The 144,179-nt window shown below is 38.9% G+C and overlaps 1 protein-coding gene across 12 annotated transcripts; it reads right to left on the bottom strand.

Annotated features, from left to right (window-relative positions):
- Positions 1-62,187: 62,187 nt before the first annotated feature.
- PAX2 (paired box 2) lies at positions 62,188-140,449 on the bottom strand. Of its 12 annotated transcripts, XM_089677234.1 has the most exons (14): positions 139,830-140,449; positions 137,117-137,285; positions 135,874-136,071; positions 117,007-117,092; positions 114,021-114,140; positions 112,710-112,835; positions 99,582-99,632; positions 86,226-86,401; positions 83,984-84,110; positions 77,126-77,335; positions 72,619-72,720; positions 70,257-70,355; positions 65,628-65,714; positions 62,188-64,849 (listed from the first exon to the last, which is right to left on the bottom strand). In XM_089677234.1, exons 1-14 carry the CDS (start codon positions 139,870-139,872, stop codon positions 64,773-64,775), a joined length of 1,671 nt encoding a protein of 556 aa, XP_089533360.1. In that variant the 5' UTR covers positions 139,873-140,449; the 3' UTR covers positions 62,188-64,772. The 12 variants fall into 12 exon arrangements, with proteins under 12 accessions (XP_089533360.1, XP_089533361.1, XP_089533350.1 ...); XM_089677235.1 differs by lacking the exons at positions 99,582-99,632; positions 112,710-112,835 and having other exon boundaries at positions 62,188-64,830; positions 139,830-140,445; XM_089677224.1 differs by lacking the exons at positions 77,126-77,335; positions 99,582-99,632 and having other exon boundaries at positions 62,188-64,830; positions 137,117-137,282; positions 139,830-140,437.
- Positions 140,450-144,179: the final 3,730 nt, after the last annotated feature.

The following is a 144,179-nucleotide window of genomic DNA, read 5'->3' as shown; positions in this document are numbered from 1 at the left end:
TTGTTTAATTTGATAGGAACAAAGAGCAAGGAGAAGGTTGAAAGTGCAATAAGCCATAGCAACCAACCAGGAATCATTTCTTAAATGTGCTATAAAGATTGTATTAACTCACATGAAAAAGCCAATACAGTCCCAGTAGCTGGAAAACTAAGCCCCCCTGGGCAGATGAAAATATATAAAACAGGACTTGAGCTTTTCTTAATGATCCCAATGTCCAATGCAGTTCATAAAGGTATTTTATGCTCTCACCAGAAAAACAGACCCTTAATATTACCTATAGGTCAGATAAAGTTTGTTGTGAAACATCATCCAAATGTGTTGTGCATTTTTTTTCTCCAAATTCACTCTCTCCTCAGGACATGCGTTGTATATATGGACCAAATAAAACAAAAACAAAAAAATTAAGTATAGTACGTACCAAAAGGAGTTTCTAAATTGAAAAATTTTATTTATGTGCTTACATTATTTTAATAATGTCATGTGCTTGATAAAGACACCCAGTGTTCTGACTGCAGCATTCTGAAACCTAATTTTGATTTGGTTTATTACACTTTGCACAGGATACACATCATGCATACTAAGATTATTCTTGTTTAAATTTCTCCAAAGTTGCTTGGATTTGCTCAGCTTTATTAGCATACATCTACATGGTTTGCAACAAACAGACGAAGCATCTAACCCTCAATTAAGTAAATGTTCTTACTAATTATATAGTGTTATCCTCCAAAGCACTATACGCATTGGGGAGATTTACTAAAACTGGTGCGCACAGAATCTGGTGCAGCTCTGCATAGAAACCAATCAGCTTCCAGGTTTTAATGTCAAAGCTTAAATGAACAAGCTGAAGTTAGAAGCTGATTGGTTACTGTGCACAGCTGCACCAGATTCTGTATGCACCAGTATTTGAAAATCTTCCCCATTTATACACATAACATTCATGAGTAATACAGATAGTACAATACCTACAATGCCTCAATGACTAGCATATCCATTTGTACAGCACATTTTGAAAGACAGAGAGAGAGAAACCTGCCAGTACAACTTTACAATGAGAAAAATTGACACCAGATAAGGCTCACTTAGGTACATGGATGTACATATGGCACAATATGTAACAGTGGATTACAATGAATTTTTTATGACTTTTCTTGGTACAGCACTTTATACTAACATTATCATTCAGCTTTGTGAAGTGAATCTGAGATCAAGGCTTATCCATTCAAATATAATGGAATCCTCATAACTCCAATGTATTTACAGCATATACAGGTGGATTTTAGTAAGTTAATAAATACTGGCATTTTTTTTATTCTAAAGGAACTGAATCAATATATAATCAATGGCTTGTGTTTTAGGATCAGGGGCTTTATTTCACCAAGACACATAGGACACTTGCCCCGTCTTTTGCTTGGTTCTCTGGGTGAGTGTCATCCAACCAGCAATCAGGATGTCCTGAGTTTTTTATCTCTGGTTGTTGGTGCTCATATAGTTTCAGTGCCAACATCACTTAGCAGCACCAGAGCCTGTAGTATGAGATCACTGTGTTTTCTTTCCTGTCTTCTGCTTCAGGTAAATAGCCACTAACACCAGTATGCTATATACTATGGTATATAGTTGTTTTTTTTACCACAGGTGTAAGAGGGCATTCTTCATTCCACTAGGGGGTATTCTTCTTGCTATTGACCACCAATGTAAAGGATAGTATACTCACCACCAATGTTAGGGGGGCACTATACCATCAATATATGGGCCATGTCTCCACTGACCAATAATGTGATAGCGACATTAACATTGACCACCAATGTAGAGAGGGCAATTATACTGATTGTAACAGGAGCATATTCCCTGGCCATCAAAGTAAAGGGCCTTTTTTTAAGGGATCCTGTTCTCTGTTCGTCGGTGTTTTTGGACTTTAATTAGAGGCCTATCTACCATCAATGTAAAAGTGGTGAAAATAGTAGGGGGTGCATACACTAACACTCAGCATTAGTAATTAGGAGGTATAATTAGGTGGCAATATAGGCGATGGTGGTAAATAGGCTAGTTTTAGGAATGAAAAATACTAGCTGTTGCAGTGTTTGCTCTGAAAGTTTTGCTTGCTCTGAAAATGTGGCCCCATAATTTGTAGCTTGTCCCTGCTACCTCTTACTCCAAAGCAGGCATTGCTCCGCTTGTAAAGCTTGACAGGAGATGTGTCTAACATGAGCCATCCCTTTAATCTGTGATCCTAAAATCAGCAGAATCTTTATTCAGTGAACAGGGAAGCAGATTACTTGATTCTCCACAAAAACTGATAGATGTGATGATGGTGATTTATTAAGGCATCAGTAAAACCTTTTGTTTTTAACTTTAAATCCCACTCATACCAAAGTTGAGGAACAATGGTTCCAGGGGCATAAATATATATATATTTTTGGAGTGTTCAGCCTTGGGCACCCAGAGGAGAAATGTGGGTGTGGCGAAATTGTACCAACAGTGGGCAGGGCCTAAATGTTAGATACAGTGGGCTCCATTCACAAAAGCATATTACATGCGCTGTTTAGGTGTTCAGACATATTTTGCCTAAATATCACATGCGATCCTGAAACTGTCAATGCACTATACCGTTTTGCGGTATTTACCGCAAAACACTCATAGCATTCGGTAAATCCTTCCTGAAAAGGTGGTAAACTCATTTTACAGATGGAAATAATTAAGTAAATGCAGTAATTAAGTTTGGTCATCACACCTGCATGGGAACGACATGGAAATGTTTAAAAAATTGAGCCAATTCACAATTTAATGAGCATTTGGCTAACCTCATTTACAGCTGTACATTGCATTGCTCTCCCCTACATCCCAAATGGAGCTTTTTGTGGCACATTTGTGGGGATTTGGCCATTCTAAGAAGAAAGGTGGTTGTCTTGCGTCTACATTCCTTTAAGCAGTGCACCTTGTTGGATGATTCCCTGAAGCAGAAGTACTCTTTAAATTTCGTCTATCTAAGGACCTGATTATGCTTCTATTTGGGGAATTGAGACCTTTACTGCAGTCTACCACACTGTGTAGTCATGCCATACCACTCATGACCAAGTTGCTGGCTGTTGTGCACTTTCTGGGCAAGGCCACCTATCAGATGGTAGTGGACGTATTCCAGACATCTTTCTCATGTTTGCTTGCTACGTCCCTGCAGGGTTTCAGGCAAATTGCCTCCAAATATATCTACCTGCCTAACACAAGTCAGGAGTGGGATCAGATTAAGAGCAATTGCTATGTGGTAGCTGGTATTCCTATGTCATGGGTGTCGTAGACTGTACCCATGTATGTTTTTTTGCCCCTATGTTAAAGAACACATCTACCATAATAGAAAGGGCTACCACTTACTAAACATACAGGTTGTCTGCTATGCCAACATGTTCATCACAAATGTGGTCACCGGCTTCCCAGGATCAGTCCATGATACCCACATATTAAGGTAATCACAGCATAACCACCATTGTATCAGTAAAAGAATAACCAGAGGCTGGCTTTTTGGTAAGACACTTTTTACTATCAAATAAGTCTCAATGCATGCCACATACATCATACATGGAAGTATATGTTCATATGTTACACTTCTGTGTTCACGCCTCACACCTTGCACACAATATATACACAGCAGATTGTTAACCTTACCTGATAAAGAAATGTCTAAACTAGATCCTCATCCTGGTGTAACCATTTCCATCTAAGTCACTTTACATATGGCCTAAGGCCTTCACATTACAATCATGTTCAGCAATCAAAATCAAAATGTAGGGAGCAAATGTTTTTGTTATGACCCACTCTTCATGGTTTACTATTTTTGTTTCAAAAATGACATTTTCAAACTGTATTGTAGGTCATTCTGGCTATCCTTGTCTGCCCTGGATGCTAACACCACTCTTGAGGTGCTCAACATCTGCAGAATCTTGCTCTAATGCAGCGATTACTAAGACAAGACATATCATTGAGTCGACCTTTGGGGTTCTTAAAAGCAGGTTTCGCTGTATGTCGCTATCTGGTGGTTTTCTTCGCTATAGCCCTGAAAAAGTTGGTGACATGTTTTTGGCCTACTGTGTCCTCAATAACTTAGCTCATTGGGCAGGATTGCTCCTGGATATTAGGGCTAAAGACACTGATGAGAACCCTATTCCACCAATCCCTGAATCATATCACGAAGATCGTGGCCATCAAACACCGACAGCACTTCATACAAAGCTGTTTTTCAAGGTATTCATCAACCCTTACTCTGTAAATCTTACCATGTAGTTTACTCTGTTTTTGGTGAAAAGGCTGTGGTTGTTACAAAGGAACACAGGAAAGTGGCCCCATATCAGGCTGTCTGTAACCCTCTCACTTCAACACAAGCTGATCGTTTCATTAGCTTATGTTGAAGCTCTGAGCCCTTACTTGAACATATGTCACATATACTGGCAATACATTCATTTTACACAAAGATCCTTGGACATATGTTAGGTGGAAATTTTCACCACACAAAAGCATGCTTGTATGTTTGCTTACAGAAGCTTTCATAAAAACAAAGAAATAAAAACATGAAACCAATATGTTGGCCAGCAATATTATTATTAGGCCAAACTTCTAGTGTTAGACCAGAACTGTGCAAATCCACTGAATTTACATGTCTTGAGGTCAGGGGCATATTTGCCACAAGGCAAACTAGGCATTTGCCTAGGGCGGCATTTTTCAGGGGGGCGGCACCGGCACTGGCACCGCCCCCCTTGTCAGCAGTGATCAGATAGCAGAGCAGTTATCTAGGCGTGCATGTCTCTGCCACCTGCATGGGAATGGATCCGATCCGTGATAGCCTGCTGGAGGACGGGAGGAGAAGGTGTCCAGTGTCCTACTCCCCAGACCGAATCACTTGCAGATGCTGTGCAGCGAAGTGTGGGCTGCTTAGCCCAGTTAGACTCGCTCTGCCTGTTTGATGTTAGCATTAGACAACCCCTCCCCTCCTCTCTTTTATCCGGCCACACCCCCAGGAATTGGGATCATTGAGCAGCCAGATCTGCAGGGCACACACAAGTCGGAAGAGAGGAGGAGCCTCCGCTGATCTGAGTGCTGCCTTACCTCGACTCTGTCCATTGTCTGTATAGGGCTTCGGGGAGAATGGAGCAGAAGGACGGGTGCTGTCTGTGGAGGAGAGAGAGGGCCCTGCCAGGGGGAGGGGAGGGAGATGATGCTGGCTGGAAGTGCTGCTGCTGGGGATCTGCAGGATGGAATTGGAAGGCACAGAAATGAGTAGCTGAGCATATGCAGTCAACTCACTTTCCCTCTCACAGAATGTTGAGTTGTGAGAGAGAGTAGACTGTGTTTGCTGGGTAGGGAACAAAGCCAAGTGCTATTTATTTATTGGGGGGGGGGGAGGGCACGCATCCAAAAATTGGTACTTCCTGACATTTGCCTAGGGCAGCAAAAAACCTAAATACACCACTGCTCGAGGTATATGACAAAGGAACTTAGGTACCCCATCCCATTTTGATACACACCAATTAACATCTAATCATCTTAATGATAAGGAGATGTTTAGCCTCAAAGAACTAGGCTCAACATTGTCTAGAATGGCAATGGTGAGGATGTACTAAAACTGCAGCACATACAATCTGGTGCAGCTAGGCCTTGTAACCAATCAGATACTAGCTGGTATTGTCCAAGCTTCATAGCACAAGCTGAAAGTAGAAGCTGATTGGTTAGTATGACCAGCTGAACTGATTCTATGTGCTCCAATTTTAGTAAATAGCACCCAATGGCTATTCTATATATTAGAAAAGCACACGTGTCAAGATATAGCAGTTACTTTGCAGTTACTGCTTTTTTCATTGTGATACAATAATGGAACCCCTGCCAGTGTGTTTTCACCATCTCTGTCCCATTGCTGAGATTCACCCTCTATTGTCTGGATAACAAACCAAAATGTAGGTTTTTCTAGTCTTTTCACTTTCACTGATAAGGACAAACAGTAGAAATAGAGAGAGTGTATCTCCCTAGCAGGGCATATACAGCAAGAACAAAATGAAAGATGTTCTAACCCCTCTCTGCTGTATCCAAAAAAAAATAATGTCACCTTCAGTTACACTTTCTTGCAGTGCAATACAAAAGTCACTTATAGAAACACATAATAGGCAAAAAACTGGTGGCTAGAGCAGGGTTGGTGCAAGACTGTTTTGCGCCCTAGGCAAGACCAGCTACTTGCATGCCCCCCCCAAACAAAATAACTGACTGGGGAGCTGTGAGGAAGTGATGTCCTACAGGAAGCAAGAAAAAAATGTGGTACGTGAAGCGCACTGCTGCAAAAAGTGGGTGTGGTATGAATTACTCTAAATATTGGGCGTGGCTCAAAATGGGGTGTGGATAAATAGTGTCTGAGATGAATTACATAGTGCAGAATGTAGTGTGCATGATGGAGATGACAGGATGGAGATGACTGTGTATACAGGATGGAGATGACTGTGAGAGCAGGCTGGAGATGACATGAAAATGACTGTATGCAGGATGGATATGACATGGAGATGACTGTGTGCAGGATGGAGATGACATGGAGATGACTGTGCGCAGGATGGAGGTGACATGGTAGATGACTGTGTCCGGTCAGCAAATTAATTACCTGAGTCCTCTGGCTCTGGCAGGGTTGGCTCTGCTGAGCTCCACTGATTGCTACAGATGACCGCTGGTTGGCTCTGGCCTTCACAGTTTGCTCCGGGTGACTGCTTAGGCTGGCTCTGGACTCCACCACACTTGCTCTGGATCTCTCTCCTCCAGCTGGACTCTCTCCAATTGGTTGTGTGTCTTAGTGACAATCCGTCCCTACTCCTCCTTGCTCTGGTCGGGTCCGCAGCAGCCACTCTTCACACTTAAGGCTGTGTGGTCCTTGTGATGGGTCCGCTGTTCAGACAGCAAAGCTACACCCTCCTCTACCTCTCCAAGTGCTCCCACAACTGATCTGCTTAAGGCAGACTAATGTCCCTTGGGTAGCCATGACCCCTCACCCTGCACTTACCAATCAGCAAACAGGCAGGCAGCACCTGACTTCCTGGAGGCTGAGGTAGGGAACTCTCTGACTGTGTGTGTTTCTGTTTTGATTCACCCAAGTGCCGCAACCATTTTCATTTTAACCGACATGTCAGATTTTTCTGTGAGTCACGGTCATGGCTGTGCACCCTAGGCAGTTGCCTAGTATGCCTAGTGGTAGCATCGGCCCTGGGCTAGAAATTAACTTTATGAAATATCAACAGCAGAGGGAGAGGTAAAATCAGGCAGTGGATTAACTCCAGAAGACTTGCTAAGCCACTGTCTGAATAAGTCAAGTTTCTTTTGGTGATACTCTACTGTACTTTTCCCCGGGTGGGGGGAGGGGGGGTTGGGTGCTACTCCCACTGCATTTACAGCTCTTGTAATTAGTTTCCATTGCTTTCTTTTCCAAGCTTGGTCACTCTTAACACATTCCCGCCCAGCCTAAAGCAGATTGACGGCTGGACAGTCCTCTTGTCCTTCTGACTGGGCGTCATATGAAGTCCTGAGCATTGTGCCGCTTGTGTGCACCCCCGTGGGCACGCAGCGTGCCCATTACTAACAGGCTGTGTCCCTTAGACATAGCACTTTCCTGCTGAAGGTAAAGAGCCAATTAAATTGGCTTTTTACCACGTGATCGACTATGACTTATCACAGTCGATCATAAATATAAACACACAGTGGTCACTCACTGTTCCTGTCTTCTCCTTCTCACACACCAATCCTGTGTGATGAGGAGAACCCAGGAACAGTGAGTTTAACAGTTAACATTTTCACTACTGTGCACCATACTGTCTGAAATAAAGAGTCCCTGTCAGTGGATCTGTCAGATCAGCTGATCACTGAATCTGTCAGTGGATCCATAAGTGGATCTGTCAGTGGAGCCAATAGTGGACCCATCAGTGGACCTGTCAGTACAATATTTAAAAAGGGGTCAAAATCTTTACCAAGTAATTATAGACCTGTTAGTTTAACTTCTATAGTTGGGAAGATACTGGGGAGTTTAATAAACGACCACATAGATGAGTTCTTAGTGGAAAAAAATATTTTAAAACAACAGACAGCATGGATTCATGAAAAAACAGAAGTTGTCAAACAAATCTGATTTCTTTTTATGAGGAGGTGAGCAAAAACTTTGACAGAGGGGTAGCGGTGGACATGGTATACTTGGATTTTGCAAAACGTTTTACACAGTTCCCCACACACGGCTAATGTGTAAGGTAAAGTCTACAAGCTTAGAAAAATCCATATTTAAATGGATAAAAAACTGCCTAAAAGATCGTATTCAGAGAGTAGTGGCTAATGATTCATACTCTGAATGGTCTAGGGTTGTCAGTGGTGTACCCCAAGGTTCAGTGTTGGGATCCTTACTTTTTAATATATTTATAAACAAATGGTATTTAAAAATACCATTTCAGCCTTTGCAGATGACACCAAGCTGTGCAGTGGAATAACGTTCTTATAGGATGTCTCCAACTTACAAGCCGACCTCAAAGCACTGTTTAATTAGGCAACTATGTGGCAAATGAGGTTTAATGTTGATAATTGTAAGATTATGCACTTGGGGGCTAAGAATATGCATGCATCATACATACTAGGGGGGGTACAACTGGTGGAATCAATGGTGGAGAAGGATCTGGGAGTTCTGGTAGATCACAAGCTTAATAATGGCATGTAATGCCAAGCTGTGGTTTCTAAAGTGAGCAAAATCCTCTCTTGTATTAAATTCCAGAGAGAGAGAGATATCCTATTTCCCCTGTACAAATCATTAGTAACACCTCATCTGGAATATGCAGTTCAATTTTGGGCACCAATTCACAAAAAGAACATTGGAGAACTGAAGAAAGTACAGAGAAGAGCAAACAAACTGATAAGAGGCATGGAGGAGCTCAGCTTTGAGGAAAGATTAGAGGAACTGAATTTATTCTCTCTTGAGAAGAGGAAATTAAGGGGGGATATGATCAACATGTATAAATACATCAGTGGTTCATATAGTGAACTCGGTGTAGAGCTATTCACCCTGAGGTTGTCACAAAGGACAAGGGGGCACTCTTTACGTCTGGAGGAAAAGAAATTTAATCTCCAAACACGGAAAGGTTTCTTCACAGTGAGAGCTGTGAAAATGTGGAATAGACTCCCTCAAGAGTTGGTTCTGGCCAGCTCAGTGGATTGCTTCAAAAAAGACCTGGATTCTTTCCTAGATACACATAATATAACTGGATACTAACATTTATAGGTAAAGTTGATCCGGGGAATATCCGATTGCCTCTCGGGGGATCAGGAAGGAATTTCTTTCCCTGCAGGAGCAAATTGGATCATGCTTTTCTGCTTTTTTTTGGCTTCCTCTGGATAAACTGTGGGTATAGGATTATAACTTTTTGTTTTTGGTTGAACTGGATGGACTTTTGTCTTTTTTCAGCCAGACTAACTATGTAACTAAGTACAGCCCATAAGTGGACCTGTCAATACAGCCCATCAGTAGACTTGTCAGTGTACCTGTCAGTGCATCCATCAGTGTCAGGACAGCCAATCAGTGGATCTGTCAGTGCCGCCATCAGTGGATCTGTCAGTAGCACCTTTAGTGAATCTGTCAGTGCAGCCATTATTGGATCTGTCAGTGCAGCCCATCAGTACATCTGTCAGTGCATCCCCATTAGTAGATCTGTCAGTGCAGCCCATCAGTGGACCTGTCAATGCAGCTCATCAGTAGACTTGCCAGTGTACCTGTCAGTGCAGCCCATCAGTGCATCCATCAGTGTACCTGTCAGTGCGTTTATCAGTGCAGCCCATCGGTGTACCTGTCACCACAGCCAATCAGTGCAGCCTAATCAGTGTACCCATCACAGTCGACACAACTGCCGCCCATCAACAGTATACCCATCACAGCCAGCTATCAGCAGTTTACCTCTCACGCAGCCACAATCACCAGAGCCGCATTGTCCAAAAAATATTGTAATAGTGAGGAGGTGCTCAAAATCCTCAGCATGACGGATGAGAGCAGCGGGGAGATCCAATTCTGATTCAGAATAAGAGCCAGTAGAAAGCAGTGGGTCAATGACTGAATCGGAGGAGGAAGCAGTCCCTCCTAAATAGATATGGCGCTCTGAAGAACAGGCAGCCACAAGCAGAGCCATAGCCCCCAATGATCAATCAGCAGAAACCAATGAGGCTAGACCCCAGGATGAAAGGCCCAGTACTAGCACTGGAATATCCCTCCACACCCCAATAGATAGGGCCCAAACATATCTTCCTGACACCCTAGCAAACCCACTATGGCTGCCTTCCAGCTTAGGATCAGCTTCAATCCCCCTTTTCACTGCACAGCCAGGTGTGCAGCCCAATACTGAAAATTTTTCTGAAATGTATTTGTTTTATTTGTTTTTCCCTACCTATTTACTTCAATACATTGAGGACCAGACAAACCTTTTTGGTCAGCAATATACTGATAACAATCCCAATGCATCCTATGCCAGTTCATACAAATGGAGATGTCTCACAGTGGAGAAGTTAAAATAGTTTTGGGGTCTTACGTTTAACATGGTGCTTACAAAAATAAAATGAATTGCATGCCTACTGGTCCACCAACCCTATCCATCATATGCCCATCTATTCTGCTGTAATGTCCAGATCACGCTATGATCTGATCATGCAATTCCTGCATTTCAATGATAACTCCCAGTGCCCTCCCCAAGATTATCCAAGCTATGACAAACTGTACAAAATCCACCCCTAATAAATTATTTTGCTAAGAAGTTTTATGTCCCTGAGCAACACATTTGTATGAATGAATCCCTTGTCCACTTCACTGGCTGGCTGGGATTCAAGCAATACATTCCCAGTAAAAGCTGAACAAGCTTCGTGAAAGAGCTACAGGATATGTGCATGTAAATAAAAATGCAGCGCTATAAATAAGAAAGTGACATGTGCATAGAGGTGCAGAATGAATGCGCTAAAATAAGTAGAAACAAAAGATATCGCCAGCTAAGTGATGAGTGAAAATGTGAATGGATGAGTCAAAACAAATATAAATGCATTAGTGAAATGAATAACTAGTGATCAATTGTAATATCCAAAGCAAGGAACAGATGACACTCTAAGGTATCCCTATAAATCTGTAGTCCAGTAAAATCGTGAATGGATGGGACAATAAAGTGAAATAAATACTGGTGAACTAAATATAGTGATCACTATAAAGGATGCTCCAATGCAATGGATAGCAATCCAAAATATTCAAATAAATAGAGTCCAATAAAGATGGTAAATCAGACTTCCATGCTCGTGACTTCTTGTGGTATAAAATGAGGTGTGCTTGCACTCACCAGAAGCGCAAATTAAATGCGCATGTAATAATATCCGGGGAGAACACTGGTGGTCATCAGGGATCTGGTCAGGGGCAGAGGACTCCACTGGTACACACACACAGGAAAGGCACTCCAGACCTCACAACCGGACCCTTTCAGCATACAGGGCCAGCTCCTTCCATGCATCTCCACCAAAGAAAACCAACTGCCAAACTGGTGCTACTCCACCTTAAATGGCTCAGACACAAGCCACAGACAAAGGTATTTTGATAGTGTAGTATTTTTAATTAACATTGGCACAGTTTCCAGGTATGGTATATAAAAATAGTAAGCTTACAGAGCAGTGGTAAAACAGCATCAAAGATGGCCGCCAGACCAACATGCGGCTTCGGCGGCAAGGCTCCTCGTTGACACGTTTTGTGTGAAAGCACGTTGTCAAAGCATCCAGGGGTTCATCCTTTATGCCAGCAGCTTATATGGTTTATTTTGAGTGCTCACTTATTACACCTTTTTAGGATATGTGCACGTCTTCCGCGTGTACGAAGGCAAAGACTCCCAGCTCCAGCCTCCCTGTGCCCAACCTACGTCAACACAAGTAGTAAAATTGTCTGGGACGTAGCATTCCCACTGTTCCAAAAAGGTTATCATATCTACTTTGATAACTATTATACCTGTCTGTCCCTTTTCCGGCATCTGTACCGTGAGAAAACCTAAGCCTGCGGTACCACCCGAAAAAACAGGATGGGCTTCCCACAAAGTTTAGTAACCAGAAGGCTACAAAGGGGGGAATCTGCAAGTCTGAGAAACGAAAAAGGTGTTGGACATCAAGTGGAGGGATAAGAGAGATGTTTACATCCTGTCCACCATTCACCATTCACCATCCCTAATGATACCTCAGTGGAAATTCACGGAAGACGCGGTCCCATCCAAAAACCTGAATGTATCCACGATTATAATCAGTTCATGGGGTGGGGTGGATTTAAATGATCAGATGCTACAGCCGTATCTGTCAACAAGAAAGTCCCTCTTCTGGTATAAAAAAGTTGCAATTTATTTTTTCCATTTGGCCATTTATAATGTGTTTGTCATCTATCAAAAGTCAATGGAAACTCACCACCTTCTTCAAATATATAGAATAAATTATCACTGCCCTGATCTAACATTCGCTCTGATTGTGTGAGCAGACTTCTCGAGCAACATTTTCCAGAAAACATTCCACCCACAGAATCAGGAAGAAGACGCCAAAAAAAATGTTGCATATCCAGCAGAAGAGGAGTTAGGAGAGACACCAGTGTTCATTGTCCCCCAATGCCCCTCTTAACCAGGCCTATGGATTGGAGATCGCTTCCGACGTTATCACACGTCACTAAAATATTAGTTCCCTTTATTTTTGACAGCCTGCCATTTCCTAGTTTCTAAAATCTGTGCTGATCATTTGCCTGCTGCCTTGATTGACCATGCCTCTGCCTTCCACGTTAACTGATCCTGGCCTGTTTACCAACGATGCCTCTGCCTGCTGTCTGGATTGTTTCTAAACCCACTTCTCTGCCTTCCATCTGAACTGACCCTAGCCTGTTCACTGACAATGCTTTTGCCCTGCCGTCTGGATTGTTTCTAAACCACATTTCTGCCTTCTGCTTTTACTGACCTCAGTCTGTTAATCGACCATGTTTTTTGCCTACCGCTTGAACTGATCTGTTGCACTGATACTGTAGTAGTGGGATGCAAGATAACACAGGGGTCTCACATATGTGAGGGGCTTCAGAGTACAGAAAAAAAGTTTTTGGTTTTCATTGGGTTTTGTAATTCCCAGACCAGGGTCTGTTAGTCTGGAGGCCTCGAAGAGCTTGGATGGGACGAAGCCTCTACCCCTGTGACCAGGTCTTACCTAACTGAGGCCCTAAGCCTGATGTTCCTTCCTGCTGCCTGGATCGATACTGTGCTAAGCATATTTCTGCCTGATGCCTGTAATGACCCAGGACTTTTTATGGACCATGTTCTTGTCTGCTACCTGAACCTGTACTTTGGCTGTGCTGACCATATCTCTGCCTGCTGCCTGCAATGACCCAGGATGTTTTTTTGGACTATGTTCCTGCCTGCTGCTTGGACAATTCATTTGACTATTGCTGACCACATCTCTGCTTGCTTCCTGGACCACTGCTCTGCTCTGCAGACAACTGCTATACTATAACCACAGGTAATCTTCTGTTTACCCTTTGTTTAGCTAGGCTGTGAAAAAGTCTCATGCATGTGGTATCGCCATACTCAGGAGGAGTAGCAGAATGTATTTTTGGGTGTAATTCTTGCTATGTCCATGCTGTGTTTTAGAAATATCTTATAAATTGACAACTTTGTGTAAAAAAAAAAATGTTTTCATTTTCTTTCCACATTTTTCAAAAACTTGTGAAAAAAATGACACGTTCAGAAGACTCATTATGCCTCACAGTATATACCTCGGGGTGTTTGCTTTCCAAAATCGGGTTATTTTGTGGGTTTTTCTACTATCCTGGTGCTCCAGGGCTTTCAAAACTGTGATAGGTAGTCAGGAAATTAGATGTGTAATTTATGCCCCTAGAATGCCTGAAGGTGCTACTTGGATCTTGGGCCTCTGTTTGTGGTTCAGGCTGTGTAAAAGTCTCACACATGTGGTATTGCCATACTCAGGACAAGTAGCAGAATGTATTTTGGGGTGTAATTCTTGGTATGTACATGCTATGTGTTAGAAATATCTTAGAAATTGACAACTTTGTGTAAATAAAAAATGTTTTGATTTTCATTCCACATTTTTCAAAAACTTGTGGAAAAAAATGACACGTTCTAAAGACTCATTATGCCTCATATAATATACCTTGGGGTGTTTGCTTTCCAAAATGGGGTCATTTTGTGGGTAATTCCATTGTCCTGGTGCTCCAGGGCCTTCAAAAATGTGATACGTAGTCAGGAAATTAGAAATGTAATTTATGCCTCTAAAACTCTTGATGGTGCTACTTGGATTTTGGGCCTCTGTATGTGGCCAGGCTGTGAACAATTCTCACATATGTGGTATCACCATACTCAGGAGGAGTATCAGAATGTGTTTTGGGGTGTAATTGCAAGTATGTATATGCTGTGCTTGAGGAATAACTTGTTAACATGACAATTTTCTGTAAAAAAAAAATAATTTCTTCATTTTCCCAAAAATTGTGGGAAAAAATGACAACTTCAAAAAACTCACCATGCCTCTTACTAAATAGCTTGGACTGTCTACTTTCCAAAAAGAGGTCATTTGGGGGGTATTTGTATTTTCCTGCCATGTTAGGGCTTCAAGAAATGGGATAGGCTGCCAGTGCATCAGGTGTGATTGGTACCATAGCTTGTAGACTCTATAACTTTCAGACAGACCTAAATAGTATACCCTGATTTGGGTTACTTTTACCAAAGAAATGTAGCAGTATAAATTTTTGCATAACTTTATAAAGAAAATGTACGTATTTTAATAAATACTAAAAAAAGTGGGGTTTTTAAAACAGTTTCGCTCTTTTTGCGCTTATTTCACAAAAAATAAAAAACCCAGTGGTGATTAAGTACCACCAAAATAAAGCTCTATCTCTGAAAAAAAATGTTTCATTGATGTACAGTGTTGCATGACTGAGTAATTGTTCAAAGTGCAAAAGCACTGAAAGCTGAAAATTGGTCTGGGCAGGAAGGTGGTAAAAGTGCCCCATACTGAAGTGGTTAAGCATGTGGGCACCTTGCAACTTGTCGTACACACTAACCAGATTCTAGACCAACACCACATTCTGTGCATATGTGAACTTGAGATTTTGTTGACTATCTGAACATTTCTTCTTGTTTGTGGTAGGTGGTTATATACTTGACACTGCTGTCATTGGTACTTTCATGATGTCTTCTTTTCTTGGATCTTCAGAGAGAGGTCTTCAGGCAAGAGTCACTGTTGGCAGTTGAGGTTTCCTCCACACAGGGCATGCAAATTTGCTCTGCACTGTCATCATCCTCTTCTGTGCTGCTATCTATGTAGTTGACGTGATTCAGAGTTAAATGGCGGTTTCTTTGCTCTTGTGTAGTGGGCCTTTGGAACTTTGTCAGTTGACAAGATGGTGGAAACTTGTGAATGACAGATCTGCTGAGAGATTTACAGGGCGTTAAGAACATGGTTTACTTGTTTGACTTTTCATTCTCAGAGATTTACATGAACCTTGGTTTTGTTTCTTCCAGATTCCAGATGAGCGAGACTTGGTGGGTAACCTGAGGAATCCAGGATTGCTTGCTTCTGGGACAATGTTGTCTTTGGGGCACAATAAAAAACACAAACATACTTTTAATTTGCAGAATAATTCATTTTACATTTGACATATTAAAATACCACCTATTTGTAGCAATTGTGCATACAGAGATGGACGCGGTCACCCATCTTGCTAAGGATCCTCCATTTTGTATCATTTCTACTCCCAAACCAGCCTGCCTCCAATTTCCCCCGTCCCTCAGGAATGTGGTCTGGATGATGCCAGACATCACAGGCTCAGCGGGCGAGCTTAATGGTTATAAATCCCACTAGCTGGTGCCCGGGTGTCTGTTAGCTTCTCAATCTGAGATATCGTAAAGCCATAAACCAAGTTCTTCACTGAGCTTCAAAGACATTCCAGATAAGCCGACATAAACAGACATCACATTAAAAATCCACTTTCCCCTATGATTTCATATCTTGGAATATGAAAGACTTACAAGGAGACCAGGCATATATTCAGATTGGTCATTTTAATACAAGTCGCCTAATATATTACACCCCCTAGCTGAAATCTACAGGAGAGCAGAAAATGATATCTCCTTAACCGTCTCGAGCAGGTATGTCATATTTCATATCTAGACGTTCAGCAGATGCTTCTGCATATTAATCTACTAGTGGCTAGGCTGCTACATGCACCGAGGGTAAGTTATGGGTCATGATATAAGCTGAAAGGGATTTTGGTTCTAGCTGGGGTCTCTGCCTACAACACCCTCCCCAAATGAGGCGATTGGTTCTCTACTTCAAGTAGACACCCTGCTGAGTTCCTAGAAAAGCTGTTATGTTTGGAGTTAAGTTAAGTTGAGTAGGTCATGTTGAAGTTGAAGAATCCTCCCATTTAACATCGGAACTAACTTTGGGAGATAAGGCACCCTTTTGGCTCAGGAAACTTGATCTGCTTAACCCAGGACTTTTGGCAAGTACGCTGTCTCTCTAAATTTCTTTCTGTTATCTCTTTGCTGTGTTATTGCTCTCTGTATATTTATATATATATATATATATATATATATATATATATATTGGCTACATCTTTTTCTGTAAATATTTTTATTGCACTCTTTTGACCTTTTAGTAATAAATCTTACTTTCTGAAAGTTTTGAACTGTTTCTAAAGCTCTTTAATGCAAACTAAGAATCCCTGCCTCTGAAGAGCGCTACTGTGTGTTTTGAAACATCTGCATACATCTGTCTGCTGTGACATTGTTTATACAAACGATTATTCAAACATCAGTGTTATTGCTGATATTGCCGTGTTTCCTCTTTCTCTGTACAAAAGGGAGGTGGTGGCAGTGTGAAGGGTTAATTGCATAATTAACCTGACCCAGTAACAATCGCTCCCAGGCTGCAGGTACACAGATTGTGGTCCATTAGCTAGAAAATCTTTGTGCAGGGTGCAGCTGGGCATGGCATTGTTACGCACATGACAGCGCGGTTTTAGATTGGCTAGTCCTTCGGTCACGAGTTTGGTGAGAAGGACTGGGGTCTGATGCCATGATCGTCACACTATTGTTTACCATAAACTTTGCTGGTTTTAACAGCCCCATCCTTTCTGTGTTTCTTGAAACATCCTTTAACTACAATAGAATCACAAAGTTATACACAGCTAGATTCACAAATGTGAAGTATGTTTGGTTGGACAGGAGTAAATACCATACAGGAGTATGGCACTTTGGGAATGAGCCATTCTGAGGTGTTTTTCCCCTTGATCTGTTCTACAATGAATCTTTTGGGTGTCTACAAAGGAAAGAAAATGAATACGCTTATTTCTGCTTGGAATTCCTTCAAACAAATATAGGTGCATATTTGCAGCAAATTAGTCACACAGTATATGTGACAAGTGTATATGGCACAGTATTTATAGAGGAAAAATAAACCTCTGCCGCAGCCATGGGCCTGTGGTTAATGCTAAATCTGTCTCTGTGTCAAGCTTGTTCAAACCTATGGTGTAATAGAGATTCAGATAAGAATGAGTTAAACAATTCTTGTCTATAGGCATAATTGTTTATAACCAACATACTGTATCTAACAAGTGTTTTATGTGTTAATGTGGATCTAAATCCTAACATTTAGTTTGCTAAAGCACTGTTTATCATAAACAATTGTCATGGCTTTTCTTTTTCAAAAAAAGCTATTTTCACTGATTATCTGTGAACCATGTCTGCTGTGTTTGGAATACTGCCTGTAGTTTTATTGAGCGTGACATTGCTTGGTCACAATTGGAGGACACTTGTCACCTGATACTGGGAAGTGCCAGAACAAAGACCTTCATGGCAGGATCATCAGGTATTCTTTTAATGAATGCTGCAGACTGAAAAAGATTGAAAACTTCTGAAATGACGTCAACACAGTAAAGCTTACATAAGATTTTGGTTATTTGGGTTTAAATCGAAATAAAGTATAGAAACAGAAGAGTTTTTAAATTTTTTAAATTAATATTGAGTATATACAGTATGGCTATCTATCTGTGTCTCTATCTATCTATCTATCTATCTATCTATCTATCTATCTATCTATTTTCATAACTCTCAGTACTAATGATTCCATTTGTCCAGAGCAAGCTTTTTGTTTAATCCATGAGAACTTATAAAAATGATAAATCTCTAGCACACCTTTCAGACTTGTGAAGTATATTTCCAGTTTTAGCAATTTCTTAGAGAGTTTTCCATAGGGTCACATTTGTTGTCCTATATTGTTTTCTTCTCATGTGCCACAAGATCTGTTTGTGACAAGAAGTAAAGTTGATGAGTCCGGGCTGAGACAGTAAAAAGGCCCCTTACAGCTCCCTGTAATTAATAAATAAACCTCTGTGGGAGTTTTAGCACGCTGGCCGCTATGACAGGGGCTGTCTGCAGAGCACTTAAGCATTAAATGACCAATTTCTGTCAAACTAACTTCCACGGCCTCTTATTCTTCCTGTGCCTCTCTCTCTCCTTCCTCTCCCTCTCGTCCATGCTCTCACATAGAAGGCTCTGCTCCCTGCACTAGGAGTTTTTCAACAACTGATGGCCCCTAGTTCATTTCTGTGGAATTAATTGGTCCCTGAATGAATACTGTTGACAAGGCAATTTATCATGTGTTTGGCTTGACAGTGCTGGATGTCTGAAGGGGGTGGGAGAAGCAAGATGGACAGAATAGGGAGGTAAGCAAAGGATGGAGGGATAGCAAAGAACTGGGAGGTATATTAGGTGATCAGAAAGCATATTAAGCATTAACTTGAAGTGAATTAAAAATATGTATATGCATTATGTATGGCAATGACATGCCTGGGTAACTAAGACTGTGTTCACAGTGCTCATTTCATATACAACAAGCACTGTAACAAACAGTGTGGTGGCAAGCAAAACAGACTATGGTACACAGAGGAGAACAAGTGGGTCATTTTGGATGCCAGAAATCCCTTCTTTAAGTAAAGGTATTAAAACAAACAAAGGCTTGAACATTTTTTAATGCATTAAGCAAACTTTACAGATGGCAGGACACTTGTTTACGGGTACAGAAACTTTGAGGCAGAATGATGTCATGTAAAAGCATTAGAGACCAAATAGCTTGTTCTCTATGTTGGTTTGCTATAAATACACTGTATGTATATGCATATGTTAAAGATTAACTCCAAGCAAACAGCCAAATAAACAACATGAAATACATATAAGAGAACATTTTTAACTTGCAAAAGGAATTGTATTTCTGACCATCCAGTCCTAAGATTTACACAGCTCTGTCTGTGGGGCAGAAGACCTAATATTTATCTGCTGCTATTCAGTAATACCCCAGTGGAGTACCTTGTGTAATTGACACTCTACTCAGGGCATATTATATTTTTCAGTAGTCATTATTAAATGAATAAATACTAATAAAAAGCAGAAAAATAGAAACAGTGAAGTTTTTTTTTATATATAAATGTTTTATATATAATAATGTTGGTAAAAATATAATATTAACCACTTTCACCTCTTTCCTGCCCAGGCCAATTTTCACATTTGAGCGCTGTCATGTTTTGAATGACAATTACTCAATTATGCAATACTGTAGACAAATGAAATTTGTATCATTTTTTGAGACAGATCGAGCTTTCTTTTGGTAGTATTTAATCACCACTGGCAGGGGTGTATTTACCACAAGGCAAACAAGGCATTTGCCTAGGGCGGCATTTCTCAGGGGGGAGCAGCACTGCCCCTCGGAAGAAGGGATGGAAGAAGGGACAAACGCGTCATGGGGACCTGGTGGGTTCCAAGAGAGGCTGCAGGTATCATGATGGTGTATGTACAGCCCAACTCTTGTTCCCGGGGATGTCAAGAGCTGTTAAAGTGAGTGTCTCTCCCTCACCCTGGGGGATGGTGGCTGGTATATGGGGGGGCAGTGGTAGTGAAAGCCTCTCTCGGGTGGGAGGCAGAGGTGTTTTTGGTCAATGTCAGGCTCTCTCTGCGGGGGGGGGGGGGGCGCCAATTTTTTTGTTGCCTAGGGCAGCACAAAACCTAAATACACCACTGACCACTGGGTTTTTATTTCTTGCTAAATAAACAAAAAGTACAGACAGTTTTGAAAAAAACAAAATTTTCCTAATTTCTGTTATAAAATTTAGCAAATAAATAATCTTTCTTCATAAAGTTAGGCCAAAATGTGTTCTGTTACATTACTTTGGTAAAAATAACCCAAATTAGTGTATATTATGTCTGTGCAAATGTTATAAAGTCTACAAACTATGGTATACTATATATTTTAAAATTGATCAGTCCTGATGTACTGACTGCCTTTCTCATTTCTTGAGACCCAAAATTGTAAGGATAGTACAAATACCCCCCATGACCCCTTTTTGGAAATTAGACAGTCCAAGGTATTTAGTAGAAGGTATGGTGAGTTTTCTGAAGTTGTAATTTTTAGTCACAATGTTTTGTGAAAAAATGAACATATATTTTTTTCACACTGTTGTCATTTTAACAAGTTATTTCTCACACACAGCATAGGCATACCTAATACAGCCCAAACACATTCTGCTATGCCTCCTGAGTATAGGGATACCTCATATGTGAGACTTTTTCACAGCCTAGATGCATACAGGGGCCAAATGCAAGGAGCACATCTAATTATACATCTAATTTTCCTGATTGCCTATCACATTTTTGGAGGCCTTGGAGCACTAGAACAGTGGAAACACCCAAAAAATTATCCCATTTTGGAAAGCAAACACTGCAAGGTATTTTATGAAAAGTATAAGTCTTTTGAAAATGTAATTTTTTTCCACAAGTTTTTGGAAAATGCAGGAAAGAAAATGGAAATTTATTTTTTTACACAAAGTTGTCAATGTGACGATTGCAGCGTCAGATCCCTGACCTTCTCACCTAAATTTGTGACCGAAGGACTAGCCAATCTAAAACCGCGATGTCACATGCGTAACAATGCCACACCCAGCTGCACCCTGCACAACGATTTTCCAGCTAATGAACCACCAATCGATGTACCGGCAGCCTGGATGCGATTGTTACTGGGTCAGGTTAATTACGCAATTAACCCTTTACGCTGCCACCACCTCCTTTTTGTACAGAGAAAGAAGAAACTCGGCAATATCAGCAATAACACTATGATGGTTGAGATAATCGTCTGTATAGCACTGTCACCGCAGACAGGTTATACAGAGGGTTAAACAAACACAGTAGCGCTCTTTTAGAGGCAGGAATTCATAAGTTGCATTAACGAGCTATAGAAACAGTTCAACACTTTCAGAAAGAAAGATTTATTACTAAAAGGTCAAAAGGGTGCAATACAAATATTTACAGAGAAAAGATGTAACCAATATATATAAAAATATACAGAGAACAATAGCACAGCAAAGAGGTAACAGAAAGGAGGGTAAAGGGTTAAAGTACTTGCCTCAGCCTTGGGTTAAGCAGATCAAGTTTCAGAGCAAAAGGGCACGTCTCCCAAGTTGGTCTGATGTTAAACGGGAGAATTCTTCAACTTACACTCTTAGGCCTGACAGTCTATTTCGTAGTCCCCCAGCAGGGGGTGTCTCTGAAGCCAAGGACTAATGCCTCCTTTGGGGAGGGATTGTCTGGGCGGAGCCCTAAACTAGAACCAAAATCTCTCCTAGTTAATATTTTGGCTCATAACTTTTCCTAGGCACAAGTAACATTCCACCCGTGGGTAGATTAACATGCATAGGCATCTGAGGAATGGTTAGATATGAAATATGAAATACATACTTGCAGAGTTCCAGAGATGTAATTTTCTGCTTTCCTAGGTATTCCAGTCAGGGAGTGTGACCTATCAAACTGTTTGTCTTCTCGTGGCCAAGCTGAACATATACCTGGTTTGTATGTACAGTGGGGATCGAATGTTTGGGCACCCCAGCTAAAAATTTGTATTAATGTGCATAAAGAAGCCAAGGAAAGATGGAAAAATCTCCAAAAGGCATCAAATTACAGATTAGACATTCGTATAATATGTCAACAAAAGTTAGATTTTATTTCCATCATTTACACTTTCAAAATAACAGAAAACAAAAAAATGGCGTCTGCAAAAGTTTGGGCACCCTGCAGAATTTATAGCATGCACTGCCCCCTTTGCAAAGCTGAGACCTGCCAGTGTCATGGATTGTTCTCAATCATCATCTGGGAAGACCAGGTTATGTCAATCTCAAAGGTTTTAAATGCCCAGACTCATCTGACCTTGTCCCAACAATCAGCACCATGGGTTCTTCTAAGCCAGCGGTTCTCAACCTGGGGGTCGCGACCCCTTTGGGGGTCGAACGACCATTTCCCAGGGGTCGCCTAAGACCATCGGAAAACATATTTCCGATGGTCTTAGGAACCGAGACACCGCTGCTCTGTCTCGCGATCTGTGGGCGGGATGATATGCTGCCCCTGTAACCTGGCCACACCTCCGGGATCACTCAACAGCTCCGCCTCCTCGCCGCTGATTGGCCACCGGAACTGTAGCTCAGGAGAGGCACACAGGCGGCCAATCACCGGCGAGGAGGTGGAGCTTGGGGAGGAGGAGCCGAGCGGCAGAGCGCGCAGATCGAAGAAGATCGAGGGAGCTGCAGGACCGAGTGAAGAGGAGAGAGGCCAGAGAAGGAAGACAGCTGACAGGTAAGTGCAAATTTTGCTTCTGCAGGCTGTAGATGGGAGAGGGAGAGAGCGAGCCCAGGCTGGAGCAGGGGTCAGCAAGGTAAGTATCATTGGTGTCAGTGGGAGGAATAGTGCCCCATCATTTGTGTCACTAATACCAACGATGGGGCACTATTCCTCCCCCCACTGACACCAACGATGGGGCACTATTCCTCCCCCCACTGACACCAATGATAGGCACTATTCCTCCCCCCACTGATACCAACGATGGGGCACTATTCCTCCCACTGACACCAACGATGGGGCACTATTCCTCCCACTGACACCAACGATGGGGCACTATTCCTCCCCCCACTGACACCAACGATGGGGCACTATTCCTCCCCCCACTGACACCAACGATGGGGCACTATTCCTCCCCCCACTGACACCAACGATGGGGCACTTTTCCTCCCCCCACTGACACCAACGATGGGGCACTATTCCTCCCCCCACTGACACCAACGATGGGGCACTATTCCTCCCCCCACTGACACCAACGATGGGGCACTATTCCTCCCCCCACTGACACCAATGATAGGCACTATTCCTCCCCCCACTGACACCAACGATGCGGCACTATTCCTCCCACTGACACCAACGATGGGGCACTATTCCTCCCACTGGCACCAATGATAGGCACTATTCCTCCCCCCACTGACACCAACGATGGGGCACTATTCCTCCCCCCACTGACACCAACGATGGGGCACTATTCCTCCCCCCACTGACACCAATGATAGGCACTATTCCTCCCCCCACTGACACCAACGATGGGGCACTATTCCTCCCCCCACTGACACCAATGATAGGCACTATTCCTCCCACTGACACCAATGATGGGGCACTATGCCTCCCACTGATACCAATGATGAGGCACTATTCCTCCCACTGATACCAATGATGGGGCACTATTCCTCCCACTAACACCAATGATGGGGCACTATTCCTCCCACTGATACCAATGATGGGGCACTATTCCTCCCACTGACACCAATGATGGGGCACTATTCCTCCCACTGACACCAATGATGGGACACTATTCCTCCCACTGACACCAATGATGGGGCACTATTCCTCCCACTGACACCAATGATGGGACACTATTCCTTCCACTGACACCAATGATGGGACACTATTCCTCCCACTGATACCAATGATGGGGCACTATTCCTCCCACTGACACCAATGATGGGACACTATTCCTCCCACTGACACCAATGATGGAGCACTATTCCCCCCACTGACACCAATGATGGGGCACTATTCCTCCCACTGACACCAATGATGGGGCACTATTCCTCCCACTGATACCAATGATGGGGCACTATTCCTCCCACTGACACCAACGATGGGGCACTATTCCTCCCACTGATACCAACGATGGGACACTATTCCTCCCACTGACATCAGTGATGGGGCGCTAGTCCTCCCACTGATACCAATGATGGGGCACTATTCCTCCCACTGATACCAATGATGGGGCACTATTCCTCCCACTGACACCAATGGCGGGACACTATTCCTCCCACTGATACCAACGATGGGACACTATTCCTCCCACTGACATCAGTGATGGGGCACTATTCCTCCCACTGATACCAACGATGGGACACTATTCCTCCCACTGATACCAATGATGGGGCGCTAGTCCTCCCACTGATACCAATGATGGGGCACTATTCCTCCCACTGCAAAATTACAGTTCTGAAGTAGCAACGAAAATAATTTTATGGTTGGGGGTCACCACAACATGAGGAACTGTATTAAGGGGCCGCGGCGTTAGAAAGGTTGAGAACCACTGTTCTAAGCAGTTGTCTAGAAAACTGAAACTGAAAATAGTTGACGCTCACAAAGCTGGAGAAGGCTATAAGAAGATAGCAAAGCGTTTTCAGATGTCAATATCCTCTGTTCGGAATGTAATTAAGAAATGGCAGTTATCAGGAACAGTGGAAGTTAAAGCAAGATCTGGAAGACCAAGAAAAATATCAGACAGAACAGCTCGCAGGATTGTGAGAAAAACAATTCAAAACCCACGTTTGACTGCACGATCCCTCCAGAAAGATCTGGCAGACACTGGAGTTGTGGTACACTATTCCACTATAAAGAGATACTTGTACAAATATGGTCTTCATGGAAGAGTCATCAGAAGAAAACCTCTTCTACGTCCTCACCACAAAAATCATCGTTTGAACTTTGCAAATGAACATATAGACAAGCCTGATGCATTTTGGAAACAAGTTCTGTGGACCGATGAGGTTAAAATTGAACCTTTTGGCCGGAATGAGCAAAGACACGTTTGGAGAAGAAGGGGCACAGAATTTAATGAAAAGAACCTCTGTCCAACTGTTAAGCATGGGGTTGGATCAATCATGCTTTGGGGTTGTGTTGCAGCCAGTGGCACAGGGAACATCTCACGAGTAGAAGGAAAAATGGATTCAATAAAATTTCAGCAAATTTTGGATGGTAACTTGATGCCATCTGTGAAAAAGCTGAAGTTAAAGAGAGGATGGCTTCTACAAATGGATAATGATCCTAAACACACCTCGAAATCCACGGGGGATTACATCAAGAGGCGTAAACTGAAGGTTTTGCCATGGCCTTCACAATCTCCTGACCTCAACATAATTGAAAATCTATGGATAGACCTTAAAAGAGCAGTGTGTGACAGACAGCCCAGAAATCTCAAAGAACTGGAAGACTTTTGTGAGGAAGAATGGGCAAAGATACCTCAAACAAGAATTGAAAGACTCTTGGCTGGCTACAAAAAGGGTTTACAAGCTGTGATACTTGCCAAAGGGGGCAGTACAAGATATTAACTCTGCAGAGTGCCCAAACTTTTGCAGACGTCATTTTTTTGTTTTCTGTTTTTCTGTTATTTTGAAAGTGTAAATGATGGAAATAAAATCTAACTTTTGTTGACATATTATAAGAATGTCTAATCTGTAATTTGATGCCTTTTGGAGATTTTTCCATCTTTCCTTGGCTTCTTTATGCACATTAATACAAATTTTTAGCTGGGGTGCCCAAACTTTCGATCCCCACTGTAAGTCTCTCATATTCCAAGATATGAGACTAAGGGGAAAAATGGATTTTAAAAGTGTTATCTAGTGTCCTACTCCTCTGGAATGTCTTTGAACTCAGGGGAAGGCTTGGGTTATCTTTTTACGAGGTGCCAGATTGCTTCTTAAGACAGCGAGGCCCCAGCTCCCTTGGGGGTGTTATAGCTCGGAGCTCCCTGTTGTGTTTTGGCCTCCTGTAACACTTCTCATCACTCAGGCCACATGTCACTGTAAATGCACAGAGAGGGAGGGAGGATGATGGGACAACATGGAGAATGCTTAACAAAATGGTTGAACCGCGTCCATCTCTGTGTGTATGCTTTCTACAGTCAATCTATAAGATATTTCTAACACACATCATAGGCATACTTAGAGTTACATCCAAACATATTCTGTTACTTCTGCTGAGTGTGGTGATACCGCATGTGTGAGACTTTTTCACACTCTAGCCATTTAGAGCTCTCCAAAATCAGGCATTCTAGGGACATAAATTACACATCTAATTTCCTGACTACCTATCATATTTTTGGAGGAACTTAACAGTGGACTCATCCACAAAATGTCCACATTTTGGAGTTTAAACACCCCAAGGTATTTTTTGAGAGGCGTTGTGAGTCTTTTAAAGACTTCTCTTTTTTTTTGCTACAAGGCAGAAGCAACACTGCACTGGTGTAGCGGTGATAAGGGACACTGTAACTGTTGTGGCTGTGATCAGGGACCATATGACTGGTGTGGTGGCGATTAGGGACAGAGGGGTCAATTCACTGAGAGATAAATACAGCAATTAATTTTTGAGTTAAAATAACTCATGCGGTATTTATTTCAAAAGTAATCAATTCATTGAATGCATTAAATATTTATGTTTTACGATATTTAGCACTTAAATTTTACGTTATTTTTGGTGTTGTTTTTTCACACTTTTTTTTTTGCAGGCTAACACTGCACCAGAATGCACACAGCAATTATGTAAAACTGTGAAAACATTCTAGTATGCTTTCATTCCCAAAATGATCTCCCTCTGTTGAAATGTTAAAATTTATTTTCATTCCTGAGCTCAGAGGAGAACATTTTCACATTGATACTTTGTATACTTTTCACTTTCTGGCTAGTGAAGAGTTCCTCTAATTGTTATTTTGTACATTTCTAAAATATTGGCTGCAACACCAGGTGATAAATAATGAATATGTGTGTTTTTTAATGAAATGACTTTAATGATTTATCTAATTTTTTGGGGGGTATTTATCTCACTATTTTAACAAATGTGCGGTATTTACCTCACATTCGATAGTTTACTTTGATGAATTGGGTCTTCTATTATCTCATGCGATATGTCTGAAAAATTAGTCGTGTGACCTTCATATCACGTTCGGTAATCTTTAGTGAATTGACCCCAATATGACTGGTGAGGCGATGTTTATGGACACTGGGACTGGTGTGGCAGTGATCAGGGACACTGTAACTGGTGTGGCAGTGTTTAGGGACAATATAAAAGGTGCGTCTATGATTCGGGACAATATGATTGGTGTGGCATGATCAAGACCACTGTAACTGCTGTGGTGGTGATCAGGGATACTGTGACTGGTGTGGCAGTGATCAGAGACACTGTGACTGGTGTGGTGTTGATTAGGGACAATATGACTGATGCAACAATGATCAGGGATGCTGTAAGTGGGTGGCAGTGATTAGGGCCACTGACAGGTACAGCAGTGGTTAGGGACTCTGTGAGTGGACTGCAGTGATTAGGGACACTGTGAGTAGGTGGTGGTCATTATGGATTCTGTGAGTGAATTTTGGTGATTAGGATTATTGGCTGGCAGCAATGGTCTGGTGACATTGTACTGTTGTGGTGATGAACAGAGAGAATGGCTGGTGGCATTGACAAACAGTGATTTCAAAGCAGCCAACCATGATCAGGATCACTGCCACAGCAGTACAATGTCATCATAGTGACACTGCAATTGCTCTGGCGAGAGTATGAAAAAAAAATGAAATACACACACATAAATATATATATATATATATATATATATATATATATATATATATATACAGTGGGGCAAAAAGTATTTGGTCAGCCACCAATTGTGTAAGTTCTCCCACTTAAAAAGATGAGAGAGGCCTGTAATTGGCATCATAGGTAGACCTCAACTATGAGAGACAAAATGAGAAAAAAAATCCAGACAATCACATTGGCTGATTTGGAAAGAATTTATTTGCAAATTATGGTGGAAAATAAGTATTTGGTCACCTACAAACAAGCAAGATTTCTGGCTCTCACAGACCTGTACCTTCTTCTTTAAGAGGCTCCTCTGTCCTGCACGCATTACCTGTATCAATGGCACCTGTTTGAACTTGTTATCAGTATAAAAGACACCTGTCCACAACCTCAAACAGTCACACTACAAACTCCACTATGGGGAAGACCAAAGAGCTGTTGAAGGACACCAGAAACAAAATTGTAGACCTGCACCAGGCTGGGAAGACTGAATCTGCAATAGGCAAGCAGCTTGGTATGAACAAATCAACTGTGGGAGCAATAATTAGAAAATGTAAGACATACAAGACCACTGATAATCTCCCTCGATCTGGGGCTCCACGCAAGATCTCACCCCGTGGGGTCAAATTGATCACAAGAACGGTGAGCAAAAATCCCAGAACCACACGGGGGGATCTAGTGAATGACCTGCAGAGAGCTGGGACCAACGTAACAAAGGCTACCATCAGTAACACACTACGCCGCCAGGGACTCAGATCCTGCAGTGCCAGACGTGTCCCCCTGCTTAAGCCAGTACATGTCCGGGCCCGTCTGAAGTTTGGTAGAGAGCATTTGGATGATCCAGAAGAGGATTGGGAGAATGTCATATGGTCAGATGAAACTAAAATAGAACTGTTTGGTAGAAACACAACGCGTTGTGTTTGGAGGAGAGAGAATGCTGAGTTGCATCCAAAGAACACCATACCTACTGTGAAGCATGGGGGTGGCAACATCATGCTTTGGGGCTGTTTCTCCGCAAAGGGACCAGGTCGACTGATCCATGTACAGGACAGAATGAATGGGGCCATGTATCTTGAGATTTTGAGTGCAAACCTCCTTCCATCAGCAAGGGCATTGAAGATAAAACGTGGCTGGGTCTTCCAACATGACAATGATCATAAACATAGCACCCAGGCAACAAAGGAGTGGCTTCGTAAGAAGCATTTCAAGGTCCTGGAGTGGCCTAGCCAGTCTCCAGATCTCAACCCCATAGAAAACCTTTGGAGGGAGTTGAAAGTCCGTGTTGCCCAGCGACAGCCCCAAAACATCACTGCTCTAGAGGAGATCTGCATGGAGGAATGGGCCAACATACCAGCAACAGTGTGTGCCAACCTTGTGAAGACTTACAGGAAACGTCTGACCTCTGTCATTGCCAACAAAGGATATATAACAAAGTATTGAGATGAACTTTTGATATTTACCAAATACTTATTTTCCACCATAATTTGCAAATAAATTCTTTCCAAATCAGCCAATGCGATTGTCTGGATTTTTTTTTCTCATTTTGTCTCTCATAGTTGAGGTCTACCTATGATGCCAATTACAGGCCTCTCTCATCTTTTTAAGTGGGAGAACTTGCACAATTGGTGGCTGACTAAATACTTTTTTGCCCCACTGTATATATATATATACTATGTGTATGTAATGTTTTAAACAATAATCATTTATTTATTTATTACATTTATTTAACATACTGTCACCAGAGCTGTCACCATAGTGACAGTGTACTAATCTAGGGGGGTGATATTTTTTTTACACTCTGCTTATTACAGTGATGAACACTGTAATAAGCAATCTGTAACACTCTTCAAAAGTTGTGTTCATGAAACCTTGCTTACTACTGTGAAGCTCTGATCACTGCTGTGATTGGCCCTGTTACCATGAGATCACTATGACCAATCACAGCAATCAAACAGTAGGAAGTAAGGCATTATGAATGACAGCCTTGCTTACCACTACGACTGTGATCTCTGCAATTGGTACCATGATCAGTTATCTGTCATGTCTGGTGGACACAGCAGTAACAGATTGTGTGGCTGCATGCCCCAGTGTATGCTTCTGGGAGGATATACTGGTATGTCCCCCTGGGTAAACAGCATCCGCCAGGCCATTTAAGTACATTGGATGGGTGGGAAACAGTTAAAGGTTTTATTATTGGCACATGTGTGCCACAGCAAAAGAGGGTGAAATATTTGTGTGCTGAACAAGATAAATAAGAAAGTGTGAATAGCAGCAATGTGCTCTGTGGTGAACCCTGGGGATGATAATGACATGCTAATTGAAATAAAATTCAAAGGTTTAATAGTGGTGCATTTGCGCAACATGATGAAACATGCTTTGGTACTGACAGGCCTACAGGAGACTGAATTATAGTAATATGATTTAAACAGTGGTGACTTCACAATATGTAGACAAAAATTGGCAATCCTTACAATACATCATCCCCAAATGAGCAATATATAAAACGCAGGCAACAATCAGTGAACTGTTACAATATGCAGGCAGCAAATAGGCAATTAATACAATACATGCATAGAAAAAGCCAATTGTGATAATATGTGGCCAACAAATGGGCAGTTGTGACTATATGGGGAAGCAAACAGGCAACCAAAACTACATGTAAGCAACAAACTGGCAATCACCCCACCCCACTTCCTTCTCTCTCCCATTTCCCTTCCCCCCCACCTCCCTCATTTCCCACTCTACTCCTAGCAAAAAATCTCCCATCCACCAGCAAAAATCCATCTTTCCTAAGCGAACCCCCCATTAGCAAATACCACTCTGCTAGCAAAGCCCCCACTAGCAAACCACTCCTTTCTCAGCAACCCCACCCCCCTTTCCCCTCCTCCCACTGAAGCACTTACCAGACCTCAGATAAAGTGGGGCTGGCAGACTCACAGAACACATCAAAGCCAAAGTTTTTGTCCATTGATCTTGCCATAGCAACTGAAAATGTTGTTTAATTATGGAAGGTGCATAAAAGTCAGTGGGTGATCTGCTATTATATGCGTGGCTAGAATGATCCACTAATATTATAGTGGATCTTTATGCCTGTGACTACAACTTCTTCACCAAACTAAGGTACAACAGAACATGGTAGTGCTTTATTTTTTCATGTATGCAAAGAGGAGAAGCAGTGGTTGATCTTGTTTGTGTTACAACTGTGAGGGAGATGTAAAGAACTCACTGATCTTGTAACTTTACCTAGTTATTCATGGTGACATTACTCAATCTACATCTTGTTGTCACTGCTGGTTGCAAAGTTGACCCAAGTGGCCATAAAAGAGAAAACTGTCACTGGGTAACATAGCTATAGCTACTTCTCTAGTTACTGGCAGCAGCATGCACCCAGGTACGCAGGAAGAATTCTATGAAGTGTGCTATGTTTCCAGAAATGTAAACATAGAAACAGGCTTTAATAACAGGTATCGCTTTGTCTGCATTGTCAGTATATTGACCAGATGTATGTTAAGCTGAAGAAAAAAGGGGTACATTTTTTCTATTTCTCACTTTTCACCATCACAGTAGTAGAAAATGGAGAATGTTTGGGCAAAAGAGGATTGGTCACCTTGAGCAAGGGCAGCAGTAGCAAATGATGACGTTGTTTGAGATTTTTAACTAGGTTGATGATAGTGTTGATTTTACTTCTCCTTTGAAACAGAATGAGGGAACTTAATATTCTATATTACAGCAGAAATTTCCATATATGTTTCTAGATGATCACAGCTTAGCTTTTTATCTTGAATAAAGCAATGGATATGCTATTTAGAGATAGTACACAATACTATTCCTACTCCATATCTAAATCTGGGACTGGTCCATGAGCCCACCCAATTACAATAGTCTACAGGAGCATCACTGGCTTCAGAGTTTTAGAACTTTAGAAGCAGTTATAACACGGGATAATGGTGTTTTTGGTATTACATTGTCATGGTTAACCTTCTTCAACATTATCCTCTTCCTGTATGGTCATCTCCTCATGCTCTCAACTGTTTTCACCAGCTAGCTCATTGTCAGATGGGTCATTAGTAGCAGTATTGCTAAAAGTTTGTCATTTCTCATACAATAGAATTTTTATACAATACTCCTCTACTGATTTTGGTGTTGGGGACTGGAATCATCCCTGTAGGGGCATGTAAAGAAGAATTTTCTCATCTTGGAACTTGACCTGACTATTTCTGGTGACAATACACTGCTTTACAGGCAGTTTATATTTCTGTCTATGACCCCATTGGAAAGATTTTTAGGCACTTCCTGTTTAAAATGGATGAGTAGTTGTCATTAGGCTAGGAAGGCACAGGCAGTAATAATATAGTTTTAGTCATTCTTACCTTTCCCTGGTCCACTAAAAATTGGCCCTTGTTTTTGTCCCTGTTGTAGAGAATATCTGTCCCTTTCTATTTAGTGTCTTCAGCACAGCCCATGGCATCTACTAAAGGAATATGTCAAAGATCAAAGTTCTGTTGTTTTAATGTTGTTTCATTGAACATAAGGTTTACAACAAATGTTACTTCAAAGACAAACATTAAGGAAAAGGTTGTGATTTTGGAAAACAGCAAGATTTACATGACATCTTTTTCACTAGTATTATAGTATTTCAGAAATAGGTAGAACGCTGTGCAAACTACTGGAAAAATCAAGCTACAAGATTCTAAGTGTAACAGTTTGGAACTGTACACAGAAGTTAAGTTGGGGGAGGGGGTGCACTCTGCAGTATCTGACCTAGATGGTATTTCTCAAAAGGGTCAGCCTTTGTTCGGTGTAAAGAAGAAAGCCCCTATCTGGATCTGATGTCAATATGGCAGTGAAGCAGTGAGCAAAGAGAGAGAGAACATTGAGCCAGACTGAATGGGTGGGTCTACTATTCATTCGCATACAGTATATAGACATTAAACACATTTTCATTTTACGTACCTGAAGTATTTGGCAGAATTATCAGTCCACTTTAGGCTGTGGATCAGCAAATGTAGTGGTGACATTTTTAGCCTATTTCTACAGCATCTGAAGACTTGTATGTACTTTTACAGTGTAATTCATTATGCTGGAAATGTGATTATTGCATGTTCAGGTTTCTGTCTGTAGACTTGGCAACAGTATAACATAAAGTCATTTGCAAACCCCCAGTGAGGATATATCAAAGGGAGAGAGACATGTTCTGCTTCGCACAAATCTGGGCTTCCACTGGCTTAGATAACTGTTTGATAAGAGATTTCACTGGGGGGATGCAGATGGGAGTTTGAAAACTCTCCGATTAGCAGAGACAATTGAAAATGTTGCAACATAAGTGGAAAAAATGTCATCTCAAAGGGCAGCGCATTCAGTACATTTGTACTGATCAACATTCAAGCACATTCAATCTTAGTTACGGTAAATATATTCTCTGTTCCAGAGCCTACAGAAAAAAATAAGTGAAGTGTTTTGATAAACAAGATTTCTGTATCTAATCAAAACATCACAAATCATAGTGTTGGCTGAATAAAATACATATTAAATTGCTTTTAACTGTATATTATTTTCTGTGGTTTACCATTTAATTTTAGCTATGTAAATTAAAAAAAGAAAAAAATATGTTGTGTGGCATATTTTTGTACACAAGTGTATATATTTTGACATTGTAAAATTCTGGAGAAAGGTACTTTTAATATTTCCCTTATTCTTCTACATGTCACTATTTCTACAGTCACAACACTATTTCTTCCAAACTATAGGATCACACACTCTTCATCCTGTATCCCCACACCCTTCATTGTACAGAAACCTATTTGGAAAGGTATTGTATATTTTTATTGCTCATTGGGAGATGGAACAGGGTCCAATTTTCTAGAGGGTATATTCTCAGTAAATGTCTGTTGACAGATTTGCCCATGGGCTTGCTTTGAGAAAAAGGAGCAGTCAAGCACAATCGCTGTTCTGCATACAGTAGCTAAAAGACAGTCACAACGTCTGTAAACAGGAATATAGTTTTATGTTTATCACAATTTATTTTTAATGTTAATGTAAATTGATAATATTTACAATGCAACTGGTCCCATTCAAACATAATTATTATTATTATTATACAGAATATATAATATATAAATAATATATAATGAATGAGAGTTGTACTTGTAACCAGGGCGGACTGACCATTTGGAAACTCGGCATCGCCCGAGGGCCCGGGGTCAGTAGGGGGCCTCATGAGATGCCCCTGGTACCTTTTTAATAGGCTTTTTTGAGTTTGGGAAAGGACACAGGGGCCCCATGATCCCTTATTGCCCGGGGGCCCCATGAGTTGTCAGTCCGCCCCTGCTTGTAGCGTACTTTGTTGGACACTAGCTGTGCAACATGTTTGTAGTGTATAATGTTGAAAGTTGAAATTATGGGTTAAGGGGTCTGATTACCTTTAATACCATTTAGATGTTCAGCAATACAGTTTTGGTGAAAAAAGAATCTTCAATGTCTTGGTTGTCTTCAGTTGCCAAGTACAGAAAGCAATGTAACGAAAACATTCTTGGTGCCAAAAAACATTGTGATGACTGAATCAGCTAAACTGAAATGACACCCATGGATCTCAGAAAACACAATCCTACTATACACATGTGGCACATATAGGAGATCACACACACATGGCACACATGATCATAAAAAAATACAGATGTATCAATGCAAATAGAGTAATCATTATGTTAAAGGTTAACTCCACTTTCATGGGAAACAAATAGCACATAAAAAAAATAATATAGTGTATATAATTGCAACACAAGTCATATTGGAATTGAATGTTATTTAAAACTGCTTTTCCTTTTCAATTTGCAGCACTGTACTTTTCTGTAAAATGCAATGTAATATGGCTACCTGGAGGGATTCTGTATAAAGATGGTGTATAGAATTCCCCCCAGAAATGTCATTTCCTGCTTGTGTGATTGGTTCACTGATTTTCCCAGAAGTTTGCACAAAGATACAACTCAGATTTTGAGCACCTCCTGCAACAAAAATATCCTTTTTGGTGAGTTACTCCCAAAGAAAAACACAGCTAAAGGGATGAAGACCCAGCAAGTTTCCTCATCAGAACCCTACAGGTGCAGCAGCTGATAGATAATTGTAAAACTACTCTCATACAGACTCACTGCACACATGGACACAGACAAACAAACAGCTATTTCTTCAGAATAACTAAAGGTAGGAATCTGCAACTAAGGTATTTCAAATCCATGCAATGCATTGAGATCACCCAGAGGGAAATGTTTTTTTCTCAACAAAAAGTGGAGTTACTCTTTAAAGTGTGTCATTCCAGAGATGGTGACTTATCAATGGAAATCAACTGCTAATACAGCATCTACATTTGCCAAGGCAATCAAAATGGTGATTATTCTGATCATGTATTTTTAAAATAAATTGCAGTTTAGAGAAAATCAGAGCATATCAAGTTTAAACTGAACACAAATGTAAAAATAAATGTGATAATGTGATAAATGTGATAATGTTTAATTTATTTCAACAAAAAAGCGTTCAAAGACATTCATTTCTATAAAACATAAGCTTTATGCATATAAAGGAGAGCAATTGGAAGTGAAAAGCATGTGCACATTGACTTCGTCTAAAGGCAATAAACAGAAGATGACATTTTACACTGTGAACACCATGGCTAATTCAGGGTGGGCCTCAGAGCTTGCCTGAATTTAAAACAAAGCTGGTAGCCCCTATGGAGAATGCTCATAAGAAACAGCTATCTAATGGCATAGCTTTGATATTCATAACGAGTACAAGGATGTCTTTCATAGAATAGGGCAATTTTCTGAAGACTAGGTAATTATAGGTGGATAGTTCTGCTACAGTTCTGGTGGTCCTGAAAGTAAGATGCAAATAAGGTTAGTAGTATGGAAAAACCTAGGTGTAAGTGTAAAGCTAAACAGCCCACCGAAAAGGTAAATTTAATGGTGATAGATAACAAAGTTCATACGTAAGCAGATGATTAGACTGGGGCCCAAATACTGAATAAGGCCATATGAGAGAATCACTAATAAATGCCTTCACTGGAAAGTATAAGACAGCTGGTATTACCAAATAATGCTGGAAAATTACATCCATACCACCGTAGGGAGCATACCACTTCATCTGTCTACATTTTGGCGTTTGATATATACCAGAAATGTTCCAAAGAAACAGAAAAATATATACTGGAGTGGAAAGTGGTAGCTAATCATTTAGATGATCTTTTGATGTTTGTCTGTACTATTAAAGAACATTAAAGAACATGATTCTAATTTAAAAATTGTGATTATGAAAACTTTAGAGCACAAAAATGCATACTGAAACCCATAAAATGATCCAAAGAAACAGAAAAATATATACTGGAGTGGAAAGTGGTAGCTACCAGAAATGTTCCAAAGAAACAGAAAAATATATACTGGAGTGGAAAGTGGTAGCTAATCATTTAGATGATCTTTTGATGTTTGTCTGTACTATTAAAGAACATTAAAGAACATGATTCTAATTTAAAAATTGTGATTATGAAAACTTTAGAGCACAAAAATGCATACTGAAACCCATAAAATGTTGTCAAGTATTTTGGCAATACTTAGCATTGTAAGCCTAAAAGAAGGTCTGGATGGAGCACTTCTGAATCTGAATCTGTGGGAATTGGATTGATAACACAAATACACTAAGAGCTCATGCAAGTTGAAAAATGTTAAATTTTTTTTAAAAAAATTCAGGTTATATTCTACTGGGCAGAATCTAAAGCTAAGGATAAGGATGTTCAAATCTTCAATTTACACACAGTATCAGTATTAAATAAATAATTACAAAATAAAAAAAAAACTCAATTTGCTTGCAGCATCTCTAAACCCAAAGAAACCTATGATTGTGCATGTAATACCAGCATGACCATCACAAAAAGTGGCATCATACTTTATATGAGCTGCATAATACAAATTATATTCCAGTCGAGAACTATTGCAGCAGGTTTTGAAAAACTTTATTTTTAAACAAATCTTAACCAACTACTGAGAAACTGAAAGTGGTTTTTCTAAACATGGAATTCTAGAAGAGTTTGTGCCAGACAGTAGTTTGCTTCAACTGAATCTGAAAGGGTGGACAGGGACAATTTTCTCTCACAGGCAAATAAAAAAGGAGGAGATCCATACTTAACTTGTGGAAGTACACAAATACATCAGTTGATGGCCCAGGACAAATAACTCTGCTGTTGCAAGCCAACAATTATACTCCATTCTGCCTATGGCAAACAATTGGTGCAACCAAATGCCACACATATAACAGGCTGAAGGACAATCTACATGCTACAACAAGATGACAAATCCATTAACTAGTTTACTGAAAGGAAAGCATGATATAATGACCTGAAAGTTCATCAGTGCCATGTTGTACAATTTCAGATTGACAAGCTCACAGATTTTACCCTCCATAAGCCAAGGGTGGTGTTTTCATAGAACATAGTACAGACTATCAAAACACACTACTACTGGACACTGGACAATAGTCATTGAAAAGCCTTGATTTTGATGGTTTCTCTATGCATTTATCTATTATGCTATACTGTGTATATGCTTTGTATGTTGTGCTTATTTCTGCATTGTTCTTTAAAATGAATTGAGTAAGATACAAAGATAAAAACTCGCAAAACTACAACAGCAATAATAACAACAAATAATGTTAATATGTTATGTTGAAACTGCCATTTTATGGTGTGTAATTGCATTATCTCCCTGTTCATAAATTTAGTTTTGATACAGCAAGCATGTCTCTTGTATACTGTCTTAAAGAGACACATACGGCATAGCAACAATAAGGAGAATTTACTAGGATTGGAGCTGCCAGAATCTAGATCAGATGTTCATGGCAACTAATCAGATTCTAGCATTTATTTTTAAAAATTAACCAAACAAGCTCAAGTTAGAAGTTGATTGGTTATGCACAGCAACTCCAGTTTTAGTAAATCCCAACTATTGTCTATCTAAAATTCCACATACCAAACCCCTAAGCCAATGTTTCCTTGCTTCGGACTCTGTTACAGCCAGACTAAAACTAAAACACTCGAGTGTTGAATGATAAGATTAGCAGTGACATCTGTCCCTTAGTCATGTGACGTGCGTGGGCCTAGCGGTTGCCTTGTAGACCTTGACAGGTCACATGCCCCCCCCCCTTAAATTAAAGTAGCAGGTATCTTATCTAGCTTTGATGGAGGCAGGAGCAGCGAGGGAGTGCAGGCAAGGTGAATATAATTTGATCAGGCAAGAGGGACCTTTACAAAAACACTGACACTGCCATGAATGGGCAAGGTAACAGTGTTTCCTTAGAAAATCAAGCACAGAAAACAATACAATGGAACACTACAGTAGGTGCTATATTTTCCACTTGTCTTTAATTCAGTTATTTTAGTTTCATTGTTACAACACATCAGCCATACACTTTGTCTCAGCAGTGTGAAGTAGGAATTAGCAATAGCCACTACATTAGGGGTTATTAATAACTCCAATGATATAGAGCAGCCAATAGCAACCAAACTTCATCTTTCTGTAGAATAGTCAAAAAAGTATGGCATGATGCTATGGGCTACTGTATTTTGTATATTGTTCTTTACCATATTCCAATAATTCCAATATCATGTTTTATTCTCCTTGTAGCAAAACATCTATGCCCTCAAAAAGTCACAGTCTTATGTACTTGTACAGAGGACATGATGGGTGAGGCAAGCCCAACTATCCAGAGCAAACAGGTAAAATTCAGAGCAGGTTACGCAGCAGCATAAAGAAAAGAACCTTACCTCCTTTGTTTATAGAAACCAAGTTATTCCTTGTCTGTTTACATTACTTTGGACTTGATATGTTTGCATAAACACACTAGGAAGTCATGCTTGGTTGTTTGCACCTCGCTACGGAGAACAAAATTATCATAGATTTTATGGCTTCTGCATCAGAGAATTAATGCTGAGAAATTCAGTCTAATACTACGTCACATTAATATACCAAATGTACCTTGTTTCTGTGTCCCTTATGTATATTTATATTTGTGTTCATACATATACATTATTGGGAACAAGAGACAGAATACAAGTGAGGAATGGAAAGTAAACCCTGTACCCTATAGGGATCTAGTCATGACTGCTTAGAAAAATATGATGCAAACTGAACACATACATGAAACATGAAGGTGATTGCAATCAAGCATAATACCACACTGTTCATTATGGATGCTTATACTAACACACAAGAATATGCACTGTGGAAGATTTCGTTTTTTTTCTGGCTCTATACACTGCGGTCAACTGGACAGTGGCCATGGATGTTAGATTTTCCAACTAAATTGAACTTTGGTCTTAGCTCCTCTTCCTGTATATCCATAGATGTGTATAGATAGTCTTTTGCATTCCTGTAAGGCATTTGTTTGGATACTATGACCCATAAGGGAAACACAATAAAGCCTTCAACCACCTCACTGCTCACAATCTTAAGAGGTAATGTCACCTCTGATATCCATTGTTATCATAAACTCTCTACATTCACCAATAAATTAGGCTGCCATTCCTTACATTGTTCTGTTCCCAACTTAAGCTGGCCATTCACTAGTACAATTCAAACTTTTCATTTTCAGAACATTCAATTTCTAATTGATAGTAAGTACAAATCGACAATTGTTTCCAACTACAGCAAAAAGAAAATTGGATGTAGCAGGATAGAAAATGTTTCTTGAACAAATACATTTCTAAGGTTGTATGCAGTTTTTCTTTCGGGAAAGTCCAAAATTGAATGTTAAAAGCAAACAAAATTTTGACGTACTTTTGAATGACATTCATCAACTCATTGGATATATTTGAATTTTCATGCAAAATTTCACATGAATATCTGTAGAACCATTCGTTCAAAAGTCTACTATTCCATAGCCAGCTTTTTCCTAATCCACATACACTATATTGCCAAAAGTATTGGGACACCCCTCCAAATCATAGGATTCAGATGTTTCAATCACCTCTATGGCCGCAAGTGTATAAAATCAAGCACATAGGCATGCAGACTGCTTCTACAAACATTTGTGAAAGAATGGGTCACTCTCGGGAGCTCAGTGAATTCAAGCATTTACTGTATTAGAATGCCACCTGTGCAATAAGTCCAAAGTGGAAGCAACTGGAAACAGCAGCAACTCAGCCACAAAGTGGTAGGCCACGTAAAACAACAGAGAGGGATCAGCACATGCTGAAGTGCACAGTACGCAGAAGTCGACAACTGTCTGCAGAGTCAATAGCTAAAGACCTCCAAACTTCATGTGGCCTTCAGATTAGCACAACAACAGTGCTTAGAAAGCTTCATGGAATGGGTTTCCATGGCCGAGCAGCTGCATCCAAGCCTTACATCACCAAGTGCAATACAAAGCATTGGATGCAGAGGTGTAAAACATGCCACCACTGGACTCAAGAGCAGTGGAGAAGTGTTCTCTGGAGTGACAAATCAGGCTTCTCTGTCTGGCAATCGGACGTGTCTGGGTTTGGTGCTTGCCAGGAGAACGGTACTTGCCTGACTGCATTGTGCCAAGTCTAAAGTTTGGTGGAGGAGGGATTATGGTGTGGGGTTGTTTTTTAGGGGTTGGGCTTGGCCCCTTAGTTCCATTAAAGGGAACTCTTAAGACATCAGCATATCAAGACATTTTGGACAATTTCATGCTCCCAACTTTGTGGGAACAGTTTGGGGATAGCCCCTTTCTGTTCCGACATGACTGCGCACCAGTGAACAAAGCAAGGTCCATAAAGACATGGATGAGTGAGTTTGGGGTAGAGGAGCTTGACTGGCTTGTACAGAGTCCTGACCTCAACCCGATAGAATACCTTTGGGGTGAATTAGAGTGGAGAATGCGAGCCAGGACCTCTCATCTGACATCAGTGCCTGACCTCATAAATGCACTTCTGGAAGAATGGTCAACCATTCCCATAGACACACTCCTAAACCTTGTGGACAGCCTTCCTAGAAGAGTTGAAGCTATTATAGCTTCAAAGGGTGGGCCAACTCAATATTGAACCCTACAGACTAAGACTGGGATGCCATTAAAGTTCATGTGCATGTAACGTAAAGGTGTCCCAGTACTTTTGGCAATATAGTGTATGTTCATAACTACTACCGCCGTTCAGTATTTGATGTTATGTGCCACCAAAACAAGCTGTATACAGTACATCTTGTGCATTCTAGATGCTTCTGGGTCTGCTGGAACTTGTAGTTTACATCACATAGAGAATCATACTATAAAAGTATGTCCTTTGTGTTCTCTTTGTGTCTGATTTCATTGTTGGTGTCATTTCTTCTGTCTATAAAGCTCTTATTAAACTCAATAGAGCTGGTTGGCTTCTCATCCTTCTCTGCAGTCCCAGCATGCCCCACCTGCTTATCTACTGCCTCTAGTCCAAGCATGCCCTACTAGTCTTTCACTTGGATTTGCAGAAGTAAATGTCCCAGCAACTATTTAAATCATAATTTTATGTAATTGTTCAACAATTTTGGTTACTGAAACAGTCAGGATAAATAACAGTCAAATTAGCTAGAAGGGTACAGTGTTAGCTGGAACCATGAAAAAAAGGTTGGGTGCTCATTTTAGATGATTAAAAAATTGAGCAAGTAATAAGGCTAAACAACAAGCAGTGGAATACTGGAGTGCATCACTAAAAGGATCTAGATAACCTCCATTTTGTTGATGTACACCATTTTAAGTATTAAGTTAGGTTTTAGCAGATATATTAGAAGTTTAATGAAACTGTTTTCACTTGCACCAGAATGTATAAACAACAGATAACATGATCCTGAAGTTTTCTTTGTCCAACTAATTCTCAGAAAGCTAGCAAAAACAGTTTATACCAAGAAATGTATATGTCATGTTTCATGTAGTTAGCTCATGATGGAAAGTTACAAGTTACAGTTTTGAAACTCGCTCCCCCCCCCCTTCCTTATTTTTCTATATCCTATATAATCTTAGTAATGTCTAATAAACTTTGAACATCTCTGAACATAAGCTACCGTTATTTCCGTGTTCAAGGGGTGTTCCCAGAATTCTGCTGATAAACCAGGAATCTCTCCACAGACTGGGGTCTCTGAGGGGATAAAGAAAATCATCCTTTCAATCACTAGAGGTCCTGATTTCACTATATTGTACAGAGCTCAAGGTCTAGCTCTGCCCTTAATTAGAATATTGTGTCCAGTTCTGGAAACCTCATATTTGACAAGATAAAATGAGTTGAGAGACAGGCCACAAAAATGAAAGTCTGAGTGACAAAACATTTCAGGAGGGACTGGAGGTACATAATATGTACAGCCTAGTGGAAAGAATGGAAAGAAGGGCATGATTGAAGCCTTTCAATATGAACATGAAATTTAGTACAGGGGAGTATGACCTCAAACTAGCAGGAGGAAAGTTCTATGATTAACTTCAGATCATCATTCTGCATTCTTCAGATCATATATTCACTACAGGTAAATCTTTGAGATGGATAGGTTTTAAATTTGTGTAGATGATTCCACTCCAGTGAATGTTTGGAGAAATTCCCATTCACTGTTTTGTAACTATTCCCCTAAGTGGTTAAAACTGTAAAAAAAAAAAACAACTAACAAACAAATAATAATCACCAGGGATGATGGCGGTCGCATAGAGCCTGAGCTCCGCTCATCCCCGGCCACCCTCCAGGCGCCACTGCCTTCCTTCTGCTCCGAATGAGTCACACACCCTCTGCACCCGGCACGGCACCAGGGAGGGACCTCTATGGGGAAGATAGGGCGCTGGAAGCCCCCCTCACGCAGCCATAGGATTCGCGGCCCTCACCGCTCCGGCGGGTTCTTATCCAGGCCGCAATCCCCGGCCTCCAGTATGTCCAGGAACCCAGGGGTCGATCCCGGACCCCCGGTGGTCACGGAGGATACTGCATCCTCATGCATTACAGCATCTCTGCCTGCCTCTGCCCTGATCCAGCCCCAGATGGAGGATCCTGACCCACAGAATATAACTGGAGGGGCAATAGACCACCCTGCCTCAGGGAATCAATACCCCTCTACCCAGATTTCCCAGCAGGCCGTCTCGTCATCTTCTCTCACAATTTCGGTGCTAGATGATAAATTGCAAATATTCTTACGCAATATCACCGCATCCATATCCGCTGAAATTGGAAAACTGGCCTTGGATCTCAGAGGGGAAATAGCTCAGATTGGAGACCGCACGGATAAATTGGAAAACGAGTTTGATGATTTGGTGCAATACGTTCATGTTCTGGAAGAGGACAACGCATATCTGAAGCATTCCATGTCCCAAATGCAGCTCCAACAAGAGGACTTGGAAAACAGGGAACGGCGCCAAAATATCTGTATACGCGGTATGTCCGAATCTATTGCTGATGTACAACTACACCGTCACCTACTGTCCTTTTTCACCGCAACTGCTCCCATGGTTCCAGAAGCAGATTGGCAAATGGATAGGGCTCATCGCTCCTTGGGCCCAAAACCTGTCGAAGGCACCAGACCACGCGACGTCATAGTTCGCTTCCATTTTTTTCAAAGCAAGGAAGCCTTATTATGAGCAGTTCGCCACAAGCCATCTTTGGAATTTAAAGGTGACAGACTCCAACTCTTCTGCGACTTGTCACCGACTACCCTGGCCAAGCGGTGAGCTCTGAAGCCGATCACCACACACCTTCAGCAACACCATGTCCTTTATCGGTGGGGGTTCCCCTTCAGGCTGGTCGTAACTAGGGACAATACTCAAGTTGTGCTCCATGATCTTCATGAGGCGGATTCTTTTTTAAAGCGCCTGGGACTTCCACCTTTGTCAGATGACGTGTCCCCACTGCCACCCACTCCATCCCGTCCATCAGCCACCCCCAACCTCCAGTCCGCGGAGGCCGGAAGAGGCTATCACGTACCCCACAATGTCCACGTCATCCTTGGTCAACCGATCTGCCTGTCTGATGATTCTCTGGGGTGACCTTCCGATGTGAATCCTGTGACTATCCCTCCCTCCTGGTCTATATGTGATTTTTCCACAGGTTTTTCTTTTTTGGCCGGTCGAACCCTTGTTGGGTGCATTTTTCATTTTTGTTTTTTCTGGCCAGGTTTGACGATTTTGTCTAGCCATAGGCCTAGATGACTTGGGTCTAACTGTTGTTCCCAAGTTTATATCCTTGCGGATACTTATGTCTACCGCTATGTTTACTCTCTTCTGTGTTATTTTAATGTTCTTTGTTTTTTATTCTATTACATCGATGATATATCATTCATCTTTCATGCTAATACATGTGCTTCATCCATTATTATTTAATAATGGCTTTGAGGTTTTTGTCATATAATGTCAAGGGCATCAACTCCATTCAAAAACGGTGGATGGCTTTGAGGGAATTTCGATCCTCAGGAGCAGATGTTATTTTTGTCCAGGAGACCCATTTCAAATCAACTGGCTCCTTTCGTTTTGCCTCGAGATTTTTTTCCCAAGCCTATTCAGCCTTTGATCCTTCCGGGAAGGCTGGGGTGGCAATTTTGATTAGATCACACTGCTCCCTTCGGGTTGTTTCCTCCAAAGTCGACCAACAGGGTCGCTTCATTATTTTGGAATGTATGCTTGGTGACACTCCCCTTGTTCTGTTGAATTTATACGCCCCAAATACGGGTCAATTGCAATTTCTTTCCCAAACACTCGCAAACCTAGGTTCCATTTCCACTTCGCATGTGATTGTCGGGGGTGATTTTAATTTGGTTTTCTCCCCCCATAAAGACAGGAAAGTTCTTTTCGAGTCTGCACCCTCGAGGCGGCAATGCTCCTCTTCAAAATCCTTCCGTAGACTGATAAGGGAGCATCGTCTCTTTGACGCTTGGTGGATTAAACATCCACTCCATAAACAATTCACTTTCTACTCCACCCCTCACCGTAGCTTCTCCCGCCTAGATCATTTTTTTTATCTCTGCCCCACTGCTTCCTCTCCTGGTCTCCTCTGAAATCAACCCCATTACCTGGTCTGACCACGCCTCTCTGACTTTGAACCTTTTCTTCCCTCCCGTTATACCCAAACCATGTCATTGGCGCCTTAATAAGACCTTTCTTTCCACAGAACATCTTAGGGATGAACTCTCCCGATGACTTGATACTTATTTTACCCACAATGTTGGCTCCGTAGCTTCTTCCTCAACCCTGTGGGAGGCCCATAAGGTGGTATTTCGAGGACTTTGTATTTCTATGGGCTCTCGTTTAAAAAAGTCCTCGGCGAGTGCTAGGGCCTCTCTTATTCATCAACTGTCTTTGGCGGAACGACGGTTATTGGCCAAACCGTCCATTTCTGGGCTCCGGGGGGTAACATTTCTTCGTGACCGAATTAAAGCTCTTGACTCCAGTAAGTCTGCACAATCCCTCCTATGGGTTAAGCAGAAATTTTACGAATTTTCTAATAAACCTCATCGTATGTTAGTCAATCGACTCAAAGCTCTGTCTCCTTCAACGATGCCTGATCTTTTAATCCAACCGAATGGAAGCCCTACATATGATCCCCAGGTCATGGCATCCCTTTTTGGCTCATACTATGAGAATCTGTATAACTGTCTGACCCCAGACCTTCACCTGCCCCTCACACAGTTATCTTTTGATAATTTTTTTAACCCCCTATCACTTCCGAGACTATCACCCTCAGACATTGCCACCCTTAATGCTGACGTTACACCGGAGGAATTACTTGACACAATTAAACACCTCCCCTCTCGTAAAGCCCCGGGACTGGACAGACTGCCCTACTCCTACTATAAATCCTTTATTGGTATCCTGGCCCCTCATCTCCTCTCTTTTTACCGAGATCTTTTTAAGGGTGTCACACCCCAAACTGAGTTCTCCCGTGCATATATCTCGGTTATCCCCAAACCCGATAAAGATCACTCTATTGTAGACAACTACCGCCCCATTGCCCTACTTAATTCAGACTACAAGATTTTCACTAAAATCTTGGCCAACCGACTGTCCGGAATTATTTCCAAACTCATACATAGGGACCAAGTGGGCTTTGTACCTGCCAGACACGCTGCAGATAACACCAGGAGATCTATTGATCTGGTTGACTTGGTTAACCGATCCTCCATCCCTGCTATATTATTGAGCTTGGATGCTCAAAAAGCTTTTGACCGTTTAAGCTGGCCTTACATGTTTATGGTCTTGAAGAGGTTTGGTTTCAGGGGTCCATTTGTAGCAGCCTTGAAGGCCCTTTATTCTTCCCCCCTTTTGCAGGTCAGATTAGCCTCTTTTTTTTCACTCCCCTTTCAGATGTCAAATGGTACACGACAGGGTTGTCCACTCTCTCCTTTACTGTTCATTCTTTGTCTGGAACCATTAGCTATTGCCATCAGGTCGAATCCAGATATTCGCAGGATACAACCCCATACCCATGAGTGCAAATTATCGCTGTTTGCAGATGACATCCTCCTCACACTTATGAGTCCCCATACCTCCCTACCGATTTTGCATAAGACCTTGAAACAATTTGGGGCCATATCCGGCTACAAAGTTAACACGTCTAAAACTAAGGCACTCCAACTACATGTCCCACCTGTCGTTTTATCTTCCCTTCAGGGAGCCTTTCCGTACCGGTGGTGCACCCACTCCTTAAAATATCTAGGTACTAATCTTACTTCCTCTTGCCATTCCATATACGAGGTCAATTCCCCCCCCCCCCCATTTATAGCAATTTCTCGCTCTCTGAAACACTGGGATGCCCTGCCCATTTCTTTTCTCGGACGCATTAACGTACTAAAAATTACCGTGTTACCCAAACTTCTATACCTGTTTGCGACCCTCCCCGTTCCTGTTCCTATGTCCAAACTCCATTCCCTTCAGAAATCTTTTGTGCATTTTATTTGGCACAACAAGCGCCATAGGATTGAAGATTCTGTTTTGCTGTCCCCGCATTCTAGGGGGGGTTTGGGGGCACCGGATATAATAACCTACTACTATGCAACTCACCTCCGTTTTCTCATGTCATGGTCTACTCATTACCCTCCCAACACATGGACTGAGATTGAATCTTTGCAGCTGTCTCCTGCTCATCCGTGCTCCCTCCTTTGGTCGACCTCAGCAGTGGATGTCTCTTCCTTTAGCCATCTATTCCTTGGCCCCATGCACTTTTCTCTGACTGTTTGGCAGAAATGTAAGGCTAAATTTACACTGGTCTCTGACTGCTCTCCGCTGACAAATATCCTCTATAACCCTAATCTGCCAGACAGTATGGCCATATTCCGGATGTCTCTTTGGGTAGAAGCTAACCTTTTTCAACTGTGTCACTTGGTACACCCGGTGACTCGTAAGTTACACTCATTCTCAGATCTCCAGAAAAAAGCTCTTCTACCTTCTCAACACTTATATATTTACCTTCAAATACACCACTTATTTTCCACCTTATCACCCTCATTGATCCTGGGGAAGCCTACTCCCTTTGAACGTTTATGTATGCAGGGTCCCCACCAAAGGGGTATTATTTCTAATACATATAAACTTCTTATGGATGCCCCCTCCTTATCCAATGACACTCATCTTTACATGCGTAGATGGTCTCAATTTGTACAATGTGATATTGATTTATTAATGTGGAAGAAAATTTGGGGAAAATGCATCTAGATCTTCTGTCTCTGTGATTTTTAAGGAAAATATATACAAGATCATGATGTTATGGTACAAAACGCCTGAAGTTCTTAACGCTTATAATCCGAATGCTTCTCCTGTCTGCTGGCGCTGTGGTAAAGACCTTGGTTCTCTCTACCATATCTTTTGGACATGCAGTTCCATTATTCCTTTTTGGGAAGATGTTCTTTCCTTGTTACAATCACTATAGCATACCTCTCTCCCACTTGATCCACTACATTTTTTGCTAGGTCTACCATTCCCAGGCCTACCTAAACCATCCAGAAAACTTGCTGTACATGTTCTGACCACGGCTAGGAGAAGCATTCCTATGTGTTGGCTATCCTCTACTCCTCCTTCAATGCCGATTTTGTACAAACTTATTGCTGATGTAAGACAGATGGAATATTTGACTGCAATACATAGTTGTTTGTTTGCTGTGTTTGACATAATATGGCTCCCATGGGATACCTTTGTTTCCTCTTTACCGGTCAAAATTGTAAGGTCCTGATTCTATGCAGTTTTGCTATCGATGTACCTCTCTGTTATGCTTATTCTCTTTTCTTATCCTTTTTTGTATTTACATGAAAACCAATAAAAATTGTTAATATTAAAAAAAAAAAAACTGCTCATCTTTTTTATTTATATTGAGAAATTGATAATACTGCTGTGGCCACATAGCAGTAATGGTTAATGGATCTGCAATATACTTGTGAGAAACATACAGTACCTCTGTCTCTGGTCCTGTTGAAGTCATATATCAAAAAGCTTTTAATGGGAAAAATATTAAGCAGCTGCTTCAATAGTTTAATCCTGAAAAAAAAACTTGCAAGAATATTCAATTTTTTTTGTTACCTACATAATCATACTAGGAGCTTAATTTCAGGGGTCACAGGGCTTGTGCAGATCCTTTGTACACCTGCGTAAAAGAGGCAGCAAAAGTGACAATATAGGGGAACCAATGCCCCTCATTTTCCTCCTACAGCCTTTCAGTGACTGCTGAAGGAAAATGGAGGGGATCAGTTCCTCTTTATGCATTCCCCACCATCCTCCTATCGAGGTCCTGCTGCCTCCAGTTCTGCCAAATTCCCCCCACCCCTCTCCTGCCGGCTGTTGCGGGGGATGTGTCAGGGTGGAGAACGGGGAAGGGGTGAGTAAATATGTCATTTACTCACCCCTTCCTTTTCTGAATGGACAGAGTTAGTGATTGGTACAGATCATTGACTCTGTTTATTCATAACTGAAACTTAGTAAACTGTGTTTACTATGCTTGAGTTTGTGAATGAGCAGGACGCTTTGTACAGAGCTATTCCTCTCCATTCATTCCGTGCAGGTGAGGTGAGGCTGCAGGGATGGAGATTGAGTGTCATCAATATTATTTCTCTGTCTCAAAGGCGGGACTTCAGAGGTCTGTTTAGACCCCTAATATCTCACCAAAGCCCCCCAACGGGGCTCCTAAAAAATTGTGAAAATTATTAAAAATAAAATTGTAAAAAAAGGCAAAAATAATAAAAAATAAAATAACAAAAAAAGAAAACTACTGACACCAGTGGCAGAACTTCCAGGGTTGTAAAGATTTGCGACCAGGTCCTGGCGTTCCACCACCATGGGGGCATCCCAAGATGGCTAGAAGGAGGCCTGCTGTAGGACTGTAATAAAGGGCCCTGCGATGGGAGTAAAGGGCCCTGAGATCTGTAGGAAGGGCTCTGATCCTGAAGGGAAGGACCCTGGCAGGGAGTCAGAAGGGCCCTTCATAGTTTCTTGCATCGGGGCCCTGAAGGTTCTAGTTATACGTGGATGTGATACCAACAGAATGACAGTCTTGTTTAAAGGGGTCCCCAGGCCTCAAGAAGCTTTGTGGGTGTCATTGGTGAGTGTGCGCTATCAGACATGTGAGCAAAGTTCAGATAATATGGTCATATATTCACACAGTAAGAAACGTTAGAAGCTAAAGACTCTGCCAGCAGCCATAGTTTCGAAAAAAGGAAGATACAAAATATGGCTGACATCACAGATGCATAGAAATATTCTTGTTTTACAGGGTTCTATTTTGTTTCATGTCTCCTTAAGGCTCTGCAGCAGAACTTTAAGGGCAACCTAAGCCCTCAGGATGGAAGGTAGGATATAATGAATTAATACAATGTTTAAAATTTATCAGAGAATACAAAGTATAGGTATAAGATATACAGTCATGGCCGAAATTGTTGGCACCCTTGATATTTCTCCAGGAAATCATGTATTTCTCACGAAACGTATTGCATTAACACATGTTTTGCTATACACATGTTTATTCCCTTTGTGTGTATTGGGACAAAACAAAAAAAGGGAGGAAAGAAAGCAAATTCGACATAATGTCACACAAACCTCCAAAAATGGGCTGGACAAAAGTATTGGCACCCTTTCACAACTGCGGATAAATAAGAATGTTACAAGCATGTGATGCTCCTGTAAACTCACCTGGGGCAAGTAACAGGTGTGGGCAATATAGAAATCACACCTGAAAGCAGATAAAAAGGAGAGACGTTCACTTAACCTTTGCATTGTGTGTCTGTCTGTGCCACACTAAGCATGGACAACAGAAAGAGGAGACGAGAACTGTCTGAGGACCTGAGAACCAAAATTGTGGCAAAATATCAACAATCTCAAGGTTACAAGTCCATCTCCAGAGAACTAGATTTGCCTTTGTCCACAGTGCGCAACATTATCAAGAAGTTTGCAACCCATGGCACTGTAGCTAATCTCCCTGGTCGTGGACGGATGAGGAAAATTGATGAAAGATTGCAACGCAGAATAGTCCGGATGGTGGATAAGCAGCCCCAAACATGTTCCAAAGACATTCAAGCTGTCCTGCAGGCTCAGGGAGCATCAGTGTCAGCGCGAACTATCCGTCGACATTTAAATGAAATGAAACGCTATGGCAGGAGACCCAGGAGGACCCCACTGCTGACACAGAGACATAAAAAAGCAAGACTACAGTTTGCCAAAATGTACTTGAGTAAGCCAAAAGCCTTCTGGGAAAACGTCTTGTGGACAGATGAGACCAAGATAGAGCTTTTCGGTAAAGCACATCATTCTACTGTTTACCGAAAACGGAATGAGGCCTACAAAGAACAAAACACAGTACCTACGGTAAAATATGGTGGAGGTTCAATGATGTTTTGGGGTTGTTTTGCTGCCTCTGGCACTGGGTGCCTTGACTGTGTGCAAGGCATCATGAAATCTGAGGATTACCAAAGGATTTTGGGTCGCACTGTAGGGCCCAGTGTCAGAAAGCTGGGTTTGCGTCCAAGATCCTGGGTCTTCCAGCAGGACAATGACCCCAAACATACGTCAAAAAGCACTCAGAAATGGATGGCAAAGAAGCGCTGGAGAGTTCTGAAGTGGCCAGCAATGAGCCCAGATCTAAATCCCATTGAACACCTGTGGAGAGATCTTAAAATTGCTGTTGGGAAAAGGTGTCCTTCCAATAAGAGAGACCTGGAGCTGTTTGCAAAGGAAGAGTGGTCCAAAATTCCGGGTGAGAGGTGTCAGAAGCTTATTGATGGTTATAGGAAGCGACTGATTTCAGTTATGTTTTCCAAAGGGTGTGCAACCAAATATTAAGTTAAGGGTGCCAATACTTTTGTCCAGCCCATTTTTGGGGTTTTGTGTGACATTATGTCATATTTGCTTTTCTGCCTCTGTTTTATATTTGTTCCAATACATACAAAGGGAATAAACATGTGTATAGCAAAACATGTGTTAATGCAATACCTTTTTTGTGTGAAATACTTGATTTTCAGGAAAAATATCAAGGGTGCCAACAATTTCGGCCATGACTGTATACATAAACAAGACAGTGGTAGTCCTGTATTTATGGAGTGGGAACTAAAAAAAAGACACAATAACCAATAGCTCAAAAGATCTCCATAGTGTAGTAAATTGTAATAAACATTAATGAAATAAAATCAATTACACTCAAAAAAGAATAGTGCCCTAGGGTATTACCTTTGGTATCTCTTGACCCTCCCTCTTAGATTGTAAGCTCTAACAAGCAGGGTCCTCTGAATCCTCCTGTATTCATTTGTATTGTAATTGTACTGTCTGCCCTTATGTTGTAAAGTGCTGCGTAAACTGTTGCCGCTATATAAATCCTGAATAATAATAATAATAATAAAAGGGGCAGTAGAGCATTCACAGCTTGCATTGAGTAAAAGAAATGAACCTTCCAGCTTTTACCTCATGCTCTGAGGTATTGGCAGAGGGAACAAGAAACACCAGCGTGAAAGGACATGACAATGGTGAAATATCAGGAAGCCAGAAGTTAGTTTGCAAGCATGTGGTCAAGCTCTGCTCATTATCATTTATTTCAGGTACTTATATAGCACCGTCAATTTACACAGCACTTTACATATATATTGTACATTCACATCAGTCCCTAACCCTCAAGGGGTGTACAATCTAAGGTCCCTAACTCACATTACATACATACACATACTAGGGCCAATTTAGACAAGAACCAATTAACCTACCAGCATGTCTTTGGAGTGTGGGAGGAAACTGGAGGAAACCCACGCAGGCACAGGGAGAACATGCAAACTCCAGGCAGGTGGTGCCATGGTTGGGATTTGAACCGATGACCCTAGTACTACCAGGCAGAAGTGCTAACCGTTTAGCCACTGTGCTGCCCGTGAAAGGCTAATGAAAGACAAATTATCTCCACTATCCTCAAAACGTGTTCTGACTTGCTGTCATCATTTGGATGGGTGGAGCCACAGGCCAGGGCATAAAGTAGAGGCTGGAAGATTTGTTCTTTTTGTCAGTGTGTGCTGTGAATGCTCCACTGCCCCGGGAGTTTTTTTGTGGGTGCAATTTTTTTTTGTGGGTGCAAAGTTTTCTACTATTTACTACGCTATGGAAGTCTTTTGCACTGTTTTTATAAGGCTACCTGCCTGTCTGCAGAACAGCAGTTGGGTTTTAATCACAACACAGATGAAAAAGTTAACTTCCTTTTTAAAAATGAAATCATTATTCCAAACTACTGGTGAGTGCATTGAAAAACTTCTTTCTGTAAAAAGAATCACACTCAGGGAGGTTCAATCAATACTGCAGCAAAAACAGAATTATTAAAAACGATGACCATAAAGTCTGTAAAAACAACTTGTGTTATTTGTTTATGACCATTCTTATGTGATTCTGACTTTGGCAGTAAATGTCACAGTGAACCTGATATCATATATATTACAATTCTGAACATTAAAATTATATATTTCTTGAACACGATAGCAGATGCCAGTGTGTAAAATTGGTTTAAATATTGTCTTACATAACATACACAGCTAAATATGTCTTGACACCTATCACCTGGATAGGAAGGGAAGGGAAATCACCCCAAATGGGACACAAACAGCATTAAAAACCAGACGGATATTTGAAACCTTTCCCACACAACAACAAAAAACCCTGATTTTATTGGTATATATGTCCTTACTGGGGGAAAACCCCCCTACTTACTGTTATGTCTGATACTCATCAATTTGACTGAAAATTAGGAGAAACAACCCCAAAGAGGGCACAGACAACACACAGGAAAAGATGTGCTCATTTCAGATAATTGCTAAATGAACAACAGCGTAACCAACAAAAAGCCAAATTAAGTTCTAAGGTGCATCACTGGATCAATCACCAACAGGAAGAAGGAGGTGTTGATTCCCCTAAATAAATCTAGTTAGACCTCTTTTAGAATACTGTGTTCAGTTCTGGAGACCTCACTTACCCAAAGATATTGATAAGATTGAATGAGTCCAGAGACAGGCAACAAAAATGATTATAAGTCTGAGGAATAAATCATATCAGGAAATACTTTAAGAATCTAAACACTGTATAACAATAATAATAATAATAATGTACAGCCTTGAGGAAAGAAGCGAAAGGGTGGACATGATCAAAACCTTTAAATGTGGTAAAGGTGTAAAAAAAGGTTCAGTAGGTCAGTGTACAGGAGGGAAAGTGACCAAATGCAAAGGTGAATGAGATATGCTTCACCATTCCAAGATTAGCTTTTGTAAAAATGGATCCTGAGTAAAACAAACTTCTCTTCTTTTTGGAAGACTTCCTCATGATGTTTCAGCAATAGTCAATTATGAGACTGGTGGTTGAAGTAATTGTAGCTGTAATAGTGCACATGCAACAAGAACAACTGAGTACTGTCCGTGATACTTTTTTTACTTGCACTAACATCCAGTTTTTGAGAACAAGCTTTCAGGTGTGTCGCCACAAAAACATGGAACTAAATGTAGACCTGGCCTTTCTAAATCATTATCCAACAGTTTTACGACCCCCTCTCACGTCTGTGACTCCCCCAAATCTATAGTTGTCTCTCTGTCTTATCTCACTAACTATCCTAGTTTAATTACCATTGCTGTGTACGTTTCTTTTAGTTTTTTATTTTTTCCTCAGAGATTGTCTTACTTGGAGCAATTTTCTTTCTTGCAACCGTGGACAGTCAGTTTTAATATGAGAATTCTTCTTGCAGAACCATTGTGTTTTTCTGGCAGGGGGCAGGGGATGCTGTCCTTCCGGAAGAACACAGTGATTACTGCTAGTGTCTATAATCTCTCTCTCTCTCTCTATCCATTCAGTTGTATCCAACCAGGGACGGACTGACAACTCATGGGGCCCCCGGGCAATAGGGGATCATGGGGCCCCTGTGTCCTCACCCACACACAAACCACACCCAAAAAAGCCTATGAAAGCTACCAGGGGCATCTCATGGTGCCCCCTACTGACCCCAGGCCCTTGGGCAGTGCCCAAGTTCCCAATCTGCCCCTATATCCAACCCTTGGAGATTGCATGGACCATCACTCGTAAGTGACTTTTTCCATGAATTTTCTTAGCAATTATTTTTACAGGGTAGGTTGCAAGGTCTTTCCCCAACCTCTACCATGCAGGAGATCCCACATGGCCAGGGATGAAACTAGGACAATTTAGACAGGAGCCAATTAACCTACCAGCATGTCTTTGGAGTGTGGGAGGAAACCCACGCAAGCACAGGGAGAACATGCAAATGCCATGCAGGAGGCACCATGGCTGGGAATTGAACCCATGACCCACTTACTGCACAGCAGACGTGCTACCCTCTAAGCCACTATGCCGCCCATGTCTATAATAGCTGCTAGTAATAATCGCATATAAAATCAGACAGGCTGGTTGTACCACGGTTCATCAATTGATCAACTTGGGTATCAATCAATTTGGGTACATTAAGCCTGCCCATACATGGTTTGAAACTCAGCTGGTCCCTGCTGAAACGGTCAAGATTCTAAACTGTCTATGACTGGCTTTACTTAACTTTCTGCTAAAACCTCATGTATTAGTACTGCTTGGACCTTGAAGAAGGTTGTCCTGAAAAATTGGATGTTAGTGCAACTAATAAAAGTGTCATGGACAGTACTCAATTGTTCTTGAGACTGGCGGTAATATTTAGGCATTCCTGACTTTAGTTCTTGACATGGTATGTCACTCTATAAAGCTGAAGATTTCTGTAATATCTGAAAAGTAGAAAACATTCCTGCATATCCAAACAGATAATACATTGGATTATTTGTGCATGCTGATCTTTTGCTCACAGTGAAGGATTACTAGTTGCTAGTGACATAACAATGTCAAAAATATTATTGCACATTTGTAGGTTAAAACTATACATTCAGCATGTGTACACAAGTTTTTGTATCCTTCAGAAAACAGACCTATACATGAAACTAAGCCAAAGGGAACGAATAACTCTTTTCTGCTAGCCAACTTTGAGAATGACAGAACTGTAAATAGTATAAATGAATGCAAATAACTTCCCAATGTGAAAACTCCAGTGCCCCATAATGAGGTCCTAGCTAGACACAGAGTACCACCAAGCATGGCAGGTGCAAGCTGACATGGTTAGATGAGAATATCCAATCAGAAACATCTCTGCTCTTTTATTGTCATCTGGCTTCGCTCACGAAAGATGAGTTTGATTGGCAGATGCATCAAGGTTCACACTTTATTGGTTTTTGCAAAAGAGCCAGATCTGCCAATTTAGACAGGGGAGTGACACAGAAGTTTCCATCTAAATGGATTAATTTTACAATGGGGAATTCTCTACCGTAGCTCACGGATGCAGGCGGAATACTGTTTTATTTTTTTTAACAAGGACTGAATGACAAATATAAATGACAGTTTAGAGCTGACGGAACATCAGCATTTGACGCTTCACAGGGGAGCTGTGAACTAAACAATAACATAGAAACTGAATTAGAATCAGTCTGAGGAGCTAAAGCACTTGAAAGTAAAAAGACTTGAAAGTAAAAAGAGCTGACCATGACCATCCACAAGGCTCAGGTATTCTGTATTAACATTTACTCAGCTATAGGTGGTTGTACACAAGTTAATGATAACCTCTCAAGGTAGAAAAGTTTTTTTTTTAAATTACATACTAGAGCTTAGCATTGAATGTACACATACACTGTTGGTATAAACTGTGCATTTAGAGCAGTGCTGTCTATTGAAGCGTGTTGCATTTTTGCGCTTTACGTAAAGCTGGCTTGTTAGAATTTCAATAAGGTAGCAGACAGGGCAGCTTCAATACTTTGAAACCAAAGAATACTCTTCATAAACACTAAAGGAAAATAAAATTGTTAAAGGTTTACTCTAGTCAGAATTGAAAATAAACCTGGTACTGCATACAGGGAGCACAACCTGCCAGCTCAGTACTTCAGTTTTCATCCAGGCATTGCTATAATACACCACTCCATATCAGTCCCTGATGTTGGAATTCTTTGAACCCCTGCTTGTAATACAAGAGAGCAAATCCCAGATGCATTCACTGCTGGCTACTTGCTGTACTTAATATATTTCAGTGTGTATGGGAATACATGAAGCAGAGGTAGGACGTTAAACAACACAGGGTTTGGAAACTGCATGCCCAGAGACCCTGTTAGATGCTCTGTGGATTCTGATTGCAGTATATTACATAAAGCTAAGATTAAGGTAAACAAATGTAGTTTCTGAGCTTAAAACAGCTGCATTATTTAATTAATGTTAGCCCGTATCAAGGACAGGCTGTGCCTGTTGAATTCATTTAAATGTACAATTGTTATGTTTACTTGGAGTGTAAATTTACAACTAGTAGTGTCTAAGCAGTTTCAGGGTTTTAGAAGAGACAATCATCTGATTTGTGGTTAATATGCATTACAGTTGTTTTATTTTGTGTTAATTTTACCTTATCTCTTTCTTATTTTAACAACTTTTTCTAACAACACCCAATATACACTGAAGGAACAAAGTCTCGGAAACATAAATCACCTCAGCCAAGGTCACATTTATAATGAGGTTATTCAACTTCTAATTCTAATCGAATGTATGACTGTATTTTAATTACGGATGGTCTTTCTTCAGCCTCTGCATTCCTTTATATCATCCATGGATTAAAAAAAGAGAAAAGCAAGTAGATCTATTTTGAATTTTAAACTGTAACACCTGGAAATCCATTGTAGCTGAAGTCAATATCAAGGAGCAAATGAACCTATTTATGTTATAGCTTGATAAGTAAAATTAGGACTTTAGGATACTATGTATATTTGGTAGGGGTTGTAGATGGGCCAGAGAAACCTTTGTGCCTCTGGTCAGATATTTAAGACGTTGTGTCAAAAGTCCCTGTAGACCCCTAAGTCTTGAAAGTAAGTGGGATTTTCCAATGATGTCCAGTTTGTGACTTTGTATACATAATACTGTCAAGATATTCAAGGAATATATTAAACATACTTACATTATTATTAAACACACTTACATTAATCTAATCAGTGCTGTGGTTAACCCTAGTTGTGCTTCCATTGCTCTAAACTAAGAATAGTTGATTGTAAAGAAATGTATTACTGATCTGTAGTGTAAACCAACAAAAAAAAAACACAAAATAACATACAAAAGAATTTATTTCTTATGTGGATGAAAAAGTGTGAACATCTGAAGTGATGAGCAAAGCCATTTTGGCTTACTGTACCCTTAATCATAGGATACATGCACTTATAGTACAATATTCTTAGCTGCTTTCTCCTCCCCGTGCTGAGCATACTTTGAAAAGTTTGTAAACAAATGAGTTACATCCATGTATTTTTCTTTTATATATTTACATTCGGTCTTTGTTTAATGAATAAACAATTATTTCATGGCAAATACTTTCTAGAGCTGCATGGATTAGCTAAAGAGACAGCAAAGCACAGCACAAGTAATTCCCTTTAACGCATACTGTCTCTCATTGAAACTTTGGATTGAGACACCCAAAAAAGAGATGAGGTCCTGCTCTAAATCATTCTCCTGAGTTTAAAGTTCAGTTTGCACTATGTGTAAGCACAGTACATAAGAATTGTAATTATTCTTTCGGGAAGGATATACAGTATATTCAATTTGCTGCCATTTGTTACATTACAGATGTAATTGTGCAATTTCCAGGACCCCTGGAGTCAGCAAACGGAAAGAAGAGGTTATCTGCTAATTTGGTCCTTGCACTGACCTAATTTTTGTCTGAAGTAATCCACACTGGAGTTGTAAAAAAAAAGAAAATCTTGTTTCAAATACATGCATCTTATGAATATATATATGTATTCATATGTGTCATTCTGAACATTTCTTTTTTAATTTCCTTGACCTTTGTACGGCTACTGTGACATAGAGCTTCAGAATTTTTTTCCAGGCCTTATTTATTGCAACACTTACTAACAATTATTGTAGAGAACCTACACAAAGTGCTAAGAGTGGGTAACCAAATCTCCATGAGCTTGAGAACTCAAGATGATTTTCTGTAGTACAGGACATCATATTTCATTAAAATAAATTTTCAACAGAAGAGTTTTGAGGTTTCAGGATGTGCAATGGAAAAGAGCAGGTAATTAAAAGCAATGGTAAAGATACATACGGGCAGCATAGTGGCTAAATGGTTAGCACTTCCGCCTGGCAGTACTCGGGTTGTCGGTTCAAATCTCAGCCACGGTACCACCTGCCTGGAGTTTGCATGTTCTCCCTGTGCCTGCGTGGGTTTCCTCCAGTTTCCTCCCACACTCCAAAGACATGCTGGTAATTGGCTCCTGTCTAAATTGGCCCTAGTATGTGTATGTATGTAATGTAAGTTAGGGACATTAGATTGTACACCCCTTGAGGGTTATGGAATGATGTGAATGTACAATATATATGTAAAGCGCTGTGTAAATTGATGGCACTATATAAGTGCCTGTAATAAATAGATAAATATGGAGGATTGTACTAATAAATAATAATAATATGGAGGAATGTGTTTGCATAGTGTTAGAGCTTTCTTTGTAGAAAAAAAGAGTAAAAAAAAAAGTTTTTTTTGAAGAGCCCTCAAACTTTAGCAAGTCACTAATATTCACGATGTGCTTTATTTGAAATATAATTTTTTTTCTCCAGTGAGCACAAGAAGACTTGCAACATACAGACATTTTTTTATCTACATGGTGAAAGCTTCATTTAATAGCATGTGTAATGAAATGCAGATGAATGTACTGTATATACAAGACAACATTTCCTACACTTTACATACATAACCTTTCTACAAAGCAGCAACAATTTTGATGTAAAAAAAAGTTAAATAATTGCCATTGTTAAGTGTTCTGGTAGAGGCCAGCCTAGTGGAATCCACTTGCAAATGCAATCCAGACATAATACTGCAAAATCATAATATAAATAGACACAGGGAAGAGAAGGGAAGGTTGGAGCTTAAGTTGTTTTCTATATAATTTGGGGGAAATCTACTTAAATATAATCACTTAACTAGTACATGAACAGTATACTAATCTGAAGCCTTTCCAAACTGAAAAAACATCAATTTGACTCATTATTTGAGTTTTTTAAATTTCTATTATTTTTGGCATTATATTAGTACTTGTGTAATTTCTTCTCATAAGTCAGCCCATAATAAAATTGTAAATCCTACATATTTTATTGAGGTTTTCGTACTGGAAAATGCAAATAGACCTTAGGTAATCAGTTTTACCTTATAAAGAGGGGATGGTGCATCACTAAAGGATCAGATATTAAAATGTAAGAAACAAAACTCTGGCCATGAAAGAAACCATGGGACCACTTGTATAAAGCTATATAAGGTGCTTTTTGCAATGTTGCGGGATAAAATACACAGTGCTCAATATTACCTGTTATTTACCATACTAGTTCAGAAACCTCTTGTATAGAAAATGAGCATAAAAGTGTTACCCAAGGTAGTGAATAAGTTTAGGGGGCTATTTATAGAGGGTAGCGGATACCACCTTCTGCTCACTGCTTGATACAGTAGTGTTTAGGTCACATTCTATTTGCATGTTGTATACCATTCATAAAATAAGGCTGTGCTGTCCCAAAACGTTCTCTCTTTATAAGGCTGCTTTCACACTGAGAAGTTTTTGAAGCAAATTTGAGTTAAAAAGCACAAGAAAAGCTGAAAAAAATGCTTCCCTATGTATGTCTATGTATGTCTTCACACTGGTCCATTGTGCTTCTGTTGCGGTGTACAAAATCCTGCTTGCTGCATTTTCAGGGCATATTTGGGCAGTTAAAAAAACTGCACCGAAAACCTTCCACCCCATTGAAATGCATTTAAAAAGCTGCAAAAATGCATATAAAATGCATAAAAAATGCATCAGAAATGCACTTTTGTTGCGGTTTTTGAGTCACATGTCCTGTGAAAAATGCACCACAATTGCAGCAAAACTGCAGTCAAATTGCTGCAAAATCATGGCAAAAATGCATATGGATCAATGTGAAAGTGCCAGAACGCTACATGGAGTACTCCGTTATTAGTGGAAAGGCTATTTACATGACTTTGGCAGGTCATTTGATCGGACTGTCCTTTTTCCTGCCTTTTTCCCCCCAGTCATTCATTTGACTAAGAAGCAAGCAAAATGCACATTTGTATAACAAACCACTTTACTTTATAAATGTGTCTTTTTTTAAAAGCAGTGGTATGGAAATTGAATTATCTGTCTGGTTGCTGTTGACAATTAGATATCTGCACACAACTTGTGGCCTTCTCTAATTAGACACATCATGCCTTCTCAAGATATTCAAAATCTGTCATTTCTAAACATAAAATATCTCCATCCTAGTGTACATCTCATGTAACCAGAGGGCCAGTAAATTATCACCTAATAAACAACAATCCTTTTTAAATAGTAGTAAAGGACATCATTTATAAACATTCTTTTTGAATAAGGTATACCTTTTTGACAAATGAACCATCTTTGTAGATTTTCTGTGTCAAGATTCCCCAATGACAGGTAAAGTAGTAAACAAATAGCACTACTGCACCCTGAGTTCTCTGATTCAGGCGTGTCATTACAACTGCTCTGCATTCATCAAATGGAATTTCAGATGATTATTGATGTACACTTGTTTGACTTCCCTTACTAATTATATACTTTACACAGTGCAGATTATTATTTTCATTAGTTTTGTACCACACACATTAAGAAACATCAACATGACAGCTGATGGTAAAATAGAATTAGTTAAGTAGAGAATACCCATTTATCATTTTCACATGTTCAAAGAAGAGATGTGACAAACATGAGATTATTAAAATAAGTTTTAATTTTTGGAGTTTTGTTGCTTTAGTATTTAACATGATGAAATAAATGGGTATTGGGAAATTGTCTGAGACTTACTACTAACGTTATAGCATATGGCTTAACGAACAGAATTTAGGAAGACTATTTTAGGCCTTTTTTTTTACAAATATTGTTTAATCCCATAAATATATTCCAGTCAGCTGATGTCATTGCAATATGTTTTACAAAGTCTCTGTCTGTGTATGTTATGGGGTATGGTTTTCTTTTCATATCTACTGCATGTTAACCAACATTTAGATTGAAAAAAACCTAATTTTATATCTTTTTGTAGGGTAAATGCAGATTCACTGAGTCATCACCAAATGTGTTTAAAAGTGTATGTCAAGCCAATAGCTAGTTTAGAAAGTTTAGAGCACATGTTTGATATTTGTTGCTCTCCAGGGCTCCCAGTTTCAAGTTTTACCTTCACTTCCTATCCTGCTGACAGCAGTTTAATCAGACAGGAAGTGAGGGAAAATCAGTAACAGGGACATAGACAGAATTAAAAATCTGACAGGGGTTCTAGTTTTCCTTTTCTTTGACATGGGAATGCATTTTTATTTGTGTTTGTGTTGCTGTTGGAAATTTTATTTCGCTTCCTGTCTGACAAAACATTGTAAATAGATCAGGAAGTAAGAAAACCTCTCTAAAGAAGCTCCAGATAGAGGTAAAAACCAGACAAGGATTCTAGCCCCCCAATTTATCCAAAACTAAGCAAAACATATTTTTGGGTGGACATACAATTAAGTAAACAATTACATAATTGTAAAATGAAACATTTCTACTCCATTCATACCACATTATAGGTACATATAGTACATTTCAACCCCATTATAGAGCAAGTAGCAAATACCCCATAGTTTCTTTGATGAGCAGGAAAATATTGCACACTTACCTGAAAGTATATAACATTTGTTTTGGGAGTTATTTACTAAGACAACTGGATTTTTTTCTCTCCCAGCCCTGTGTTCATATGATTGAGTTTAGGGAAATATAACACACACATTTGATCTGCGTCATTGTTAAAGTTGAGCCGGAATAAAACCTACTCCCTTTAGTAAATCATCCCTTAGATCCAAATATTTTATTTTCTTCAGTTCTGTTGTTGAAAGGTTTTATATGACCCACAAACTGGCAGCAAGATTCTAAAATAGTATCAAGCACAGTTTTATTGACAATTGCATTGCTCTGCCTACTTTTAGGTCTTTATATATATTAAAGGCAGATACAGGGGATTGTGTGCACATTAAATTGCATAACTCTCAATACTTGGAAGATGTCACCCTGTTTTTAGTTACACTCATATACAAATATCAGGAGTTCCCATAGATTTATACATGATCTCTGGCTTGTACACATAGCAGATAATCTCATACATCGATTGGATCATGCAGAATTCCACACAGAACAGATTCATGGTTTCTTATAACAAAAAGAAATTTGCTAACTCTAGTAACTAATAATACGTTTTAATGAGGTTGTCAGGGCAAACTTCTCTAGCAGGCTTTGATTATGGCAGCGCCACAAAACCTTGAGCAAAGGATGGTACACTGGCTCTTTTTCTATGACATTATTGCATTTTCCCAAGTGTATAATAATAGTTGGTAGAACAGAGTATGATTTATTTCTCTTGTACCCATAGTGCTACCCATAACAGCAAATATCAGCTCTGTATTTTCAGAGTAATGGTTGCTGTATATTAAGCTGCACCATTGCTGCCAGTACTGCATTTTATTTATGACCATATAAGCCTGAGTTTTGCAGTTTAGACTCTAAATGGTGACTTTTTCTTTAGTAAGAACCATCATAAATCAACTCAACTTTATCAAATATCATAGTATGTTAAAGAACTAATTAATATAGAAAAATCTGGATAACCATTTAAGTAGTACTTAAATCAGAAATAAACCTACCACTCTGTTTTCCAAAACAGTTACATTCAAGTATGCTGTGAATGATAACAATCAAGTTGCTTGTGCTCTCAACTGGACTTTCAGGCCATTAAATGGCTGGTGTCATACCTGATCACATGTGCAACACCACGTGAACTGCAGATCAAACAGAGGCTACAGTGGCAGCTTCCTTGGCTGTAAAGGATAGGAGGGTTTAGTTCTGCTTTAAAGAAACTCTGTTACTGGGTGGATATTGGGATAAACTGCTACAGGTGTGAAGTGTGCGCACCCAGAAGTGCCTGTGAATATCTGCAGCAGACTCCTAATCCTCCCTGACACAGTTGCATCTCAGACCATTCTGACACTTCCTGATAGTACCAAAGCCTGCTCATCCCTTCCTACCTCCTGCACATTCCTATTGGTCATTGAAGCTGCCCATCATAGTAATGGGCCTCTGTGTGCCTGCAGTTCATACCTGCAGCAGATTGGTAATCTTCCCTCCAATGACAGAGTCGTTTAAGGTTCATACATGACTCAGTAATGTAAATCCAGTCCTGATTGCTGGCTCATGATACAAGATGTGTTAAAAAGTGGAAGTTCTGTATAGTCAAGGGGAAAAGGGAGGGGAGTATTTTTTTGTCTAGCTCCTAGAGGTTGGGATAATAAATATGTTTTTAAAATCATTGTCAATGTGAACTGTCTGTAAACCTGAAATCTGGGTCTTAAGTGCCATTTTATTTCTGCTTAAAACTACTGAATTTACAAAAAAGCCTGTATTTTGTTTTTTTTCTTCCTAGAGTGTGAAATATTCACAATGATTTTTATACAGGGGCATAACAGAGCCCCCAGTATCAGACTATGACACACTAGTGCAAAACAAAACAAAAAAAAGCTAGAAGGAGGAACAATATATCAAGAACTGACTTCTTCATGTAGTCCTATGACAATCTCTTCCATTATCAGCACTGTTTTTTTGTTGTTTTTGTTTTTATAGAAAATTGTCTATTGTAACTTTTTACAGACCTTCATGATAAAGCATAAAAACAGTGTATTTTATATATATATTTATATATTCATATATTTTATATTTCTTTTTTATGTTCAGTCATTTGACTTCAAAATGTCCTCCTGTCTTCTCTGAGTTGATTGTTTTTCACAGGATTTGTGTCCGCATGGGGTATTGTAAATGCCAGAACAACTGATGGAGCATACAAGGCAGGCATCCTGTCCAAGGCAGGAGAAGGTTTAGATGGCTAGTTCTGATACTCCCAAGACTTGTGTTTTCTAACTCCTGCAATTTTCCAATAGCTAATTGTTTCAAAATGAATCTGTCAGAACTCTTCTGTCCAGAAACTTTACCCAGTGGAATGGATTTGGAGGGAAAATGGTTTGTCTTCTCCTTAGTTTTTATTTTTGCTGTTAAAAAATCTCCCCATTTTGGAATATATTTTTATTTTGGAGTCTTAAAAAAAATGTCTTCACTATTTGCACTGTTGTTTTGAAAACAATAACACTGTGATATATTTCCAAGACATTGCTGTCCTAAGGTCCCAAGATCCACAGAATAAATGAACGTATGGGCCTCTTGTTTGCAGCAAAAGGGCTCCAGTGTCAGATTTGTTTGCTGGGCGTATGTTTAGCTACTCTGTTGAAAAAGTCATGAGAAGACTTTGTGGTGAAAAGGAGTTCAGCTTAGTGGAGCTGAACAGGGTCAGTAGCTGTAGCAGAGTGATGGCAGGAGGCACAGTGTAAGAAGCTCTTCTTCCCAAAATGATGATGCTCACACAGGTACAATATGGAGGCCTAAGTTCTCGCTCTGAAGTCTCATGTGGTTTCCATGGTAACTAGTGGCGGTCATAGGCAGTGGCAGCAGTGGGAGGTGCGGAGCCCCTGGATGTGGCACTATAATAATAAGGGGAACCTGAAAGTTAACACAGGAGAAGAATGTACTGGTTGGAAGGACAACGAGTGAACAAATACACTGAATTAAGAATGTTGCAAAACAAATAACTCTTATACAAGACACAATTCTTTCTGTAAAAAAATACAATTAAAAGCTAGTAGTTTAGTTTTTGGGTAGAAAGTGATAAGCGTCAGCGACCTTCTGATTTTTTTGCCACTCACACTGATTTGACCCACCAAAGCTGTGAGTCAGCTTCATTGACTTTAATACAATTACTGGGGCAACACCATGAGCTACAAGAGAAGATTATCAGGGTAGATTGCAGAGGTAAATCCTTCAAAACTGGACTGTAGTAGTAGCTATAGCATTGCATACCAGGTTTTAATTGTAGGGGCAGTAGGGGTATTGCTTCTAACAAAGCAAAACATCCATTAGGTTAACTTTTACACCACAACAGTGTATAGGCTATGACTCATGTATAGTCTACTATCTTTATTACTATTTAAGTATTACAGGTAATCCCAAAAAAAAACCAATTAGATGCATCAGTAAGATATTTACAATGCATTTTTTCATGATAGCTATGTCTTTTTAGGGCAATTGACCCCTCTGCAAGCCAGTAAAATTTAAATTACTTCACAATTTCACATTCCTATGGTTGGCGTTATAAGAAAACTAGTGTTGATAGGTTATTGAGAGTGCCATGGTGTCTTTGATAAAGTTTTTTCAATTTTAATGACCAGTCAGAATTATTAGCCCAATGACACTATTGCCTATAAGTGTAGTAGTTACTCACTTAGTAATGCTGGATTGCTGAACCTCCATGCTTCATTGTATGTTGTATACTGCGGGTGACTGTAGGGATTTCCTGAAAATTCACTTCCTAGAAAGGTAATATACAACAATGTTAGAATGTTATTCTGTTTTCTCTTGGTTAAGTTTTAATAAGTGAATCTTTGTGACACACATAATAAAGGTAGACAGTTTATGGACTGAACCAAGTTTTTTTCAAGCTTGCTACCTGTGGCATGTTATGGACCCTTGGGATCAGTTGTTGTTGTGTTATCCTGATAACTGTCCAGTATCCACAGCAACTATACCAGTTCTTACTTTCAAGTGCTTTGTCCTCTCTGAAAAGTTACATTATATTGGTTTCTAATGGAGGTTTGGTTAATGCACTGCAATAATTGTCTTAAATTGTCTTACATTTTTTACGATGCTCATACACATAGAATGACCATTGCAAAATCAGAAAGATTTTGGTCATAACAGAAGGTAATTAAATGTTTGGGAGCACTATGCCCTCTGTGCATTCATTACAGACTTTCCAGCCATGGTGGTAGATTGCTATTGCTCTTTCAATACAGTGGATATGCTAGCTAAACTTAGTGTCACCCATAGACTGTTGTAAGCTATCATAAGGTAGTTTTGGGTTTTGAAATGTTGACAAATTAACAACATCAGTGAGTTGTGGCTTTAATGTGATAGAATCCCTGTGACTTCTGAGTATGACTCCAATTTTCCCACTGCAAGGAAATATTAAATATTCAAGAATTCATTACAAGAATATTTGTCTGCTTGCACTGTGTTTAACAAATGCCAGCCCTTTAAATTCTGCATAGATGATGCACACTGAAGTATCCACAGACTTTGAAGAAGCAGTAAAAGCCCTTTAACCATTTGACGCCCGGCCTATGGCCGAATGGCGTCCGGAAAAATGTACTAGCTTTCCGGGAGGCCACCATATGGCGTCCTCCCGCACATACGCAGTTCGCGCGCTTGCAGAGCCGCGCAGTGGCGCGATCTGTCACCGGCCGTGTACCTCGGACACGGCTGATGACAGATCTGAGTACCAGCCCCCGTTGCCGGTACCATGTGACCTGCTGTGACCAATCACAGCAGGTCACATGAGAGTTGTATACAATGGATGGCTTCATTCATGCCATCCATTGTATACTAGTGTCTAGCTGTTAATGGTCACAGCTAATCACATGCACATGTCATGTGATTAGCTGTGGCCAAATCACAGCGAAGCACAAAAAAAAAAACCCTGAATGAATCAATGTCATTCAGGTAAATGCTTGCTTATAGCAAAGTAAGTCTTTGCTATGAGCAAATTGTGTAAAAAAAAAAATACTGATCACTTCCCTAAAGTAGTACAATGTTACTATGGTAACATTGTGCTACTTTGGACATAGTGAAAAATGAAAAAAAAATCTTAAAAAAAAAAAATGTAATAAAAAAGTTTAAATAATAAAAAAATTAAAAAAATGTTTTAAAAATATATATATTTTTTTCACACTGTCACCAGTCAGTGTCCCTGATCACCGCCATGCCAGTTATATGATGACGCTGTACTGCACTGGTGACAGTATGTAAAAAAGAAATAGTGAAAATAATTTTTTAACTTTTTTCATTTTCCGAAAAATTATGACAAAAAAAATACAACTTCAAAAAATTCGCCATGCCTCTTATGAAGTACGTTGGACTGTCTACTTTGCAAAAAGGGGTCATTTGGGGGATATCTGTACTATTCTGACATTCTTGGACCTCAAGAAATTAGATTGGCTGTCAGTACTTCAGGACTGATCAATATTCAGATTTATACCATAGTTTGTGAATTCTATAACCTTCCTACAAACTAAAAAATACATCCTATATTGGGTTATTTTCACCAAAGACATGGTAGTAGAATACATCTCGGCCTAAATTTATGAAGAACAATTATTTATTTGCAAACTTTTATAACAGAAACAAAGAAAAACGTGGTTATTTTTCAAAATTTGTGGTTTTTTTTGTTAATTTAGCAAAAAAATAAAAACCCCAGCGATGATTAAATACCACCAAAAGAAAGCTCTAGTTGTGTGAAGAAAATGATAAAATTTTAGTTTGGGTACAATGTTGTATGACCGTGCAATTGTCATTCAAAGTGTGAGAGCGCTGAAACGTGAAAAATGGCCTGGGCAGGAAGGTGTAAAATTGCACGGTATTGAATTGGTTAAAACAAGCCCCCACTCATCCCTGTATCTATACACATTTTGGAGAAATTAATATTCCAAATTCACAACACAGTCACTGTTTTTTCGATGAGAACAGATTTTGGTTGCCTGCCATCCCTCTAATATAAACTAACAGCAGATGTTTCTAAGCTGTTAGAAACCCAGTGAAACCTGATTTGAGACTCTAATCTTAGTTGAGGATCTTTCAATTAGCCTCATATTAAAGTGCAACTGTAGCCATTTTGTTGTTTGTTTTGAATAGAGTGGGAAGTGGTTAGAACCCTTGTCAGGTTTTTTTGGGCCATCTGTGGCCTGCATTTTCCTCACTTCCTGTTGTGGGGAGGAAGTGAGGGGTTCTATCATTCCCTATCTAACTTAAAAAAACTAAAAAGAAAACTTTAAATAACATAAAAAATATACCAATATCTGTGTTTGCTGGAGAGTTTCCTTCACTTCCTGTGTGGGGAAAAGTGTGTCCTCGAGACAGCATCACACCAATGCTGCAGCATGGAGGTGAGTATGAATGTTTGCTTTTTCTGACCCCCCAAGCTATTCCTTTAAATATCCCCATTCTGACAAAATTTTAAATTTTCATACATATTGTATAATTTGAAATTGTTCTTAAATCTTATTTTATATAAGGCATGCTATTTATAAGGTTCACGTGTGAATTGAATCCTCAAAATAAAATAATTGTATTAATCATCACTCTGTAACAGTTAATGTAATTTCCAAAATCACAAAAAATTGGGCTAAATATTGTACTGAATATTTCAGCATTATTTCTTCCAGAAACTTTATATTTTTAAAACTAGCCTGTATGATTAAGAATGAGATAACAAGAGCATACATAACAGCGATTAAACATGTTTCCTGGCAGCTAATGAATATGGTGCAATGCTGAGTTTTCCATTGGTACTATATCAGACACAGGAAAATGTGCACAGCACTACATGTGTTTATAGGTGTGTGCAGAGGTGGGGGAGCTGACAGCGGACACTGGAAGTGTTTATTGATGAGAAGTGAAAGCATGCATACAGGAGGATAATGAGCTTTTGAGCTCAACTGTGACCAAGAGGAACTGAGCTATCTCTTTCCCTGATCACTAATGAAACAAGTGTAATTTCCTCATCAGCATTGAATTTTATTTCCATACTCCCCTATCTGCTCACCCGGCCGCAAGGCCTTTTCAGCAGTTCACTGCACCAATCGGGATTCCCTTTCCTCTAAGTTCTACAATAATGTCTCCTGAGAATACCCTTGTATATTAGGGAGTAGAGTGTAAGGGCTGAAAAATATGGATCTGTTCTACATCTTTATGCAATGTCATTTAATGGAGCATTCAGTCTTACTTGTGTTATATATCTAGGAATAAATAAACAGGAGTATTACTCCATAGGTGAGTTGTGCCCAGCAAAATAACCTTCTTTCGCCAGAATAATACACTGTATCTTTCAAGCTTCCAACTATTTTATTTAAAAGTATTCTAAAATATATAAAAATGAAATGCCAAAAAAGAAAAAGTGAATTCTCATTTAGCAATACCATGTAGAAGTCCATATATATTCCATATATAGTTTATAACTGTGGGAACATTATGGGCAAAATGATAATATTTAATAATGAGCTAATATCAACAGATTGCTACACTTAACCTTTCATCTTCAGGAAGTATTAAATGAAAGAAGATAATGAGACTGCTGGATCTTTTACTCTGGAACAAGAAATCCCAACAAGTTCTGCCAAGAATATTTTGGGAATATAAAGTGGAAATATGCTTTGCCCATTGTGGGAAACATAACAATGGTAATCTAACTTTGATCTTTCCCTCCCTAGCTTCAATACTCACCTTTATTTTGCTTCTCCACTAGCTATGGGGAGCATGTGACTCACTCCTTTACCTTCTATGTAACTAGGCTAGTGTTTGGTGGTTTGCCACTTAGGCACCCGGTGAGGTCACAAGGAAGCAAGGAGAGAGTCCTCAGCACTGAGTAAGCTCCAAGTTATGATTAGGTCTTACATAAGGCTTCCTATCTTTTTTCACAACAGCTGAATGGAGTGGTGGGAGAGTAAAACAAAGTTAAGTATGTGAAAAGCAGCGGTTAGGTGAAACTGTTACTTTGTCCTGCATAGGTCAAGGAGCGCTGCACTCTAAATATTAAGAGTGGCTGCGAAAACAAAGGTTCTGCACATATACAAGCTTGTACCTAAAGTGCTTAGAGAATAGGCAAACAATCTAGCTTGAAGACCCATATTCATGCAGATAACCTATAAACTATATAGTTAGGCATCACTAAATAACATGTTATACCTTGAGTGTGGAAAGATTTGCTTATATCCTGCATATAGTAGCATAGGGCATTATAAATAGGATATCAGAAGACAGAAAATACAACAGAGAGATATGCACAATGTGCTAGACTCACCACTCCCAGTCCTGCAGTGAAACAGACAAGGCTTAGAGCTGGACAGACATGAGCAGCACTCCACAGGCTGGACCGAATGGTGGACCGAAACGTTGGTGCCTGTCAATGCAGTGATAATGAGATTCCTCTTTCCTGCCAGTAACCTGTGGAGTGCTGCATACTGTGTGTTAGTGTTCAGACTCTAAGCTTATCTAGTGACATGTGGGTCAACTGGAGAGTTGTGTACTAAGTGAAGGTATATGACTGCTCTTAGTAAAATTCTCTTTAGTTTCTCTTATGTTAAACATTTCCTATTAACTAAAAGGATCATTCAATGCTTGCCTCTGACTCACTATATCTGAAAAGTTACAGAGTATAAAATCTGCCATCACCTTATATACTGAAAATATTCTACAGTCTCTCTCTCTCTCTCTCTCTCTCTCTCTCTCTATATATATATATATATATATATATATATATATATATACAGTGGGGAAAATAATTATTTCATCCCCTGCAGATTTTGTAAGATTGCCCACTTACAAAGAAATGAAGGGTCTATAATTTTTATCATAGGTGTATTTTAAATGATAGACACAGGATATCAACCAGAAATCTAGAAAAAGCAAATAACGTTTTGTAAACTAAGTTGCAGTTCAGTGAGTAAAATAAGTAAATAAGTATTTGATCCTCAAGCAAAGCATGACTTAATACTTGGTGGAGAAACTCTTGTTGGCTAGCACAGAGGTAAGACGATTCTTGTAGTTGGTCAAAAGGTTTGCATACATCTCAGGAGGGATTTTGGTCCACTTTTTTTTACAGATCTTCTCAAAATCCTTAGGGTTTCTTGGCTGTTAATTGGCAACTCAAAGTTTCAGCTCCCTCCACAAATATTCTATAGGATTAAGGTCTGGAGACTGGCTAGGCCACTCCATGACCTTAATGTGCTTCTTCTTGAGTCACTCCTTTGTTGCCTTGGCGGTATGTTTTGGGTTGTTGTCATGCTCGAAGACCCATACACGACCCTTCTTCAGTGTTCTGACTGAGGGAAGAAGGTTCTCATCCAAGATTTTACAATATATGGCGCCATCCATTGGCTCCTCAATGCGGCAAAGGCGGCCTGTACCTTTAGCGTAGAAACAGCCCCAAAGCATAATGTTTCCACCTCCATGCTTGGCTGTAGAGATGGTGTTCTTAGGGTCATAGTCTGCATTTTTCTTCCTCCAAACATGGCGAGTCGAGTTGATACCAAAGAGCTAAATTTTTGTCTCATCTGACCACAGCACTTTTTCCCACTCCTTCTCTGAATCATTTAGATGTTCATTGGTAAACTTCAGATGGGCCTGTATATGTGCCTTCTTGAGGAGGGGACCTTTGCGGGTACTGCAGAATTTCAATACATGGTGGCATATTGTGTTACCAATGGTTTGTTTGGTGACTGTGGTCCCAACTGCCTTGAGATCATTCACAAACTCCCATGTAATTCTGGACTGATCCCTCACTTTTCTCCTGATCATCCTTACCCCATGATGAAATCTTCCATGGAACTCCCAACTGAGGGCAATTGATGGTTATTTTGTATTTCTTCCATTTGCGAATAATCACTCCAACAGTTGTCTCCTTCTCACCAAGCTTCTTGCTGATGGTCTTGTAGCCCATTTAGGCCTTGTGGAGGTCTACAATCTTGTCCCGGATGACTTTTGCCAGCTCTTTGGTCTTGCCCATGATGGTGAGAAAGAATGAGAATCTGTGGACAGGTGTCTTTTATACACATAACGAGTTGTCATTAGGAACATTGAGAGAACAAATCTGTGTACCACCTGAGCACATAGCCAGTCTGTGGGAGCCAGAATTATTGTTGGTTGGTAGGGGATCAAATACTTATTTTACTCACTGAACTGCAACTCATTTGTATCATGTGTTTTTCTTTCTATATTTGTGGTTGATATTCTGTCACTATTTGAAATACACCTATGATAAAAGTTATAAACCCTTCATTTCTTTGTAAGTGGGCAAACTTACATAATCTGCAGGAGATCAAATAATTATTTTCCCATATATATATATATATACATATATATATATATAGAGAGAGAGAAAGAGAGAGGGAGAGATGGTAGATATGTTATTAATTGCTTGGGTGTGATCTAAATCCTTCTTTGCACTGTCCTCCAACCTATCATATTAAAAAAAACATATGGAAGTATATCCACCTCTATCTATGCACAGTATTATAGAGTGTTTACTGCATTTGTGAATGTTATGATATAGCTACTGTGTACTAGACTGACATAAATAATGCTAATGTATATGTCACGTCATTTGGAGAATAAAATCAAAATGCTTAAAATAACATATCTTCTAAACTAAAACAATTACTCACCAGGGACCATTCCAGCAAGGGTCGAGGTTGGGTAGCTGCCTTGTCCTGTAGGAGGAACATGAGGAGGGTAGCCAGGAAGGGTTGTACTCGTCATGTCTCGACCTAAGAGTAAACACATACATTTTTATTAATAACATGAAAAATGTTTTTTGAACAATGATACAAATGATTATTTCCTGTAAAATCGTGTTTTGCTTCTTAAAAATATAAAAAGAGGTAAAGGGAAACTGCACAGTCCTGATTATAAGAAGACTAAGCTCCACCAACTGCTATTCTTTTTTACAACAAGAGTGCCCTTAACCTCTTCACGCTGGACGAACGCAAATGTGCAGCCTCCCGACGTCTGGGCCTAGACGCTGAGCGTCCGCACATTTGCATTCTATTAAAAAAGGACATGTGCCGAGAGCGCGCGCCCTGCGCGCTCCCAGCACACATGTCCGGTACTCACGGAAAGGTCCCGGGAAGCACCGGTGTGAAGGGGTTAAAGTCCAATTAATCTATCTTGTTGGAGAAAGAGAATGGCAGTTGTAGTGCTTAGCACTAAAGTTATATCAGACTTAAATAACAAAGTGACATTAGTTTTGTAGAGAAACGGAGAAGAAGGTCTACCATGGACCCCAGTCTTAAGCAAGATCACTTTTACATTTACAGGTGAAACTCGAAAAATTAGAATATCGTGCAAAAGTTCATTTATTTCAGTAATGCAATTTAAAAGGTAAAACTAATATATGAGATAGACTCATTACATGCAAAGCAAGATAGTCCAAGCTGTGATTTGTCATAATTGTGATGATTATGGCTTACAGCTCATGAAAACCCCAAATCCACAATCTCAGAAAATTAGAATATTGTGAAAAGGTGCAATATTCTAGGCTCAAAGTGTCCCACTCTAATCAGCTAATTAGGCCATAACACCTGCAAAGGGTTCCTGAGCCTTTAAATGGTCTCTCAGTCTGGTTCAGTAGGAATCACAATCATGGGAAAGATTGCTGACCTGACAGTTGTGAGGAAAACCATCATTGACACCCTTCATAAGGAGGGAAAGCCTCAAAAGGTAATTGCAAAAGAAGTTGGATGTTCCCAAAGTGCTGTATCAAAGCACATTAATAGAAAGTTATGTGGAAGGGAAAAGTGTGGAAGAAAAAGGTGCATTAGCAGCAGGGATCACAGCAGCCTGGAGAGGATTGTCAGGAAAAGGCCATTCAAAAGTGTTGGGGACTTTCACAAGGAGTGGACTGAGGCTGGAGTCAGTGCATCAAGAGCCACCACACACAGATGGATCCTGGACATGGGCTTCAAATGTCATATTCCTCTTGTCAAGCCGCTCCTGAACAACAAACAACATCAGAAGCGTCTTACCAGGGCTAAAGAAAAACAGACCTGGTCTGTTGCTCAGTGGTCCAAAGTCCTCTTTTCTGATGAGAGCAACTTTTGCACCTCATTTGGAAACCAAGGAAACACTGCAAGATGCTTGAAGTCCAGTGTGAAGTTTCCACATTCTGTGTTGATTTGAGGAGCCATGTCATCTGCTGGTGTTGGTCCACTGTGCTTCATTAAGTCCAGGGTCAACGCAGCCGTCTACCAGGAGATTTTGGAGCACTTCATGCTTCCTTCCGCAGACGAGCTTTATGGGGATGCTGACTTCATTTTCCAGCAGGATTTGGCACCTGCCCACACTACCAATAGCACCAAAACCTGGTTCAATGACCATAGGATTACTGTGCTTGATTGGCCAGCAAACTCGCCTGACCTAAACCCCATAGAGAATCTATGGGGCATTGCCAAGAGAAAGATGAGAGACATGAGACCGAACAATTCAGAAGAACTGAAGGCCGCTATTGAAGCATCCTGGTCGTCCATAACACCTCAGCAGTGCCACGGGCTGATAGCTTCTATGCCACGCCGCATTGAGGCAGTAATTGCTGCAAAAGGGGCCCAAACCAAGTACTGAGTACATATGCGTGCTTATACTTTCCGATCCGATATTGTTCTATGTACAATCCTTGTTTTATTGATTGCATGTAATATTCTAATTTTCTGAGATTGTGGATTTGGGGTTTTCATGAGCTGTAAGCCATAATCATCACAATTATGACAAATCACGACTTGAACTATCTTGTTTTGCATGTAATGAGTCTATCTCATATATTAGTTTCACCTTTTAAATTGCATTACTGAAATAAATGAACTTTTGCACGAAATTCTAATTTTTCGAGTTTCACCTGTATAAGCTACTTTAAACATTATTGCAAATCCTACTACCTAGTATAAAGATGACCACTAACTGTAGGAATTACAATTTTGTATAAGTACTACAATAATTCAAAAGGGAGAATATCAGGAAAGTAATAATGTGAAAGTCACATGAAAACAGTGACATTGCTTTCAAGTGAAGGCTGAAACAATGCATTTTTCAAAATGCATAATTGTTTAAATACGTTAGTTTCCCTTTAACACTGATACTTCTAGGACTGACCTGTTCATTACTTTATTGTCATGTTATTAGTATGGGCAGAGCACCTTTTCCACACACCGAATGCTCTTCCAGCCTTGCTCTTTCTTATTCACACACACATCACATCTGCTCCATCAGCCTTTTATTAGTAAGTAAATGATCAAACCCCAAGGCTCTGTGCTTATATTGTATGACCTCAAAATATGCATATCACATCCAAAGCCTGAATCTGAACTAGAACCTGTAGCAACATTACATAAAGTACTTTATTTGTATTGTTTCTTTTTGTACTCCTGTCCAAGGATGTAAAATAAAGTCTTAATTCGAAAGATGTCTTTAACAGTAGTTCAACATGTGTTCTATATAGTACTGCATTAAGATCCATATATCATTGCACAAATATTCCACACCATAAAAAGTTTTTTCATAGCTGTATTTTAATGATACAGATTCAATTTTTAGTAGAAACTCATACAGTATATGTTGGAAGCAGGGGCAAACTGACCATTTGGAAACTTGGGCACTGCCTGAGGGCCCGGGGTCAGTAGGGGGCCCCATGAGATGCCCCTGGTACCTTTTTCATAGGCTTTTTTGAGTTTGGGCAAGGACACAGGGGCCCCATGATCCCCTATTGCCCGGGGGCCCCATGAGTTGTCAGTCCGCCCCTGGTTGGAAGCCTTAATTTAAATACTAATGGCCAGATCAAATGCATGAATTTGCCAGGAAACTTGCATTAAAGAGATCTATGCTTATATCTGTAAATTCACAAGGCTTCTTTTGAATACAGTCCGCAAAGAATGTAGGATACTTCTATTAACTGCTATTGGCTTACAGCTATTGAGAGCACAGAAGAGGATTCAGCTTTTCAGTTTGTACATGGTGTGCAATCTTTATTGTAATTACTATTACCTATACATATGCAACCTTACTTAGTCTTCTATGACCTCCTCATTTTTGCCCTTTACATCACCCTTCTAAATGAACTGCTCCTCCATGCTTGAATAGTATAAGTAACTAGTAAACTGCAACATAGTTAGAAGTAATTCAGATTACTTTGTTGATTAAACATCATTTGGCACATATGTCTTATGGAATCTAAGCAGCAAATTTCATGGATATAAAGGAAATATGATACCTCTACTTCAAGTGTTAAAGTGAAGCCCTACTCCTAAGGTTGGTATGAAGGAAGAGTTTGATCCTCAGCCAGGTCTTTACTATTTTCTATGATATCAATGTGATATGATATCAACCACCACTAACTCTGCTGTAAGCTAAACCTCCTGATTCCCCTCTTTGATTACATTATCCATATTTTAACTCACATGGGAGCTGGTGACACCACCATTACAGTGTCACAGGAACCTTAGTGGCTTTTCCATGCTGACAAAGCACTCCAGAGATTGACTGTCACAGTAAGACTATGGGGTTGATTTTGTAAAACTAGAGAGTGCAAAATCTGGTGCAGCTCTGCAGAGAAACCAATCAGCTTCCAGGTTTTTTGTCAAAGCTTAAATGAATTAGCTGAACTTAGAAGCTGATTGGCTACCATGCACAGCTGCTCAAACTTTGCATTCTTTAGTTTTAGTAAATCAGCCCCTCTGACTAGTGAAAATATATCCACAGCTTACAGATTATAGCAACCCCTACCTCTATCCTATTAAAACATAAACCAAAAGGGGAAGGGGGGTTGTAATCCATTGACATATTTATATTATGAATTTGTGATTTAAAACTTAGATTCAGGGCAGTTTCTTTACAGATATTTGGAATAATGGCCAATATGAAAATGTTGTAACAGCCTGGGGAAGTTAACCCTTTGCCACTCACGCCAACCAACCCCTTTGGGGAAACTTTATTGTCTTTAAGACAAAGAATATAAGACATGACCATGTTCAATTGGTCATTATGTAAACAAGGAGTTGAGTAATGATAGTTGATCAACTAATACACTTATTAGGTAATTGGGCCTGTCTGACAAGCTATTTTCCAGCAATCATAAAAACCTGTTATTTGAGTATTCAGTTGATTTATGCATGAGGGTAAGTTTGGTACCTGCTATGAGTGGCTGGCTGCCGAACTGCCCGTAGGGAGGGCCAGGATGGGTGAAGGAGCTGTACGTAGGTGTGGATGCATCAACCGTGAGGGCCATCTGGAAAGGCTGAAGATCAGCCAGCCCTGAGCTGGCCAGTGAAGAGGGAGTGAAGGGAGTAAGGGAAGCTTCATGAGGCTCTTGCTTTACATAGAGGTGAGAGGAGAAACTCTCTGTGAGGAAGAAGGAAATGGATGGACAGAAGACAGACAGACACAGGGTGGTACACAGAAAGAGAAAAAAATATATGCATAAATGTAAATGGAATGATATAAAACAAAATAAAAAAAAACTAAAAAAGGTTTAAAATAAGTAAAAATGGTTCTCTAATCCTTTGGACAACTTGCCATTTCTATACTTTTCTACAGTCTGTGTCTGATACTGGAGTTATGAATTCTGATGCCCATAACACACTGGCCCTAGCAGCAAAATAACCAAGGTGCAATTGACAGCATCTCTAATGGGCATCATCCCTCACTGGTTGAAACACTGCAGAACCTCACTTGCTAGCAATGTAGTAGCAACATTAGTAGACATCACTATGGTTGAGCCAGCAAAGGAGCATTGCCATAGAAGACGGTAAGTGGGCTAATAACAAGCCTGGTCCTGATGAGTTGTCACCACCCTCAGAATCGTTAACGGCCTTAATTCATACCAGTTCTTTAGCGTTGCAATTACAGCACCTTACCATTCACAATGAAACCCTTACAACTGAAATAACAAACATTTATAGGATGATATTGTCATACTTTGAGGAAAGAGAGCCTAGGGAATACCATACATCCAAATAAGTCTATAATAAATGTAAATTCATAAAATCATAGTATTATTGATTGTTTTTTTAGGGATTTTAATGAAACAGTGTTAATGTACCTATGCATTTGATGCAAAGTATTAATAATCAGGGGTTTGTATGGGGGGGACTAAAGTGTGGTTAGATTCAAACAGTTTTAGTGCCAGTAAGTAATTTAGGACTTTTACCAAGACTGGTAAAATATGCATACAACCTCTGACCTTGTACTACTCTATTAACCATTGATGGATGTATACCCATCAAAGGGCCCGACTAACTTATTCAAACCAAACCTGATCCTGTGTGACCTTTCTATTAGGGGCTTAGCCTGTGACCCTTCAAATAGTTTATCTTAAAAGGAAACTTATAGATACATAGATTGATGGGCAAATTGTCTACAAAAATCTATTGACTATTAAATGAAGAATAGTAAGGCTTTACATTCTCATTTCCTACTGTAAGAAAACATGTTCTGACAGAATAATGTGCTGACTTATTAAGGTAAAGAGAAAGGTGCAGTAACCAATAGCAACGGATCATTCATCTTCTATTGTTCTGCTTGATATACATAGATGAAAGGCAATAGAATGATCTGATGGTTTACTGCATCATGATTATTATCTGAGGCAAACAGCATTGACATGCAGTGAGTCATAGCATCCAATTAGCTTTAATTAGTCTGAAATTTGTTCGAAACTAAGTGCTGATATTTGATTGGCTGTTGTGCATTTCTGCACTTATCTTGTCACCCAGTTGTGTCACAGTGCTATGTGTCAGATTTGTATAATCAGAACATATTCTCAATATCTGTAATCTGTAGACTGTAACCACAAGATTAGATATAAAACCCTGAGATTGACCAACACAGTTTCTCAGATTACTGAAAAGTGCTGTCAATGACCCTTGTTCCGTATTCATCCATACAGATTTAGTCATTGCCACCTGCCTGTGATAAATGTCTAGCTCTAGAATGCTGAAGTAGTCATCTTGTAGGTTCCATCAGTACAATTGATTCTCCCTTGAAATATAACAAATGGATTTTGCAGGACAGAAAAGACACCAAGAGCTCTTTAACAAGGCAGTTGAATTTACCAAATTATATTATTATGTTATTTCCTGCTGGCAGCTCTTATTGAATCTGCACATTTTAAATTATTTTGTCAAATAAAACGATTGAAGTTGGAAAAATGATTCTGGAGAAGGCAAAGCACAAAAAAAACCCAGCAAACATAAAAAGGCATTGGCGGCGTTGGCTTTAAAGACAGCCTCTAGTCCAAGCTTATAGTATATTTGCGTTCAGGATACTTAATTAGATTATCCACTAATAGCAAAAAAATGAAAGCATCTCTCACCTTGACAAAACTATCTGGAACGCCTGTACTTCCCTTCCCTATAATAATCACTTCATGAATCATTCATCTTTAATAGATTATGCAAATAGAAGGACATAAAATCAACAATGATCAATAACGCCAAGCTTTTAATTACTCGTAAAAAAATAAAGAAAAACACTTTAAGATTAAGCATGATCTGCAACCTTTTTTGCCTAATGACACCATTATTCCAAAAACTGGAGCATAGCCTAAGTGCAGTAAAATAAGTCCCCACTTCTCAAGCTTTTTCCTTAATCTGTCCTTTAAAATGTTTACCTTCATTACTGTGGGTAAACAGCACTGAGTGCTAATGAGTGTTTCTGCGCTTTTCTATTTACTGATTGAAATCCTGCATGCGGATGAACATGTTAGTGTTAAGTTTCCACCTGGGAGTGTCATGCTGAGCCTGCAATGAAAATTTCCCACACTTGGGCTAAGAATGGATCAGGCATAGGCACCTTGATGACATTGAGAAGAAATAAGAGAACTACCTGATGAGGAAAGGTTATTGAAAATAAAGGTGGGTGCAGTAAAACACCTTTTTTTTTTAACTCCACTGTACGCTTAATGTTGATTCACATTGCAAAAATGCACATCTGCTTTTTGAAAAGAAGCAGCACAGCTTAAACAAATATATAGGGAATGGTGACCTTGGGTGATTCGCCTTACCCTTTTTATCAATGGATCATGACCTACTGCTGAACTGTAGCACATAATAACATCCCAGTTATCGCTACTCATATAATATACTGTTCCATCTTAAAAAGGCCCACCACAACATGCTTCCTGCCTCGGTAGACATGCCAGCCTTAACAGCACACATGGCAAAGAAATATCACAATATTTTTTGAGCCATCTTGGCAAAACTGAAAGATCTCATTCAAAACATAAAACTGTGTTGTTAAGATATTTTTTCTGCCCTACGCAGATCACCAGCAGACAGCAAATTCAATTATACAATACTAATTTGTATATTAGCAGGCTTCAAGTTTTTTATATTTAATGAGCTTTCTAAGTTTTAAAGTCTTAAGAATCGTTAGAATCCAATATTTCCTAATTCACATTAGGTTATTGTGAGATGGACTGAAAGGAACCAAAAAAGCCCTCCACTAAAACAAAGCAAAGTCCAGAAGAGACTTCATAATACAGAAGATATCTGCATGTGCACTTTCCATCACACATCCAAAAAGCAATGCACATTCATTTATGGACAGTATATGAAGCTGTGCAACTCATTCTTCATTGTCTCTTGGCTATTTGAATGGCTCTGCCCACTACCCTAAATGAGGGTAGAAGATGTAGGATTTGTGGTAAAATTAAGATATGATTATATCTTCTGTTTTAGAAGGCTTTACTATGCTTAAGCCACAGCAAAAGATCAATAGGTCTAAGGATTTTGTAAATCACATGCAGATATACTGTATATGTCTAACTAACTAGACAATATGACTTGTGTTCAGGGCAATTAATAAATCCTTGATACATGCCTCAAAATAAAGTATCCATGGCAACCATTCAGAGGCCATTATGTAGTAAATATTTTCACCATATTCACTAAGAGAATATTCAACTGTGAATATTTGCTACTTCTTAAAGCAACATCATTATTTCACCATTGTTTGTAAAATTATAAATATCAGTTGGGTAGGCACAGTTTTGGATTTTGCTTCCAGTTTTAGAAGTCCATTTATACACCATAGACATTTTTCTGCTCTTATTGTTCACCTACAGTAAACCACTGGAAGAAGTAGGTAGCGACTTTTGAAGGGGAACATTGGGAGGAAGCCATACAGGCGGTACAGTTATATTTGCTTAACATCTCTCAAAGACTTTCACAACTATATCTCCTTTCACAGGTCTATTACACTCCTCTGAGGTTGTTTAATAGGGTGTGTTGGATGATTCCTTGTAATCTAGATGTCGCACAGATCATAGCGAACTGATTCACCTATTATGGAGATGTCCCAAACTGCACATACAGCATACTGGATGGAGGTCATCAATGCCATTTATAAGGTATTCCAGATCATATTAGGGAAGACCCTAAACAATATTTGTTAGGGATTTTTGCTGACCTCCAGGAGTCTCCAAGGCAAGCTATTGCTAGGACGTTGTTTCAAGCATGTGAGTTAATTTTACTCCACTGGAAGTCAGCACACCCACACTTAAAGAATGGGTACAACATATAGGAGATATTCTTGGATTAGAGCGCTTTATTAGCATAGAGAGTGCCATAGAGAGCAAACTTGAAAAAAATATGGACCCAATGGCTGGACAAGCGTGGGTTAAGCCCGACTGATTTATTACTGGGTAGAATTTTTTAAAAGGTGCAAAGTCAGATTTTATACACTTGTATTTACAATTATGACATTGCTCTGTATACAATGTTTAACCGTTTGTCTTCCTGTGTTACATTAGGATCTAATTTGATGTTGCCTCAATGTTGGAAGCATTATATTCTGTATCATTCTACGATTGCTGTCTAATCTACAAAAGAAATGATGTAAGATATGCAGCATGAAAAGTTTTTGGGGTTGATTTAAAAAAAACAAATAGGCTGTTAACTTTGCAAGGGAATATTACCATAGTTTACTAAATGATTTTTCACTTTGCAAAGAATACCCCATCAGGAAATTAAAAAACAAAAATGTATTATTGCTGGTACACAATTGGATGATGGAAGTCAGCAGAGCTTCACCCTATTCACTAATCTAAAGGAAATTTCCATTGCCATCCATTCCAATATAGTAAATACAGTATATAAAAATTAGGTGTACAAAAACTGCAGCACTGAATGCAATAAAATGTTGAAGATGATATTCTATACTGGTGAATTTAAAAAAAAAAAAAGAGATTTACTTCGGTCTAATCATGTGCAGATGTAATATGTAAACAAGAATTTGCTTTTCACATGACTGGTGAATCTTTGCTCTTTGTTGTGTGAATATTCTTTATTTCTTTAGTAAAACAGCCTCAATGTGTTACAACTTAATGAAGCTTTAGCTAGCCATTATTTACCCTTTTTATCCATAAATATCAACTCATGCTAGGTCCACTTACAAACATTTTCATATTTTGTTTTTCTACTGCATTTTTCTAGTTATAAAGAGTTGGCCATTTTGTGAGTTGGACCAATATGTCAGAAAATACAATTCTATCAATTAATTAAGAAATAGGAAGGGGTATTTTTTCAGTCTACACTACTGTTCTTCTACTTTTTATGTGTGATAAATAGACATTAAAGGGGAGCTTTCATTTTTTGAACATTTTATTTACATGTAACAGTGCAGAGTATTATGGAAATTATTAATAATCAATAATCTTATCAGTGCTAGTTAAAGTTTTTGGTCTTGTTTGCCTATTCCATAAGCAGACTTTCTTTCCTGTTTTACAGTGATGCACAAAGTGCATTAAGCCTTGTTCACATGGGCCAAAAATCGTCTGAAATTGGTTGGTTTGACAGGAACTGGGTGACTTTCGGCCTGGGTGTGCAGCTGTCTGTTCTGCAAAAGCCGGTCTCACAACCGGTTTCTGTCAAATGGGCATGCTGGAAAACCAGCATCTGTCCTGCGTCCAGTGGCTACAAGCACTGATCAGTGTGTTCTGGCAGGGAAAATACAATAGCACAGGGGGAAGGCGGGGATCAGGAGACTGCTGCACCAACATCGCCTGTGTTAGTACAGCGATCTCTCAGGGTTTGTTTTTTTGTTCAGCCTGCTGGGTTGAACGAAAAAAAACTTCAAGTGTGTACCCAGCTTTACTGATAATCTCTTTCAATTCATTTTATAAACAGGTCTGATTGACTAAAAAGGATGCACACACTGGGGTTTAGTTCCTAAAGCTTGTTCACTCAGAATCTCCTGCATGGTAGCCATTCAGCTTCTAACCTCAGCTTGTTCAATTAAGCTTTAGCAATAAAACCTGTAAGCTGATTGGTTTCTTTGCAGAAGTGCACAAGATTCTGAGTGAATCTATGTGGCTGATACCTCAACAGTTGACTTGCAATTAAAAACTCCCTCTAGTGGCTAACCTACAATCCTTTATACTTGATACATTATTACAAACAAGGACCATTAGAGAGTGAAAATGTAAAAGTCACATACACATTTACTTATATGGAAACATTTACTTTTTCAAAATATGTGGTTTCAGAAAATGAAGCAAACAATAACAGCAAAGAGTTGAATAGGTCTTAACAGAATACAATTTGGCAATATGCAAGAGGTCGGTGGATTTCCCCACTGTTTGTGCTTCCTGTGGCTTTTAAGTCATGCTATGTAATTGAAGGGCTTGCTAATTAGTATGCCATTTGATTGGCTCTTGCAAGGTACATAGCAAATCTGACTCTTGTTAGAAGGTGTGGTCATTGTGTGAGTCCGCCTCTACTTTTGAAGCTGATCAAGTAAAGTCTTTCAACTTCACTTTGTGATATTTTTTGAGCATGACTGTACATTTTCCCTTGAATGCTTACAGAATCAACATAGTACATCAATGTGATTTGTGTCTGCATGTTCAATCTTAGCTGCTGTCAGTTTTATTGAGATCCATTAGTGTTGAATTTCCATTAAGTTCTTTATGCAGTAACATTCTCACTGGTTCACAAGTTAGTAAATGCTGTAAGTAAATTATGTTGTATTTAAATAATCTCAGCTTACCTGTTACCACTGGGTAGGACTGAGGTCCTGATACATTGCTACCCAGGTCTGCATTACCAGAGGCTGATAAACTAGACTTCACTTCATCCAAGCCAGGGGTTAGTGCTGGAAGGGAGTATTCATTTGCCTAGTGTTAAGTAAAGAATATGATAGAACTTAGTGAACATCCTGGGAGATAATAATATGCACTTGTAGCTAAAAGAGATAAACATTTTTCAAGTATGTGAAGTATTTATTTTCCTGTTGTGAAAGCCCCATTATGGTACACTATGGCTAAGAAAGACCTAAAATTTCATCTTAACAAATTGCTAGTTGCTTAATGTACACAGCAAAACTGCAACTATGTAAAGATTCATCAGATGTCACATGTAAGCCAGTATTCCTAGTACTTAGACCTATGCGTACTTATCATCTGCCTGAAGCAAATATGCCCAGCTACGCCAACACACTACCATAACACAACATTTATGCAGCATCCCATAATGGCTTTACTTTTTGGTGCCATTTAGGTCTCTGCAGTTTAAACACAGTTGGAAGTCTTCAAAACATTGTCTAAAAATATTCCAGAACACCATAATAAAAATATAATTAGCATGGAGCTTTGTTACTTGAAAATGTATTCTATTTAGATATACATTTTAGAAAAACTAGTAGAAAGTTGTGTCATGCTTTTGTAACTCACAGGTTTACTTGGTAATACAAATAGGAAATAAAAAAAAGTCACCTGTCGTCCTAAATCACCAACATTTGATTTTCTGAATGATGTGCTTCATTAAATACAAAGGAAGGACCACTCCCCCATCACCCTGGTCTCTTCTCCCTCTTCCTGTGCAGTGGGGTATGAAATTGGGGAGTGGGCCAGAGCACATGGCCAACAGAAGGGTGGGAGGGGGAGTCATTGAATTTGAAAGGGTGTTCTGTCCAAAACAATCTAGTAATTGCCTTCTTATTATGGTTTTCTCAGGGAGCAGACCTTGCTTTCTACAGCTGCCTTTTCAGTGGGATAATAAACAGGGGGAACAAAAAAAGGGAGAAAAAACCTCTCTCTGATTAATATTACATTAAATTAAAACTGATTTTCTGCTCTTTCTAGCCCCGTTTTCTTCATCTACACCCCCACCTCTATGTCTGGACGCCACAGCCTAGTCATTTCCAATTCCTTTTCGTATTGATCTTCCTGTTGAAATCAGTTTCGTAATTAGCTGCAAATTAGGCCTTCTACTGGGGGTGAAGCTGCCCCCTGATTTATCACCGGAGTAATTCGCTGTGATCGGAGAGAAATTAAAATGAACTCAATTAGGCTTTAGATTTGCTTTATGGCCCCTGTTTTAAGTTTCAGGGGGAAAAAATGACTGTGCTGGCGTTTAATAGTCTAATGAAAGTAAATAAAGGTTATCCATTGTAATAAACTCAGGGACTCTGAGAGAAGAAAATATCTACTCTCAGGCAAGGCTTCTCTTTATTTCATGTGTTATAGTTTTGGGCATTTTCTAAAGATGTTTTTTTGCATTTCATGTTCTATTAAGATAAACAACCTTTAAGATGAAGCTGAGGCTGGTTGTGGGGGGAGATAGACAAAGAACAAATATACTTACTGTATGTGCAGCTTTCATGATTACTTTTATTTCAGTAACATATCAGAGGCTCCTAGAGCCACAGAGTATTACCACCACATGGTGTCCTGCTTACACCAGGCCCTGACTATTACCATAAAGCAGAATTTTAAAAAGAGAGTTTCTATTGAGAAGAAACGTGTTGTATCTGTTGTGAACATATCTCTAGGAAGTTTTGCAAACACATGTGAAGAATAATTGTCTTTTGCTGAGTAGACTCTCCACAGCTGTGAGTTAGACAAAAAAGGTAATGATCTATATCTATGAGAGTAGGAAGATGCCTACCAATGAAGCACTTTTGGGGAGAACATCAACTGAGGAAGTTGAAAGACACACCCTATTTGCTATTGTTCCATTAAAAGATAAAGCAATTTAGTAATGGAGAGTCCTTTTTCCCTCTGGATTGCCACACTTTCTGTTTATGGGCAGAACGTTTATGCCTTGGTTATTGCTATTACATATTACATATGTGCAATTTCTAAGAGCAATCAATAAAAAAAATCAACTTTCTTCATTCTGTCAAATCAGTTGCCATACCTTAGTTTACCACTACATTTTCCCCAATGTTAACAATACGCCCAGGCATATATTTGTGGCATCATATAGGTCTCTTCTGTCTGTCTAGTTACCTGTTCCGATTTAATATGTTCTGAAGTTTGAAACACGTCAGGATAAGACGGGCGTTCAAAAACTCGATCTAATGCTTCCAACTGTTGCTGGGTAAAGTTGTCTGCACGTAAATGTTTCCGTAAGCTCTCAACACTACTTTGAGAATCTCCATTTGGCCCAGAGCCATCAGATCCATCTGTGGGAAAAAGAAACAGCACCACAGTCAGAAAAGTCCTATCCTAAGCATAGCAATTCTACATATAAGCAACATCAAAGCTAAACAGTGCATCATTATAATGCACAGGTGCACTATATTAGCAATTTACCAAAAAATCTGCAATGTTGTTCAGCTCTTTCCACACCCCTGCTACAACATATATTACATAGCCTGCAGCTCTGCAGCTTCCCGTATCAGCTACCTGCCTCCAGCCTTGCCCACTATCCTTCTGTATGATGCCTACAGCCTTGCTCTTCAGTAACTACTTCTTGAAACATGTTGGTATGGCAACAATGTTCAATGCAAAACAAAGTCTGAAATACTCTCCCACTCCAACTATAGGAGGTAAATGTAAAGATTTTAGGCAGCTATACAAGAAGTATTTTAAAAAAGAGCCACTCTATTCCAAACATATTTTTGATATGGATGTAGTGTCCACCTCTGCCTGGAAGCCTAGAAAGGAAATCTCCTCTACCTCTAGCATGGCTTTGTAAGCCTAGTCCACAATATATTTCATATATGGCAAAGCCACTAGAGGGGACAAGGCACAGAAATTATATATTTAGTAGGTTTTCCCTTGGAAAACATGCAAGTTGATTATGCAAGTAGTTCAGCTAGGGTTTAAACCAAATCCTAAATCAAGATAACTGCTTTAGGTGGGATTTTGTTTTAAGATGGCCTTTCAGCTATATACCCACACTGTGATTTTTATTATTATTTGGTTTTATCCATTTTACTACCCCAGGATATAATGATATCACCATGGTACGATATGCAAAAAGCCTCTGTCTTTGGAATGTTAGCCATTCCTGGCACATCCATTGCCCCTCTCTTCCAATCTTTCCTACCTTTTTTTAAGGCACTATCAACTGTGGACTTATATTTAACACTTCAACCTACTAACTGATCAGATCTAGGATTTTATTGGTTTGGCTGTCTGTTGCAAGTTTGGAATACTATTCCTGCAAAATATGGGAAGTACTGCAGCGTATTAGAATTTATAGTATAAATTTCATCTGCAGGACTAGTCCTCTCCCAGTTTTTTCCAGTGGGAATATTGCTGAAGATTACATTAAGACCGATAAATCTTATTCTTTGCAGGTGATTGTGGGATATGATATAATCAATATTACATTATATACCATGGAGCAGTATCCTTCATAAGCTAACGTAAAATATCAGATATTGATTAGAAGAAGTCCACAGCATTTTGCCCGACCCTGTAACAAAGCATCATGTTCATTTACGCTAGACGAAATGGTCCTTGCTTTTTTTTTTATTCCATTATGAAATATTTAGCTACGGTACTGCAAATAATACATGAAACATTTTTGTTATCTAACTTCACATTCTAATCTAATTTTCTATTTACATAGTCTGATATCATGGTTATGTATACGGTTCCACGTACTTATGGATGCATTGCTTAAAACTGAACACCAGGCAGATAAACAAAAACATCATTTTTACACAAAGCAAAAATCAGGCTGGTATATACAGGCTTGGTACTGCAAGCAATCTAATGCTTTGCCCACTGCTGTCAAGTAACACTCTGAATATGCATACTGGAGGAGAGAGCAGAGTTTTTCTTCTCTTTCTTTGCTCGGTCACAGGCTGGGAGCAGGTTGGTGTCCAATTTGTATTGCTTAACATGAGAGGAGAAAAATGTTGTCACTAATCTGATTATGCTGTCTGGCAGGATCCCACGGATAGATAATTATAATTGCAAGTTCATTGGAAGTACTTAGTTTGCCTGAAGTTATGTTTTAAAGTGCACCTGTAGTTTTGGAGCAATTTATAAGCAACAAGAAGGAAATGTATAGAAAAATTATAACTTTTTTTTAAGTTCCTGGGGTTTATAGCAGTTTTGGAACTGGCAATCTTAAATTAAAGCATTACTTGGGTAGATAAAGAGCTTGTCATTGCTGTTTTCTCTGTTCAGAATGCTAATTGCTGTCAAGTTATTTTACTGCCTATATTTTTTTAACAGAATAAGTAAATGGCCAAATGATCAGAATGGAAGTAACTATACATTGTGATTTACTAAATAGGTGCAAAGTTAGAAACAAAAATGCAAAACGGGTTCAGAAAGGCAAATAGCATGAACACACTGCAGAATAACACAAAACAAGTTATGAAAGCTGCAAAAACATGGACTCATTACAGCAATTTATTTATAAAGCAATCCAGGTATCATGTGGCTGCATAGCATTGTCTCTATAAGCCTATAGAGAGTCTAGCTGAGAATCACTAGTTCAGTAAAACAATTCTGAATACAAACAGCTACCTGCGAATATTTTCATAAACAGCATCCCTCTAAGTGAAGTCCAGGGTACCAATGGTGAACAAGGACAACAAAGACAAAGGGCCACCCCAATGCAACTAGAGTACAGTGGTAGCAGTTGGGGAGAGGCCCCCCACAGTAGCTGGGTCTACAGGAAAATCTGAGTGCTAATAGGCTCCTGCCTGAGTATTCACACATCTGATCTGATAATTGAGAGCCATTCACTTGGCTGCAGCCCACCTATCTCTGCCCCATCATATGTTTCCTCTGTGAGCTGCTGAGGGAGGGAAGTTGAGGCGCTAACTTCCATGAGCATGTCTAGGAACCTAGGGAGTTGTGGGATATGGAGTTAAAGGGGTATGTGTCTTCATCTGAGCACAATGAAAAAATGGGCACTCTACTACAATATATTCTACATCTAAAACCCAGAACATTCAGTTCTGATTTCATTCTGACCTAGAATGATACATACTTGTTTCTGGGACAGTGACTCAAGGCTCTGAAGCAAGTGAAAGCCAGAAAATTATCATATTCAGATGGAGGTCAGCAATTGCAGCCATCATGTTCCTCCCAGTATAGATTTCCTTGAAATCTTGCCCCAGCATGTAATCCCTTTAGGATACACACCTGAAATTCTTCTGTATAGCTCTTGTTACAATGCCTTGCTGAACCTGAAGTCTTTTTAAGCTTCTCGCCAAAGACAAAGTGTGTGAACCTAAAGATATATTTAAATGAAAGTTGGAGGACATTCTAAATTTTGCCATATAAAAATGGATTGATATTAATAAACACAGTCAGTTACTTGATGTGCCTATTTACGAAAACTTAAGGTCAAATGTGGTCAAAAGTCAATGATGACAATTTTTCTTTATGACTGAAAACAGGCTATAAGATCTCACTAGATGTAGGACAACTTTTACATAACACAAAAGAAAACATGCCAACAGTTCATCTTATGCTTATTCCATGCTCGCATAATAAAGCAAAAACAAAATTAAGTTTTTCATAAAGCAATGAATCCAAAAGAAGAATGCCCATGGGGTGCCCCTTCTAAGTCCTGAAAATGGCATCAGAATCTTACAAGCACACTCCCTACTTGGGTTAAAGAGAAGTGTCCTTTGGAAAGGCAGAGTCATCCGCTACACACATCCGTTTTAACACATATTTAAAAGTAAAAGATCTGCTTTTAAAAGAGCCATGACCCAATAGACAAATGTCTGATCCTGTATATGTGTATTTGTGCGCTTTGATTACTCTCACAGAGCTGTCCTCCCTCTTCTGCTTTATTTATGCAGGGGGCCTTTTCAGATCTCGACAAATCTGTCAGTCTAAATTTGCGAGAGATTATGGTGCTCCCTCTCTTGCACAGGGAGCGATGATATATGATATGTGCTAGCCCTATTGATTGCCTGATCTGGTGGCAGAGGGCCGGCGAAATGAACTTGAAATGAACATCATGCCTCAACTCATTGTGCGTATAATACACTACTTAATCCCACATTTTTCAGCTGCTATGGAATTCAATTGATCAATCATGTTCCACTGATAGTGCTCTTTTAGGGGTTATTGCTGCTCAGCACGTCATACAGTTATTTATTTATTTTACCCATCGTGGACCTGGTGATTGGAACCTGCTCTAAAGAGGGAACATAAAAAGTAATGCTAGGGAGAGGATAGGGGAGCAGGAAAAGAGAGACACAGGGTAATTAACCTTGTGAAGACAGGACGGTTACTGTGCATGCTGTCCTATATATGGCCATTATTTATAGAACCAGTGATGCATAAATGAGCTATACCTGTTTATGTCATATTCATAAGACACATAAAGTCTCTTCTAATAACACACTGTAAAGGGTCGTGCTGTACAGGAACCAATCAAAGACCAGTTTTTATACCTCTGGCAGAAAGGTAGACAAGATCAAGGAATGAAAGCATGCTTAAAAATTGTGCCGTGGAATAAATGGTGGAATCTACCATTTTATTGTGATATAGACAATGATCTGGGGAAACTTACCTTTCTCAGTGATGCAGTGAAAACTTATTCCAAGTCTCAAGCATGCCTACTTGCATGTGTACGTTTATGCTTCTAGCTTGGGCACTGTGAGACTTTATTTATGTATGCACTCTTCAATAATTATTGATATAAATAAAAAGAGACAGGGAAAACATACTGATAGCTTACTCCTGCAAGGTACAACAAATGTTTTGTTATGCTTCTGCCATGTTTGACCATTGTTTGCTATATGAATGCTAGTCCAACCATTGTCTCTGCAGTACCCATGCCATGTATATCCATTGTCTTTGCTATATTCCTGGCATTTCTAAACATTGTCTTTCTTTACTCTTGCCAGGTTCAACCATTGCCTTTACTATACATCTTGTCAGGTCTAACCATTGTCTTTACTATACCCCTGTCAGGTCTAAACATTGTCCTTACTATATCCCTGTCAGGTCTAACTATTGTCCTTACTATATCCCTTTCAGGTCTAACCATTGTCCTTACTATACCACTGTCAGGTCTAACCATTGTTTTTCTGTACTCATGCGCCATATAGCCATATTTGTAAACACCTGTCAGGTAGTCTAACCATTCTCTTTGATACACTCCTGTCAGGTCTAACTCTTGTCTTTGCTATGTTCATGTCAGGTATAACCATTGTTTATGTTATACTCATCTCAGGTATAAACATTGTCTTTGCTATATTCATGCCTGGTATAGCTAGTGTATTTGCTATACAAATGCCTGGCATCTTTGCTAAAGTTTGAGATGCTAAAAGTGCAGATCACTGTAGGCAGACATGTATGTACAAATATTAGCAGGGATGTATTTGCCATAATGGCATCCACTGCCTAGTGCCTAGGACAGCATGGTTGGTGGAAATACCAAACCTTAAAATATATATATTATTATTTTTATTAATTTGTTTTTTCTCTGTCTTTCCTTTGGTCCTCAGAGGGCTCATCATAGTTCAGGAAACACAAAACTAACTCCACCTTCTCCTGTTTGATGGTCTATACAGTTAAAACACATGTAAACTCAATCACAAAAATCTCATATAAGATATAACTTGTTAATGGGACTTCAAACTACTTCTCATTTTTTTTTAAATCTCCAGCTTTAATAAAAAATATCTTGTAATCCTACTATTAAGATCCTTGCTTGACACTTCCTGTTTTAGGGTGGTAATGATCTCAACCTATCTCCTAATTGCTTTCCTGCATTGTCAACCTGCTACCTTAACTAAGGCTCTGAATGTTGGTACTCTGATAGCTTTGAGTAGAAGCCTTTCTATTTGTAAAAGCTTCCAAGCAGCAATTGGTTTTCCTGTATAAATGTAAATGTATAAAGCTATAACCTATATTAGGAACTTTTTATAAATTGAACTTTATTGGTTGCTGGCAGCTGAGACTGTCTTGGGGAACCTGGTGTATATATTCCTTTTTCATTTTGTAATTAATTTTATAGTATTACGCAAAAAAACTATAAAATATTACAGCAACTAAAAAGTAATGAAAATATAATATTTTACAAAATATCTAATCCTTTTGTTCTTTTTAAATCGCATTAATATTTTTAATCTTTTGACAAACCTCACAATGACAGGGTTAAACTCTTGGACTTCCCCAGATGAATATTTTATTTTTAATTAATAATCTAATTGTAACATTGTGTCTCATTCTATTACATTGTGTAGTCACTGGCACTCCCCCCCTTCCCCATCACCACCACCACCGCCACCACCACACACTTCCTAATTCCCTCTGAAACCTGCCAGTGTCAGGCATCTTTCCTGGACACCCCCTTGGGGGCCTTTCATAGCGTTGGCAGTTGTTGCAGTTTCAAACTCAATTGTTCTCGTCGGTACTAAGGCAAATGGAGTCATTAATTACCTTCTATCAGCTGGGCTGAGTTCAGAAGGCGATCAATAACCCAGCGTTTGTCATTCACAGCAGCAAGCGAGCGAGCAGGAGAACAGCTAAACCAATACCCGCACAGAGCACAACAACATCATATAATCATAATACTAGTCATCAATACTGTAGCAGTGTTTTTCTTCACAGAGATAATTCATTCCTTCAAAAACAGAAAATGACTTTCCCTTTCTCGGTCAGAGCAGAGGGAAAAGATGTAGGAAGCTTTGGTTGTGAAATCTGACATCAGTCATCATTCTTTGGCCCCCTGTACGAGGCATTGGCTCAGCATTATGCAGGGGGATGCTGCAGACCAGTTACTGCTTTCATAAATGCTTTACCTTTATTAAGCTCATTAATCATAGATTTAAAGGCTAGAGTTGCAAGCATAGAAGATCTAGGCCAAGGGTATGCAGCCTACTGCATGCCAGATGTTTCTGAACTCCAACTCCTATCAGGCATCTGGTGAAAGCTACAGATTATGAACATTGTTGCTGCTTCTATGATAAAAAAGGCCTTACCTCTTGGCATACTATTTTACATCTAAATAGGCGTTCACTGTGTTGCACTGCATTTGAGGTCACTGCCTTTAAAAGAGGTGGATGAACTCACTTATTTACTGTCAGGCATACTAATCTGGACAACAGCTGACAAGAGTATGAATGGCCTTACGTATAATGGATCAACAGCTTGTCATTAATCGAATGAAGCCTAATATTGAGCAAATTATACCAAGAGCTGTAAAATTAAAGGAGAACTCCAGTTTCAGTCAAAAATTATATAATCTATAAAAGTGCTGAAGAAGTCACTTTTTAATGTCATTAAAGTGAAACAACAGGCAAAAAGATGAATACACAATGTAAACAAATGTAGTTTTTAACATACATATATGTCATGGTGGCAGCCAAGCAGATGACATACTTATTTACTGGTTCACGTTTTATATTCAAACCTCCAGCCCCCTTATTGGACAGTGAATCGGCATTATCACCCCTATCTATTTGGCTAGGTAGGTGATTCAGGAAGCAGTGAAGGAGTACATCTACACAAGGAGGTAGCAGAGTGATTTTCCCAACTATGCAGTGGTTAAACTCAAGTCTATCTTCATAGCTGGGACTAATCCTTTGACTAGCAAAATAGAAAACATATATATAGCTCAACTGTGCATTGGGCTGTTTGCCTGGAGTTCCACTTTATAATTAGCTGTCCACTTCAATCTGCAGCAAGCTATGTTTTTCTACAAGTGCAAAAAGACAGTATATCTTCCTTTCAGCCATTGCAATTTTTCCAAAAATCCTTATCCTAAGCAGCTGTGTTTGGTGCACCGTCTCTGCCAAAAATGTGCAGAGAGACTGAGGTCAAATTACAGAAGGTTTGATTCATTAAACATGGCATCCCTGGCATAACCTTAGGTATTTTGCATTTGGTTCAATATTAGCACAGAGTGCTACAATTCAAATTTAACTGATGCTTGGAATAAGTTTTACAACACTAGACTGGTTTGTGTGATAATAATACAAGTATACAACAAGCTCAGTTTTTTGGTTAAATAAAACTGAATTTTCACATTAAAAAAGTGAAATGCAGCTAAGTAGCCCTGTATTGTATCATGTAAAGGCCAGTGTAAACTTTTGGTCAAATGTGATCTTGAAAAGCCAGTCAATGGTATAATCTAGTATTTAACTTATTTTATTTTTATACACTTACAGCATATGGACTGTTGACATTTTTATTGGGGGTGATTTACTAAAGGCAAAAAGACTGTTTACTTTGCATGGGAATTTCCTGTTAGGTTAATCAATGTGGTGAATTTGCAAAGAATACCCAATCTGGGGCATGGGAAATAAAAAAAAAAACATATTTTTGCTTCCACAGGATTAGACAATTAAATTCATTCACTAAGCAAAGAGAAAATTCCCTTACAGCATAAACATTCCCCTGCAAAATTTGCCTTTAGTTAATCAACACCACCATATCTAGTATTGTATCCCCAATTTTATAGCAATGCTTTTTAAATTTACAGGCATTTGATCATTCCTCACTGAGCACACAGGATACTTCACAAGCCCACACAGGTATATGGGCACAGGACAGGTAGTATCACCAAGCTATACCACAAAACACTAAAGACATATATATTTTGTATGTATGCTTGATCTACAATCACAAGCCTTTCTGCAGCACTGCGCAGAGTAAGAATATTTCTAATTATCACATTAAAAAGAAATTATGACGCCAATGCTCTAAGCAACACTGAATCGACTTAATATGTGATGAGGCAACAACACTGAATAAAAGACACCTAGTTGTACAGTCAGTGAGCGGAGAAACCTAATAAGTTATGCATGAAGACAAATTGTATGCTATCACCTAGGTAGCTGAGCAAACAAGGTAAGGCTTCACCAACTAGACGTTGGGGATATTCAAACACGAACATCTCTACAAACTATCATTTATCTGTGAGAAAACAAATGAAGCATGTTCTATATGCCTCAAAGCAAAACTAATGTCAAGGAATCCAACATAAAATGGTACCTGTGAGAAGAGGAGACAGAAATAAATGTGTTTTCCTTGACAGAGTTACCATGCATTCTCCTTCAAGACCAGGGTTCAGATCCACTGAACCAGAACATCAATGCGCCCAGGTCCTTACAGCTCTAAAGCTTGAACTTTTCCTTTCTTCTTTATCTGTGCAGTTAGTTATAAACTCATTCAATTAGAGTCAACAACTGATTCTAGATGTTCCCAGCATTCAGCTCATGTCCAGCTTGATAGATAAATTCTGCTCTATTAGAACTGTCACATTCTCTAATGCTTTATCCACCTTTTAAAAGGGTTGTCTGTGAAACACTACTAAAATATTATATTTGTGTCCTTTTTTGCTTTGCTTTAAGCACCCCAACCCCCTTCCTTAGAAAAGCTGACTTTTGAAAGCAGGTTTAAAGCTGGTATATGCTACCCATGAAAGCACTTTTGACCCTTCAGATTGGGAAACTATTACATGTCTGGACATACAGGGACCTCTGCAGACACCATTCCTGGAGTAAAGATCAAAAATCCAAATGGATATTGTTTCCCCAAGATATGGCCCACTTCAGGAGTCCCTAAACAAGCCCACCTGCACAAAAAGACATCTCATAATGGTTTGGTCCAAATGATCAGATTGTCAAAATAATTTTGCACTGACTCAGAAATAGGCATGCTGATTTATCTTAGTCTACATTTTTATATACATTTCAGAGTCTTGCTACACAGTCAAGGAGCTCCATCTTGGATAGTCTTTCCCATTCCCATCTTTCCTATTCTTACCTCATCCTAAATCTGTAATAAGAATTGTAGGCATCAGATATTACCCCTATTTCTACACTACCTTAAGTGCTCTGTATCACTGTCATACCTATTATAAAATGCAGATTCCACTATCACTGTCACACACATGATTACTAAACTATTCCTACTTACTAACTCCAATGAAATGGAATATATTTAAAGTGCAATTCCAGGCTTTACGTGAAAGCAATTGGAAAGCTTCTAATGTTATCCATTGCAGCTGTGCTATCATCAGAAAGTTCACTAAGTTTTCATTAAACAAGTTCTCTCTAATTCTCTCCAGCCAGAGTCCAGAGGGCACTTCACAGAGTCAATGAAAGTGGCCTGAAGCATGTGCTATGTAACTTTGTCTCTTCAATCCTCCTTGTGATCACCAATCGCTTTCCAAGACAGGTTATAAAAATATTTTAAAGCTATGTATGTGTGTAATCTATTTTATGGTGCTTGGGCTAGTATACATTGTCAATATACTGTAAATATATATAAATGTATAAACAAGACCTTATTACAACCATATGAAGATGAAGAGCACGCAGCCAGTTATAAAGGGAAAGATGTGGGGCTCCAAGGATAGAGGGGGCAAAGAAACCAAATGCTACTTTTGTGAGAGCATTTGACATTTTACATTGCATTTGACATTATAATTGCTGAAGACCATGGAGTCTGTTTTTATTTGTATAAATATTTTAGAGCTAATATTGCTTACATCAGGTTTTGCATACTATACTGATGTATGAGCATTAGACATTCCTGGCAGTAAAAACATGAGGATGGGCTGTATATCACTTTTGTGTGTTTGTGAGTATGCACAAACAAGCATAAAAATTCTTTTAGCTTTATTTTAATGAAGAAAGTGTGGCATATGCACATATTTGCATGTATTTGTGCAAATCTGACTGGCAACTCAGATTTCTGTATTTTCTTTTACTGATCTACATGCAGTACATGTTAACTCTCCTGTGTGTCCAGGCACATTGAAAATAACGGTCTGTATTTACATCAGTAAAAACAAATGCCTGTATGCCTAAATACATTGTATTTTTAGGGAGCAGTGTGCAAGAGGCCTTTGATTGCCAGCAAGAAGCATGTAGTTTGTATGTTTGGGGATACTTTGCCTGCATCATAAGGATGGCTCAGAAATTAACAGATTACCAACCAAACTGGGTTGGACAGGTGAACAGTGGTAATACCTGGGTAAAAAATGTAAGCCCTGAACTAGTAGGCTGTGCTCCCCATATGCATTTCAAATGTAAACTTTCAATTTAAAATGTAATACAACAAGGTAAACAATAATTATATGCACTTAAAAAAATGAGAAACATGTTACACTTACTTGCTCTATGTAATGGTTTTGCACAGAGCAGCCCTGCTCCTCTTCTTCTCAGGTCCCCCGCTGGCTCTCCTGGCTCCTCCCCCTGTTGAGTGGCCCCATAGTAAGCTGCTAACCATTTGGGCACTCATGCAGCCTAGCTCCCAAACTGGTTCAGAGCCAGCTTGACTCTGCCCCCACTCTACCCTTACTGGCTATGATTGACAGCAGCAGGAGCCAATAGCTTCAGCTTCTGTCTCTCTGTCCAATGAGGAGGGAGAGAGCCAGAATAGCCACGGCTCTTGTGCACATCGCTGGATCAAGATAAGGCTCAGGTAAGTAAAAGGGGGGCTGCATTAGGGTAAAACCTTTTTTCCTTTAGAACCACTTTAATTTGAAACACTTAGCAATAAATTACTAATCAGATCTCATCACATTTTACTCTGATGTCACTGTTTATTGTTTGAAATGTAATGTTTACCTCAGTATACCTAGCATTGATATATATTATATTGTAGGCTTGAATTAAATCTATTAGCTTTTCTGTTGGCATGAATAAGTGCTTGTAGTGAGGACCAGCAAATCAGTATTTGCCAACTCTGGTGTACTGAGCCTTATGTACCAAAGAGAAAATCAATCCCTGTTTTATGGGTATTATGTGGCTGTTATTTTAAGTGATACAACTAACCTGAAATAGCTGTACAAGTTAGCTCACAAAATCTGCTATGATTTATTTAGCCTACAATCAAAGAAATCAGAACACAACTGTAAAACAACTATGTAGGGAGAATAAACAGAGGTGTTGCCTGTAGCAACTAGATGTTTGCTGTAACTTTAATTTACTTAAAAAAAACTGAGTTCTTATATTAGTATTTATACTGTTTTCTGTTCAGCAGTTTTATTACATAAGCTGTAAAACTAAGATCTCAAGAGCCCTTAAAATGTTAAAAAATGTATTTTACTTAATTTGTTCATACATGGCAGTAATTCTATTGTCAGTCATATTCAAAAGAATGCAAGTAGCAAAAAACCCACTACAAAATTCAGTAACTATAAGCATGAAGAGCTGCTCTCCATGGCTATTGCAGGGAATTATGGGATCTGCCACAGTCTGGTAAATATCCATGCTGAATCCTGTCAGTTAATAAACTGCTTGTAGAAGCACAAACAAAAAGCTAACACAGAGGTTTGTGACCCATAAGGTTGAGTGACTATGCACCTTAAGGCCGGAACAGTGTGAAACACAAGTAAGCCTGAGAGAAGCTCACAAGCCAATCTCAAATGCCAGCTTTGTTAGCTGGAAGGACAGAAGGAAGGCGAAAAATTACATAGCATGCAGCTCTAACTATGCTTGTTTAGAGGAACTGCTTGCATTTATGAAGTCTTTGGTGCGGAAAGCAGGGTTGCAAATGACTGCATCAGGAGCGACAGTAGGGGCCATTAATTTCCTGTTATGTTTTCCTGTGTTGGGGGCTTTATTAATTTAATTTTACACTGTCGAACAACAGCGAGAGCTGACACTGCCACACTTTCATTTTTTTTTCATCACTTCATTCTGCTTGTCTGACATACAGTTGCAAATTGTGCGGCCCAGCGAAAACAACGGGACTTCTCCTGGTGATATTCATCTAATTCAGGCCTAAATCTCTATTTAACCCCTTCCTGTGGGCTCCGGTACTACTGAACAAACACATGGGATGCCTGTACCACAATGAAGATGAACACTTATCTTTTATAACTCCTCTATTTGTGTCAGGCTGTTGATATATTATCATGCTTACAGCACTCAAGACTGTGTGAAGGTTGAGGATGATGTTCTTATTTCATTTTACTGAAAGTTTTGTTCACATTGGTTGCTATATGCTGCTTCATTGTGCACACTGCACTTTTTGAACTGTAATATTTCCTAGTCAATGGTTTGCAGTTATATCATCATACTATACCAATAATGTAACACTGGTGCATGCTGGGATATGATGCTTTCTGTGTAAGAAAGGGTGACAACTGAAATAAAAGACTACGGATATTACTGGGGAATTCATATTTGATAAGAAATAATTGTATCATACAGTCATTGTAAATTATAACCACACCAGTGTGGCAGAAAATGGAAACAATGCATGCTTTAACAGCAAAACAGACATGATTTTGTTTCTGTGCAAAACCAGTTCTGTACTTAGACTGTAGCCATAAACACAACAATTCTGCGAATAATAAAACATTGCACTGATGAGAGTTGGATAGAATATGCACAATGAACACACACTGTTATACAAAAGAACGTGAATAGCTATAGAAATCCAATAGTAAACTGCCTACCTTACCTTGTCTCATACATAGCTCTGTATAGGAACTCCAGTAATGGGAAGGAGGCCCTGGAAATACATTGATAATAACCTATAAGTAGGAATGAAGTTTGGGTTCTCATGGTTTTGCAGTTTGGTAAAATTCAGAATTTAAAAAAAAGCAGCTACAAATACTGTAACTGCTGACTTTTAATAAAAAGACATTTACCAGCCCAGGGATCCAGCACTGCATTCACCCAGGCTTGTTCTTCGCTGGTCTTTTGGAGATTGGAGCCAAAGTGGGAGTGGGTACCTGTCAAAACTAAGTACCCTCTCCTTAACAAAAAAAAAAAAGAAAACATCCAATAATGGTAGAGGGGGGGAGGAGGAGAAAAAGTGGAAAATTTGGGAAGATGGTAAGTGAAGTTCTGCTTTAAGGTTGAAAATGTGTACCTGAACCCAAAATGCATTTTTGACCTTTTTCATATGGGTCCCTGAGAAACAATAGTAAATTTTTCTTGTATGATCATCAAGTTTGAGAAATATTCTATTTTATTTTTCCTTGCTTGGACCTTTTTTAGTTTTGGGGTGTGTGGCATACACTAGTTGGTGAACAGTTGTTGGAACTGCTCTTTGTAAACAGCATGCGCTAGGATTTCTTTGCAGTAATTAATGTGCATCAAAAGCACCACATATTAACCCTGATATCATCATAGTTTAAGTAAAAGGTACTCCATTCACCTACCAAAAAATGCTACAGTGAAAATGCTAGAATGAGTGAAATTAGTGGCAGAGGGGCTGTCCTTGGCAATAGTAGTGAGGGAGCAGGTTCTACAGGATTTAGCGGTTGTGGGGTCATAGGAACTGGAAGTAGGGCAAGAAGCAGCTAACCGATACAGTCACGGAACTACCAACAGATAGTTTACTGACTGACAGATGGTTCTACACCCACATCATCGCGGACACAGAGCAGCCCGATGTCTGTCAATGTTACTAATGCGCCTTTTCCATCTCCTCTTCTCTGAGGCTCTCCATGAACAATTTTCTGTTCCATAAAACCACATACAGCTTTTACATATTCCCAAATCTGTAATACAAAGAATTTGTGTATCTTTAATGTAGCCCTTGAAGTTGCATGAAAAGGCCCCCTCCCAACTGTATGTTACAATTTTAAAATATGTTGCCATTGGTACATGCTCCCAATGGCACATGGAAATGCCTGGATTTCTATGTCTCTTTTTTTCCAATAGTGTGTTTAGTAGCCTCAAAAAAGTGACAAATTGAATATCAAGATTTGCTCCCCATAAGGGCTCGGGGGAAAATGAGAACTTTCTGAATTTGGAGGATGTTTTTGCGAAGCTAAGGATTAAAAATGGACGCTTATCCATATCAAAAAGTGGTTTGGGAGCCAGCTATATCTCTGCACTGATTTGATGTCTCTCAGTACCTTTCTGTGCAGCCTTCACATGTACAATACATCTCAGCCATAAGCTCTGACAAAACAATGTCTAACTTATTGCGTGTAACATAGTACTACCAATCTTCCTTTCTTAGTGTGGCCTACCACTATTTCTTAAGGCTTATAACATGAAAAAGCATAGGGGCCTTTAGGGGAGACAGATTATACACACACAAAAAAGCAAGGGGAAACTATTTATTTTTGCAGTTTTGAGTATAATTAAACATAGTTGTACAAAAAAAAAGACCAACTAACTATATTTAGCAACATAATTCTTGACAATTTTAAAAGGTATCTATGACTCAATTTTCTTTTACTTTTGGCTAGAGTAGGGAAGGGTTAGAATCCCTGTTAGTTTTCTCTTTGCTTTCTGCATCCTGTTAGGGAAATTTTACTGCCATTATCTGTCTCAGAGACACAACAGAAAGTAAGATGAAATCTCTACAAAGGGAAAGGAATTCCCCTCCCAGACAGCCGTCACTGAAAAAGCAGATTTATTGAAAGACTTTACCCTTGACTCTTGTTTTGGAATTACAGTATCTTTTAAATTTGGAATTTGCCCTTGTTTGTCCTAGCAATGATGGCCACCAGGACACTATGAGACAGTGAATCTACCAGAAGGGGACACAGAGAGCTATCTTAGATTGTGAGCTTCAAGGAGCAGGGCCCTCCTAACCCTCTTGCATTGAACTGTATTGTTGCTGTATTGTATCCCTTTATATTGTAAAACGCTTAGCAGACGGTTGGCGCTATATAAATCCTGTATAATAATAATATTAAAAAAAACTTGACAGTGGTTCTAACCCTTCCCTATATTATCCAAACCTAAAAAAATTTTGACTACACATATACCTTAACAAATGTTTAAATCAAATTTCAGCACATAAAGAATTTGAAAGCTCTTCTGAAAGGATTTATGAGGGAGGTGTTTGATTAATCATCTAAGGTCAGATCTGACCTCCAGTGGAAGAGGAGAAAACCTGTTTTTCAGTCATAAGACCACTGCTTCTGTCTGCTGTCATCTCCGAACACACACAAAGATGAAGCCCTTATCTTTAATACTCCAACTTCATAATCAGCCCCTTGTAAATCTCTTTCCTGCAATGTATGTCAGAAAGGAATGTTGTTTTACACTTTTCCACTATCCAAATTATTTCAATTTAACTCACTATGGTGAAAAATAGAAATAGTACATCTATGAGCTATTTCCCATTGCTGTATGGTTTTTTAGGTTTGTTTCCTAAGGATCCTGCCAGCATTTTATCTTATGTTGAAGACCCATAAAAGTTTGCTAAGGGGTGCTGTTATTTGGAAAGCATTTTATATATTTCCTTTGCCTTCTGTTTTTTCCTATCTCCTTATCTCTTGCTTTTTTATGTATTTGTCAGTTTTATACATGTATACAGTCCTGCAATACACGTTATTCCATGTGTACTCATGTGACCGTAGCATTTATAGCAAAGCGTAGCTCAGTAGCTTAATATTGTGTGTGTCCTGGTCAGGACACTATTTGCATGGAGTTTCCATGTTCTTCCTGTGCTTGCATGGGTTTCCTTAAGGTACTTTGGTTTCCTTCCACACAGGGGCGGACTGACAACTCATGGGGCCCCCGGGCAATAGGGGATCATGGGGCCCCTGCGTCCTTGCCCAAACTCAAAAAGCCTATGAAAAAGGTACCAGGGGCATTTCATGGGGCCCCCTACTGACCCCGGGCCCTCGGGCAGTGCCCGAGTTTCCAAATGGTCAGTCCGCCCCTGCTTCCACATTTCAAAGACATGCTGGTAGGTAAATTTTGCTCTGTCTAAAACTAGCCCTAGTATATTGTTCTACTGAGCCTCCCAAGGTGGCTGTGTCATCATCTGCCCCAGCAACAGATATAGAATTTTGAGTCCCCAGTGAGAAATGTTCTATAGAAATATAAAATTAATTTTTTAAAAATTAAATGAACCTGTATCACTTTTGGCTCAGAAAAAAATGTGAGGTGCAGAGTATGGTATTTAAAATCCAGTTATTAGGTTGCACCTGTCCCCTCTGCACATGGAGGCATTTTGTGGTTTTGTGGTTTGGATCTAAAGAATACAACCTATGAATTGACAAGGAATGTATTGTTTATTGGGTACTCTGTGCCTCATACTGTGCTTCCGCTACACATATGCATATTTGACATTTTTAAGTTTTTAGTATCACATATGTTCACAATATTGTATTAATTTTTAAATTAGTGGCTTTTTTGCAAATAACAATATGAACTGACCTGATGCAACACTTTCCTAATATCTCATCCTGTTATGATATTGCAATGCAATTGTATGTGTTGCCACTTTTTGATTCTTTGATTGCATTTGGTCAAGTGTCTATTAAAAGAGACTGTTTCCCTGGACTTTCTTGATTTGATATAGTGTCAGATAAATTATAGAGTCATAAATACAGGTGCATTGATACGAAGAGCAGTTAATACACAAGAATGGAAAACTACAGACAGGTTTAGAGTCTCCTGTAGCGTTCTCTTCAAGAGGGAACACGAGCCACAGTCAGTCTACATCTCTGAAAAGGTTGGGATTTCTGAGGCCGCCTTCCAGTGCTGTCAAGGTCACCAGGATTAGGTTCACCGAACGGTCAGGGCGGTTTGAGTTACTGGCACCGCCTGCTGATTCCTTTGGTGATTTTTATCCATCTCTTACAGTGTGTGGGATGGGAAGATAACTCACCTAAGTCAGGGGATCTCTAAACTTCAACAGCATATTCAGGAATGTGGGAGGGTCTCCCTGCCCCCCTTCTTCCCTCATCTAAATAGCAGGTGAGTTTTTATTACCAGTAGTAATAAGACAATACAGCTCTTTCTATCTCACAGAGTGTCCCTTCCTGTAAGCAACAACAAACAAGAAAAACAATAATCTCCTGTACTTTATTAAGGTTAGAGCCTAGAATGCGTTTAGTGCTTTCTCTTTGGTGAATGTACTGCACAAGTTGCTAAGGGCACTGTGAGCCCAAATAATTAAGCCTTGCAGGGGAGGGATAATAATTTTGGGCTTTGATGAGTGATACGTCTGTGATGCCAGCGATCCTGGGAACGGACAGATTTCCTTTTGGTAAGTGAGACTCTAGTCTAATGACTAGGCCTTGACAAGGCCAAGGGAAACTCACAGATCCCATGGGCTCTGTTTACAAAGCTTCTGAAAAGTTGCATCTAGACCATTAAAGTTTTATCAAGTGTTAATCAAGTATCTGATACACGCTGCATTGCCAGGTTTAATAATGCTGTTTTAAAAGCTTGGAAAAGCACTATACCAGAAGCTTAGTGCTACACTCATTTAATAGTCTCAACTGCCATCCTTACTACAACGTTTGTAGATACAAGAAAGGTGTTGTGTAAACTAGAAAGATCTAGGTATTAATTTCTATTAGAAACAATAACTGGATTGGTTTTCTCAAAATGCGGCATCATTGACTTTTGAAGCAGCTAGATAATCATGCTTAGGACAAGTATTATGATCATCTTCACATCCCAACATACTGGCAATACATCCTAGATGAAAGCTGAGCATCAGGGAATAATATAGCACTGGAAATATGCATACACACGCTCTTAAGACCAAGAAGTAAGCTATAAAAAACAATGCCAATTCAATCATATTGGAGAGCAACTTGGAATTTGATGAACATTTCCAACTGAGCCAATCCTTCCAAACTTCCATTTTTTTCTGCTGAATATTTCATATAACATATGCTAAGTCTTGTGTATGAAAGGGATTATAGAACTCTCAGCAAAAAAAAATGGTTACTTTAAAAATCCCAAACCATCATAAATATCATAAAACTCCTCCATTAGACCAGCAATAGCTAAAACCGAGAGCCACATTATTATCAGAAAAGACTCGTAGCCAAGATGTTTAAATATATATAAATATATATATATATATATATATATATATATATATAAAATACTGAACTGTAATTGTGAGCAGGAAGTTGGGGTGATACTGGTTCATATTAACTAGATACAGCATATTATTATCTGCCACTGGTTTCCGAACCTACACAGGGAGGTAATAGCAGACTGCCATGCACATAGCTGTTCAGGTAATTGGTTTATATATCTAGAAGCTGTAGTAGCAATCTCAGCACAGACAGACTAGCAGTAAAGCCAGTTCCTTAAGGCGATTTCCTTTGTCTTTCAATTGCTTGCACATCCATGAGAGATACAGGGGAAGAACGAGAGAGAAAGTGAGAGAGGGTAAGATGGAGAGAGAAGGAAAATGTTAATTTGTAAATTAATAGCTTTTCTCAGCGGAATAGTAAATTCAAATGTCACCTAACATGACACTCTAGCTGGCCTGCTATAGAAGCAGTGACAAGATACCACACTTTTTTCTACCCCCACCCCAAACCCTTCATAAGACACAGGAGATGGACGATGTGCCAGGCTTTAAATCCACATATGGATAAAATATGTTTGAAGCAAGCAATGGCCAGCAACATCATCAAACTTGAATAATGTTACCAGGAAGGCAAATAGGCCAAAAGCAATGAGTCTTTAGAATGTCAGAATGTGTACCGCATGGCAAAGAAAGTGTTAAATGGGCTGCTCGGTAAGAAGAGGCAATTCTGTAAGACCGTAAAGACAAAAGGGTGGCATAGGGAGAAGGATTGTGCCAGTGCCAGGGAGACAGACGGACAGTGAGAATGCCAGAGGGACAGACAGCTGCTGCAAGTGTCACAGACATAAATACTGAGGGATAAACATTTAGACATATGAGAGTGTGTGCTAAATTGTGTGTAAATAATTGTTCTTTTTTTTTTTTGTAGCACTGGGGGTTCAGAACTTCTATTTCCATTTCACAGGTTTTCAAATGAATCTCACTGTTCTGAGTTGGGAGGTTCTCGAAGAAGGCACTAGAACAAGGATATATCATCAATCGCAGCTCTTGCTATCATTGTAGTCAGCAAAATGGCTGACAGTGCATATTTGCTTTTAAAATCAGTTTAATGATTCAACTAGGCGGTTATAATTAACTAGCTCTGTACTGAGGAGGTTCACACTATTCATACAGGCTTGGCAAAGGCGTATATTTTTGACATTCTACTTAATAGTTTTAAAAAAATATAGAGCGGCCTGTGGCTCACAAGGTCATCTTGGCCTGCCTGGACTTATTTATCAACTGTGTGAATGAGTCTTCCTGGAACATTATGACTCTGTACTTTTGATTACATATAATAATTACTTATCATACTCACTTGCTATATAGTTGTGGTTTATCTGCAACTGACAGGTACATGCTTTTCCTTTATTAATAATACATGAATGCAATGTTTTATGTCAGTACTATTCATTTCTTCTTGTCTTCATATTTCTTACACCACAATTATTGAAAACTTTAGATGATTAGCTGTACACAGGGGCGGACTGACAACTCATGGAACACCCGGGCAATAGGGGATCATGGGGCCCCTGTGTCCTTGCCCAAACTCAAAAAAGCCTATGAAAAAGGTACCAGGGGTATCTCATGGGGCCCCCTACTGACCTCGGGCCCTCGGGCAGTGCCCAAGTCTCCAAATGGTCAGTCTGCCCCTGGCTATACACATGTACACAAGCAGCAATTGAGTCTTAGTAGAGAATTCAAGTTACAATACACCACTGAAACCAAGATAAGAGCAAAGGTAAATTGAGATTTATAGTTTCAAAAGGTGATACTTATAAAAAGAAGATGAGGCATTCCCATCATAAAGCTACATTTTTAGAAGAGTTAGTGCATAGTTGAAATCAAGTTATGTGTCTGTCTGTCAATGGGTGAAGGGGAAACGGTGGATGTCTCCAAATGTCCCAAGAAAGGCTTCAGAGAGCTGTGTTGCCTTTAGTAACTACCCTAAACCAATTGAACGTACTTGTGCATGCCAGCTGCCCTAATAATCAAGCATTAATGTATGTTAAGTATTGTATGTTTGATGTATTTTTAGTATTATCCATTAAAAGGTAGCTATTCCCTAGGGGTGGGGGTAGAAAGTCAGAATTCTCTCCAAGAAATGGAAAAGAAGATCTCTGCCGATGCTTGAATCAGCTGCTCGAGTACTGCGACCCGTCGTGATCCTTGCCTGAAGGTATGAGCAGCACACATGCAATATTATGATCCTATATGTTGATCGGAGTAACAGAAAGTGTCAGACCCAATTACAGAGGGACTTTCCATTAGGTAAAAAAATCACCAATGTGATCACCAGCACCATGATTACTGAGGTACTCATTATTGAGCTATAGACATTCAAAAATGGCCTGCAAATCACAATATATATTGGGAGTCTGCACCCATCCTCAGACATATGTACAGTACCTTTGAAAGTATAATGCTTTTGTATGTATTTCTGTATGCTCAGGAATAAACCAGTATCATTAAAAAAAACTGTAATTCTTTTTAGTCAGTAAATACTAAAATATTATATGAATATTTTATGCTTGTCAAGAGCAGTTACTAGAGGACACGCTAAACATTTCTCACTAATGAATAGGTTGTGAGCAAGCATATAGGTGTAAATTAATATTGGAGGGGAATGTAAGTGTAAAGCACAGTACTTACATTTAAATACCATAATTTTACATGAGGTGATCATGCCCCCATGGCTGCCTGTCATTCGGCGAGTGACATGTCCCGTGGAGAGACACTCGCCCAATGACAGGTAGACATAGAGACATAGGGGCGGGGTCACCTGGTGAAGTCACTAGGTGACTCTGCTCCTATGTTTACCTTTCATTCGGTGTGTGTGTCTGGATGGAACACATTGTGTTTGGCAGGCAGCGTGGGGGGGTTCGTGCATGTCAGCATTTACATCAAATCTACTTTAATTTTTTTTCTACTTTTTTTGGGTGAATGAATACTATGTACCTCATACTCATTCACATGGGGGGCAGGATATGGGAGCCCCCCCTTGTGGCCTGGTATGGTTTGGGGGCGAGGTGCTCGCTCATCCCCACCCTTTCCTGGTCTGCCAGGCTGCATGCTTGGATATGGATTTTGTATGAATTTTGGGGGCCCCACACTGGTTTTTAAAAAATTTTTAAACCAGCACCTCTTTTTGCTTTCTGCTGACAGCGGGGAATCCCACTGACAGCAGATGAATCATGGCTGCTCCTTAACAACCACAGCTATTCACAATGAATTTGGACCATTATCAAAGGAATTTGAAAATGATGCCATCCAAATAAAACGAATGAACAAATGTACTAGTTAATTTTTTGTTATAACATTTTTGGGATTCATTGCCATACGTTTCTATGTCTATGTGGAAATTCAGATGCATCCGAAAATGAAATTTTCATCTGAAAAACAAATCTAAACAAACTGAAGTGCATATGTCTACTTAGAAGTTCTGTGAGACTCCTATAGAAAATAACCATCTCTGGTGTACCATTAACCACTGAAAAGCAGGAACTATGCAGGTTTACTAGAAGTAAAACCCAGTAATATGTATAGTGTAGACCTGCTGCAGTGCCTGATTCCATTCTCACCTGCATCTTCTCGGAAATTTGTAGGTAACATTACAGTACAAAATACATTTTTCCTTGGCCTAGTTAATAACCATAAAGTTGGCAGTGGAGGGCTGCCAGTTGCGTACTACTGTTTTAAGGTATGCATCCAAAAGTGATTTGATCTAAGGAGACCTATCATTAAAATTCACAGCAATCAACATCATCAGTCTATGTATACAGTTCATTCACATTATTTCTAAGACAATATTTAATGTTTCTTATAGTATACTGTCCCCATGAGGAGGTATTCACAAAGAGACATGCAGATTTTAATATTTCCAAAGGTATGATGAGGTGGGATTAAAGTGGCAAACTAGAGGAACTCTAACAGGAACATCAGTGAGCTACAAAATGTGTAGGCCAGAGGAGGTAAAAAGTACAGTTTTTTATTTCATCTCCAATAGGATAAACTGTTTATGCCAAATGTGGAAAAATGTGCCAGGGAGACGTACAATGACACTGCCAGGGAAGAAGTGCCTGATGGAGCCAGACACCTACAAGCGTAGCCATAGCTATTAGAGCGTAATGCCAGTGACAAAATGTATTGGCAGCTATATTTCACACATAAGAAAAGTCACAAGTGTATTATAGAGCCTTTATAGGAGATATTTTAGAAGCAGCCTAAAAATAAGGTGCTTTGAGGTAGTCAAACCTTAAAGAGACACTGACAGTTTGTCCATTTAGGACAGAATGATAGTATCTGTGAAAAGCCTCCTTCCACCCCCACCCCATGACTCACTGATACTCACTTTTGCAGTGATCCCTCACTACTCCTTCCTCTATTGCAACCTAAGGAAACATAACCCCCTTTGTCATGTGGCAAGGCTTAGACCTAACAATTTCCTGCTAGATCTGAGGACTGACACAGGGAGATGGTCATATGCTCCCCAATTCAAGGAAGTAATGTGTATTTTTTTGCTGTCTGAGCTAGAGGCAGGGGCAATATGGTATAGTTGGAGAGGTAAATATTAGGGGGTCAGGAGGGGGTAGTTTTACAGACATTGTTACTTCGCCCTGAAAGTAAGGGCAAAGAGACAGTGCCTCTTTAAAGTTAAGCTGTGGGTACAAAAACCTGCAAATTTTCTATTGCTGGCTTGCTTTTTAAACGTGCATACCCCAGGGCTCTTTTCTTGAACAAGCAAAAAGCCAATGATGATTGGTTGCTTGAACAGGATGGACTTTTTTCAACCAGATTAACTATGTAACTATGCTTATTCCAGATCATGAAGTCTTTTAATAGTGAAAACAATATCAGGATGACAGCCAGAATCTGCACCTTTTAAATGTAATTCAGCAATGGCAGCTCACATATTTTTGTCCTCACCAGTTCAATTTAAAGGCCTACATATAACAACACATTAAATCAGATGCTTATTTCCTCTTCCCAGCATGCAGCTCTCTCCTTTAGTTCTCAATGGTCTCAGGCTGTTCATGGCATAGATCGTTATGGTGTATTATACACAGCTGAGAAGAGGGTCAGTTTTGCAGCTTGTTCACATGTGCTGGTCAAAAAGATCTACAGTATATAAAGAGTGGTTTCAGTGTGATGATAAGGTATCCTTGGAGGTCACCTGTCTCTGCACTCCACTGTATACAAAGTGCACCCAGACTGTTGCATGCATAGTTTTGGAATCATACAGTCATATTGTATTGTATGTAACCATAGGCATTTGAGCTGGACCATTAAATAAAATAACCAGATGTATGTGCAGTCATCTTTCTGTGTTTCCTTGTACTAAACCTGCCAGATGTGAAGGAACCTGTATGATGGTTACTGTATAATGAATTAAAGCTTTGATTCAAGCTGTTGTATTAAAAGAGATTTCTAGTTTAACTTGAAATCCTCTATCCACCTTTGGATGCTGCATAGAGGGATCTAATACCTCCCACAGCTCTGGGTTTTTACTGGTACTGGGAATTATAACTGAAACATCAATTTCTATATTAAAACATTTTATCCCCATAGTAAGACTTCGGTCCACCAAGTAAATGTAAACCTGAGTGGAATCATGGTCTCGTTGAAAAAGGACTGTTGGGGGAGGGAGTTGATAGTATATGGCAGAGTTACCAGTAGATAGGAATAGCAACCTAAGCTGGAACTTCCCTATAACAAGAGATCTTTAATACTGCATGATAGGTGCTCTTTAAATATTGTAAACCAGTACAACTAATTACCAGATCTTTAACAGGCCTACAGTATTTGAAAAGCTCTGAAAAAGCCTGTTGTCCAAATCTGAAGCATCAGTTCCAGTTGACTGAAACTGCATTATAAACTATGCTTATTTATCTCTAGTGGAACTAAGGAGATTTCAGAAATGTCTAGGGGGTTAAACTTACTGAATATGTTGCACAAAGACAGTATATAATTTTAGCCACACTATAAAAATTGAAAACCAGAATGTAAAAATAAAACCTCATAGCCTGGCTCTGTGTAACCTGTCAACACAGCAAAAATCTAACAAATCTATAAAGAGGAAAAAAATTGCCTGAAATGATGCTGCTTCAGTCAGTTATAATAACTCCAACAATATAGCAAGCTGGTTGTAAATCCAAGAATAAGGCATAAAACCCGAAACATCATGAAAATAATAATAAATTTGTTACACGGCCCAGCCAGAGCATGCCACCAAATTCTCATTTTAACCCAGTCGCTGTCGAACAATCATTTCCCTCTAGAATGTGATTAAATGCCGTTTATTTAAGATATCTCCCTGTGCTTGTTTCTGTTTAACAGTGGAATCTGGGAAAATGTACAAAGGAGAATTACTTGGCTGATTTCCCTTAACTCTTTCAATAAACAAGGGAGAATAGAAGCGTTCAGACCTCTGTTTCTCGCATATAGCTGGTGCTGTGAATCACTCTGCTGCCTTCACCCAACCAGAGAGTTTGGCTACATCATCCTGACACATAATTATCTCCACTCTTCTTAATCATCCGTGCCGCTGCAACTGTGTAATGAAAGCAGCAACAAAGATGACAGAGTAGAGGAGGACTTCTCACCTTATATAGGATGGCCAAACAGCATTTGTACTACCGACAATGCATCTATATTCACAGAGATTTATACATTTTTGCTTGGAGTCCTGATGGAAAATAAATAAACAAAGGATTGCCCTCACTTTGTTTAGTTCTGGCTTGGATCTCATGTTTTATATACTGCACCACAAATGTTTAACCCCTGCGCCATGTCCACACAAACTGTGCTCATTTGCAGACCATTGAGGCTAGGCTGTGCTATGGGGCAGCCATTGTGAATATATTACTTGCACATCAGTAATCTTTGTGACTGTTAGCCAGTGATGGAGATTTAGGATAAATTTTCACAGTAATAGTCTAGTGTATTGTAACCTGGGACTGTGGACTGGAGCAGATCCTGAAACATATTGTGAGCAAACAAAGCTTCTGCGATATATGATGTAACATATGAGGAAACATAATATAATACATAAAAAGATATATTTTGCTATGTTAAAGTAATTTCATTGTAAGTATGTCCTTCCATGTGTAGTTTAAACCTATTTTTTCAATGGTTCAAGAGTGCATCATATTGTCATTCCCTCTCTATCATAGCCAAATTATAAACTGAACTGTGGTTTTAAACTGAACTAACTTTAGGTGAAAATCCCCCAAGCATTTCCTCTCCTCATTGCAGACACAGCTTTTCTAAGTCATGTGATGGAATAATTGATTCTTCAAATCCACTGCAATAGGCACAGTAGGAAGAGAACACCAGAGGAAGTTTATAGCACTGGATATGCACAAAGCTGAGTTGTCATTTGATCAAATCTTTGTTCAAAACAGGTAGTACTTCGATAGGCAAAAACTGACACAGTTGCTGATTTTGTCCATTTGTAACAAGCCTCGGACACAAACTCAATGGCCTATTCTACAAATTTCATCCCTTTCCAGGTCTTCAACTGTTATTTTATCGAGTACCATGCCTAACCTGGTAAATCAATTAACTCAGCACCGCTGCCAGATTGGCAGTCTGGCAATTCTGGCATTTGTGAGAAGGACCAGTAGATCTGTGGGCTGGTGAAAGCTCCTGTGGAATGCTTGACCTTAGCAAAACCTCCTGTTTAGACAATTTTTTAAGAGTCACAGACCCACAACAGACCTGAAACAGAACTGCAGTACAGGACAAAATTTAGTTATGTATAAAATAAATGGGCTGGTGCACTTCATGTACCTTGGCTGCTTTTAAGTATTCCAAGTCTGTCCCTGTTCAACATGTGTGCACGATGGCTTGTATCCATATTGCCTGTGTGCAGAAAAAAACCCAATCTTTCGCTTAGAGCTGTAACATCCAAATTACCTACACAATGCATAATGAAAAATATATATCTTTAGTTATGGATACAACTTCTTCCCACTCACTACATAATTTATAATGACTTTCTGGATGATCTTTTTCTGTACCATATCACACTCCCTGCTACATACCCCTGTCTTCTTTCTCTAGTTCACCTTATCTCTATTCCTCCAGCCTGTGCAAACTGCACCTTGTTTATTATAACATTTTGAAAATGTCAATAAAACAATACTGTGAAAAAACATCAATATCCATCAACATTATTCCATAAAAGCCCTCAATGCCTCTAATAATCAGTTAAAACAGCATAATGGTTTGCAAGTCACTTCAGAATGGAGGTCATTCATAATGGTCAAGAGCAGCTCAGTATAAAAGCATCCTCAAAACACTCCTAAATTTGAGTAAGTACTTTTGGATATTAAGGTTAATATAAAGGCAATATAGGTATGCAGAAAAATAGCTTGAACAGGTGGTCAGTTCAGACTGGATAAACTAAAACAGTACTTTATTTCCACCAGAACCATGATATGTTCTAATACAAGCTTCTATTTTAAGATTTGTTAACAAGAGGTGCCTTTATGATCATAAGAGTATTAAGAATGAAAAAAGGAATATATATATATATATATATATATATATATATTATACATATCATCAGCTGTTGGCCTCTTATAAGTGACCTCAGATCAATGTAGCCCAATCCATAACATAGCATCTACTACTCTTTTGATCAGTTACAAAATGCACAACTTACATACTGTAACTTCCATAGAAATCACCAAGACTACATTAGCATGCAAAAAGTTGACTGTCCTTGTAAACAAACCAAAAAAATGGTAAGAACTTACGTTGAAACATCTACAATGTTAAATGATTTTTGGCAATCTACACGGCTGGTCTATAAATGCCTTTTAAAAACACATTGGACACTCTACAAACTGCAAATAATGTTGCTGTAAAATAGGGTTGCTTTACAAAATAACTCTGTTTTAATATTAAAAAGTATATACATAAGTATAAATCTGCAGTACTAACAGTGTAGCAATAGTGGCTGTGCTTTAGGAGCAGAAGGGCAGTGTATAAAGGCTACAACTGATCTGTTTGTTATTAGAGCAGCTGGTATGCATGGGCTTGAAATTAGACCCTATTTGTAAGAGATACAGAATAAAGATCTCTCTTTTTCCCTACCTTCATCGCGTTTCCTTTTTTCGCCATTTGAACGAGGTATACCCAGGATCCCATTTATGGAATAAGAGCCTACGGGATCATTGGAGGCGCTGGACACAGGTGGAGATGCTGTACTGGGAACTGAACAAAATGAGAAAGGAGATGTAAGCTTGTGAGGAGATATCTACTGTGGATTCCTCCTTATGAATCAAAATGTAAGGAAAACTCTTCTGTGAAACCCTTATAGGAGTTACTAACACCATGCAAAAGTGTAGATGTCATGCCTACTCAGAGAAGGCAACCGTTATAGGACATCAGCCAGCATTTACCATGTGATTGACATTGTGCCACTGATAACCTGATCACCTAGGTTGTCTACAAAATGGCCTCTTTGATAGCATGTCTAATCGATGAAAGCATTCCCTAGTGGCTTATTCAAAACATGTTTGCTTTTACTGTCTATACAGAATACATATAGATAGAACAAGTATCTATTCAAACACAATGTAGTCTTTTAATTGTTTAAATGCATTTATGAAAAAATGAAACGTGGTATTTTCCAACATTAATGTACATTCATGAAATAGACTAGAAGTAGAATAAAATCCATTTGGTTTGGTTATTGCACTTTGCAAATCATCAATGATCATGGCACTACCATACTAAAGTGTATGTAAACCCTAACAATGAATTTTTCTTATTTGTTCCCTTGCGTCTGTTTATTATACCAGTGGAAGCACTTTGTTATATCTGTTTGATAAGGGCAAAAAAACCTGTTGATCATGTTAAAAATTCAGAACTGGCCCCTGACCTCTGCAGATTTTCTGTGTTATCTCAAAAAGACCTCCTAGTTTTCATCAGGGATTACAGAATAATTAATGTTAATACTGTAGAAATCTGGGAGTGTTTGAGTAGTTTAGCAATAGAAACTGGGCAGGGTTTTTTTAATTTGCCTTGAGATAAGCTTTAATGTTACCAACAATGTATGGAGAATATGAGAGACTATGTAAGTATTTATCTATCTATCTATCTATCTATCTATCTATCTATCTTTCTATCTATATATATCACTTGGCCCTTGCATATTGTCAGAAGTATGAAAAAAATAATTAAAATTTCAAAGACATATAGGTAATGATTACATAACATACATTTGGCACTGTATAACAGCTTACATTAGTATTTTCTGCTATTTTGATAGTAGAACATTTTATTGCAATTTTGTTTTAACCACTTCCTGTCCGGACACTTTTACCCCCTTTCTGTCCAGGGCAATTTTCAGCTTTCAGCGCTATCACACTTTGAATGACAATTGCGCGGTCATGCAATACTGTACCCATATGAATTTTTTACCATTTTTTTGAGACAGATAAAGCTTTATTTTGGTGGTATTTATTCACCGCTGGGATTTTAATTTTTTTTACTATGTAAATGAAAAAGTCCAAAAATTTTGAAAAAAAGTGTTTTTTTTAATAAAATTTTGCAAATAAATAATATTTCATCCTAAATCTTGGCCAAAATTTATTCCGTTATTTTTTTAGTAAAAAAAAAAAATCCAAATTAGTTTATAACCAAAAATTATAATTTTTAAACATTTTTTTTTAGATTTTTATTTTATTTTTTTTATATTATTATTTATTTTTATTTTTATTTTTTTACATACTGTCACCCTAGCAGTACAGTGTCACCATGGTGACACTGTACTACTTGTGGGGGGTGATGAAGATTTTTTTTTTTACACTGATTTTTTACACTGACCCATATAGGATGTAAAAGCAATCATTTCTCTTTCTCTCTGTCTGCATTCTTGCAGTCATTGAGAAATACTGAGTGAGCTGTGATTGGTCACAGCTTGTCACATGGTACAAGGGTGTTGTGAATAGCCTTGTACCATGTGACCTCTGTGATCATTCACAGATTTCACACGTAGTAAGCAATGATGTCACAAGTGACATCTTGCTTACTACTTTGCATGTGATCACTGATTCGCCAATCAGTGATCACATGACCGGGACCTCGTACAGAGGTCCCGTCCGACGATCGGTGTTTCACTGTGTCCGGAGAACACAGCGGACACCGGATCGCGGTGGTGCGCGCTCCTAGGGAGCGCGCACAGCTAGAAAAGGCGGGTGCCGTTTAGGAACGGCAACCCGCCCCTGGACTGCCACCGCCCTGCCGTTTATAAACAGCAGGCGGACGGCAAGAGGTTAATATTGTTTTTTGCTGTTAAATTCTCTAACAGGAGATGCAAAGCATGTGACATCCCTAGAGCTAAAGCCATATAATTGTTTTCAGGAAGGAACATCTTATCTCTTACATAGTTCATAGAAACTATGATTTTCAGATCTGGCTAACAAAACATCAATCTAAAACACATTTAACATAATCAATGGTTGTTCAGTGGTAGGTTAACCATAACCCTTTTCCCCTATCTTTTTGAAAGACATACTTTAAAACACACAAAACACTTTCGAAACTCCCTAGGAACTAAAGGCTGGATGTTAACAGCAAATCTTTTCTAAGCCCAAACAAATGATACGTTAAATTGTTAGGCCATATGGGGCAACTGAGCTTGATCTACCATCTAGTAGACATTTGGTAAAAAAAAGATAGTGTTCTCCATGACAACCAATCAGCTGTGCTGGTATGTCTTTGTTTTTAGCTTACATTGAGGAAACAAACAAAACATTTAAGTAGTTATAAAAAGAGTCAAGCAGAATGCCTATTTTTTCTATACTAGTTTTTGTATACTGTACATTACTTTTGCAAAATAGAAAGTTGACAAATACAACTGAAGCACGTTCATTTTCAAGGTATTATTTAAAAATCAGAATCAGATGTGGTATGTAATATATTAAGGATCAATATATCTTATACAGTAAGTGTATTTCAATAAGTTTGGCAATTTTATGTATTTAGCTTTTGCCTTTTAGAAAGTGTGTATAATCACGATTATAATATAATAAGTGTGATGATAGAAATGAGTGAGATACGGTGACTGAATTACCGATAGTGTGCCCTGGTGCGCTTACTGGCGTTCCAGATCCGTCTGGTGTCGGGTGAAATGGCTGCTGTACTTTTGTTCGGATAATTCTAGAAGAGAAGGAGAACAAGCAAGATTTTATTATGCCCTCTTCCAGGAAATGTAAAAACACAGCATACATGACTTGCCCTACAACTAAAAAGTCTGTCTATGGATGTTAACTCTTCTACCCGCGAAAAGATTTTGAATAGATTATTACGCAACAGATTTGATGAAAATGAGCACCGGTGACAAGTGTTGGTCTTTAAAACATTATTAATGACTTGGGACATGATTACAGCTCAAGCAGATTATTGTTGCCAATTCTTTTTAAGCCATAACAAGCTTTTGTAGACAATGAAGCTGTAAAACAAGCTGTGAAAATTAAGCTAACTTGTGCTTTGTTAACAGTCGGTATAGCATGTAGAAGCTTACATGTGTGAAAAACATGGCTAATTGCTAAGCATTATGGGAACCCAAAAAGCAAAATATTTTCCTTTTATTAGAATGGAGTATGTTCTGCTTTTTAAACAAAGACAAAGCAAGAAATGTCATACTATTCATTCATAATAAATGTGTTTACTGGTTATATCAGTGATATCAAACTGACAAATGTTCTGATTCGAATGCTTCTTCCAGCTTTGCACACAAAAATGCTAACTTGCTACAGGCCAGATAGTTTCATTGTTTTGCTACTATAAGTAGTATACAATGGATTTAAATATTAAGCAAACGATCTCTGCATCAGACCCTTTAGTGTAAAAAATAAGTAGGTTCTCACTTTCCAATCTCCCTTCATAAGTAATGACACAGTTGCCTTTGTTCTGATGGATTGAGGCAGTCCACTCAAACACAGATAACCAATTTTCATGAATAGATAATCCATGATTTCCGTGACATATGAGACTGAGGCCAATGGCCTCTACAAAATAATGGGGTTGATTTTATAGTAGTTGAGGCTTTTCATTTAGTAAAGTGTATGTTCACTTAGTAAAGTGAATGTTAGCAACTAATCTGAAAACATCCAACCAGGGAAATTAAAAAAAAACAGGAATTTTATTAGTTCGCAATTGGCTGATTGAAATGAACACAACTTTAGCTTACTTAGCTCAGCGAATGTTCACTGATAACAGTCTCTGATCAATTACTAAATCAACCCCATGTTTCATTGTTCCTGCTTTTATGTAAACCAGAAGGGTTAGTTGTAGTGAACCCTTTCAGAGTTTCAAGTTGAAAAAACCTTTAAAATCTCACGTATAATAGGTGAGGTGAAACCCACTGCAAGGTTTTAAGCCTTACGTTAGCCATACATAATTAGATTCCTCATGCCAGCCTAATAGAAATCTAATAGATTCCTCCCTCCATTCTAAACAACATTAATGTATCAATCTCCCTGCCAGCTGTTATTTTCAGACAACAGGCACCCGCAGCTGTCTGAGTACCCCAGCAATTGCTGCATTTGATCAGCTGCAGTCACTGTTTGGCCAACAATCTTCTACCCAGCACCTTTGATTCATTTGAATTTTGTCATGCAGGGTGGTAATGTGGCTTTAGTTCATATGACCACTTTGAGCAACTTGAACTAATCATTACTACTTTAAACTTTGAAAGGGAAGCTTACTTTTGCTTTTCTAACTTACATCATTTTGGGTTCTCTATTTTTTTTCTATAGTCCTCACCTTTTTTATATGTATAATTAGTGTGTGAAACCTCTCCATAGCAATTGAGCTCTATATTGGTCCAGCATACAATTCAGGTGTTTGCATAGTATTCTCAGTGTTTCCTCCATGTATTCCTTTGATGTAATACCATTGTTTAGTTAATGATCTGTGACTTGCATTGACACAAACACACAAACATACACACCTAAATAGCTGTGGTAGAAATAGCCTTTAAGGCAGGCCATAGATGGGCCGTTTATCGGCCGAATTGTCGGCCGATAAACTAAAAATCGGTCGTCCCTGTTGCTGATGCTGCCACCAATGTCCACGAAAAACATCAATTTTTTCGTGGATTTTCCAGCATGACCGATAAAAATAAATGAGGAGATCCGCGAAAAATGGCCGACGGGCTGGCCCCACTAACGGCGTTATTATCGGATGATTTTTCGTGCAGACGAAAATTCGGCCGATAAACGACCCGTCTATGGCCTACATAACACAGCACTCCATAAGCTCTACTGATCATTTGCTTACAATGCAGACACCAAGTTTTGGTGTCTTAGTTTCTGTGACAATAATATAACATCTGGTTAACTAAATACTGTAACTGATTTAAGTTTTTAGAACCCCCTGTACTCTAGTCCTTAAATAAATATTCACCCTAATGACCACAAAAATATATACAGTACTTGTGTATTCTCACTATTATAAATACCAAATTTTGTGGAGCAACCCAACATAAACCAATCTTCAAACTAACCAACCTTCAAAGCACAATTCAAGTATCACTTAGGTAAAGTATAGTCCAACATAAATTATTACATGTAGAGGTACTATCTGAATATATCCATTGAGTACGAATTGGTCTGGGTCAAATCAGTTGATTTACTAAAGGCAAATAGGCTGTTCTATTTGCAAGGGACGTTGCACTTTGAATTTACCCTAGAGGTTACTGAATAAGATGAAGATCTGCCAACTTTCATCAAGCAATCATGTGCAAGAAAGATTGGTGTTTTTGACTTTCCTTGCACGTTACTGTTTGCAAAGTTAAACATCAGCACATTCACTAAGGTCTGGGGAAAATTATGGGGCTAATTCATTTTCCAAAGAATGCCCAATCGCGCGCAAGGAAAATAACAAATACAGCATTTTTGTTGCACATGGTTGGATGATGGAAGTCAGTAGACAGTAGTCACCTCATTCACAAAACTCTGGTGCAAATGTCTTTTCAAAGTGCAACTTCCCTTGAAAGTGAGCAACCTAATTGCCTTTAGTAAATCAACCCGAGTGAGTTGCTTAGATTGTATAACAAGTGGTTTCTGGGAGGTGGAGATGCAGGTTTACTAAATGCTCACTTTCATTGTTCTTATTCTAAAGTACAATAAATTGTGTGGCTTTAGACTCCTCTGTAAGTAGAAAATGTGTTTATTATTATTTTATATAAATTTTCAATTTGAAATGAGCTATCTTCTCCTGGCACTGCAATACCCAATATCTCCTTTTTATCACTGTAAAAATGTTTTATTGTAAAGGGGGAACCTGATTAAAATATAAAATGAGAGTTTAGCACCAAGTCTGCTGTTTGCTTTTTTGTATACATTAGGCCCTGTGCGCACTTATGTAACTGGGCATACCTGCAGTTGTCCCTGGCATTTATTCAGGTGCATTTGGCTTATCACACAGCACAGACCCCTTCTTTGCTTTTAAACCTCACCACCAAAAATGGTGTCTAAACTTCTATGTCTGTATTTTACATAAGTGCTAGATACATGTATTCATACTAAAAATATATGTATGTAAAGGGCCAACGTTAAGGTAAATTGATAGCCAGATCACTGTGTTAGGAACTATGTGGAAAGCTCCTCTAAGTACAAATCATAGTAAAAAGAATAGAGTGGCATGAAAATTCTTTTATTTATGGTCATCTTTGGATAATGTCCTCACTTGTCTGGCAAAGAAAATCATCGGATAGTCTAGAAGAGAGATCTGGACACTGGAAGTGCATTTCAGCCTAAATGATAATGATGATCATCATATATTCAACACTTATACTGCCTGCGTATCAAATGTCTGTTCTTCTTTAATGGCTTCCTATCTGCCCTATAGCAGAGTACTGCTACAAGGCAGCACGGGTGAACAAAATCACGTATATATACGTGATTTTGCATTTCCAGGCAGGGGGCATGTGCCCTACCCTCACCGCCATTCGTGGCCTCGGCTGTCAATCCCCGGCTCCCGGCAGGTGATTACTTGCCGGCGCCCAGTGATTGCTGAGCATCTCCGATGCGAGGGAGAACTGTTTGCTGCTTACAGTGAAACACACACACAGGACATGATGTAAAACGGCACACAGCACATAGCTAACCCTTTGATCTCCCCAGGTGTTAACCTCTTCCTGCCCAGTGCCATTAGGACAGTGTCAGTGCTTTTTATTAGCACTGATGATTGTATTGATGTCACTGGGGATTGTCAGTGACTCCAAGTCAGTTCCCCCCAGTGTCAGAATAGCAGTCCTGCTATAAGTTGCTGATCGCCACCATTACTAGTAAAAATAAAAAATAAAAAAAATACCAGTATATATACCGCCATTTAAAAAATGCTAAAACTTTCACGTAAACCAATTAATTTACATGTATTGGGATTTTTTTTTGGCAAAGACATGTAGCAGAATAAATTGTGGCCTAAATTTATGATGAAATTTGTTTTTTACATTTTTGTACTAGACATGTTTAATAGCAAAAAGTCAAAAATCTAGTTTTTTTTTTTAAATTGTCGGTCTTCTTTTTTTCATAGCACAAAAAATAAAAAACACTGAGGTGATCAAATACCACCAAAAGAAATCTCTATTTGCGGGGAAAAAAGGACGTAAATTTTATTTGGCTGCAGCATTGCATAACCGCGCAATTGTCAGTTAAAATAATGCAGTGCCGTATCACAAAAAATGGCTTGGTCACGAAGGGGGGTAAATCCTCTTGAGGGCAAGTGGTTAAGGAGAAGCTATTTGATAGCAACAGTATGCAGATTAAATATTTAAACTTTATGAAGGTAATTGCTTTTAAATGTTTTTTTAAGCTACCACCCTAAACATTGGTATCACAGACCTGTACCTGGGATACATGCATGATAAAACGTGGGAAATAGATTAGGAAAATTAGAATACTGGTTAACATGATCATCACTCCTGTTCAGTGTCACCTTTCGTCAGTCTTGTGCTGTGGTCTTTAATCTTTTTCCTTAAGGTGCCCTGAAGTGCCATAGCCAGTCTTCATTGATTTTACCAGAACTGTGAAGCCAGAGGTTGGGGATAGGGTGCAGGCAAAGACATTTAAATAGAAAATATAAATTATTTTTGACAGTAAAGCAATACTGTCAGAGAGCTGAGCAGAAGTCCTGTGTCACTATTAGACTCCTCTTAGCCTGATGACACTATAGTAAAGGTTAAATGTCTGATGGAACCATATACCTTAGAGGGTAAAAGATCCCAGCAGCAGAACAAGAGATATTGGGCAGCTATATCAGTGCTTGGGGATACTTCTATTCATCTTATTATTGATTCTGGCTTTCAATCCATAAATCTCAAAATTTTTAGAGAATTCCAACACTTTGACAGACACACACACACACACTGTATTATATATATATATATATATATATATATATATATATATATATATACATTTTTCCTGATATCTATTTTTGCAAATGACTGTTTAATCTAATATAGGTGGCATTTATGAGCAGGCCTACCAGAGCTCCAGAGCTGGTCATATTGCAATAGAAGGTTTCAGTAAACCCTGTGTGGCACTGCAGCTTACATTGATTTCAGAGTCAGCCAAAACTCACAAGGTTGATTAATGGGCTGATTTAATGACAGTATAGCAGTGGCATTGTCTATAGCAACCATTTTTTTTACAGCACTTTAGGAAAGGAGGTAAGCATGACTTGTATTGGACAAATGACATTGTTATTCCTGAATCACTGTGTGCCCTTTTGTGTATGGGTGATTCTGTCACTTATTAGGTTAGCGCTACATGTTGTTATCATATAGCTCAAAGAGATTGTCATGACAACAATAAAAGGGTTAATGCAGAAAACGATTTTTAAATGTTTAAATATTTATATTTACTTGCTATGTAATTTTGCCAAGAGTTTTTTAGGATTTGCCTAATAATTATCTAATTTAAATGAAAATTATATGTCTAATATTATATGGTAATTATGCTGTTTCCCAATTTTTAATTCAGTTTCATTATTGGAAATACTTTTTGGCTTCCTTATTTGTCTGTGGAAATACCCTATTATACATTCCATGTAAACAAGAAATTCAGTGAGTCAAGCACCTGAACTAATGAAGTCTGTTTTCGTATGGATTTGTGTGCTATGGTTGATTGACCTGTAAACTAAAATATACAAAGATTTCCTCATACCTCGGAGTACATGCTCAGTAGGTAATTAAGAAAACAGGGAGTAACCGGCTATGACACCCAAGTCTTTCTTGGTGATGTCATTGGTAGTTACGTTATATTTGAATATGATATTGATTCTAGGTACAGAACTGTTTGTAAAGCTTTGAAAATGGATGGTAATATTTAGGGCTTATGTATGAAAACTAGAGGAAAGGCTATGTGCATGAGCAACTAATTTTTTTTTTCACCCTGCGCGAGCAAAAAATTTGTAGTTTTGCTGTGGGTCATCAAATGTACTTTTATATTCATACACAACAGCCACATTAAAATGGAAGCATAAACTATTATATACAACGAACACTTCAATTGATAAAATAACCACACAAATACTTTTACAATAACATTTGAAGTTGCTGGTGTATATCATCTATCCTTTCTAAATATCTAGATTCTCAAATGACCACAAAGGGCTTGTTAACATTTTGAAAAAACCTCCACAAACCTCAGCATTCCACATTGAACCTGTTAAGATTTTGTTATTTATAATTTTAGTTCATGGGAACTGAGTACAATGCATAAGGCATTGTGGGCTCTTTGCAATTATCAACAAAATCCAAGCACAGAGAGTTCTTCTTTAGGCAGCTTAAATAGGATTTGTCACCAACAAAGGAGCTTGAACATGCAGCATTTTAGTTAGAGTGTAGTACAAAATGTATTCTAGGCTTGGCCATATTGAAACACTCTCAAAAGTTTCCAAACACAGAGCAGTATTGAAGTCTCTTAGCTATGTGCAACTTTTTGCAATGGCATTGGAAATCCAAGATGCTAAAACTACTCAGCTTGCACAGATGACTAATCGGCAATGGCATCATAAATGTAAAAAGTTCATTTGTACATTGTTTCACTCTGCTTTACAACACCGTGTTCTTCCAGATCCACCTTACATTAGAGAGACAGCATGTACTGTTGTATGTCACTGTATCTCTACATGTTTTCTTAAAACTGTTGCAAAAGAATGCTGTAACCAAGACAGCGGAAACCATTGTTGAGAACTTTTCCTTAAGGTGTTCCCATCAATGGAGTTTAACAAAGGCTACCACCAACTTCTGGTATTAAATATGACTCTCCCATTCACTGGCAATTTGGTTTAAGTCTTAAGAACCAATATAACAGATGTCCAGGGGCGGACTGACCATTCGAGCACTCGGGCATTGCCCGAGGGCCCGGGGGTCAGTAGGGGGCCCCATGAAATGCCCCTGGTACCTTTTTTATAGGCTTTTTTGAGTGTGGGCAAGGACACAAGGGCCCCATGATCCCCTATTGCCCGGGGGCCCCATGAGTTGTCAGTCCGCCCCTGCAGATGTCAGTAAGGACAGGGCTTATTATGTGAGCACTAAGTAAGGAGAAGTGGAAAGATACTTCCAATTTGAAGGAACAGTGCAAGGTATCATCATTGTAACAAGGACACATATATAACTGCAGCGTACCACTTTATCTAATTGTAAACATCAAAGGTGTTCAAAATAAGTGTGTGTCTCTCCCCCCTCCCCCGTTTAAGCTAGGTTGAAAAAAAAACAAGCGACAATATTTTATTTATATTTTTAACTTGGCTCCATAAGAATTGATTGACCGTTTGCCTTGTGGCATTCACATAAATTCAGGGACTTTATTCAGGAGTCATGTTCGTTCTATTGAATAAGCAATTTGGGAGGGTGAATTAACTGCTGTTGCTAGAAAGTCCCTGAAGAAATATTAAAATTGCTGGCAGACCAAATCAATACTCACTGAACACCCAGTATGAGTGGCCTTGGTTTCTCTCTATAATGGATAAGCGCAAAACCATTTGCCAGATAAAGGGGGATTCCTCTGCACACATACACACCACCTTGCACTCTGTTTGTCAATTTTAATAACAGCTGATCTTCCATAAGAAAAAAATAAGTGACTGTGTTTTTTTCCTCTGTGTGTCTCCAGCTCTTTCTGTTGATTACCCTGAAACCAAGCGCACAGAGCTGTTTAGATCAAACACATCAACAGATGTTTATCGTGTTCCTGCCCTATTACTAGAGGTTCAGTGCCCACAACATAAAGGCCATCTCTAAATAATAATGGAAAGCGAAGGCTGGGGCTACTAAAATCACTAGTACTGTCAATATGAGTTGTACTGTGAAATGCACTAAGTACCGATGTCACTTGTCACATCCTGAAGTGAATGTGTCCCCAAGTCAATAGAATGTTATGTTCAGGTTGGTTTGTTGCATTAAGTCTATCATAGATTGCTGTACTATGCTTCAGATTGCGCATTCATATGTGCTAATAGCCATGTTTCTGCTTATTTCCACAACTATCACCCTAATGTCATTCAACAAATCTCTGTATCATAAAAAGACAATAGTAGTGACACCCAATATATCAGCTATTAGACTAACAGATCAATTAAGTTTCTTTTAGACATTAAATGATCCTCCATAGGTGCAGACTGGATTATGATAGCTATGTGTATGGACTCATTTCGAAATGCACAATCAAAATGAATGTTTTGTAAAAATGGTAAGTAGTTTGCATGTTCCCCCTTTGCCTGAGAGAATTTCCTCCGGGTACTCCGGTTTCCTCTCACACTGCAAAGACATGCTGGCATGATAATTGGCTCATGTGTAAATTGGCCCTAGTATTTGTATGTGTGAATGTGAGGTAGGGGCCTTAGACTTTAAGCTCCTTGAGGGCAAAGACTGATGTGAATGTACAATACATGTAAGAATCTGTGCATATTGTCAACATTATATACATACCTGGAATAAATAAATAAATAAATCAAATAGTTGCATTGTGCTTTCATGTCTGACCATTGTCTCATGCATATACTTAGCTTAACTAAAAGGAGTACATTTTTACCAGTCCTGCAAACCTTCATCTTCTTATTCATAGAAGGTGGGCAGAAACTAAGCCAAAAACAGTGAATAGAATATAAACCATGTAACAAATTAATGATAGCTCAAAATACATTAAGGACTTGTAGACATACATTTTGATCATTTTATTTTACGTTTTAGTAGGTTTAGTAGGAGGACTTTGCATATATGCTTAGGGTCATTCAACCCAAAGGCAAAACAACATTGTAGCTTGCATGAGCATGAAGAACATGGCAAAGCAAAATCAATTAAAATAAGAGCCCGGCCTATTTTCCCCAGCCCTGATCTGACATATCAAATGCAAATATTTTATGTGTAGCACCATTTTTGACTCTTCTAAGAGTCATCATAGTGTATGAAACTGCAATGCATGGGTGCAACGGATATCCAATAGATACCCCGCCATACATACAGGAACTCAATAGTAAAGAGGTAGATAGAAACATGTATGCTTTCTATTACCCCAACAAAAGAAAGTACATGTTGTTAGACAGTAGAGAAAAATTATTTAATGCACGACAATTAAATTAACATGTCAGCTGCTATAACTTATCACTTGCAATGAAGAGCAGGAGTCCTTGGTCTTTGGGTGTCAAGATGTAGAGTTCGCTAAACAATTAACTTAGTAACAGCTTAATGTGTATAATTCACAACAAGCAAAAACTAGTCACATGCCGCAGCTCCTTACTATGCTGCTTATAAACTATATTTATCTCTGTAGTGTTTGCTTGTTTGTTGCTGAATGCTTGATCATTACTGTTAACATTTCATGGGCTAGGTTACTATTTAATTAATTTGTGCAGTGAATGTTCCATTTTTCATTATGCCTCAGTGACATTTAGCATTTTCTATGTGTTTGACATAAATAATGACACAGGTGTGGCACTACAGTCTGTGCTCTGAAACTCAATGAAAGCAAAGCCTTTTTCTCTGAGATTTTGTTTTCTTTCATATACCATCGATCTGCATATTTGCTATGTTCTATCTTTCCAAACAATATAGGTTTTATTGTATAATCCAAACTGAAATGTGCAGTCAGAAATACTCATTTATTGGTGTGAGATCACTAAAGTTCACCATACATGAAGCAATATAGTCCTAACCTGTGAAATCTGCATGTCTATGGTGTGCAGTCACAGTAGACAACTTGAAAGACCGGCTTCAGTGCCACTGAGGTTCCAACACGCTAACTATTTTGGCTGATTAATTTCTCATGTTACAGCAGAGATGAAAAGGGATAAGTCTTTTGTATGGGTTTCTCCCCATAGACAGCAATGAGGAATCTTCCAACATACACTGAATAGTGGATGTATTGGTATAAGCGTATTAATGACAACAACCTATCAGCAGTTCGCATTTAATTATTTAGCTAAAATTGTACTTTGCAGCTGTCATCTAGCATGAATATTCTGCTCAAGTTTACATTCATAAGGTAACCCTAACAAGTGTTTAGCATTCTGATAAAACTTTGTATAAACCATAATGTGACAGGTATGTGAATTTAACTGGTTTTATTATTTTGCATTTTGTAGGGCCATTATTAAGATCAGTACACCACATGCAGTATGCTATGGTTAGAAGCCTCTATAGTGTTTTCTTGCCTGGTAATCCATCAATACACACAACTATTTGATGGGGCTTTAAAATGGACTTTCTCAGAAGTAGGACCAAGGACACAGGCGAAGTATAGAGAATTTTATCTTCCATCTCTGGTCCTTGGTATATTACTTTTCATCCAACTAAGTAAAATCTTAAATGGTAAAGCTATAGTAAAACCATATCTGGCAAAGTGTTATACCAACAAGTGCTTTTTGTTTTACTGTAACCATAGCATCCACTTTGTAGAGGGAGCAGTCGCCCAAAGAATAAAGTGTGCCATAGTGCTTGGTTACAGACTGTTTTCCACCCCCTACTGTATTTGCCTCAAAAATGGCCTTTATTGATGCTCCTGGGAAAGCATTTACAGAGGAGAATTATCAATAAATGAAATAATTATAGAAAGGATTTGTTTTGACTAATATGCCATTGTGGCAAGATCTCCATTGCACTGCCAATGCCATATTATTATTATAACCACCGTTATTATATTCATTTGTGTATTCATAATCTAGTGGCATGGGTGTAGCTGGATGCCATCCATAATTAGAACTGGTACCTTTTTTTGGAATGCTTGTGCAGAAGATATTACTGTCAGAGATCCATAAACACAGTGCTGACCCTATGCTTCTTTACTGTGCAGGGCTTTCTGCTGAAAAGGCACAAGCAAGTCTCATTATATGCAAACAGCATTTTGCCACTGCAAAATTAACCTGGCACCCATTTCCATATTTTAGTGGTGTAACGCATGGGTGGGTGCTTTAGAAAGATAAAAAGCGAGGGTCTGGGAGAATATAGCTTACTGCTCTGCATATAGGTTCAGTGTCTGTTTTATAATATATATACACCTCCATGCATTTTTATGGTTCATTGCTCTATGTCAATTTAATATCATATTGGCAAGAAAATCCTTTTTGAGGTCATTATGCGGACAGCAGCAGTCTCTCGAATCTGTTTAAGACAAATAGAGGATGTGTTCATTCAGCAGTGCTAGTTTTCAGTTTAAGCTCAGCCTCATAAAAAATGTAAGTATAGTCATTATTAGAATTATCCAATTTCATATTGTTATTATTATTACTGATACACAGTGTTAGCAGGCAAGTAAGTTTTGTAATTTGCAGTAATGTCTGTTTCATCGAGCTTTTGTCCTGCAGTGTGTTCAAAAGCTAAACTCAGTCACTTAACAACCAACATTTCAAAACCTATCCCATATTGCCTTGTAATACAGCTGTGACTGCCCATTTGCAAAGGATTTTGGGGGCGTAATGGGCATATGACCTTGTGAAAAGGAACAAAGCTCTAGCAAAGCCACAGAAAAAAATACCCTGGTTTTAAATAATTGTTGGCTGTTAAACAGAGAATTCTAGCATATCATACCAGTAATGGAAATAAATCCTATTGTATTTGCATTTTAATTTTCCACATAAACAATAGTTCTATAGCACGCTGGCTTATTGGAAGCTAAAAAAAAAATCACCAATCTGAATTTAATTAGAAATGAAAAGTTTATAGGTGCCTCTTTAATACGATTAATGCACAGTTAACGTTTATCACATACATATGCTGGGTCCTGCTCAAATTGCCCTTTCTTAAGCAGCCACAGTGCATGAAATGAATTTTTCTTCACTTTTTGTGTGTGAATGTGCGTGTGTGTGTGCTTGTCTCTTGTGAGGCAGCCTGCGCTCTCTAAACATCTCATTAAAATGTTATGCTGATGCCAGTGTAACGGAAGAGTGACCCCTAGTTACAGTGCAAAGTTCATTAAAGCTCTGCACAGATGGGTGGGATTTGCACCTGACTCCTTAATTCTCCACCCTCTCTGCCAGCACTGCTGCAAGAGATAGGGAAGCTTTGCCAAAATCTTATGCATAGTGTCAGTATAAACTAAGTATCTGTGTGTCTTCTGGAACAGAATGAAAAAATTCCTTAAAACACATATAACCTATTTATTAAGGAATTGGTGATTCTTAAATGCATAACTCATTGGAATGAAAAAAAAAATACATGTTCTACATTTCTGACCTCAGCAGAGTGAATGCTAGTTGGTTACTATGGAATACTGCACTAGTTTTTCTTAGAACAAGAATTAGCTATCTGAGTAATCGTTATTGAATAATGCCAATAGGCAAACAATCATTTGACTGTTAGGGTTTGATATACTAAAGGCAAATAGGCTATTTACTTACTTTGCAAGGGAATTTTCCTTAGCTTAGTGCATGGGATGAAGCCCTGCAGACTTTCATCTTGCAATTGTGTGTGATAAAAAAACAGTCCTTTTATTTTCATTGCATGTGATTAGGTATTCAATTTTCACCACATTCACTAAGGTAAGGGAAAATACACTTGTAGTAAAAAGAGTTTAGCATTTGCCTTTAGTAAACCACATGAAAGCAATCCTTTTCCTACTCACAATCCAATGTCCCTACCACCATCACAAATCAGCAGAATATTTGTAGAGTGTAGAGGTAAGATGTAACTCTCAGAACTGTTAAAAAAAAGATGTAACTCTCAGAGGAAGCACAAACTAGCTCAATGCACATAGACCTTACTCCAATATACTGCTACTTACATAATGGTTACAGATTTAACTACATATGCACATTATCCGTACAAAAGAGATATCCCACATTATTGTAAGCACCAACATGCCTAGTTAAAAGCATGGAGGTATTGCTTTTGTTTTCATTACTCTAATTGTACATCCATTGAATGTTTTACAAATGGTCACATATGGTGAAATATGTTCATTAGAATGTTCTTTCATGTACAGTATATGTCCAGCACTAAGTTAGGGCTGTTATAAAAAGGTAGCAGAGTGGTTGTTAGCCCTGTTAAGTTAATGAGTATGTTTAACTAAATTCAAAATTTACAGCATCTCAGCAAACCTGGTTTCATTTTAAGCACCCTACAAGGTTTGGAATGTATATTTTTGTGAGCCTTCCTGTGTCATTGTCTTGAAGATAAATTCATTGGGTCATGTTTTTTTTTACCAGTTCATATAACAACACCAGTGTTGGTTTGGGTACAGTGAAAACTGATTTATTTGAACTTCAGTACACAATGAAACTTGAACAGTTCACTGTGGTTTAGGAAATGGACCAAAGGGTGACTGTTTGAAAATGTGTCTCTTGGGGCATAAGACTCTTTGCTGTTGTTTCTAATTCCCAACCATTTTTACTAGCAGAGTCTGTTACTACTGACCTATAAGTAAAGGTGCCTCTTTTCGCTGATTCTTTACAATGCAAAGACCAGGTTACCCAGGCGTCTCTGCATTTTCTGTGTCATAATATGTGATTTCCACATTTTCATTGGAATCTATTCCCCACCCATCCGCAATGTCATTGTATGATTCCAGTATTGAACTATTTTGATGTCTATTTCCCAGAGTGAGTGGATCTGGTTACCAGGTTATTGATTGGTTTTCATACAGACAGAGGAGCCTGTGTTGGTCCCTGATCTAAATCTGCCTCTCTGTGGGATGATTGTTGTAGCTACCATTTCAGTGCAGACCACCCTCAATGAACCATACCTCCCTGAGTGGACATTAACAAATGTATTTGCCCTATGTGAAAGTGAACAGAATCGAGAGGTTACCAAGCACTTTATGGATTTATAGCATTTTATATTTACAGTGATAATCTTATCAATCTTCCAATCTATAGGCTTTGACATGTGTGCATTGATATACTATACACAAAGGGGAAGCTCACAGATGTTTGGGTATTCTGTATCAGTATGTGTATTATGTAAAGTTATTAGAAGCAAAGAAGCCGCTCCATCTATTATACAGAATATATAATATCATATAAAGCAGTGATACACAAAAGTACAGGAGGGTATTTATCCCTGGTCACTTTTGCATTATGAAAAGGAAATGGCATTGAATGTGGCTATCCCTGGCAAGCCACCATAAAACAAACTTTCTCTTGCCACTTCATTTCAAAATAAAATTACAAAATTATTCTACAGAAGGATGCATCTGACCAACTCAACGAATTTCTATAACATTGCAAAGGCAAAATGTAGGGTGATACCACAGCCAGAAAAAGCACTTCAGCTTTCCAATACTATCTCTCCTCTGTGAAAGGCAGCCATGTACTCCATAATACCATATAGTAGAATACAGCTTTCAAATGACCAATAAATGTTAAGCAGTAACACCAAAAAGTAATAGTTGCTAAAATTTCACAGAGAAACAAGCCTGGATTAAGATTTAACATATACCCCAGCAATGTCCCCATGTGTCACTGCTTTGCCAAAACAGCCAGGCCCTGCTTTTTGGAAAACTGTAATGAACCTATTCTCAGCATTCTTTCTTCTCATGCATGTAGATCAACAGATATAGTAAGCTGTCATATAAGGAAAGACTCCTGCTCTTGGCACCCTAAGGAACGCAAAGGTGGTTTTAGCTGAATGAGCATGAATATCCTTGCTTTCTCTTACAGAAAGTATGGCAACTCTGTGCAATATTCAGATACACCATAGCTTTTCATAGAGCCAAAACAACCTATTAAAGAATTAGAGATTCTTAATTAATATGAACAGTAAAATGAACATTGATAAAGAAACTCTGTATGGTTTATTATCAAGACCAGTCTATGAATGCATACATTTCTTTTAAATAATAATAATGTAAATACCCCTGTAATGTTTAGCTCAGGGGTACATTCCAAATCAGAGTGATTACATTGATGGACCAACAATTAATTATTTTTTCTGCAAGGAGTATTCAGTTGCTACAACAGTTCTAACAGTCATTGATATGGCTATCCCTAGATTAAAAATAAATTAAAAACATGTAAATACTGAGTCCACAATAACAATCCTTTCCACTGACAAAAAATAATGTACCCCATGTAAATTAATTATTAAACAAAATTAAAAGTGTAATGCATTTTTCACCAAATATAACATATGCTTAAAGCAAGAGAAATCTTCAAAAAAAAATTTTCCTCACAAATCCTCTGCATTCCAGCTCAAGAAAGCCATACAGAAATCTCTTTTAAGTCAAAGTCTAAACTGTATCTATTGGGCAGCACACATTCTTTGAAACACTGTTTTGTAAAAATTAAAATGCATATAAGGACTGTAAAAATCAATTTCCAACACACAGAATACAGTAATTAATCTTTGTGATGGCAATACATTTATCATTAAGTATTGATTTTTTTGGTCATAACTGACACTAATGTATATTTTATAGTAATTCACTTTTAGTCATAAAATGAATTTTGAAATGGAAAGCTAAAATACTGCTAATGTAGGTGCCTGTTTTATAGAATACAAGCAGAAAGATATGTAGCAAAAAAAAAAAAAAAATCATTAATTTAAGGAATTATTTTCAGAGTGTTTTCCTGTTATACTATGTCACATCTCAACTCAAGTAAAGTTTTGAAATCTAAAAAATTAAACATTTTATCCTTACAAAGAAAAGTTAAATAAAAAATTACAATATTAAAAAGTCCATAATTTCATTTAAAAAAACTTCACCAATTTGTAGGTACTAAATACTTTTTTTGTGTAAGTAACAAGCAACAAAAGCAGAATCAAGGTTAATATTAAATCTTTTAAAATTGTTTTCGCACAAATTAGGCCCAAAATGTTTTTAGCGTTATTTTTCCTAATATCTCTTATACAAACTCCTGTGTGTTCTCTAAATACAGTCTTTTATGTATGATTTCATACTATGTAGTTATTATTTGTTTGCTGACTTTCAGTTCAATGTTGACTTAAAGTCAGAAGTTAAAAACGCTTTACTGTGCCAGTTTACAATTCTTAGGGTGCCAGTTATGTTTTCAACTACTTTAGAAAGTAGGCCTCATTGTCTGGAAGGGATTTAGGATTACAATTATTTTTGCTACCTAATGTTTAGTTAATGAGCTAAAGTAACGGAGAAAAGTTTTCTTATGACTCCAACAATGCCCCTTTGCCAGATCCTATTAGAAGTAAAGCTGATTGTGTTTGTCTTAAACATCCAATCCATTTGAAGCAAACATTGTTTTTCTGGACCGCTCAAAGTCTACAAAATCAACCCTTTAACAATAGATAAAAATACATGAAAGCTACTATACAGTAAAAGGTTGAAATGCTACTGATATTTTATTATGTTTCGCAGGTTCATATTTCTCATGATCTAAAACAGCCATGTCAAACTCAAATTGAACAGGGGGCTGAATTGATTGGAATGATTCTACCAGGAACCACAGCAGACCAACCAAGGACCACACCTAATTCCAAAAAATACTGAAGCACCTACATTAATATTAATAACTGCAATATTTATTACAGCATGATACCATAAAAGTGCCAGGAGATACTTTTTCAGTATTCATTATATAGGGAAGTACAATGTTTTGAGCTATAAAGCAGTCCTGGGCCCTATTCAGTTAAAATTCTTAAACTGGCTGAGGGTTGCAATGAAATAGAGTGAGATGTGTATGGCCCTCTCTCACTCCTTTTAAAAACCACCACCAGTTGACATATTCAGTCTAGAGTGATATGTTTGGTGAAGCTCTTTTAAATCAGAAATAAAAATCAGGGATTAAAAGGGAGCTGATTGACTAGCACTGTTATCTACAGAAAGCTTCCTTTATTAACATTAATATAACAACTGCATTCTTAATTGTTACATTTCTAAAACATGCTACTGTTGTGCTTTTAAAGCCCCGGCTTGCTATGTAATGAAGTCATAAGCTTTCCCCTAGCAGAGAAAATATATTTTGGTGTAAACCAACATGATTTCTATACTGTGAGAATCAATTTCATGTGTGTGTATGCTTCCTTGCCTCATGGCATATATGAATGCCAATATATTCCATCTCCCTTCTATACCTAACTGAAACAAGAGGGAAAAAATGAATATGGGAAGTTTATAGGAAGGTGTATAATTAGTCAATCAGTATTATGTTACCCTATTCATATCTTAATATCCATTTTAATACAGATGGTACACACAGGAATAATTTCGTCAAGTCGCCCAGCAGTATATAACAGCGCATGTGTGTCTCAGGGACTCTCTGTGAGCCAAGGTACATTCCAGCAGTTAATTTTACCTGCTGCTTGCAAGATGACTTGGGATAATTCCATGTCATTTGTGAAATATTAAAAACATTTACGTAGGATGCCAGAGCAATTGCAACAGATAATATCTAAATTGTATTTTCTGCTGGCTTTCTGCATGGCATTTTGTAATTATATCTGTGCTGTTTCCTTATTTATCCTGAATAAATAATAACATGTCACCAATCTTATGAAAGGATAGAAGAATAAGACTTTTTTTCGTGCAGTGCCTATGTCATGAGATGGAAGTGCCACATGTATGCATGTGGATGAGGATATGTATAGTATTATTAGGAAAAACATACACATAAATATTTTAATCTATGAATTTTGCTAAATTCTAAAATTTTTGGGGCTAGTGCAGAATTTCTTCATGGATATATTTTAAATATCCCACTAAAATATTTATACTAGATATACAACAAGTAGATTATTGTTAGAGGAAGTAGATTATTGTTAGGATACTGAAATGTTCGATATATAGGAAACATAGCACACACAGTTCATTACAGCAACTTAAAAATATAGAATTTTTCCTAGCTAGAATTGCAAAAAAAAATGTTTTGTTTTGCGTTCTTGCTCTAAGGGGGATTTCAGGATTCTTTAGCTGCCCCTCCCACTAAAGTTTCTAAAAAAAATCCAGTCTTATGCATTGTAAGACAAACAATGGTTAATGGAACTGCGATGAGCTGTATACAGGTGTAATCCTGTAATACCATTGATTCCTGGAAGCTCTGTAAAGTGCAAACATCACCAGCAAACCACTTAAAACAAAAAGTTTTGGTTACATGCTCTATCTCATTCCACACGTGTACTGAGTATTTCCATTTTGTTTGGTTAAGATAAATAAACTCTGGTATTTTAATGGTTCACTAGCTAGGCTTTTGTGATTGTCTGTAAATTCGGGAGCTGTTAAATTCTTAATTACTGAGAACACTAAAATGACTGAAGACATTAGCTGTAATACTCATAAACAAAAAGAAGACAGCAAAAGTGACATTTTCCATCAATAGTGTAAACAGACAAAAGAAACAGTTTTCACAAAGTATTAAACCTGATTTAGTAATCCCTGAAATCAGCAGACGATGACAACATGATTCTACCATGCAGTTTGCCAGGTTACAAGTTGTGATTTGGAGTTGAGTTGGTGACATGCAGAGGACAATTGGTGACAGCGGCTGTGATGACAATGGTCAGCAAGGTACAGAAGTCAGCTCCTACCTGTTTATAGAAGACACGCTGGGCACAGTGTCATTGTCACAGATCCCTTCTGCCAGCAGTCTGTCCCGGATCTCCCACGCAAACATAGTGGGGTTTTGTCTTTTGTACTCTGCGATTTTATCTACCACTTTTGGGGTGGCTACTTTAGGCTTTGATCCCCCAATTACTCCCGGTTTAATGCTGCCCGTTTCATAGTACCTGTACAAAAAGGACAGAGCCAGGTCAGTAAGCCCCGGAGCTAGCACTCTTGGCTCATACACACATGCATTCGTTCCTATAATATAGTGCAATGAACGCTCAAGCAACCTATATACTTAACATTCATGTATATATTTTAGAATACATTTGCACACACACACATATATATATATATATATATATATATATATATATATAAAAAGTTATATATATAATATATAGATCCAAATGTATATCAACTACATCAACTGCAAATGCGTCCATTACCCGACCCTAATATAATTTACAGATTTAAAAAAACCCATATAGATCCAAATGTATATGAACTGCACATCCGTCCATTATCCGACCCACATATATATAATGGCATCAATAAACAGGCGTTATCACTTGCAATCAGCTCATGTCTCCACAGAGAAAATCAGAATACAGGAATGTATGTGCAATTTTGTGTAAGAAAATGTGACAGCTCCCTCCAGGTTTATTGGACGTTTTCTGGAGTTTATTTCAATGTTGGCATCGGAAATCGGTGTGCATGGGGATCTCTCTGTTACCAATTTGATGTAAATATAATAATGATACTAATAGTCACTTAGGTTTTATAATTACTTATGTGTTTGCGAGCTGAATTACAAATCGATACACAGGCGCTATTAAAGCCTTGTAATGTCATTTTAATCAGTACTGTGTAGCAAATTGGAAGAGCTGCAAAGGACATATGTAAAATCAGAAATTGTTCTTCCATCAGATTATTAATAAGGTGCGCATTCATTAGGCGTTAGCTGATGACGGCTAACATCCTCTGCTGTCACCTCTGTCACCCATATAATGCATACTCTCCTGAGGGACGTGGATTCAGCCACTATATAAGTGCCATCTAACCTTGGCTTGGCTCATCACACACAAATACAGCCCCGAAAATTAGGCTGAGGGGATTATTGTACAGAATACTTGATATATTATTTATATATATATATATGTGTGTGTGTGTATGTGTGTGTGTGTGTTTAGATTTTTGATTATTGGATTATATAGAGGTCCTTACCTGCCCAGGATCTTGCTGACACAGCCGTGGCTGACCCTCAGCTGCCTGGAGATGTCACAGGGTCTGACACCCTGGTGGGCCAGCTCTACTATCCTCTGCCTCACCACATCAGGTAGAGGTCTGCCATTGACAAATACCCCCCCGAGCTGGTTGACACCCCCATGCCCTGCTGGGGAAGAGAGAATGAAAAACAGAGACACAAAGAGAGAGAGAGAGAAAGAGCACATAACAAATCATTAGACAACAAATAGTAGGGGGATGAGATCACTAAAGCAAATGATAACCATAAAACAGATTGATTCGATGACATACATAACTGATGTCTAATCATGTACGATCGGTTGTTTTCAGAAGTGACTATATCCCTGTCAATTACAACATATGAAGGTGATCTGCAGAAATAGAGCACCTTTTGTTGCTGGAAGAACCTATAACTGCTGGAAGAGCTCTTCAACCCCAAGTTTGTACAGTTCTGGTCCAGTCTGGTCATCCTTACAGGTGATTGTCTCAATATGATATCTGCCTAGATTAGAATGGGTCACCTCTAAGGCTACACCTAGAATGGGCTCCATGCTAGGTCAGTGCAATGTAATGAGATCCACACAACACATATGCTGACTCCAGTCACTGACCAACTGTGACCCCAATCCAGGCAGAATAATCAGGGCTCCTCACAATGCAATCATGATTATTGTAGACTAACAATTTCACTCCGATCAAGGAGAGATCACACAACAACACGTGACCAGCCGGGTGACAGTCAGCATTAGCGCCAGGCATGCGCTCTGCCCACTTCATTTAATCATACAATTGCTTGGAAGGCTGTGCTAAAAGAAAAGTATATATAGAGTAGAAAACCCGATGTCATAAGGGAAAGGTCTATAAAGCAGTTGGGGATTTGGTGTGGCACACTGAGGTGCATGTAAAAAACAGAAAATAGAACTATAGAGAGAGAGAGAGCGAAAGAGAGAAAGAGAGAGAAAGAGAGAGGGAGAGTGCAGTTTTAGATTCATGCATTTATTTCATATTGTATATATATTTAAAATATAAAGCACTGCACAAATTATATATATATATATATATATATATATATATATATATATATATATTTAATTTTTTTAGGTAAACCTTTTTTTTATTTTGGAAAACACTTATCTATCTACATGTACAGGGTGTTACTATATCTTTCTACCTATCTATCTACATTTTTATTTCTTAGGTAAGCCTAACCTAAATTCAGGTAAACCTTTCTAGAGAACACTTATCTATCTATACGTACAGGGAAGGCAGGTGTTTCTGTATAAAGAGTGTTAATGCTCTATTAAATTGGAATTCAGCAGGCTTTCCACTTTTCTGAAAAATGATGTATTTATATTGGTGAGTTTATCCCCCGTGCTGCTGACAGTGACTTATAGACTGTGAACTTGAGGAAACTCTCATTGCCCTTAAATCGATCCAGCACCGTGCACAAATACAGTTTTCCCCGAAGAAGGTCCTTCCTGGCCAGTGACACCCCTTCCTGCCCTCCTCCTAGACCTGGCACCTACAGTGTCACATTGTCGTGGCCTGGGCTGCCCACGTATCCCCATCAATGGTGCCCGGCAGCTTGTGAACACGTTAGCTATACAGTTACCAAGCTGCAATTTTCTCAGCACCTCTGTGATAAATTATTCAGCATACCTCTGATAACTCCTATTACATATTATTAAAAGACAACAGATGCAAACGAAAAAAAAAAAATTATATATATACATATGTGTGTGTATATATATATATATATATATGTGTGTGTGTGTGTGTGTATATATATATGTGTGTGTGTGTATATATATATATATATATATATATATATATATATATATATATATATATACATACACACATTTTTTTTTTAATTAAATTGCTTGTAGCATTTTAAGTGTGGTATTTATTATACTAGCATGTTTTCTGTAGCATTTTATTAAGTGCAGCATTTTTTTGTGTTATTTGTTTTATTTAGTATAAACGACACCACAGGTGTAGCTGCAAAATTGATCAGTTCACAATGTATCTCTTTATCCATTTTATATATATATATATATATATATATATATATATATATATATATATATGTATAGATGTATATTCATTGATTTAAGTTCAGTTTTGAATGGGACTGACTGTTCTTGTACATGCATCTCAGAGATATTAATTCTATTTAATCTTTAGATTACCCCTGATATAGATTATCTCTGCTATTATTGATACCTCCACGTGCCTTTTGCTTATTTAGTAAAGTGAACATTAACATCCTACTATTTATATCAGTTTTTATTTCCTGTAATGCTTCCTATTATAAAAATATTAAGTGCCGGTTAATAAGCCTTTTTCCATCATTTTTCTTTAAAAAAATATTTTCCCCTTCGCATGTAATTTAATTTCAGGCATGTTTAGGCTCCCCATTATTCAGAGGGCATTTTATTCCAGCTTTTTGAATATTATCATTATTATTACAATAGGAATATTATTCGGGAAATGCCGATGCTGTATTAATAAATGCAAGTCATTACAAAGCATCGGTCAGCCTATTTCGGAAAGGTAAGAAGGATTGTGTTAGTAAATAGTGTGTTAGATGGAGAGGAGCTGCTGCCAGTGGGGCTGAGCTGGGCTCCAGGCAGTGGGATTTGGACCCTGAGAGCAGGATTTAGGCTGTGATGGAATGGAGAGTACTCACGGTGCATAGCCGAGAAGGGATCAGCCTTGCAATGCATATCCATGGGGAGGCAAATGAAAGGGAGGAATTCGGCTGTAGTCGCCGTTTCGCCTCTGGACTGAACTTCAAGACTTGAAGAAAATAGGGTAGACTTGTTTCCAGGCTCGATGAGGGGTCCCCACTGCCCCTCGGTTGAAGGCTGCAGAATGGGGCAGGGAGGCAGATCTGGTGACAGCGGAGGCTCTGGCTGGGGTAGAGTCCTTCAGATTTCCTGGGAAGAAGAGGAGATCTTGGGCCAGCGAGGAGCTCTTCTCATGGCTGCTGGACCACAGGAGACACTTGTGAGCAGCGAGTGATGGAAGCCGGGCGCAGTCATGTAAGAGTTTGTTCCCCTCCAAGTCTTTGGCTGGAGTTTTCTGACTTCAAAGCAAAGTTAAACAAGAAAAAAAATATCCAGGAGGGTGTGAGTGTGTACGATTTCTGGGATAGATAGAGCGATCTCTGGAAAATGGAGACACTGGCTGAAGTTGTCACTTTAAGATGGGATGTGTGTGCTAGGAGGTTTGGCTGGAGAATGGAGCCTCCTCTCCCTGTGTGTGTCTCTCTAAAAGCTGCAAAGCCCCTCAGATCTCCCCCCCTTCCTCCCCACACACGCACACACACACACACACACATACACACACACACATACACACACACACACTGCCCTCCCCCTTTAGCTGGGAGATGGATGACTTGTCAGACAAAGGGAATAGATTCCAGCACTCGGTGATTCGCCAACGCAAAAAAATACTGGAGCTGTAGTGAGGAGGTCCCTGGCATCACCCTGTCACAGTGGTGGGGTGAGGGGAGGATGGCACTCATACACACACACACACCATCATCACATAAGCCTTAGATAAAAGTACAGCCACGGTGTGACAAATGGAGATTCACCTACCATCCAGGCTATTTGTTTAGCACTGATTATAGACTTTCTATTGCTTAACACTTCACTCCCTGTCTACAGCACATCCACACACAACTTCATCTCTCTGCCATGCTGCTGCTGTACAGGTGACAATATAAAAATAAGATCAGATTTTTTTAAAAAAAGGCTCTGAAAACGCATTGCAAAGCCAAATGATGAATTCCCCGAAGTGGAAGTGACATCGATTTATCATTAGTGTCCTGGGATCAATGGAATACAGATAGCAAAACCTGCCTATTGCCTTCAGGTAGAGTGGCAGGGTAAGGTTTGGGGGGGGGGGGGGGCATGGCTCCATGCTACAAAGTTACTACAATACCCCAAGTGATCAGCAATAAAGGTCCACTGTCAGGAAAACCATGGAAATGGAGATGGGTCTCTTCAATTTTAGCCACTAACATAGGCATCTTTGTAAATACCTACTATAACATTTATTGTAAATGCTTAAAATTGCATCCCATCCTCCTTTAACAACCTAAACAACACATATACAGTGATTACAATTAAAATGTAGGATATATTATATATTTACATCTATCTATCTATCTATCTATCTATCTATCTATCTATCTATCTATCTATCTGTCTGTTTGTCTGTCTTTCTGTCTGTCTGTCTTTCTCTCTCTCTCTCTCTCTCTCTCTCTCTATCCTGTGTTGTCTATATATATATATATATATATATATATATATATATCAAATATACACAGATACATACACGCAAACACACATACACATATATATAGTGTATATATGTATATATAGGTGTTAATGTAAACACAATAACTTAATATTTCACATTTTGATGCCACTTATGATATGTATGTATATATATATATATATATATATATATATATATTTAGGCAGCACAGTGGCTTAGTGGTTAGCACGTCTGGCAGTACTAGGGTTGCTGGTTCGAATCCCAGCCACGGCACCACCTACCTGGAGTTTGCATGTTCTGCCTGTGTGGGTTTCCTCCGGGTACACCGGTTTCCTCCCACACTCCAAAGACATGCTGGTAGATGAATTGGCTCCTGTCTAAATTGGCCCTAATATGTGTATGTATGAATGTGAGTTAGGGACTTTAGATTGTACACCCCTTGAGGGTTAGGGACTGATGTGAATGTACAATATATATGTAAAGCGCTGCCTAAATTGATGGCGCTATATAAGTACCTGAAATAAATAAATATGTATATATATATATATATATATATATATATATATATATATATATATATATGTGTGTGTGTATGTGTGTGTTAAGTATATATAGGTGTGAGTGTATGTATATATAGGTTTTTTTCATAAACGGCATTAAAATGTGAAATATTAAGTCATTGTGTTTTTATTAGCTAACAAAATAAATCTTTCCTATGGGCTGACAATGTAGGAGCAGTGTATGGATCTGTATAGGTCCACATGTAGACAGGCATATGTAATAAAACCAAATATTGGCTATTTCATTAACATCGTCGTTTGCTCTCATTTGAAGGGGTATCAGTTCCAGCAGAAGAGTCACCTGCTGCAAAGAAGTCTCTATTTTCCCATCAGCTAGTCGTTTTCTAATGAAACATTATTACATGTCCAGCTCTTTTTAGACAGAGTACTTATTAGTCATTTGAAGGCTCATACAGAGCCATTGGGGCATGTTGCTTGTCCACACTAAACTCTCCTGTGAGCAGTCACCCTGAACATGCAGGCTCCCCTCTCTGCAGGCTGGCCTGTGGATAGCGAGAGCAGGCAAATCTGATATGTTTTTCCTCCTCCTCTTTATATACTGTATATCATTCCTGGCCTTGTTCACTCTCCAGTAAATAGATTTAAGTGGCTAGCAAGTGGTTTAAATGCCAGCTTGAGTTAAGAAGAGTGTGACCAACCTGCGCTGTCTTATCTGATGTTTTATCAAGATTATCTGTAGATGGCGCTCTCAGGTCTGGTTATAAAACAGACATTGCTCTCTGGAGGCAGGAAAAAAAAGTTTGAGCACTTTCTTCTGACCCAGTCCAGCAGATCACTGCTAGAATAATGAGACCCTAGTGCCTGCAACTCAGCACATAGGTCCAAGGTGCTGCTTCTTAGCATCTTATTATTTTATTGTTATTATTATGTTTAATTTTTCTTTAATAGTAGCAAAGGTATGGGTTTCATATAAGAATATGTTATATTGATATTTCCTTCAACACTGTCAGTTGTATTTCTATCCAGCTTACAATTCTCTCAACAATACAAAGTATAATACTGTTACATTGTGTCAGATAAGCAACGACAGATATGATGATTTTCAGGGTAAATACATTTATTTCTATTGTACAAACGTTCAGTCCACATCCATTACAAGACCTCTGCTCCTGCTTGAAGTCCAAACTTCCAGCATTTGAAGGAACCATGCTGGGCCCTAATAGGCTTTAAAACTTTATAACTAGAGATGGTATGTGAAAAGAAAACACATCATTGAGAATTAAAGCCCATTGTTTAGGGTTAAATGTGGCATTTTTCACACAAGCACACAAGTGGAACTGTCAGATCTCTCAGAGATCCAAATTTACTTATAGAGAGAGTAGATCCATTACTGTTAGTAACTAAGTGCTAGCTCCTACACCTAGCCTAAAAAGGAATAATAGAGCTTTATTGGCAAATGTCATCACTTTTGTTCAAGCACTGATACAAAGGGATTTCTGGCCGATATTACTGTGACTTTTCCTTGCTATGCAAAGTGTAGGCTGTTGCCTCAAATCCAGTTGCCTTTTTTTTACATGGCTAAGCTTGATTGGTTTTCTTAGGTCTGGCATCAGATTTTAAATTAACCTTTCTTTCCCTGGCTTTCTATTGAGAACTTTTCACTCATTCGTTTCCAAAACATTTACACTTCAAAAAGGCTTCCCAGTGCGGAAATTTAGTGGCAAAAAATCAACTTTTCTCAGAATATAGCAGATACTAATCTGAGGACCTGCTTCATTAGTTTCCTCTCTAACATCAGTCCAATGCATTGAAATCTGCTGATGGCTGCTCATGGCTACCAGGCTGTCCTGTTTTGCAAGAGAGTTGAAGAATATTCTGTCATTGTACGTATTGCTAGTTGTGTTTCGGAAGTGAGAATCAGTGTTTGAAGTTATCTTTACAACGATTATCTTATCTGGACTGTCAGTGATCCCATCCAGAGCCTCTGGATATAGGCAGCGGTAAGTCCAGGGGACATGCTGGATTATCTGCTCTTATTACACCTAAATCTCCCCTTTCCTGAGGAAAAGGTGCAGCTCTAAGAAGCTTGACAGGGCATGGGATTGTGGATGTACTTTCACTTGCTGGTAGGATTATTAAACAAATCTCTCTTCTCATCCTGCTAAATAAACAACCCTAAATAAAGTGCAGCTGTGAATATTTATATGGAGAATGTTACACCTGCT

The sequence above is a fragment of the Staurois parvus genome, unplaced genomic scaffold, assembly GCF_062004578.1.
Source record: "Staurois parvus isolate SC_StPar_1 unplaced genomic scaffold, SC_StPar_1.0 ptg000182l, whole genome shotgun sequence".
Taxonomy (NCBI): Eukaryota; Metazoa; Chordata; class Amphibia; order Anura; family Ranidae; genus Staurois; species Staurois parvus.
Note: the sequence above shows the minus strand (reverse complement) of the source record. Positions and strands in the feature narration are given on the sequence as shown.

Excerpts from the sequence above, each read along its gene's own strand:
- PAX2 (XM_089677234.1), bottom strand. The coding sequence starts at position 139,872 with ATGGATATGCATTGCAAGGCTGATCCCTTCTCGGCTATGCACC. Across the intron at positions 114,141-117,006 it reads CGCACCAGGGCACACTATCG|TTCCCAGTACAGCATCTCCA; the intron begins GTAATTCAGTCA and ends CATTTTGTTCAG. Across the intron at positions 65,715-70,256 it reads TCACTGCAGGACTGGGAGTG|GAAGTGAATTTTCAGGAAAT; the intron begins GTGAGTCTAGCA and ends TTACCTTTCTAG.